General features: G+C 50.0%; 1 protein-coding gene across 5 annotated transcripts; it reads left to right on the top strand.

Moving 5' to 3' along the window:
• The first annotated feature begins 27,088 nt into the window (after positions 1 to 27,088).
• acox1 (acyl-CoA oxidase 1, palmitoyl) lies at positions 27,089 to 98,952 on the top strand. 5 transcript variants are annotated; one of them, XM_085963286.1, is made up of 14 exons: positions 27,089 to 27,252; positions 31,311 to 31,470; positions 50,998 to 51,158; positions 61,539 to 61,646; positions 66,726 to 66,845; positions 68,918 to 69,033; positions 71,074 to 71,243; positions 72,380 to 72,542; positions 79,907 to 80,097; positions 81,496 to 81,672; positions 86,772 to 86,877; positions 87,854 to 87,997; positions 91,283 to 91,489; positions 94,731 to 98,952. In XM_085963286.1, exons 1-14 carry the CDS (start codon positions 27,144 to 27,146, stop codon positions 94,779 to 94,781), a joined length of 1,983 nt encoding a protein of 660 aa, XP_085819412.1. In that variant the 5' UTR covers positions 27,089 to 27,143; the 3' UTR covers positions 94,782 to 98,952. The 5 variants fall into 5 exon arrangements, with proteins under 5 accessions (XP_085819412.1, XP_085819411.1, XP_085819413.1 ...); XM_085963285.1 differs by lacking the exon at positions 50,998 to 51,158 and adding an exon at positions 58,549 to 58,709; XM_085963287.1 differs by lacking the exon at positions 50,998 to 51,158 and adding an exon at positions 58,549 to 58,709 and having other exon boundaries at positions 71,074 to 71,150.
• The last annotated feature ends 10,539 nt before the right edge of the window (positions 98,953 to 109,491 follow it).

Here is a 109,491-nt window from a genome sequence, read left to right on the forward strand (position 1 = left end):
CGAGGCCGGATTCGAACCCGGGTCCCTGGTGCTGTGAGGCAACAGTGCTAACCACTATGCCACCGTGCTGCCCTAGAACCTTTATTTCCAGCCCATCCATGTCCTTTTCCATGACCACCTTAAATCTTACCATATTATGGTCACTGTCACCAAAGTGCTCACCTACTAGCACTTTTTCCACTTGGCCAGCCACATTCCCTAGAATTAGGTCCAGTACCGCCCCCTCTCTTGTAGGACTTTCTACATGCTGGCTCAAAAAGCTCTCCTGGATGCACTTTAAGAATTCTACACCCTCTGAGCCTTTCACACTCTGACTATCCCAGTTAATATTGGGGAAGTTGAAATCCCCCATTATTATTACCCTATTATTTGCACATTTCTCTGAGATTTGCCTACATATCTGTTCCTCTATCTCCCCCTGACTGTATGGAGGCCTATAGTACACTCCCAGCAAAGTGCTTGCCCCCTTTTTGTTTTTAAGCTCCACCCATATGGCCTCATTAGAGGAACCTGCTAATATATCATCCCTCCTTACTGTAGTAATTGACTCCTTAATTAATATTGCGACACCCCCTCCTCTTATACCTCCCCCTCTGTCTCGCCTGAAGATTCTGTACCCCGGAATATTGAGCTGCCAGTCTTGCCCCTCCCTCAACCATGTCTCCGTGATAGCAACAATATCATACTCCCATGTGTTTATCAACACCTTCAGTTCATCCACCTTATTTGCAAGACTCCTTGCATTAAAATAGATGCCATCCAGCCTTGCCCTTATATGTTTGCCCTGTCTACCAAGCTGACTTGTTTTTTTCTCTATAATTGGCAGCACATCACCCCCTATTTCAGCTCCCCTCTGTATCCCATCCCCCTGCCAAGTTAGTTTAAACCCCCCCCAACAGTGCTAGCAAACCTCCCCGCAAGGATATTTGTCCCGCTCTGGTTCAGGTGCAACCCGTCCGACTTGTACAAGTCCCACCTTTCCCAGAAGCAGGCCCAGTGATCCAGGAAAGTAAAACCCTCCCCCCTACACCAACTCCTTAGCCACGCATTCGTCTGCTCTATCCTCCCATTCCTATGCTCACTAGCACGTGGCACTGGGAGTAATCCAGAGATTACAACCTTTGAGGTCCTGCTCTTTAATCTGTTACCTAGCTCCCTAAATTCTTGATGCAGGACCTCATCTCCCTTCCTTCCTATGTCATTGGTCCCAATGTGGACCACGACCTCTGCCTGCTCACCCTCCCCCTTAAGAATGCCCTGCGTGTCTGTAGATTACTTTTTACTATTTCTTTTTTATATTACTTGATAATTTAATGTCGCAGTTCCTTTTCGCCCTCCAAATCGTTTTTTTACTTCTTTCCCAACCTCTTCGTATTCCCTTTTGTCATCCTCTCCTTTATTGTCACTGTACTCAGTGAGCGCCTTTTTCTTTAGTTTCAATTTTGCCCTTATCTCTTTATTCATCCCTGGTGTTTCATTATTGGCTAGTTTGATCTTGTTTATTTTAGTGGAATATATTTCTCCTGAACTGTATTGATCACCTTTTTTAAATATTTCCCACTGCTGTTCTATCTCTTTGACTGTCTCTTCTGTTCCAGTTTATCTTCACTAGCTCCATTTACATCACCTCAATCAGCTTTTTCCCAAATGATTATTTTTGTCTTTCTCAATCATAAACCTTATTGTGTTGTGATCGATATTGTCTAGATTTTCACCTAAGCTCACTTCTCTTATCTGCTCTGGTTCATTACCCATTATAGATCATCGGTGATTCCTCACTTGTTGGGCTTCTTACGTACTGGGTAAGAAAGGAATCCTGAACACACTGTAAATACTCCATTCCCTTTTCCCATTTCCCTACCTCTTCTTGCCAGATTATTTGGTGTTGTTGAAATCTCCCATGATTATTATATGTATTTTACTCATTTTATAGATTTGCCGAAATAGTTTCCCTCCAATTCCCTTCCACAGTTAGGTGGTCTGTAGAATAACCTGTTCAGTGTTATTTTAAGATAGCAAAATACTGCAGATGCTGTATCACCCCCAACAGCCCTTCCCCTTCGCCTGGCACCTTCCCGTGCAAGCGCAGGAGATGTAACACCTGCCCCTATACTTCCCCCCTTCCCACTGTCCAGGGCCCCAAACACCCCTTCCAGGTGAAACAGCGATTTACTTGTACTTCTTGCAATCTAGTGTACTGTATTCGCTGCTCACGATGCGGTCTCCTCTACATTGGGGAGACCAAACAGATTGGGTGACCGCTTTGCGGAACACCTCCGTTCAGTCCGTAAGGATGACCCCGAGCTTCCGGTCGCCTGTCACTTTAATTCACCGCTCCATTCCCACTCGGACCTCACCGTCCTTGGCCTCTTGTATTGTTCCACGGAAGCTCAACGTAAACTCGAGGAACAGCACCTCATCTTCCGATTAGGCACTTTGCAGCCTTCCGGACTCAATATCGAGTTCAACAATTTCAGATCATAACCTCGGCCCCTATTACATTTTTACTTATATTTTTTTCCACCCCTTTGTTTTGGGTCTTCCTTTCCCCCCCCTTTTTTTCTCTCTCTCCCACATGGCCTGCCAGCGCACTTCACACCTAATCTCAGCCGTCTTTTATCTCCACTTGTCCTATTACCATCTCGTCTGGTTTTGAATACCTCTTAATGTCTCTTTTACTTCTTTTGTTCTATCCCAGCCCTGCCTTCGATCTATTTCATTTCCTTTCCAGTTTTGAAAAAGGATTTTGACCCGAAACATCAACTCTAATTTCTCTCCACGGATGTTGCCTGGCCTGCTGAGTTTTTCCAGCATTTTCTGTTGTTATTTCAGTGTTATTTTAACTTGGCTGGGAACCCTGCTCCCTCGAGGCATCTGTGTCCTATATGGAAATATGCTCAGGGGCAGCACGGTGGCATAGTGGTTAGCACTGTTGCCTCACAGCGCCAGGGACCCGGGTTCAAATCCGGCCTCGGGTGACTGTCTGTGTGGAGTTTGCACATTCTCCCCGTGTTTGCGTGGGTTTCCTCCGGGTGCTCCGGTTTCCTCCCACAGTCCAAAGATGTGCGGGTTTAGGTTGATTGGCTATGATAAATTGACCCTTAGTGTTAGGGGGATTAAATACGTGGGGTTACGGAGATAGGGTGGGATATGTGTTGGTGTAGGGGTTACGGGGATCGGGTGGGATATGTGTCGGTGCAGGCTCGATGGGCTGAAATGGCCTCTATCTGCACTGTGGGGTTTCTGTGATTCTGTGATCAGCAGGAATTGCTTGACAATTATTCAAACATTTCAGATAAACTTACAAAATGACCTAACCGATTCAATTACAGAGACAGGCTGACAATAATATTGAAAAACAAGGCCCAGTAGATTTAGAGAGAGGAGCACATCGGAGGCAATGTGTACATATGCGGGCGGAGATGTCACTGGACGATGAAATGTAATAAAATGAATTCAGGGATGGGGATGAATGAGATGTGGCGGCAGAGGTGCAGCAGAAGTTAGAACCAAAAGCAAGCTTCCCTCTAGATTAACAGCGAAATCTTGCAGGACTCCAAGTCCTGGGTGGGGCCTGGCACATCCTGGACAGCACTTTTTAAATCTGGGGGTGCAGAGGCTGTGATCAGTCAATGCAATGTGTTCAGAGCACAGGCTGGGCTCAGTGTTAAAGTGGTTGTGTTCGGAGAGTGCTGTTACGTGAGGAATCTTGACTGAGAAGGTAGAAACTGACAGAGGGAGGGGGAAGGGGGGGCGCTGAGGGAGAGAGAGGGGAGGGAGAGAGATGGGGCAGGGGGAGAGAGAGGGGAATGGAGACAGACAGATGCAAAAAGAGGGACCAAGTGGAAGTGAAGAGAAAGGCTGAAAAAGTAAAAGACAGTGAGGCAGAGAGAAAGATGAGAGAGGTAGAGCAAGGGTGAATGAGAGAGAGAGAGAGAGAAAATGAGCTGGGGAGCGACAGAGCCAGAGAGAGAAAGAAACAGAGGCAGAGGCAGAACAAGGTTGAACGAGAGATGAGCGAAAGAATGAGGCATAATAAGAGAGAAAGAGGCAGAGAGAGACGGAAAGAGATTTTTTTTTTTACAATCGCTCCTTCTCTGTTTAGTTTAATATTTCTCAAAGTTTTTATTATTCTGTAATATGAGAGCACTGTCAGGTTATAATCACTAACTTTAAAGCAATGAGATTTTGTCCAGTCAGTACAGGTTTTGAGACAGGTACTGACTTCAGAGCAGGGTTATCCAGCAGAATTGAGCTTTACTGCTAGCTCCACATGGGTCTCTGGTCAAACTCCCTCTACACTGCCCCATCAAACACTCCCGGGGCAGGTACAGCACGGGTTAGATACAGAGTAAAGCTCCCTCTACACTGCCCCATCAAACACTCCTGGGGCAGGTACAGCACGGGTTAGATACAGAGTAAAGCTCCCTCTACACTGCCCCATCAAACACTCCTGGGGCAAGTACAGCACGGGTTAGATACAGAGTAAAGCTCCCTCTGCACTGTCCCCAACAAACACTCCTGGGGCAGGTACAGCACGGGTTAGATACAGAGTAAAGCTCCCTCTGCACTGTCCCCATCAAGCACTCCCAGGGCAGGTACAGCACGGGTTAGATACAGAGTAAAGCTCCCTCTACACTGTCCAATCAAACACTCCCAGGGCAGGTACAGCACGGGTTAGATACAGAGTAAAGCTCCCTCTACACTGTCCAATCAAACACTCCCAGGGCAGGTACAGCACGGGTTAGATACAGAGTAAAGCTCCCTCTGCACTGTCCCATCAAACACTCCCAGGGCAGGTACAGCATGGGTTAGATACAGAGTAAAGCTCCCTCTACACTGTCCCATCAAACACTCCCAGGGCAGGTACAGCACGGGTTAGATACAGAGTAAAGCTCCCTCTACACTGTCCAATCAAACACTCCCAGGGCAGGTACAGCACGGGTTAGATACAGAGTAAAGCTCCCTCTACACTGCCCCATCAAACACTCCCAAGGCAGGTACAGCACGGGTTAGACACAGAGTAAAGCTCCCTCTACACTGTCCCATCAAACACTCCCAGGGCAGGCACAGCACGGGTTAGATACAGAGTAAAGCTCCCTCTACACTGTCCCATCAAACACTCCCAGGGCAGGTACAGCACGGGTTAGATACAGAGTAAAGCTCCCTCTGCACTGTCCCATCAAACACTCCCAGCGCAGGTACAGCACGGGTTAGATACAGAGTAAAGCTCCCTCTGCACTGTCCCATCAAACACTCCCAGGGCAGGTACAGCATGGGTTAGATACAGAGTAAAGCTCCCTCTGCACTGTCCCATCAAACACTCCCAGGGCAGGTACAGCACGGGTTAGATACAGAGTAAAGCTCCCTCTACACTGTCCCATCAAACACTCCCAGGGCAGGTACAGCACGGGTTAGATACAGAGTAAAGCTCCCTCTGCACTGTCCCATCAAACACTCCCAGGGCAGGTACAGCATGGGTTAGATACAGAGTAAAGCTCCCTCTGCACTGACCCATCAAACACTCCCAGGGCAGGTACAGCACGGGTTAGATACAGAGTAAAGCTCCCTCTACACTGTCCCATCAAACACTCCCAGGGCAGGTACAGCACGGGTTTGTTACACATAGAAACATAGAAGATAGGAGCAGTAGGCCATTCGGCCCCTCGAGCCTGCTCCGCCATTCAATGAGATCATGGCTGATCATCCAAATTCAGTACCCTGTCCCTGCTTTCTCCCCATATCCCTTGATCCCCTTAGCCTTAAGAAATATATCTAACACCTTCTTGAATATATTTAATGAATTGGCCTCAACTGTCTTCTGTGGTAGAGAATTCCACAGATTCACCACTCTCTGGGTGAAGAAATTCCTCCTCATCTCAGTCCTAAATGGCTTACCCCTTATCCTTAGACTGTGACCCCTGGTTCTGGACTCCCCCGCCATCAGGAACAGCCTTCCTGCATCTAGTCTGTCTAGTCCTGTTAGAATTTTACAAGTTTCAATGATCCCCTCTCATTCTTCTAAACTCTAGCGAATATAAGCCTAATCGGCTTAATCTCTCTTCATACGTCATTCCTACCATCCCAGGTAACAGTCTGGTGAATCTTCGCTGCACTCCCTCCATGGCAAGAACATCCTTCCTCAGATAAGGTGACCAGAACTGCACACAATACTCAAGGTGTGGTCTCACCAAGGCCCTGTACAACTGCAGCAAGACATCCTTGCTACTGTACTCGAATCCTCTCGCTATGAAGGGCAACATACCATTTGTCTTCTTAACCGGCTGCTGCACCTGCATGCTTACTTTCAGCGACTGGTACACAAGGACACCCAGGCCTCGTTGCACTTCCCCTTTTCTCAATCTATTGCCGTTCAGATAATAATCTGCCTTTCTGTTTTTGCCACCAAAGTGGATAACCTCGCATTTATCCACATTATACTGCATCTGCCATGCATCTGGCCAATCACCCAACCTGTCCAAATCATACTGGAGTTTCTCTACATCCTCCACTCAGCACACACGCCCACCCAGCTTTGTGTCGTCTGCAAACTTGGAGATATTACATCTAGTCCCCTCGTCTAGATCATTAATATATATTGTGAATAACTGGAGTCCTAGCACCGATCCCTGTGGTACCCTACTTGTCACTGCCTGCCACTCCGAAAAAGACCCGTTTATTCCAACTCTTTGCTTCCTGTCTTCCAACCAGTTTTAAGAACATAAGAAGATAAGAAATAGGAGCAGGAGTAGGCCAATCGGCCCCTCGAGCCTGCTCCGCCATTCAATAAGATCATGGCTGATCTGATCCTAACTGCCAATCCACTATCACAGAACCATCTCCTGAATCTAACAGAATTAGACACACGAAATAGGAGCAGGATCAGGCTACACGGCCCCTGGGCCCACTCCGCTAACCACAGGGCCATGACCGATCCGAACCTAGACTCATGTCCAAATTCCTGCCCGCTCCCCGTAACCCTTAATTCCCTTTACTTCTAGGAAACTGTCTATTTCTGTTTTAAATTTATGTAATGATGTAGCTTCTACAGTTTTTTGGGGCAGCATATTCCATGGACCTACCACCCTCTGAGTGAAGTAGTTCCTCCTCATCTCAGTTTTGAAAGAGCAGCCCCTTATTCTAAGACTATGCCCCCTAGTTCTAGTTTCACCCATCATCGGGAACATCTTCCCTGCATCCACCCGATCCAACCCCTTCACAATCTTATATGTTTCAATAAGATCGCCTCTCATTCTTCTGAACTCCAATGAGTAGAGTCCCAATCTACTCAACCTCTCCTCATATGTCCATCCCCTTGATGCGCTATCAATTCTAATAAAAGGCTGAGCAGAGTTCAGAACGACAGGCTTTTATTAACTACTGAATTGCACTTCAGACAGATCAGGACTATGCCTCTAGTGGACGACCGAATGCCAGGAGCGGCCATGCGGCCGCTCTTATACTCGGTAGCCCAGGGGCGGAGTCAGCTGAGGCATAGTCAGGCACAACAGTGAAACAAGAGTGAACGACAACAACAACAACAACAGTGAACACAGTGAACTACAGTGGTTTACCACATTCACCCCTCGTTTAAAATTAAGTCCGGCGGGGTGAAGTGTATCAAAAGTTCAAGTAGGCGAGTCTGTCGGGCGGCCTCGTTTGCCGTCGAGATCTTCGTGGCGACGGTTGCGATGGTACAGCTTCCCACGACGCGTCTTGAGCGGGGTCCAGCACCGGCGTATCGTCCCCTTTGGTGTTGGGTGGGCGAGTGGGCTCCGGCTGGTCCTGGGGGCGCGGCATGCCGTCTACTGGGGTGGAATGGACAGGGGTGAGAATTGGGTCTACTGAATTTTGGGCCGTGTCGGAGGGGGTCGTGGTGGGGGGCAATGGTGGTGGGTCAGTGGACCCCGAGGGTGCCAGATCTCTAATGGAGACTGTATCCTCCCGCCCGTCCGGGTATGCCATGTAGGCGTACTGGGGGTTGGCATGGAGGAGGTGAACCTTCTCTACCAGGGGAGCCGTTTTGTGGGACCTTACATGCTTCCTCAGCAGGACGGGCCCTGGGGACGTCAGCCAGTGTGGTAGTGAGTTACCAGATGTGGACCTCCGGGGAAAAACAAACATTCGCTCATGGGGGGTTGCGTTGGTGGCTGTACACAGCAGTGACCGGATGGAGTGGAGCGCATCGGGTAGGACATCCTGCCAACGGGAGGTCGGAAGGCCCCTAGATTTTAAGGCTAGGAGGGCCGCCTTCCAGACCGTCGCGTTCTCACTTTCAACCTGTCCGTTCCCCCGGGGGTTGTAGCTGGTGGTCCGGCTTGAGGCAATACCTCTCATGAGCAGGTACTGACGGAGTTCGTCGCTCATGAAGGACGAGCCCCGGTCGCTATGAATATAGCTGGGAAAACCGAACAGAGCAAAGAGGTTGTGCAGGCATTTAATGACCGTAGCGGTGGTCATGTCCGGGCAGGGGATGGCAAAAGGGAAACGGGAGTACTCATCAACTATGTTGAGGAAGTACACATTGCGGTCAGAGGAGGGGAGGGGCCCTTTAAAGTCGATACTCAGGCGCTCAAAAGGGCGGGTGGCCTTGATCAGGTTTGCTCTGTCAGGCCTATAGAAGCGCGGCTTGCACTCTGCACAGACTGGGCAGCTCCTGGTCATGGTCCTGACCTCCTCGATGGAGTAAGGCAGGTTGCGGCCCTTAATGAAATGGAAGAACCTGGTGACCCCCGGGTGGCAGAGGTCGTTGTGGAGGCCCCGTAGTCTATCGATCTGCGCGGTGGCGCATGTGCCTCGCGATAGAGCGTCTGAGGGTTCGTTGAGTTTCCCTGGCCGGTACAAGATGTCATAATTGTAGGTGGAAAGTTCGATTCTCCACCTCAAAATCTTGTCATTTTTGATTTTACCCCTCTGCTTGTTGTTGAACATGAAAGCAACTGAACGCTGGTCAGTAAGCAGGGTAAATCGTTTTCCAGCCAGGTAGTGCCGCCAGTGGTGCACCGCCTCCACAATGGCCTGGGCCTCTTTTTCCACAGAGGAGTGTCTGAGTTCGGAGCCCTGGAGGGTTCGTGAAAAGAAGGCCACGGGTCTTCCCGCCTGGTTAAGGGTAGCGGCCAGGGCAAAGTCGGATGCATCGCTCTCCACCTGGAAGGGGATGGACTCGTCTACCGAGTGCATGGTGGCCTTGGCAATGTCATCTTTTATACGGTGAAAGGCTAAGCGGGCCTCCGCCGTCAGGGGGAAGGAAGTGGACTTGATAAGTGGACGGGCTTTGTCCGCATAATGAGGGACCCACTGGGCGTAATAGGAAAAGAAGCCCAGGCACCTTTTGAGGGCCTTGAGACAGTGGGGCAGGGGAAGTTCCATCAACGGGCGCATCCGGTCAGGGTCAGGACTGATGACTCCGTGTTTCACCACGCAACCAAGGATAGCGAGGCGGGCTGTGCGGAATATGCACTTTTCCTTGTTGTACGTGAGGTTTAGGAGTTGGGCCGTGCGGAGGAACTTATCAAGATTGGCGTCATGGTCCTGCAGGTCATGGCCGCAGATGGTCACGTTGTCCAGGTAGGGAAACGTGGCCTGTAACGCATTCTCGTCGACCATCCGGTCCATCTCCCTCTGGAAGACGGAGACACCGTTGGTGACGCCAAAAGGAACCCTGAGGAAGTGAAAAAGGCGGCCGTTTGCCTCGAAAGCTGTGTACTGGCGGTCCTCAGGGCGGATAGGGATTTGGTGGTATGCTGCCTTGAGGTCAATGGTCGAGAAAACGCGGTATTGCGCTATCTTATTAACCATGTCGGCTATGCGGGGGAGGGGGTATGCGTCCAACTGGGTGTACTTGTTGATAGTCTGGCTGTAGTCGATGACTAGGCGCTGCTTGTTGCCAGTCTTAACGACTACCACCTGGGCTCGCCAGGGGCTGGTACTATCCTCAATAATCCCCTCTTTCAGGAGCCGCGTCACCTCAGATCTTATGAAGGATCTGTCCCCGGTGCTGTATCGCCTGCTCTTTGTGGCGATAGGCTTGCAGTCGCGGGTGAGGTTGGCGAACAGGGGGGAGGGTGTGATTTTGAGGGTGGAGAGACTACAGGTGGGGCGCGGCGGGCAATTTAAAAACTGCTGGTTGCAGACAGTGAGTGGGGGAAGAGGTCCACCGTATGTCAAGGTGACACTCTTAAAGTGACAATGAAAGTCCAACCCCAGTAGAACGGCAGCGCAGAGATGTGGCAGGACGAATAGCTTTACATTTTTATATACGGAGCCCTTCACCGAGAGGGTCACTACGCAGTAGCCGCCGGCGTCTGCTGAGTGGGATTTCGAGGCCATGGCGATCCGATGGCGCGTTGGCCGGACCGAGAGGGAATAGCGCCGTACTGTATCAGGGTGTATGAAGCTCTCCGTGCTCCCGGAATCAAAAAGGCAAGTTGTGGCGCGGCCATTTACCTGGATGTCCATCGTGGACCTGGCTAGCTGATGGGGTCTGGATTGATCCAGCGTGATGGAGGCCGCTGTGGAGTCGGTAGCGTCGCTGTAGAACCCCGGTGAGGCGGCGGTGGGTGAGTCGGGGGCCCGTTGGCAGAATGGTGGACAAGATGGCGGCGTCGGAGAGGAAGGACAAAATGGCAGCGCCCATGACGATCCCGATCCCCACGAGGCTGGAGGGAGGCAAGATGGCCGCTCCCACGAATCGCACGCGGCGCTGCTGGAGGTAGGGGTCTTCTGACTTCTGCAGACGCCAGCGTAGTGTCCCTTCTGTGGAAGTACAGTTTCTCACGTAGACACAAAATGGCTTCCTAGGCATAGAATAAAAACTCAAATGGCCGACAGCATGATCCACTAAAGGCAAGGGGATGAGACATACATACTCCTTATCTGTGACAAGCTTAACAAGGAGCCTCAGTTACCAAACAAACAGCCAAGGACATGATAAGGTAAATATCGGCCCACGGGTCCAGTTGGTACAGTGAGAGAACAGAGGGAACAGAGAGATCCCATAATAAAGGATTAGTTAATCTTATCCCAAGGTATTTCCGTTCGTTATTCTAACGCAGCCCGGAATACGTTGTTTCAATAATTCGCAAGGTCTGTGCCTTTGTAATCAGTTATGATTCAATACTATGTCATGTGGCATAGAAAGCCTGTTTTGCTTTTTACTGTATAAATATGTTACAATTTCTGTATTACTTTGAAGAGGTCTGATGTAGCCCTTGTCTACACAACTCTTCCCTTGCAAGCAAATAAAGCCTGTCTTTAACGATACTTTGTGTTTAAGAGTCTTACTAGGGAGTCGAGACTTCGACAGTTACTTGGAGGTTCCACCGAGATCGCTTGCTGCCTTTCGGTAAGTCACGGACAAGGGCATCGTGAATCTCTAATGACAGATCCTGAATGGCCACAGTGATGCTTTATCACATAAAAGGATTTCTCATTAGATATTAAGTTGGTGTGGTCTGTTTCTTCCGACGGGAGTACTGCGATCTAGTTAAGACTCATGTTTTAGACTTGAGTTGAATCCTGTAACTTTTGCTTCTTTTATTGTTGACCACTGAAAGGAGAAGAATACTGACAACTCAAGTCTTTAAAGAAAAAAGTATCGGGCAAAGAAGGCAAGAGGAAAGTCGACAGGGCTGAGTCCCATAAGGTACCAAGTTAAAACTGCAGTATCAAGGGTGGGTCCCTTGATCAAGGGTGGGTCCCTTGAGCCGGGGCTGAGTCCCGCGGCAGAAAGTATCGTTTGAGAATTGTCACTGTAATTTTTTAAGATCTGTATTATCAGGTTCAGGATTTTTCTCCGTTGAGATACCTTCTACGAGGGTTCAAGCCCCTCGCATTAAAGCATAAGGATTCTATTGTTTTCCATTTTTTTTGTTGACTATTGACAGCATTAAGACAGAAAACTCTCACATAAAGTATAAGTTAAACGTTAAGGACTCAGTTTGTAGTGGCGTATAACGCAAACTGAGAATTGACTATTTGTTTAGTTTAAAGTATAAGATAAATGTCTGAATATTTGGTCTGTTTGCCTGTTTGGGCAGCTGCATTGCTTATCATTTCTTTGACTGTTGTTATTACTTGTTATTTTTCATCACTTGTGGTCCTTTGGACAGTCAGTAATAATCGTAAGGGGGTAAGGGGTGAAACTTGCGATCTAGAAGAAGAGAGCCTAGTTTTTAAAAAAAACAACACCAAACAGATTAAGATGGGAGCTGCACAGAGCAAGATCCCAGAAAAGGGAACTCCCGCTTCTTATGTCTTTACCTACTATGGTCAGATATCTACAAATGATTTACCTAAGTGGGCTAAATGGACAAAGAAAGACAGACACCCTTTCCCCTTGGATGGTACATTCAATCTAGATAGAATCACGTGTCTAGAAAACTGCCTAGCAGGCAGAGACCCACATAGAAGGGGTGCAAAATCAGTAAATTGGTCTGCCTTCTCAGACTGGAAAAGGGAAGCAGAAAAACGTAAGGAACGCAGCATATTAACTAGCAAAATTGAGAACAAAAATAAGAAAAAAAGATCTAATGAATAAATTGATTAAACAAGAAAAGGTTACGCTAATGCCTTTAAGCCAAAACCCGAAGCCTACCGCCCCTCCTTGTGAATATCCTCCCATTCCCACGACTCATTCCAGTAATGACGAGGATGAGGGATGGTTCAGAAGACCAGCCCCGCCTCCTGACTACGAAGCACAACAACCAGCCGCAGCAGCTGGTGAATCACCCGACCCCAGTGTTGTAAGTCAGGAGAATATAATCAACACTAGATAAGATAATTGAGACAATTCAGAAAAGGGATGAAGACGTTGAGGATTATATAGAAAGAATAGAAGCAGTTATGGGACAGCATTCGGGTATGACAAAATTATTAAAATTACCAAATCCCTTTAATTAACGCCCTTGTAAACAGCCTCAGAACAGAACTTAAGGAACCGTTGACTTTAGTTTGCCTTGACTGGAGACATAAAACCATTCCTGAATTGACACAAATCTTGAAAGGAATACAGGAAAGGAATAAAGATCAGAGTAAAATTTCTTTGTTAATGGAGCAGGCAGCTTCTCCAGCCCCGACCGCCCAGACTACTATTTACTACCAGGGTCAGAACAGGGGACGAGGTAGAGGATATAACAGAGGCGGATTTAGAGGAAATAGTAGAGGAAGGACTGGCAGAGGCCAGTGGAACGGAAGAGGCACAAACTCTCCGTGTTTTAACTGTGGTCAGATCGGACACTGGAAGTCCAATTGCCCGTTCCCCAAACAGCAAAATCAAGGCTGGGGAGGTGCCCCAGTAAATACAAATACCCAAGCCCAGGTTCACACTCGTCCACAAGCAGGCTTTACAACAGGGGATCCTTGGGGAGGTCAGATTACGGAAGGACAATCCGGAATGCCAGTGCAAAATTATTCAGCATGACGCAGAGACGCAGCCTCAGACGTTACCCACCTCCTGCAGTTACCCTTAGTATCACTAAATTCTAGAGATGAGCCGTATCTATCCATAAATATGCAAGGCAAGAAAGTCCCTTTTCTCGTCGACACAGGAGCCACAACCTCACTATTGACAAAACAATACGCTACAGGAATTCCATGCACTGACAAGGATGTTACCTGCATAGGACTTTCTGGTGTCTCACAGACTCTGACATGGTCACAACCGTTACAAATACGAGCAGATAATTTTTCTGGCCAACATGCTTTTTTGTTATCAGACGACGCCCCCATGAACCTTTTAGGGAGAGACTTGTTGTGCAAAATGCAGGCAACAATAATTTGTTCAGAAAAGGGACTGCAGATACACGTTCCGACCGATAGATGTACTATGTGCCTTTTACAAGAACAGCTGGCACATGAATCTGCATTGCACTGCTTTTTTATGAAGGCACGGGAAAAGACACGACTATAAAAGACAGTTACTCAATTGGATCCCGTTGCATGCGGCCTGCCTGGATGCCTGCCAATTCTAACTGCTGCCTATTACGCTGTATAACAGGCTCAAGGCATCACGCTTAATCACCGAACTGTTTTGTTTGTACCACATTCAGTGGAAGTTCTGTTATCAAAATACGCCACTCAGCATCTAACGTCAGCCCGTAGCAGTAAATATGAGGTTGAGTTATTATCCAACTCTAATCTCCTAATTCAAAGATGTTCGGCCTTGAATCCAGCCACGCTGCTACCCACAGAAGAAGACTGAACTCCACATTGCTGCGAAATGATCACCCAATTGGTGGCTAAGCCCCGAACAAATTTATCAGAAACTCCTATCTCCAATAGTGACTTAGCGTACTACGTAGACGGGTCAGCCCTTAGGGATGACAAGGGATCACCTAGGGCTAGATATGCCATATCAGATGATCACTCGATTGTGGAGGCACTCTCACTACCTCAATCCTTTTCAGCGCAACAAGCAGAACTCTTCGCTCTTACCAGAGCTTGTATATTGGCTACTGATCAAACTGTTAACATTTATACCGACTCCAGGTATACTTTTGGAGTTGCTCACGATTATGGACAGATCTGGAAATTAAGGGGGTTTCTAACTTCCTCAGGATCAACTATTGAGAATGCTGAGCAAATCAATAATCTTTTAAAGGCTCTAGTGTGTCCCACTAAGATTTCAGTTATTAAATGTCAGGCTCATATAGGTAGTCAGGATCAGATATCCTTGGGTAACGAGCGATCAGATAGAGCTGCTAAATCAGCCGCTCTGTCAGATACAGGGCCACTGGTCTCAGCCTTTGTTTTGCGTCAACAAAAATCAGATAATGACCCACCTTCTATTAATGATGTTTTAGCCTTTCAGTCACAGGCTAACCCGGACGAAGTGTTAGCTTGGGCAAGGGATTCTTGCTTTAAAACGCCTGAAGGGGTATGGGTTCACCATGACGGCCGCATGGTGGCGCCTAAATCTTTACTCCCATGGATTGCCCGATGCGTTCATGTGTTCACGCATGCGGGCAAAGGGGGGATGGCAGACTATATTAATCAAACATGGTATGCACCAGGTATTTTGGCAATTGCAAAACAAATTAGTGAAAGGTGCACCATTTGCCAGGAAATGAATCCAGGCAAGACAGAGAAAGTACAGGCTGCCTCCCACCCAAATCCATCAGGCCCTTTTGTACATTTACAAATGGATTTTATTGAATTACCTCCATGTTTAGGATTTAAGTATGTGTTAGTAATTATAGATATGTTTTCAAGATGGGTTGAAGCTTTCCCATGTAAAAAGAATGATGCTGTAACAGTAGCAAAGTGCTTGTTAAAAGAAATCATACCAAGGTTTGGAATACCTATGCAGCTTTCAAGCGACAGAGGATCGCATTTCACTGGAGCAATTATAAAAGAACTATGTAAAGCTTTGCAGATTAACCAGCATCTTCACTGCAGTTATCATCCACAATCCGCAGGACTGGTGGAAAGACATAATGGAGTGCTGAAGAATAAACTTTCTAAACTTTGCAATGAAACCGGACTTAAATGGGTCGAACTATTACCCTTAGCATTGATGATAATGCGAGCAGCAACTAACAGGACAAATGGACTGTCTCCACATGAGATTGTTATGGGACGACCCCTAAGACTGCCATTTTCGGCACCATTTACGGTGAAACAAATGGACATTCATAAAATGGAGGAGGCTATGCTAAACTATTGCATTGCATTAACTAAATGTATTTCCAGCTTTCACCAACAGGTAAAGGAAGCTCAAACGAGTCCAGCAGAGGGAAAGTGCCACGACTTGGAACCTGGAGACGACGTCTACGTGAAGGTTTTATAAAGAAAGAACGGTCTACAACCACGCTTCGAAGGACCATATCAAGTGCTCCTGACAACAAACACAGCTGTAAAAGTCAAGGAAAGATCTTCCTGGATTCACGCATCCCACTGCAACAAGGCACCGAATAGAGACAATTGAATTTTGAAAGACTCTAACAATGAAGACGTTACTTATATTTTGTATACTAATCGGACTACTGAGCCTAATATGCCAAGGAGATGGGGAAAGATCCCGAAAGAAACGAGAATTACACGTGAATACTTTTTTGTACATGTCTTATGAATATGCTAGACGCAGTAAGTCAGTATGAAAACCCAAAGAACCAAGGCTGGGCTGACTGGATATTGGGAGGATGGCTGGGATCAGTAGGACAAATATTATTGCATGGACTGGTAATAGTGATAGCCCTGATTGTATGCATTGCTCTGTTTGTCACAACGATTAAGTGTTGTTGCAATAGGTTGGGCAAGGCAGTCTTGCCTACGATGAATATGATGATACAGAGAGAAGTAAGGTCAGTAGAGGAAAAGAATGGTCCCCTGGATGAGGAACTGAAACGATTGAATAAAATACAATTATAGGGATTAGAAAACTTAGACAAATATATACATATATATATATATTCCACATGCTCTCCTCTTTCTGCAAAACACATTTTCCATTTCAAATGGGAACTGCAGGCTAGGAAAAAGAGAGAAGACTCCCTTCAACAACAAGCCAGTGTCGTCGACTTTGTATATCACTTGGTCCGCACTTTGGGGGCTTACATAGAAGCACTTGTGCTTAGGAGAACCCCACAGGTTAGTTATAAACTGTGTGGGCCATGAATTAGTCCTCCTCTATAAGCTGCTGTTCCCTGTCTTTTAGAAAGTGCATAGTGGCACTAGAACTGCAGGCTAATATAAGCTGCAGGGAAATTAGAACACTGCAGGCTAATATAAGCTGCAGAAATACAAAGACATAAACCTGAAATCAAATCAAACATAATTAAACCCCACAAAAACACACGCCCAAACACTAAGAATAGACAGAGAAGAAAGACGATCTTAAACAAGGTCAACCATCAATACAGGTAAATCCCGGGGATGGTTCCAAACGGAAAAGAAGTCGGTATCCTTGGCTAAAATCTAAATTTAGTACGAGGACCGATAAGAAGAGGTTAATTTCAGTTATGTTGTCCTAGTAAGGACAAAAGGGAAGAATGTGGAAGTACAGTTTCTCACGTAGACACAAAATGGCTTCCTAGGCATAGAATAAAAACTCAAATGGCCGACAGCATGATCCACTAAAGGCAAGGGGATGAGACATACATACTCCTTATCTGTGACAAGCTTAACAAGGAGCCTCAGTTACCAAACAAACAGCCAAGGACATGATAAGGTAAATATCGGCCCACGGGTCCAGTTGGTACAGTGAGAGAACAGAGGGAACAGAGAGATCCCATAATAAAGGATTAGTTAATCTTATCCCAAGGTATTTCCGTTCGTTATTCTAACGCAGCCCGGAATACGTTGTTTCAATAATTCGCAAGGTCTGTGCCTTTGTAATCAGTTATGATTCAATACTATGTCATGTGGCATAGAAAGCCTGTTTTGCTTTTTACTGTATAAATATGTTACAATTTCTGTATTACTTTGAAGAGGTCTGATGTAGCCCTTGTCTACACAACTCTTCCCTTGCAAGCAAATAAAGCCTGTCTTTAACGATACTTTGTGTTTAAGAGTCTTACTAGGGAGTCGAGACTTCGACACTTCTTACCGCAGGCAGAGCAGACCGCGTTTTTCGCAGGGCAGCGCGCCCTGGGGTGTTTGGTTTGGCCACAGAAATAACATTTCTGGCTCGGGCGGGACATCGCTGCAGCAGTTGAGGCCAGGGCCCGTGGCGGCGCCGTGTCCCAAGGTGGCGGCGGCTGCGGCATCCATGAGGCGGCCGTGCGGTCCGGGGAGTAGGCCTCCATGTTCCGGTGGGCTACGTCCAACGAGAGGGTGAGTGAAATCGCCTTCTTCAGGTCGAGCTCGCTACTTTCCAGCAGTCGCTGCCGTGTGTGAGTGGACCTGAGGTCCGCCACGAGGGCGTCCCGGATGAGCTCCTCCGTATGTTCCGTGGCTGTTACTTGCTTGCATTCGCAGGCTCGGCCGAGTTCCTTCAGCGCCCGTATGTATGCTTCTGTGGGTTCCCCAGGCTGTTGTTTGCGAGACCCCAGGAGATGTCTTGCGTAAACATAGTTGACCGGGCGTGCGTATTGCTCCTTCAAGATGTCGATAGCCCCCTGGTAGCTCGTAGCATCCCGGATAAGGGCAAAAGCTCGGTGGTTTACTTTAGAGTTCAGCACCCTGAGCTTGTCGGCATCGGCGGCGACGGTCTCGCCGGATGCAGTCAGAAAGGACTCAAAACAGTGCAGCCAATGCGAGAACTTAGCAGTCGAGTCCGGTTCTTGCGGGTCGAGTTCCAGGCACTTGATCTTAAGAATCTGCAGCATCGTTTTTTTTTTTTTTTCAGTAGTTAATAAAATTGATGCGCTATCAATTCTAATAAAAGGCTGAGCAGAGTTCAGAACGACAGGCTTTTATTAACTACTGAATTGCACTTCAGACAGATCAGGACTATGCCTCTAGTGGACGACCGAATGCCAGGAGCTGCCATGCGGCCGCTCTTATACTCGGTAGCCCAGGGGCGGAGTCAGCTGAGGCATAGTCAGGCACAACAGTGAAACAAGAGTGAACGACAACAACAACAACAGTGAACACAGTGAACTACAGTGGTTTACCACACCCCTCATCTCCGGGATTAACCGAGTGAACCTTCTTTGTACTGACTCGAGAGCAAGTATGTCCTTTCTTAAGTATGGACACCAAAACTGTACGCAGTATTCCAGGTGCGGTCTCACCAATACCTTGTACAACTGAAGCAATACCTCCCTATTTTTATATTCTATCCCCCTAGCAATGAAAGCCAACATTCCATTGGCCTTCTTAATCACTTGCTGCACCTGCATACTAACCTTTTGAGTTTCGTGCACCAGGACCCCCAGATCCCTTTGTACTTCAGTACTTTCCAGTTTCTTGCCATTAAGATAATAACTTGCTCTACGATTTTTCCTGCCAAAGTGCATAACCTCACACTTTCCAGTATTGTATTCCATCTGCCAAATCTCTGCCCACTTACTTAGCCTGTCTATGTCCCCTTGCAGGTTTTTTATGTCCTCCTCACTCACTACTTTCCCCCCCATCTTAGTATCATCTGCAAACTTTGATATGTTACACTCGGTCCCCTCCTCCAAATCGTTAATATAGATTGTAAAGAGTTGGGGACCCAGCACTGACCCCTGCGGAACACCACTAGTTACTGATTGCCAGTCTGAGAATGAACCATTTATCCCAACTCTCTGCCTTCTGTTAGATAGCCAATCCTCTATCCATGCCAGAATATTACCCCCAATCCCGTGATTTTTTATCTTAAGCAATAATCTTTTGTGTGGCACCTTGTCAAATGCCTTTTGGAAGTCTAAATACACTACGTCCACTGGTTCCCCTTTATCCACCCTATATGTTACTTCCTCAAAGAACTCCAGCAAATTTGTCAAACATGACTTCCCCTTCATAAAACCATGCTGACTTTGTCCTATTAAATTATGATTATCCAAATGTTCTGTTACTGTCTCCTTAATAATGGACTCCAAAATTTTACCTACCACAGATGTTAGGCTAGCCGGTCTATAATTTCCAGCCTTCTGTCTACTGCCCTTTTTAAATAAGAGTGTTACATTAGCAGTTTTCCAGTCTGCCGGGACCATTGCCGAGTCCAGGGAGTTTTGGAAAATTATTACCAATGCATCCACAATCCCTACCGCCACTTCCCTCAAGACCCTAGGATGTAAGCCATCAGGTCCAGGTGATTTATCCGCCTTGAGTCCCATTATTTTACCGAGTACCACTTCCTTAGTGATTTTGATCGTGTTTAGCTCCTCCCCCCCTTTAGCCCCCTGTTTGTCCAGTGTTGGGATATTCTTAGTGTCTTCTACTGTAAAGACTGATGTAAAATATTCATTCAGTGTTTTTGCCATCTCCATATTTCCCACCATTAATTTCCCGGTCTCATCCTCTAAGGGACCAACATTTACTTTAGCCACCCTTTTTCTTTTTATATAACTATAAAAACTCTTACTATCTGTTTTTATATTTTTTGCTAATTTACTTTCATAATCTATCTTCCCTTTCTTAATCAATCTTTTTGTTATTTTTTGCTGTCTTTTAAAGTTTTCCCAATCCTCTATCCTCCCACTAGATTTGGCTACCTTATATGCCCTTGTTTTTAGTCGAATACTATCCTTAATTTCTTTACTTAGCCACGGATGGCTGTCTCTTCTTTTACACCCTTTTCTTCTCAGTGGAATATATACTTTTTGGAAGTTGTAAAATAACTCCTTAAATGTACACCACTGATCATGTATCGTCTTACCCTTTAATCTATTTTCCCAGTCCACTCTACTCAATTCCGCTCTCATACCTTCATAGTCTCCTTTATTCAAGCTTAGCACGCTTGTTTGAGATCCAACCTTCTCACCCTCTAATTGAATATGGAATTCAACCATGTTATGGTCACTCATTCCAAGGGGATCCTTTACTAGGACATTTTTAATTAATCCTGTCTCGTTACACAGGACCAGATCTAAGGTTGCCTGCCCCTGGTCGGTTCAGTTACATACTGCTCAAGAAACCCATCCCTAATACACTCAATGAACTCATCCTCAAGGCAGCCCTGCCCAATTTGATTTGTCCAATTAATATGATAGTTAAAATCCCCCATAATTATAGATGTTCCCTTATTACAAGCCTCAACTATTTCCTGATTGATACTCCGTCCAACAGAGTTGCCACAGTTCGGAGGCCTATAGACTACGCACACTAGTGTTTTTTTCCCCTTATTATTCCTTACCTCCACCCAAACTGTTTCATTGTCCTGATCTTTTGACCCAATATCATTTCTCTGTATTACAGTGATTCCTTCCTTTATTAACATAGCCACCCCACCTCCCCTTCCTTCCTGCCTGTCGTTCCTGATCGTTAAATAACCTGGTATGTTTAATTCCCAGGCATTGTCACCCTACAGCCATGTTTCTGTAATGGCCACAAGATCATACCCATATGTAGTTATTTGTGCCATTAACTCATCTATTTTGTTACGAATGCTACGTGCATTCAGATAGAGAACTTTCAAAGATATTTTGTGACACTTAGTTCCTGCTTTTGCCCTTTTTATTACTTTACCTTTTACTCCATACCTTCTGCCGCTTCCTGACATGCTCTGGTTTTTAATTTCCCCACTGCTACCTAAGTCTATGACCTTCTCTGTTGTCATTTGTATTATTTGCTCTCTAGGAACCTCCCCCCCACTAGTTAGTTTAAAGCCCTCTCTACAGCCCTAGTTATATGATCCGCCAGGACTCTAGTCCCAGCACTGGCCAAGTGAAGCCCGTCCCAACGGAACAGCTCCCTCCTGCCCCAGTACTGGTGCCAGTGTCCCAGGAAGCAAAACCCATTTCTCCCACACCAGTCTTTGAGCCACGCATTTAAATCTCTAATTTTATTTGTCCAAGCCAAATTCGCTCGTGGCTCAGGATTATTACCCTTGTGGTTCTGCTTTTTAATTTGGCCCCTAGCTGCTCAAACTCCCTCAGCAGAACCTCCTTCCTTGTCCTATCTATGTCGTTGGTACCAACATGGACCACGACAACTGGATCCTCCCCCTCCCACTCCAAGTTTCTCTCCAGTCCAGAGGAGATGTCCTTAACCCTGGCACTGGGCAGGCAACACAGCCTTCGGGACTCTCGCTCTCGGCTGCAGAGAACTCTATCTATCCCCCTAACGATACTATCCCCTACCACTACAACATTTCTTTTAACTCCCCCCACTTGAATGGCCCCCCGCTCCACGGTGCTGTGGCCAGGTTGCTCATCCTCCCCGCAGTCCCTGTTCCCATCCTCACAGGGAGTAAGAGCCTCGAACCTGTTGGACAAGTGCAAGGGCTGCGGCTCCTCCAACACTACCTCCTGGATCCCCGTACCTGCCTCACTTCTAGTCACACCATCCTGACCCTGGCCACGGACTACATCTGAATTAATTAATCTAATTGGTGTGACTACCTCCTGATACACAGAGTCCAGGTAACTCTCCCCCTCCCTGATGTGTCTCAGTATTTGAAGCTCGGACTCCAGCTCTTCAACACGGAGCCGGAATTCCTCGAGCAGCCAACACTTACTGCAAATGTGATCACCGTGAGCATCAATGGTGTCCACCAGCTGCCACATATTGCAGCAGCAACACATCGCCTGATCTCCCATTCTATGTAATTAATTAAATTTATTAATATTATTCTTAAATACCCTCTGCCTCGATTCTAGATGGTGAATATCACACCTTAGAAACTATAAACCAAGGAGATTTAAGCTTAAAAAGGGAGAAATACTTACCAACCAATCACTTACCCGCTTTGTGGTGACGTCACACCTTGAATACTTTTGACCTCTCTCCTTCCCTGAGATTGGAGATTGGTACGCCTACCTGAGCCTCTGGGGCCTCTTGTAGTCGCTCTGCCGCTCAGCTCCGCCTCCACCCGCTGCCGATGCCGCACTGGGGCCTACCTGAGCCTCTGGGGCCTCTTGTAGTCGCTCTGCCGCTCAGCTCCGCCTCCACCCGCTGCCGATGCCGCACTGGGGCCTACCTGAGCCTCTGGGGCCTCTTGTAGTCGCTCTGCCGCTCAGCTCCGCCTCCACCCGCTGCCGATGCCGCACTGGGGCCTACCTGAGCCTCTGGGGCCTCTTGTAGTCGCTCTGCCGCTCAGCTCCGCCTCCACCCGCTGCCGATGCCGCACTGGGGCCTACCTGAGCCTCTGGGGCCGCTTGTAGTCGCTCTGCCGCTCAGCTCTGCCTCCACCCGCTGCCGATGCCGCACTCTATCCAAGTCAGTACCTTACCCCCAATCCCATGTGCTTTAACTTTGCATGCTAGTCTCTTATGCGGGACCTTATCGAAAGCCTTCTGAAAGTCCAAATACACCACATCCACTGGTTCTCCCTTATCTACTCTACCAGTTACATCCTCAAAAAATTCCAGTAGATTAGTCAAGCATGATTTACCTTTTGTAAATCCATGTTGACTTTGTCCAATCCTGTCACTGTTTTCCAAGTGCTCTGCTATTACATCTTTTATAATGGACTCTAGCATTTTCCCCACTACCGATGTCAGGCTTACCAGTCTATAATTCCCCGTTTTCTCTCTACCACCTTTTTAAAATAGTGGGGTAACATTAGCTACCCTTGAATGCATGGGAACTGTTCCAGAGTCTATAGAATTTTGGAAGATGACCAGCAATGCATCTACTATTTCTCGGGCCACTTCCTTAAGTACCCTAGGATGTAGATTATCAGGCCCTGGGGATTTATTGGCCTTCAATCCCATCAATTTCCCTAACACCATTTCCCTACAAATACTGATTTCATTCAGTTCCTCCCTCTCATTAGACCATATGTTCCCCGACATCTCTGGGAGGTTATTTGTGTCCTCCTTTGTGAAGACAGAACCAAAGTATGTATTTAATTGGTCTGCCATTTCTTTGTTCCCCATTATAAATTCCCCTGATTCTGACTGCAAGGGACCTACGCTTGACTTCACCAATCTTTTTCTCTTCACACATCTATAGAAGCTTTTACAGTCAGTTTTTATGTTCCCTGAAAGCTTACTCTCATACTCTATTTTCCCCCTCTTAATTAATCCCTTTGTCCTCCTTTGCTGAATCCTAAACTGCTCCCAATCCTCTGGTTTGCTGCTTTTTCTGGCCAATTTATATGTCCTCTCCTTGGATCTTATACTATCCCTAATTTCCCTTGTTAGCCACAGCTGAGTCACCTTTGTTGTTTTATTTTTATGACAAACAAGGATGAACAAATTCTGTAGTTCACCCATGCGATCTTTAAATGTTTGCCATTGCCTGTCCACTGTCAACCCTTTAAGTAACATTCCCCAATCCATCCTAGCCAACTCGCGCCTCATACCATCGTAGTTTCCTTTATTTAAATTCAGTACCCTAGTCTCTGAGCCAACTACTACTTCACTCTCCATCTTAATGAAGAATTCTATCATATTATGGTCACTCCTCCCCAAGGGGCCTCGCACAACAAGATTGCTAATTAATCCTTTCTCATTACATAGTACCCAGTCTAAGATGGCCTGATCTCTAGTTGGTTCTTCGGCATATTGGTCCAGGAAACCATCCCGTACACACTCTAGGAATTCCTCTTCCACAGTATTGTTACTAATTTGGTTAGCCCAATCTATATGTAGATTAAAGTCATCCATGATAATTGCTGTGCCCTTATTGCACGCATCTCTAATTTCCCGTTTAATGCATTCCCCAACCTCAGCATTACTGTTTGGGGGTCTGTATACAACTCCCACTAACGTTTTCAGCCCTTGGTATTTCTCAGCTCTACCCATACAGATTCCACATCATCAGAGCTAATATCTTTCCTTACTATTGTGTTAATGTCCTCTTTAACCAGCAATGCTACCCCACCTCCTTTTCCTTTTTGCCTGTCCTTCCTGAATATTGAATACCCCTGGATGTTGAATTCCCAGCCTTGGTCACACTGGAGCCATGTCACCGTAATCCCAATTGTATCATATCCGTTTATATCTATTTGCGCAGCTAATTCATCCACCTTATTATGAATGCTCCTCGCATTAAGACACAAAGCCTTCAGGCTTGTTTTTTTAACACTCTTACACCTTTTAGAATTATTGTTCACTGCGACCATGTTTGATTTATACCTTTGATTTCTCTGACTTCCACTTTTGCTTTTCTCCTTCCTGTCTTTTGCTTCTATCCTTGCTTCCCTTTCCTCTGTCTCCCTGCACAGGTTCCCAACCCCCTGCCATTTTAGTTTAAACCCTCCCCAACAGCACTAGCAAACACTTCCCCTGGGACATTGGTCCCGGTCCTGCCCAGGTGCAAACCGTCCAGTTTGTACTGGTTTCACCTCCCCTAGAACCGGTTCCAATGTCCCAGGAATTTGAATCCCTCCCTCTCGCACCATTCTTCTAGCCACATATTCATCTGAAATATCCTTCTATTTCTACTCTGACTAGCACGTGGCACTGGTAGCAATCCTGAGATTACTACCTTTGAGGTCCTATTTTTAAATTTACCTCCTAACACCCTATATTCAGCTTTTAGGACCTCATCCTGTTTTTTACCTATATCGTTGGTACCTATATGCACCATGACAACTGGCTGTTCACCCTCTCCCTCCAGAATGCCCTGCAGTGTCACTGAGACATCCTTGACCCTTGCACCAGGGAGGCAACATTCCATCCTGGAGTCTCGTTTGCGGCTGCAGAAACGCCTATCTATTCCCCTTACAATAGAATCCCCTATCACTACAGCTCTCCTGCTCTTTTTCCTCCCGTCCTGTGTAGCAGAACCCCCTTGGTGTCAGGAAGATGGTTGCTGCTGCCTTCCCCCGATAAGCCATCCTCCTCAACAATATCCAAAGCGGTATATCTGTTTGAGAGGGGGATGGCCACAGGGGACCCCTGCACTACCTGCCTGTGCCTACTACTCTGCCTGGCGGTCACCCATTCCCTTCCTGCCTGTGCAGCCTTTACCTGCGGTGTGACCAACTGATTAAACGTGATATCCACGACATCCTCAGCATCGCGAATGCTCCAGTATGTATCCATTCGTAGCTCCAGCACCACAATGCGGTCTGCCAGCAGCTGCAGCTGGATACACTTCCCGCACACATGGTCGTCAGGGACACAGGAAGTGGCCCTGATTTCCCACATAGTGCAGGAGGAGCATGCCACGGGGCCGAGCTGTGCTAGAAACATAGAAGATAGGAGCAGGAGTAGGCCATTCGGCCCCTCGAGCCTACTCCGCCATTCAATGAGATCATGGCTGATCATCCAAATTCAGTACCCTGTCCCTGCCTTCTCCCCATATCCCTTGATCCCTTTAGCCTTAAGTCCCTAAGCTGTCATGACTTACCCTTTAATTAATTCAAATTAAATTAAATCAAATCAATACCACCAATTGCACTACAATTAAATGATATACTCCACGGCCCTTGTTTACTAGCACTCCCCGCTACACAACAGAGACCTCAGAAACCATAACCACAAAATTAAGACCTTCTAAACTTTATAAACTATTAACCTTAACTGTCAAACTATAGAGTTGTATAAATACTCACCTGGCCGTATTCACCCAGTCAGCTGCTTCCTCTTGCCCGCGTCACTTTTTGGATCGTGATGTGGCTCTGGAACGCTGCCGCTGGTCTGCGAGATTGGTAAGCCTCTGCAAAAAAGCCCGCGAAAGTGAGTTTAAGTACTCACTGAACCGCCACGCTCACCGCTCCCGACACAGTAAAGTTCCCTGTACACTGTCCGATCAAACACTCCCAGGGCAGGTACAGCACGGGTGAGGTACAGCGTAAAGCTCCCTCTACACTGTCCCATCAAACACTCTCAGGGCGGGTACAACACGGGTTAGATACAGAGTAAAGCTCCCTCCACACTGTCCCATCAAACACTCCCAGGGCAGGTACAGCACGGGTTAGATACAGAGTAAAGCTCCCTCTACACTGTCCCATCAAACACTCCCAGGGCAGGTACAGCACGGGTTAGATACAGAGTAAAGCTCCCTCTACACTGCCCCATCAAACACTCCCAGGGCAGGTACAGCAAGGGTTCGAGTACAGGAACAAGGATGTCTTGCTGCAGTTGTACAGTGCCTTGGTGAGACCACACTTTAAGTATTGTAGCCATCCCCACCCTCTCCGGGGCGGACATTGCCACTTTAAGTGGTGCGGTGGACCCCACCCTCTCCGGGGCAGACGTTGCCACTTTAAGTGGTGCGGTGGACCCCACCCTCTCTGGGGCGGACGTTGCTGCTTTAAGTGGTGCAGTGGTCCCCACCCTCTCCGGGGCGGATGTTGCCACTTTAAGTGGTGCGGTGGGCCCCACCCTCTCCAGGGCAGACATTGCCACTTTAAGTGGTGCAGTGGGTCCCACGCTCTCTGGGGTGGACATTGCCACTTTAAGTGGTGCAGTGGGCCCCACTCTCTCCAGGGCAGATATTGCCACTTTAAGTGGTGCGGTGGGCCCCACCCTCTCCGTTGCGGACATTGCCACTTTAAGTGGTGCAGTGGGCCCCACCCTCTCCAGGGCGGACATTGCCATTTTAAGTGGTGCAGTGGGCCCCACCCTCTCCAGGGTGGACATTGCCACTTTAAGTGGTGCGGTGGGCCCCACTCTCGGTCGCGGTGTCTGCCGGGTGCCGCTAGCCTCAGTGCCGCAGCCATGAACCCGGATCTGTGCCGAGAGCGCGAGTCGGCCACTTTCCACACCGAGGCCCTCACTTACATCCTGGATGGAGGCGCCGAGAAAACCCGGCGGCGCAGGGAGATCGGTGAGAGCACGGGCTGAGAATCAGAGCCCGTGAGGCGGCGCCCGACCGACTGTCAGAACCGCCGACCCGGGCAGCCTAGGAACGGCAGGAGGGGTGAGGGGCAGAGGGTGAGAGGCAGAGGGTGAGGGGGTGAAAGGCAGAGGGCGAGGGGGTGAAGGGCAGCGGGTGAGGGGGTGAAAGGCAGAGGGCGAGGGGGTGAAGGGCAGCGGGTGAGGGGGTGAAGGGCAGCGGGTGAAGGGCAGAGGGTGAGGGGTGAAGGGGCGAGGTTGAGGGGCAAAGGGTGAAAGGCGGAGGTTGTGGGGGGGGGGGGTTATGGGAAGCTGTGCGGCAGGGTACAGGTACAGGATCCTCTTAGAGAGCCAGTTGGAGGACGGTAAAGGAACAAAGTTGTGAAGATAGCCATGGTATGAGGCTTGGGAGAGGTTTAACCCTCTCCACAACCCCCCCCCCCCCCTGCAGAGAGGGTCAATGGTGAAACATAGTGGGTCCCTCTCTACTCAGTAAAAAAATATTAGGGCACAGATTTTCCACAACACCCCCGCCCCCCGGATGCCAACAGGGCCCACCTCCAGTTCCTCGTACCCACCGTTTAGGAAGACAAACTGCAGGGATGGCTAAGAAACATAGAAGATAGGAGCAAGAGTAGGCCATTCGGCCCTTTGAGCCTGCTCCGCCATTCAATGAGATCATGGTTGATCATCCAAATTTAGTACCCTGTCCCTGCCTTCTCCCCAAATCCCTTGATCCCTTTAGCTTTAAGAAATATATCCAACTCTTTCTTGAATATATTTAATGAACTGGCCTCCACCGCCCTCTGTGGCAGAGAATTCCACAGGTTCACCACTCTCTGGGTGAAGAAATTCCTCCTCATTTCAGTCCTAAATGGCTTACCCCTTATCCTTAGACTATGACCCCTGGTTCTGGACTCCACGGCCATCAGAAACATCCTTCCTGCATCTAGTCTGTCCAGGCCTGACAGAATTTTATAGGTTCCGATGAGATCCCCTCTCAATCTTCTAAACTCCAGCGAGTATAAGCCCAATCGATACAATCTCTCCTCATACGTCATTCCTGCCATCCCAGGTATCAGCCTGGTGAATCTTCGCTGCACTCCTTCCATGGCAAGAACGTCCTTCCTCAGGTAAGGTGACCAAGACTGCACACAATACTCAAGGTGCGGTCTCACCAAGGCCCTGTACAACTGTAGCAAGACATCCTTGTTCCTGTACTCGAACCCTCTTGCTACGAAGATCAACATACCATTTGCCTTCTTAACCGCCTGCTGCACCTGCATGCTTACCTTCAGCGACTGGTGCACAAGAACACCCAGATCTCTTTGCACTTCCCCTTCTCCCAATCTATTGCCATTCAAATAATAATCTGCCTTCCTGTTTTTGCCACCAAAGTGGATAACCTCACATTTATCCACATTATAGTGCATTTGCCATGTTTCTGCCCAATCACCCAACCTGTCCAAATCGTACTGGAGTTTCACGACATCCTCCTCACAGCATACCCTCCCACCCAGCTTTGTGTCATCTGCAAATTTGGAGATATTACATCCAATTCCCTCGTCCAGATCATTAATATATATTGTGAACAGCTGGGGTCCTAGGACCAATCCTTGCGGTACCCCACTAGTACCTGCCATTCGGAAAACGACCCGTTTATTCCAACTCTTTGCTTTCTGTCCGCCAACCAGTTCTCTATCCAAGTCAATACCTTGCCTCCAATCCCATGTGCATTAATTTTGCACGCTAATCTCTTATGTGGGACCTTATCGAAAGCCTTCTGAAAGTCCAAATACACCACATCCACTGGTTCTCCCTTATCTATTTTACCAGTTACATCCTCAAAAAATTCCAGTAGATTAGTCAAGCATGATTTACCTTTTGTAAATCCATGTTGACTTTGTCCGATCCTGTCACTGCTTTCCAAGTGCTCTGCTATTACATCTTTTATAATGGACTCTAGCACTTTCCCCACTACCAATGTCAGGCTTACCAGTCTATAATTCCCTGCTTTTTCTCTACCACCTTTTTTGAATAGTGGGGTAACATTAGCTACCCTCCAATCCATGGGTACTGTTCCAGAGTCTATCGAGTTCTGGAAGATGACCAGCAATGCATCTACTATTTCTAGGGCCACTTCCTTAAGTACCCTGGGACGTAGATTATCAGGCCCTGGGGATTTATCGGCCTTCAGTCCCATCAATTTTCCTAACACCATTTCCCTACAAATACTGATTTCTTTCAGTTCCACCCTTTCATCAGACCCTATGTTCCCCGACATCTCTGGGAGGTTATTTGTGTCCTCCTTTGTGAAGACAGAACCAAAGTATGTATTTAGTTGGTCTGCCATTTCTTTGTTCCCCATTATAAATTCCCTGATTCTGACTGCAAGGGACCTACGCTTGACTTCACCAATCTTTTTCTCTTCACATATCTATAGAAGATTTTACAGTCAGTTTTTATGTTCCTTGCAAGCTTACTCTCATATTCTATTTTCCCTTTCTTAATTAATCCCTTTGTCCTCCTTTGTTGAATCCTAAATTGCTCCCAATCCTCGGGATTATTGCTTTTTCTGGCCAATTTATATGTCCTCTCCTTGGATCTTATGCTATCCCTAATTTCCCTTGTTAGCCACGGTTGAGTCACCTTTTTTGTTTTATTTTTATGCCAAACTGGGATGAACAAATTCTGTAGCTCAGCCTGAAGTCGCTAAATTAACTGCTTGGGCCGGAGAGCTGTGGCGTGCCCTGGTGAGAGAGATGAGCTGGTGTTCCTGGAGCTTGTGGTGCAATGGCGTCGGAGGCCAAAGGCGGAGAGGTTAGGGTGGGGATGGAAGGCGGAGTTGAAACAGCGCTCCATGGGGCGTTCAGCATGACATTTGTGGACACTTCACCAGCGAGTCTTCTGGATTTTCCCCTCTCTTTCTCCCCTACACCTTTGATTTTAGAAATCCCTATCTCCTCCGTGTTCAGCGATGCAGCGTCAAAAACTAGTGCTTGTCACATGCTCCACTCTAGAGGGAGGAGTAAAATTGCATAGAATTTTACAGCACAAACAGGCCATTCACCCTACGTCAGTGTTTATGCTCCACATCAGCCTCCTCCCACCCTACTTCATCTCACCCTATCAACATATCCTTCTATTCCTTTCTCCCTCATGTGTTTATCTAGTTTCCCCTTAAATCCACCTATGATATTCGCCTCTTCCCTCCATGTGGTAGCGCATTCCACATTCTCACCACTCTGTAAGGAAGTTTCTCCTGAATTCATTATTGGATTTATTTATGGCCCCTAGTTTTGGACTGCCCACAAGTGGAAACATCTTCTCTTCTCTACGTCTGCCCTCTCGAACCCTTGCATCATTTTAAAGACCTCCATCAGGTCACACCTCAGCTTTCTCTTTTCTAAAGTAAAGAGCCCCAGCCTGTTCAGTATTTTCTGATAGTTATAACATCTCAGTTCTGGCATCATTCTGGTAAATCTCTTTTGCACCTTCTCCAGTGCCGCCATATCCTTTTCATAATATGAAGACCAGAACTCTGCACAGTACTCTGTGTGGTTAGATGTTCTAGATAAGTTTAACATAATTTCTCTACTTTTGAATTCTATTCCACTAGAAATGAACGCCAGTGCTTGGTTTGCTCTTTTATGACCTTGTTAACCTGCGTTGCTACTTTTGAATGATTTGTGTATCTGTACCTCTAGATCCCTTTGCACCTCTACCCCATTTAGACTCTTATTTGCAAGGAGTAGGTGGGGACGCTATGCTTATTGGGGTTGGGTTATAAGCGTGCAGTCGGAGTATAGAAATAATTGTAGCATGGGAGCAGCTTCGGGATTGGTCAAGAATGTGGAGTGGGGATGAAGGATCTGCCTGACTCGAGGAACGTTGGCTGAATCCCGCTTTATATAACTCGACCCAGTGATCAGAACTCTAAGACTGAGCCGTCGCCACCTGTGCTTGGCGAAGGGTATGTTTGGGGCGGGGGCCTGATTGGACGATCTCTCATGTGCCGGTCTCACTGTGCTCTTTTTCGTGATATTTTAGAAGCCCTCGCGCTCAATGATCCCGAGCTCCAGCACGAAGACCTGAACTTCCTGTCCCGTAGCGAGCGCTATGACGTGGCGGTGAAGAAGAGTTCGCTAATGGTGAGGAAGATCCGGGAGCATGCCATCTCCAACCCAGAGGAAATCATGTGGTTTAAGAGGTGTGTGCCGCGGAAAGCGTGTTGGTTCGTTTTGTAAGCGTACCCCCCCCTCTTTCCCCACCCCCCCCCCCCCCACACCCCGCCCCAACGTGTAGGGTACAATGGAAAGGGCCTGCCCTTGAGAATACTTGGCATTCCCTTGAGTATAAGCGATCGAGGGATGATCTGATCAAAGTGTTTAAAATGTTAAAAGGATTCAATAGGGTAGATACAGAGACTCCAGAACAAGGGGACATAATCTTAGAATTAGAACTAGGCCGTTCAAGAGCGAAATCAGGAAGCACCTTTTCCACACGCAGGGTAGTAGAAATCTGTAACTTCCCCTCACACCCACCAAAAAGGCTGTCGATGCTGGGGGACAATTGGAGCTTTCAAGACTGAGATCAGTAGATTATTGTTGGGTATCAAGGGATATGGAGCTAAGGCAGGTAAATGGTGGTAAGGTATGATCAGCCATTAGATCATAAGGAATAGGAGCAAGAGTTAAGCCATGCGGCCCCTCGAGCCTGCTCCGCCATTCAACAAGGCCATGGCTGATCTTCTACCTCAACTCCACTTGCCAGCACTATCCTCAAATCCCTTGATTTCCCCTAGTGTCCAAAAATCTATCGCCCTCCATCTTGATTGTACTCGACGACTGAGCCTCCACAGCCCTCTGGGGTCGAGAATTCTGAAGACTCACAACCCTCGTGAGTGAAGAAGTTTCTCCTCCTCTCAGTCCTAAATGGCCGGCCCCTTATCTAATGATCCAGCTGAATGGCTTGGAGGGGCTGAATGGCCTGCACCTGTTCCTATGCTCGCCAAGGTCTGCCATTGTGTTATGCAGAGCGATCCTTCGCCACTTGGAATCCTGTGCAGCCTTCCACTTTATCAAGGGATTGGGACGGCCACCTTGAGTGCACAGCCATTTGTTGCTGTACCTGGGAGGTAGTGACGAACAAGTGGCCTTTAAAGGCATGTTTGGCACACGAATGTATCTGTAAGGTTGAAATGGGAGATTGCTCCCCTGTAGCAATGCCTCTGAACCCCCTCCTGCTCAGCCGGTTTTCCAAGCTTCCCATCAGTGCTGCAGAGAATTCATTTCAGTTGATGGAAAATAGTTGAAATGCGTCCCTGCAATCAATCCATCCGCCTGCTACAACTGCCCTGAGTTGTTGGGAAAGGCTGCTGAGAAAGGATCAGCTGCTGGCGTCTGCCTGTGTGCTTTCGAGCAGGATATCGATTGCTGCCTGTTGTTTTTTTAATTACTCAAGGGCCCCCATGCCAATTGTAAGGCCCCTTTCTGCCAACCTGACTGAGGTAAGCCGGCATTGACCAGGACTTGAACCCGGGACCTTTCGCGGGCTGCATGGACCAGCAGCACAAAATGGGCTGCGTTTACCTGCTGAGCCACTTGGGGAGGCGGTGAAATAGCTGCCATTAAAAACAAACCTGGCACAACATTAATTGCTAAAACAAGTCACTGACCTTGTGTGACAGTAAACATACAAGATCTGGGCAAGCAATTTAAAAATACACACTACTGCTCATTCAGAGCTCTTTGATGCGCTGATAAATTTGAATTACCTGATGACTTTACATTAAGCAACTTGAATTAATAGTAGATTGTATTAACATCTAAAAATTTCTTTTAATAAAATTTATATTGCTACCGAGGTCTCTAAGAGTGGAATTGAATGTGGCTGTATAATTGTAGATTCAGTGTTGAGTGCTGTGGGTCACTGTGGGAACAGGATTTAAAGTATACGTTAGCAGAGGGGCCAAGTTACTGTAACCTGGGAACAGAGCACCTACAGTTTGTGCTTTGTTAGAGTTTTTATTGACATCGCTCCTTGGGATGTTTTGCTATGTTAAATGCGCTATATAAATGTAAGTTATTGTTGAAATCCAAAGGGCTAACTACTGTTCTAGCAGTTCCAAGGCACGGTTAATTATTGATTAGATTAATTATTGATTAAATTCGAAGTAGCCCTGTGTTCTGTAACATGTCAATGTTTTCTGTTCTATACTGAGTCATGGAGGCTGGCTGCAGTCCAAGGGTATCTTCGAAAACTCTCCTCTCAGTGCGAGGGATGGAGGTGCCTGAGGTTCATAAGGAGGCTCCTGCGTGGGGCGAATGATTGAAGTTCAGCTACCTTTAATAAGACTTAACTGTGGCTCAGTGGGTAGCACACTCGCCTCTGAGTCAGGAGGTTGTGGATTCAAAGTCCCACTCCGTGGACTTGAGCACACAGTGCAGGCCGACACTCCCAGTGCAGTACTGAGGGAGTGCTGCACCGTCGGAGGTGCTGTCTTTTGGATGAGATGTTAAACCGAGGCCCCGTCCGCTCTCTCGGGTGGACATAAAAGATCCCATGGCACTATTTCGGAGAAGAGCAGGGGCGTTATCCCCAGTTTCCTGGCCAATATTTATCCCTCAACCAACATAACAAAAACAGATGATCACATTGCTGTTTGTGGGATCTTGCTGTGCGCATATTTGGCTGCTGCGTTTTACAACAGTGACTGCACTCCAAAAGTACTTCATTGGCTGTAAAGCGCTTTGAGACGTCCGGTGTTCGTGAAAGGCGCTATATAAATGCAAGCCTTTCTTTAAACGTGGTAGGCGTTTCAATGCTGTCCATTGTGTGAGCAGTCCGTGGCCCGTGTGGAAAAGTTGTAGGAAAGATTGAATTGAAAATTCAGTCGGGCGAATTGGGTGGTGGTTTCTGTGGCGCTGTTTGGCTTGTGAGTTCTCCTACATAAGCTAACTCGATTAGAGAAACCATCACAGGCAGGGGTTAAAGTGAGCGTCGTGCATAAGAATGTAAAATCCAGAGCTGAAAAGGGCCAGTTGGTCGATCAAGCTCCCTTCCCACTAGGATCCCATGTATGATTGTTCTAACATGCACACTCCTACATCACCTGTTGATCCCTTACTTTCGGGAACACTTGCTTCCTTCCCTGACCTTCCCTTGAATTAAAAAAAAATCAAGCAGTGTTGTTAAGTATCTCTACGACTTTTAATCACACTTCTAGCACTGCAAATGTTACCTCTGACCGCACTTGAAAAAGTTTGATTGAAAACAAACCTGAACATTTGAGCTGCTAAAAACAGTTATTGACCTCGCCCCTACTTCTCTCTCTAATCTCCTCCAGCCCTATAATCCTCCTAGACCTTTGCGCTCCACCTATTCTGGACTTTTGAACATCCCTGATTTTAAATGCTCCACCATTGGCGGCCGTGCCTTCAGCTGCCTAGACTCTAAGCTCTGGAATTCCCTCCCTAAACCCCTCCCCTCCCCTTCTCCACTTCTTTCCTCCTTTTAAGATGCTCCTTAAAACCTACCTTTTTGACCAAGCATTTGCTCATCTGTCCTAGCATTTCCTTATGGCTCGGTGTCAAATTTTTTGTTTGATAACACTCCTGTGAAGCGCCTTGGGATCTTTTATTACGTTAATGGTGCTATAGAAACAAAAGCTGTTGTTGACAGTAAACATATAAGATCTTGGCAAGTCATTTACTGTCTACTGATAATTCAAAGTTCTTTTCCGCACTCATTTTTGGAAGTGATTGGTCTTCACCCATCACCCCTGTGCTCGCTAACCTGCATTACCAACACCTCAAATTTAAAAGTCTCATCCTCATGTCCAAATCCCTCCATGGCCTCGCCCTTCCCCTTCTCTGCAACCTCCTCCAGTCCTACAATCCTCCGAGAACTCTGCGGTCCTTCAATTCTGGCCTCTCGTGCATACCCGACTCCCTTCGCCCCACCCTTGGCGGCCGTGTCTTCCGCTCCCTGGACCCTAAGCTCTGGAATTCCCTCACTAAACCTCTCTGCCTCTCCTCCTTTTAAGGCGCTCCTTAAAACCTACCTCTTTGACCAAGCTTTTGGCCACCTGCCCTAATGTCGCCGCCTTTGTCTCGGTCTCAGATTACACTCCTGTGACGCACCATTGGGACGTTTTATTATGTTAGTGCTCTAGAAATGCAAGCTGTTAACTGCAGTTTTTTAAAATATCTAGTTATCACCAGAGTAACATTCAGTTTAAATGATCACAGTAAAAGTAACTGATAAATTTGAAGCAGACAATTTCACAGCCTACATGAAACTTTTTTTTATCCGGCACGGACGGGACCGACGTGGTACCGGTTTATCAAAAATTCCGGATAACCGAAAGCTATAGTAAAAGATATGGAGCTGAGAGCTCCGTATAAAGCAACAAACCCTGTTGCTTAACAACAAGTTCAGAACAATGGCCACAAGTTCCAAGCGTCTCTGTAGCTTAGCAACAGCTGCAGCCACACCCTTGCACAGCAACAGATGGAGGAAGGCAAATAATAAAAGTTACCTGAACCTACTCCTGAATTTTGCCGGTTAACCGAGATTTCCGGTTATTTAGGTGCCGGTAAATCGAAAGTTTCCTGTATATGCACTTGGCAGAGTTTGAAGTGCAAAGTATCATGAAGACACATTTGGGTCCAGGCTCTGACTTTGACTTTTGATTACAGATGATACGACTGCTTTCATGCAATAGGCGTGTTGAACAGTTTAGTTAGTTTTGCACTGATTAGGGTTCCATGTCACACAACCTTCCCCCCCCCGTTGTTTTTGCTGCCTTTGTTTTGGCTTGGCCTTCTTGCAATCTTCACTGCCGTTTTCAGCTCCCAACATCTAAAGACCTTCCAAAGCCCTCTAACGTAGGTGTTTGATGGGAATGCCTGAAACTATTACAACTGAAAAGCACTGCAGGCAATTGGCCCCATCATAGTGAGTACATCTACTGCATCATTTCAAAAAACGACATTCGACTAAATAAAACCCATGCTAAAAAAATAACAACCTGTATCTACTGAACCGCTTTTGTTACAGGGATTTTATTGTACCGTTACTGGTCCCAAGGCCGGCGAGGATAAAGCCCCTTGAGCTAAACAAACACCCCAAGAATTCTTTCCCCCCAAATTAACTTCATCCATGTATAAACTTTCTTGATTTTACTGGCCACGAGATCAAAGAGAATAAATCCTTTTGCTTTTTATTGAGCTAGACGGACACATCCTGGGAAACATAATTCACTTTACACAGTCACCCGTACAACTTTTAAGTTCTCAAACAAAAAGATTCAGCTTTGTGATTCTGTTCTTTTTTTGATGGTACAGTTTCAGTATTGCCTGCACTGTGGTACCAATATTAGTTGAACAGAGTTCAAAGAATTGTTCCTTATATTCAACCTATAATTTGAGGTTCTCCTACGAAGTGATGGAACCTCCATCTTGGAAATCCATTGAAGGATTAGTTATTCAGTTCAGGAAACTACCTGCCTAAATACCAATACCACTTCAGCACAAACTCCTGAAGCTGTTGTGTGTAGCTTAGTGACTCATTGCAGACACAATTAAACTACAAGTTTAAGTTGGAAAAAAAGACTTGCATTTATATAGCGCCTTTCACGACCACCGCTTTACAAAGCGCTTTACAGCCAATAAAGTACATTAGAAATGTAGTCGCTGTTGTAATGTAGGAAATGCAGCAGCCAATCTGTACGCGGCAAGCTCCCACAAACAGCAATGTGACAATGACCAGATAATCTGTTTATTTTGTTATGTTGATTGAGGGATAAATATTGGCCAGGACACCGGGGCAAACTCCCCTGCTGTACTTCGAAATAGTGCCATGGGATCTTTTATGTCCATCTAAGAGAGCGGACGGGGTCTCGGTTTAACGTCTCATCCGAAAGACAACACCTCCGATAGTGCTGCGCTCCCTCAGCACTGCACTGGAGTGACAGCCTAGATTTTTTTTTTATGCTCAAGTCTCTGGAGTGGGACTTGAACCCACAACCTTCTGACTCAGAGGCTTGGACACCCCCGTTCTGTATAGTTCTCTCTCAAGTGTGGTCTTAGTGCCTTTAAGCACCTTCACTGCCATTGTATTCAATCCCAATGGGCTGGACCTCTTCCCCTTCCCTCCCATTGTATTCTATCCCAATGGGCCAGACTGCTTCCTATTCATTTCTATTGGATAGAATCCCACTGTGCCAAATCCTTTCCCAAAGCTGCCCGTGTCCTAACTCATCAAGTCCCATTCGCCCATCACCCCTCTGCTCGCTGACCTACATTGGCTCCTGGTTAAACAATGCCTCGATGTTAAAATTTTCATCCTTGTGTTCAAATCCCTCTATGGCCTCGCCTCTCCCTGACTCTAATCTCCTCCAGCCCTACAACCCTCAGATATCTGCGCGCCTCCAATTCTGGCCTCTTGAGCACCCTGATTTTAATTGCTCCACCATTGGCGGCCGTGCCTTCAACTGCCGAGGCCCTTTCAGTAGGTTGTTCCACTAGGACAAAAGTTAAAATTATCCCCTAGTAAATGTTGCAATGAAGGAAAACATAGCAGCCAGTTTGCACACAGCAAGATTCCACAAAGAGCAGAGAGAAAAATGACCAGATATTTTAGTGATTTTGGTTGAGGGGTTGGCCATTATTCGAATCTTAATTGAGTTTTATAGCAAGAGGCACAGAATATAAAAGTGGAGATGTAATGGTGAATCTATACAAAACCTTACTAAGACCACAGTTGGAGTTCCACATGTACTATTCGAATAGTGCCTTGGGATCTTTTACATCCACACGAGAGGGCAGACGGGGCCTTGATTTAACGTCTCATCTGAAAGATGGTAATGCATTCCACAGTCCCTCGACCCTTTGTGTATTTAAAAAATGTTTCTCCTCTCTGTCTTAAATCCCTTGCATTTCATCTTCTATCTATGTCTCCTCATTCTAGACCCCTCAGTCACTGGACTGTCTGTTTCTGTCTACACTGTCCCATCTCTTCATAATGTTAAACACTTCTGTTAAATCACCCCTTAATTTCCTATGATTCAGTAAAAACAGCCCCAAATGTTCAAGTCTTTGTATTTGCATTTTTTCATACCAGGCAGCATCCCAGTGACTCTGTGTTGTACCCTCTCCACTCCCACAACACTTTCCTAAAGTGTGGAGCCCAATAGTACATGTGGAACTCCAACTGTGGTCTTAGTAAGGTTTTGTATAGATTCACCATTATATCTCCACTTTTATATTCTATGCCTCTTGCTATAAAACCCAGTAAGATTCCATCAGCTTTTCTTTAATGGCCTTATCCACTTGAGGTGCTGCTTTTAATGTCTTGTGAACGTGAACCCCCCCACATCCCTCTGATCTTCCATGTCACACAGCCTTCCCCCAGTAAAAATCTTTTTTTTTTTTTTTAAAGTGAAATGTACAACCTCACATTTACTGACATTGAATTGTATCTGCCACTTTATTTTCCCATTCCACCATCTTATCTCCTTACTATTTCCTTTTGGTCTTCAGAATTATTAGCTATGCCTCCTATTTTTGATATCCTCTGCAACCCCTCTAGCCCTGTATCTAAATCATTGATGTGCATAGTAAAAAGAAGTCATCACAGAACAGAACTCTATGGGACACCTCTACCCACTTCCAACCACTCAGACACTGCCCTCAACTCCTACTCTCTGTTTCCTCCCTTCTAAATAATTTTAATCTAATTTTCCATTATTCCACACCCCTTGACCTTCTCCAATAGTCTTCTGTGTGGTACCTTGTCAAAGGCTTTCTGAAAGTCCGGGTACACCACATCCGCTGCATTTCCCCATCCACCACATCTGTCACCTCATAGAACGGAATCAGGTTTGTCGAGCGCAAATTTCCTTTCTGCAATCAGTGTTGGCTGCTTCTAATTATTTTCCCTTCATCTAGATATTTAGTAATTTCATCTTTAATTAAAGATTTGCCTACCACAGATGCTAAACTACCTGACCTGTGATTACCCGGTTTAGCTCTGTCTCACCTTTTGGAAGATGGATATTGCATTAGTCACTTTCAAGTCCTCCAGCACGTTTACACTCGCAGCAGAATCCCGAAATATAATTTCTACGGCCTCCACTGTTTCTTTCCCACCCCCATTTCGCTCGGGATCCTTGGATGTATCCCATTGGATCCCTACACTTTGTCCTTCTTTTGCTTAACTATTATTTATTATAATAACTCTTATCTGGCTTTTAACCAATTCGGGATTTCCCTCCTCCCGAATATCCTTCTCTTTGTAAATGCTGAAGCAAAGTACAGGAAACTCTTTTTTTTATCCAGCACCGACGGGACCGGCGTGGTGCCGGTTTATCAAAAAGTCCGGATTACCGAGAGCTATAGTTTTTTTTAAAAGGTACGAGAGCTGAGAGCTCCATATACAGCAACAAACCCAGGCTTCCCTGTTGCTTAGCAACAGGTGCAGGAACAATGGCCACAAGATCCAAGCGTCTCTAGCTTAGCAACAGCTGCAGCCACACCCGATTGCACAGCCACAGATCGAGGAACGGCCAGTAATATGAAGTAAAACTTACCTGAACCTACTACTGAATTTTGCCGGTTAACCGAGATTTCCGGTTATTTAGGTGCCGGTAAATCGAGAGTTTCCTGTACTTAAATATCTCAGGTCACTGCTTCTCCACTGAAAGGAGTGTTTATTTAACAGTGAATATCTGGGAATGAGGACAAACATAGTTTCTCACGAGAGAGTTTGGACAATCTCTGACATCAAGCGCAAAGTTCAAGCTTTTCATAACCGCTGTCCAAATCCAATAAGCCAACCTTGTTATGGCTCCACAGAATTCTTTATTACATAAGGCTAAGAGTTTGGCAAGTAATTGTTATTCCAAATCGCCCATTTTTTGCCCTACATTAGCTGACATGAGAAAGTGCACTGCATTCTGTGACATTATTGCACGAGAACAGCTTGACTAGAGTAATCAGTACAAATTTAGACCACTAAAACACGACAGTGAATGCAGCAATACTGGAAACAGGCAGTACACACTAACACACATCAGCATTGTGTACAAAACATGGTAACAGAAAAGTGTGCAATTTTCTAATTTCTCATCGGTCTGCCCCATGCCACGCATTGGCCCAGAAATTCGGGTCGGGGGCTTCCCGCGGGTGCAAGCCCCCGACCTGCACTTACCTAGCGCGCCGGCCGTTGAGCTGTGGGCCCGTGTGGGATTCCGACCCTGGGCCTCCTCCAACTGCCGGCGAGCAGTGCTTGCGTATCCCAGGGGCGCAGTTAGTTCGATGCATCCCCTGGGATCACGTGGGCCATGGAGAGCCAATGGTAGCAGGGAATGCTTCATTCATAAGTTTGACAGGAAGAGCTGTCAAACCTATAAATACTATAAGCCCCAAAACATCACTAAAACTTCAAATACATTTTTTTTTTAAATCACATTTTTAAAATAACTATAAATTACATGAAATAACTTTTAAACAATAATTTAAATTTTTGAAAAAATGAATTACATTTTCTAATGGGGCTAAAAATAAACTTACCTTTCTTTAAAGTATTTAAAAATAATAAACCTGTGGAAAAAAGTTTTAATTTTAATTCATTCGCCACTTACCTTGTTAAAAGCAGGCCTTGCGACTGCTTTTTAAAAGTGTAACTGCTGGAGACTTGCCCTCCCGGAGAACCCTGGAAAAAAAACGTAAGTTCGATGCGCACGCGCTGCCTCTCCGGCGCACGCGTTCGACTTCTGAACCCCTTCTTTCAGGGGAATGGAAGTGCCGGTTTCCCGCGCATGCGCAGTGCATGCAGGAAACTGGCACTTTCGTTGGGCCCACGTGTGAGTACCCCATGCGTACTCACGCGTTGGGACCCGAATTTCTGAGCCATTGAGTACATCGTTACATACTGCATAGGTATTGTAAGAATGGTCAGTGTCGGGTACATGTGGAAATCAGCCAGGACACCGAAACGCACGTCTGCACTCGTCCCAGGCACAGGGATCGCATCTTCCTTCCCTCCGCTCCTGCAGCACACCTGACCCTGACCCTGCCCGATCCCAGTAATCATGGACAGTACTTCCCATGACCCCAGGAGCCTAGCTCCCCCTCCCGCCGCCCCCCCCCCCCCCCTCGCCCGCAGGAGACTCCGAGCCCACCTTACCATCACCCAGGGCACTTGAAGCTCGAATCACCCTGAACCCAGCTCTCCCCAGAGTACCAGCAGCCTGCCTCCCCAGGCTGTCTGGAAAGCACCTCCCTGCAAAGTATAGAAACCCATTTCGATGACCTACACCCCCACCCCGAGTTATATAGAGCCACGTCTCGCATCACCCAAGTACTTAAGTATCCTACATCACCGCATCGCCTCCACCAGAGTCCACCTAACTATCCCTCCCGGGGCAACCTCCCCGGATCACCCAGAGCCCAACTCCTCAAACCCCACCCCCCAGTCAAAATCTACCGCCTGCCCTCTCCCGACCTCGTCTCCCTCCTGCCCTCTCCCGACCTCGTCTCCCTCCTGCCCTCTCCCGACCTCGTCTCCCTCCTGCCCTCTCCCGACCTCGTCTCCCTCCCGACCTCGTCTCCCTCCTGCCCTCTCCCGACCTCGTCTCCCTCCTGCCCTCTCCCGACCTCGTCTCCCTCCTGCCCTCTCCCGACCTCGTCTCCCTCCTGCCCTCTCCCGACCTCGTCTCCCTCCTGCTCTCCCAGTTATATCCCCTTCCCCCACCTCCACTCTCCAGTCCTGGTTTTCCCACCCCCTAGTCCTGTGTCACTCTCTTTCCCCCCCCCAATTCTGTTCCCCTGATGCCATGTCCCCGGCCTGGGCACTTTGAAAACAAAGAGCAGCGCCAACAACCGCTGTGGCCTTGTTCCTCTCGTAACCTCTTTCCATTCTCTTATTTCTATCACACCTGTAGACCCCGTAAGCCCTCTTCAAGTTTAGTTTGTTTCTAACCACTTTATTTATCCATGGCTTTTTGAAACTTGAAGTAATCTCCTTGGTCTGGTTCTGGTGCTGGGATACAGTCTGTCTTGTTTAAGTAGACTGGAAAAGAGAAGACTAAGAGGAGACCTGATAGAATGTCTTCAAAGTTATGAAGGGTTTGGTAGGGTGAATGTGGAGAAACTTTTTCCGCTTGTGGGTGAGTCCAGGACAAGGGGATATAAATATAAGATAGTCACTAACAGATCAAATACAGAATTTAGGAGCAATTTCTTTACACAGTGTGGTGAGAATGTGGAACTCACTGCAAAATGGAGTGGCTGAAGCAGAGAGCATTGATACATAAAAAGGGAGGCTTGATGCCTACATGAGAGAGAAGGGGATAGAGGAATACAGAGTCAGGGTGGGAAGAGGTAATGAGGGTGGGAGGAGGCTCGTGCCGAGTATGAACACTGGCATAGACCATTTGGGCCGAATGGCCTGTTTCGGTGCTGTAGATTCTGTGTAATTTCATGTAAGTGTGTAGAGAGAAGTTATGAGGATGGGGGAGGGAGACTGAGAACAGCAGGGGGGAGGGATGGGAGGAAGGAGGGGGACAGGGTTGGAGGGGAGAGAAGAGGCACAGGGCAGAGGGGAGCGACGGGAGGAGAGGGGGAAAGTGCTGGAGGGGGGAAGGGAAGAGGAAAGCGGAATTGGACAACAGGACAACAAAAGGGTTGGCTGAGAGATGAGCGGAGAAGGGAAAAGGTTGGTGGGGGGGAAGGGGCGAGAAGAGTGATGGGAGAACGGGAGTAGTGCATGAAGAGGGGCGGAGGGAAGGATTGGGAGGGTGAGAGGAGGAGGGAATGTGGCGGGGGGAATGCCAGGTTCTGACTTAAGCTTCAGATGGGAGGGAGAAATGCCAAGGGAGAGCTTTCCCCCGCGCGGGTTGGGGTTGTCGATCATTTGGGGACTGATTTGTGCTTCGTGGGGGAGGGGGATTGTGCCCCAGTGGTGGGGGGAGGGGGTGAATGGTCATTTGTGTCTCTGGGGATCGAGGGGCAGGTGCTGAGTTTTAGCTCAGCGGATGGTCATTTGTGTCTTGGTCGGGGGCGGGTTTGAGTCAGATTCCGGTCAGGGTAGGTGTTGGGGTTCAACACTTGTTTGCATGGGACCGTTCTTGTTCCCTGCAAGGTTCAAGCCTTTGGGCCAGTCCCTCAGTTTCAGCATTGGCTATTGGAGCATTAATTGCACTTCACTTTGTCTCACTTGTGCTCTTTCCTGTCCGGTGCTGCTGAATTGCCAGTTGCTTTAACAGTGTTTAGCGGCCAAACTTTATAAAGTTTGGTGTTTTACTTTCCCATTTACTTGCAGAGCTCGCGTCTTGTCATTGCTGATGCCACAGCCGGCCAAGGGAAGCTTTCTGCTCGTTGCTAATACTAACCTTTTGATTCCTTTTTAATGTTTACATGTCATGCTTATAATTTTAATATGTTCTTTTATTTTTTACTTACATTTTTTACGTCCTGTTTTATTGCAAAGGTGTGTTTCTTATTTTCCCTGCAGGTGGTCGGGTCACGCAATATTCTGTTCAGAGCACCACCATAACGTGCAATCCATTTGAAATGTTTAGTTTTTAATACGATGGTCACAGTAAATCTCAAAGTACTTCGTGTATAGTGGCCTGTAAGCAATAGATCCTTCATCTCCAGATCCACCCTTTCTGTTGGATGTAAGCCCTTATCACTGGGGAAGCAGAGCCAAATGTAATGAGTGCAATTACACTCGTGAGTGAGTCCAAAACTAGGTCATGAATATTAGATTGTGACTAATAAATCCAGTAAGGAATTCAGGAGAATGTTCTTTTACCCAGAGAGTGGGGAGAATGTGGAGTAGTTGAGGCAAATACAGGAAACTTTCGATTTACCGGCACCTAAATAACCGGAAATCTCGGTTAACCGGCAAAATTCAGGAGTAGGTTCAGGTAAGTTTTACTTCATATTGTACTTGCCTTCCTCGATCTGTTGCTGTGCAAGGGTGTGGCTGCAGCTGTTGCTAAGCTACAGAGACGCTTGGAACTTGTGGCCATTGTTCTGAACCTGTTGTTAAGCAACAGGGTTTGTTGCTTTATACGGAGCTCTCGGCTCTCCGTATCTTTTACTATAGCTTTCGGTTATCCGGAATTTTTGATGAACCGGCACCACGTCGGTCCCGTCGGTGCCGGATAAAAAAAAGTTTCCTGTAGCACAGAAGCATTTAAGGGGAATTTAGATAAAGATATGAAGGCGAAAGGAATATGCTGGTAGGGTGGGAGGAGGCTCGTGTGGAGCATAAACACCGGCCTAAACCAGCTGGGCCGAATGGCCTGTTTCTGTGCTGTAAATAATGGGGAGAGTAGGGAAGAGGAAAGGGGTTGGAGAGGAGGGGGAAGGAGAGACAGGGGAGTAATGCAGTTCCATGTAAAATGCTGTTGGGTGCAAAAAGAAAAGACTTGCATTTCTACAGCGTCTCTCATGCCCTCAGGATGTCCCACAGCGCTTTACAACCAATGAAGTACTTATTGAAGTGTCGTAATGTAGGAAGGCTGGGAGAGAGAGTTACAGTACTAGCAAGATGACATTGGATGGTCCACATGGCCTCTTCTAGCCCTTGAGTGTTGTCTTATTGCATTACTGTGCCCCTTTAATGTCGGCTGGGATGTGGAGTGGGGGGCGGGGCTTGTTTCAGTGGAGTGTTACTTTTCCCTGAGCACTGTTTGATGAAAAGTGAAGCCCTGCAGTGGCACAGGCCCCCAAATAACTGAACAGTAACAGTGGAGATGGTTTCGCTGTCTCGCTTGGCATGAGTGGAAATAGAAGGAAAAGCCTTTCCCTGAATCTGACCCTCTAGCTTTGAGGTTGGTGTTATTGTGACACAGGTTGCCTGGCTTGTTGATGCTAGCCTTGATCAAAGAGCAGTGCACTGGCTGGGTGACGTGCTTCATCTACAGCCCTGTGATGAAAGACGTGACTCTTCACGCACTCACTGATCGAGGATTCGGGTCCCAGGATTTCTGATCCATCGTTTATTGACCTGCAGGCTCAGTGAGTAGATTTGGGCAACTAACTGGCACAAAGAGTGTCGGAGCCTTTATAAGATCGAGTTTTTGAGTGTCAGCTGTGTCTCAGTGGGCAGCACTCTCGCCTCTGTCAGAAGGTTGTGGGTTCAAATCCCACTCCAGGAACTTGAGCACATAAATCTAGGCTGACACTCAGTGCCGTGCTGAGGGAGTGCTGCACTGTCGGAGGTGCCGTCTTTCAGATGAGATGTTAAACTGAGGTCCCATCTACTCTCTCAGGTGGACGTGAAAGATCCCAGGGCCACTATTTGAAGAAGAGCAGGGGAGTTATCCCCGGTGTCCTGGCCAATATTTATCCCTCAATCAGCATCGCTAAAAACAGATTATCTGGTCATTATCACATTGCTGTTTGTGGGAGCTTGCTGTGCACAATTTGACTGCTGCGTTTCCTACATTACAACAGTGACTACACTTCAAAAAGTACTTAATTGGCTGTAAAGTGCTTTGAGACGTCTGGTGGTAGTGAAAGGCACTATATAATTGCAAGTCTTTTTTTTCTTTACGCCTCACCACCGCCCCTTCGCATGTCCTGTATAAAATATTCTGATGCAAAAGGTGTATGCTGATAGTCCAAGGATGTGGACATGTTAGACTAAGACCAGCTCGGAAGGGATGCTTTAGATTGGAGTCTATTTATCCCCTTCAGGCTCCACTGTGGTTTTTCTGGGGGAAGGGTTGGGCTTTCAGTTTTACATTGGAGAGAGTGTTTCAACATCTCGTGGCACTTTTTGCTAAAGTTGATGCAAAGAAGTAAAATTTACTTTTTAATTGTTTGTATTTCTGTCGCTCACTTTAAACGCTACATATTTCTCACATGGTAGGGGAAACTGACGAGAGGAGCTTCTGGTCCTCAATGTGTGAGGGAGCTGAAACAGTCCTCAAGAGTTTAACACTGTTCGGTGTCTCTGCTCAGCTTAATCTACGTATCTTATGTTGCTGCAGTCAGTAACTTCATTCAACCAGCTGTCATTGACTATATTTCTACTGATAATCCAGCTCCCTCACACTGTCACTCAGTAACCCCTCCCCCCAGCACCCTGTGTCACTGACTGTATCTCTTCTGATGTTAATCCAGCTCCCTCACACTGTCACTCAGTAACCCCTCCCCCAGCGCCTTGTGTTACTGACTGTATCTCTACTGATGTTAATCCAGCTCCCTCACACTGTCACTCAGTAACCCCTCTCCCCCAGCGCCTTGTGTTACTGACTGTATCTCTACTGATGTTAATCCAGCTCCCTCACACTGTCACTCAGTAACCCCTCTCCACCAGCGCCCTGTGTTACTGACTGTATCTCTTCTGATGTTAATCCAGCTCCATCACACTGTCACTCAGTAACCCCTCTCCCCCAGCGCCTTGTGTTACTGACTGTATCTCTACTGATGTTAATCCAGCTCCCTCACATTGTCACTCAGTAACCCCTCTCCCCCAGCGCCTTGTGTTACTGACTGTATCTCTACTGATGTTAATCCAGCTCCCTCACACTCACTCAGTAACCCCTCTCCCCCAGCACCCTGTGTTACTGACTGTATCTCTACTGATGTTAATCCAGCTCCCTCACACTGTCACTCAGTAACCCCTCTCCCCCAGCGCCTTGTGTTACTGACTGTATCTCTACTGATGTTAATCCAGCTCCCTCACACTGTCACTCAGTAACCCCTCTCCACCAGCGCCCTGTGTTACTGACTGTATCTCTTCTGATGTTAATCCAGCTCCATCACACTGTCGCTCAGTAACCCCTCTCCCCCAGCGCCTTGTGTTACTGACTGTATCTCTACTGATGTTAATCCAGCTCCCTCACATTGTCACTCAGTAACCCCTCTCCCCCAGCGCCTTGTGTTACTGACTGTATCTCTACTGATGTTAATCCAGCTCCCTCACACTCACTCAGTAACCCCTCTCCCCCAGCACCCTGTGTTACTGACTGTACCTCTACTGATGTTAATCCAGCTCCCTCACACTGTCACTCAGTAACCCCTCTCCCCCAGCGCCTTGTGTTACTGACTGTATCTCTACTGATGTTAATCCAGCTCCCTCACACTGTCACTCAGTAACCCCTCTCCCCCAGCGCCCTATGTTACTGACTGTTCCTCTACTGATAATCCAGCTCTCTTGCATTGTTGTCCTCTAACTCCTACCATCAGTGCTCTGTTTTTTTGACTGTATCAGCACTGAGGTTAACCTTGTCCTTTCACTGATTAATATCTGCCAACCTATTCCCTGATCTCTGAGGTGAGTCCCATTTTATCTTCCACCCTGTTGCCTCTGAACGAGTTGAACTGTGCAATGTGTTCACCTCCGTTCTAATCTCTATAGCCTGCTTTAAGTGCTACAGGACAGATGTGTCTAGACGACAGCCATGGGCTCTTTCTGGTCCTCGAGCCCCGGCAGTCCAGTCCACAAAGCTCAGTCGACCGGGTGTCTCTTTGCGCTTGTGTTTCTCACTTGCTGGATGGTCCAGTTTTGAATTTTGTGAGCCTTGGGAATTTGGAAAGAGCTGCCCTTAGCCCTGTTGCTCATCAGTGAATAAGTCTTGAATCTGAGCAGCCAGCTCTGTTTGGTTTCAGTAACCGCAGATATGTGCATTAGAGGGGGCATTGACTTAAACTTTTATAATGTGGCTCTTTAAGCTCATGGGCCATCAGACAAAAAAAACTTTGCGGGTAAATCTTAGGAGGATGGGGAATGCATTGGGGTAACTGTGATGGTGGATCAACTCTCTGGAGATGGCCGCATAGACTAACGTTCCAAGGAGCCTTGGGTCTTTGGTCCGTTCCATTACCCTTTGATTATTAGTGAGATCATAGAAACATAGAAGATAGGAGCAGGAGTAGGCCATTCGGCCCCTCGAGCCTGCTCTGCCATTCAATGCGATCATGGCTGATCATCCAAATTCAGTACCCTGTCCCTGCCTTCTCTCCATATCCCTTGATCCCTTTAGCCTTAAGAAATATATCCAACTCCTTCTTGAATATATTTAATGAATTGGCCTCTACTGCCTTCTGTGGTAGAGAATTCCACAGGTTCACCACTCTCTGGGTGAAGAAATTCCTCCTCATCTCTGTCCTAAATGGCTTACCCCTTATCCTTAGACTATGCCCCCTGGTCCTGGACTCCCCGACCATCGGGAACATCCTTCCTGCATCTAGTCTGTCTAGTCCTGTTAGAATTTTATAAGTTTCAATGAGATCCCCTCTCATTCTTCTAAACTCCAGCGAGTACAAGCCCAGTCGACCCAATCTCTCCTCATACGTCATTCCTGCCATCCCAGGTATCAGCCTGGTGAATCACTGAGGCGTGTGGCATTATATAATGTAGCAAATCAGTTCTTGTTGGCACCGATTTGTCAGTCCTGCTCTGGGGCAATTTTGAAGCCTGAGGTTCATAGAGGAATGTGGTTCCGGTGTGGAAGGGTAACTCCTCAGGCATGTTTACTCACTAATATTGAGCCTCTGACTTGTTTTGAAGGAAGACCCAGTGAATCGTGTAGTTCAGTGAAGATATCAATAGAATATCTGTGACTAAATGCACTGCCCAGTGTAGTCGAGAGCCACGCAGACTAGGAAACTCTCATCCCTGGCCTTTGCTGATTTAGCTGGCCCCTGCTGAGCGAGGAGTAGGGTTGTTGCAGTTGGCTCGGTGCCCGTGGATTAGGGAGGGAAAACTGGGCGTGGGTTCCTGCTGGTGTTCGCCATCCGGTGACTCCTGCTGGCAGTGTGTGTGTGGACGTTGGATGTGGACGGTGTTTGGCTCATCGTGTAAGTTCACGTGTGCAAAGTGGCCAGTTGGGTGCAGCACTGAAGAGCCACTGCCTCCAGTGGCAGCGTACCCCAGCACGGACCTCACCGTCCTCGGCCTCTTGCATTGTTCCACGGAAGTGCACCGTAAACTCGAGGAACAGCACCTCATCTTCCGATTAGGCACTTTACAGCCTTCCGGACTCAATATCGAGTTCAACAATTTCAGATCATAACCTCGGCCCCTATTACATTTTTACTTATATTTTTTATCCACACCTTTGTTTTGGTTTTTCTCTTCCCCCCCCCCACTTTTTTTTTTCCTCTCTCCCACATGGCCGCTGTCTCCCATTCTGCCAGCGCATTTCACACCTAATCTTGAGCCGTCTTTTGTCTCCACTAGTCCTATCACCATCTCGTCTCGTTTTGAATACCTCTTAATGTCTCTTCTCTTTTGTTCTCTCCCAGCCCGGCCTCTTAATCTATTTCATTCCCTGTGCCTCTTTAGTCTTGACAAAGGGTTTTGACCCGAAAAGCTGACTCTAATTTCTCTCCACGGATGTTGCCTGGCCTGCTGAGTTTTTCCAGCATTTTCTGTTGTTATTTCGGATTTCCAGCATCTGCAGTATTTTGCTATCGTATGAGCCACCCGCTTCTGGACAAGGAGGCTAAAGGGTGCAAATTGGAGAAGGAAAGGAAAGGGCTCTGGTCTTGACGTGACCCATGAGACGCAGGTAGTTGGGGAGGGTGGTTAAGGAGGTAGACCCCAGATATGTTCATTGAGCCCTGAGTTGCCAAGTGTAGTGGGCATCGATTGATGTACCCACGAAGGGTAACCGCTCTCTCTATTTCTGAAGCTGTGAGAGAGATTTATTTTCCCAACTGACATCTTGCCATTGTTGCAGCTAGTGAGCAGGTTATAGGGAATAGTGTCAGCTTGACTCGGTTTACAAAACTCTTTCCTCTGGGGTCATGCCATAACGTAAACTGACAGCTCAGTGCAGTACTGAGGGAGTGCTGCATTGTCAGAGGTGCTCCCCTTTGAGTGAGACAGCAAGGTCCCATCTGCCTGATCCCACAGCACCGCTCGAAGAACAGGGATTTCTCCTGCTATCCAGGCCAACGATCTTTCCCTCAACCAAAACCCCTGAAAAGTAATTGCAGGAAACTCTCGTTTAAACGGCACCTAAATATCCGGAATTCTCTATTAACCGGCAAAATTCTCACTCCGAAAACAACATCTCAATAACCGGCAATGTTGCCGAGTCCAAGTCCAAGTCTCCCACGGTGGCCGAGTTAGTCAGTGGGGGTAGTTCTCCAAACTGCCACTACTCAGCTTTTTGGCGCTGTCGGAAGTCGGAACACCTCAATCCCCCTGTAACAGGAGTCTGACTCTCCCGCGCTGCCGGTAGTCTCTTCTGATCCGCCATTTTACGGGGGTACTGTGTGTCTCCCACGCTGCTGGTTGTCATTGCATTGCATTACCCTCAACTGGCAGTACTGTACTTAATCAAGCATCTTCCACCATCCATTTAACACCACATTCTGTAGGTGAGCACCCAATTACTGTATACTGCACATTTCGTGATTTTTAAAATTTTTCTTTGTTAAAAATAGCCTCGGTAGATAACCCTCTCCGTCATCGGAATTTTTGATCAACCAGCAACACGCAGGTCCCGTCAGTGCTGGATACCGAAGAGTTTCCTGTAACTGGACATTCAGCGCCCAGTGTGGATCATTGCTCGCTTGGGTTTCGTTGCTGGATTTGCATGAAGACTCTGAAACATTTGGGTAGTAAAGTGTTTTATACAATGCCAGTATTAATCAGAATAGAGCTTGCTGGGAGTGGCATGGGTGCTTTTGCGCAGTAAGTATTGCATGACTTTGTGAGTCACCATCCCATGTCAATTATTGATTGTACCCTGCAGAGCTTGTCTGGGCACCAAGGTAGATCCCCTGAGCCTCCACTTTGCCATGTTCATACCCACCCTGGAGAATCAGTGCACTTCAGAGCAGAGCGAGAAATGGCTGCACCTGTCTTACACCCAGCAGATCATCGGCACCTACGCCCAGACTGAGCTGGGCCACGGTTAGTGTTCCACAAGATATGGTCTCCAATTGTGGCGCTGAAAAATGGTGAACGTGACCCGGCCGGAGAACTGCCCCTGTGAGGCGACAAGGTGCCCAAGAGTCGCTGTCTGTTTCGACTGAATGCCAACTCAAGGGTGAGGGGGAACGCAGTACTTGCTCGGTGCGCAGCGAGTTCCTCATCTCGGCATTGCTGTCGAGGCAGAGACCACGCAGCGGGAAGGTGGTGGAGAAAACTGGTGGGCCACCCTCGCACACCTCCCGGGTGCATCGCGCTGGCCCACCTTCTCGCACCTCCTTGGCTGGCATTGCTGGAGGGTTGAGCGAGCCAGTCGCCTACCCAAGGTCAGCTGAGGACCAGCATGTGGCCCAGGGAGACTGATGGAGACGTAGCTTTGCTTTTAAAGAAACTTGTGCAAAATGTGGGACGGAAAACTCATCTGGCTCAGCTGAGGGAAGGACGAGAGTGGGCCACAGAGGACTGGAGGTGTTCTTAACTCAAAAACTCGACAAAAACTGCAAAGTAATAATTCTTACCCTGGTTTGTTCATGAATGAGACTGTACCATTCTGCCAAGGCCAGATTGAAACCAAAACAAATCTGTTTGCGAGGATTTCTGTTATGACGCAGGCCCTTATTTCTGTCCTATTAAAATGTTTTGGGAGTGACTGCCTCGCTACATACGGCACTGGTTGGTACTCTAACGTATTGTGGCATCCAAAGTACTATTTAACTTCTTTACCCAGCCTAGCCTCCCATATTCACCCTGGCACAAGGAGAGCCGCTCTTGTGGTGTTCAGCCTGGTAAACCTGATATTCCATGACGATTGCCCCAAACTGTCTTATCCTTCCTTCCCTCCCACCCCCCCCCCACCCCCCGGCCCTTTCCTAGATCTTCCCGTGGGTGGGTTTGACCCACCTCTGTCTACGAGCGAATGTTGACTAATTCTCTAATTCACTAAATGCTCGATGGTGCCTGTCCACTGGCGTTGGCTGCTGGTCAGCGAATGATTTTGATGCTTTGCTTTGCTTGGAACTCATGCTGCGGATAGCTTTGCAGAGACCACGCTGCTGGTTTGCGGTCATTGTGGTAACGAATGGTAAGCGGTGCCTTGGAGCAATGACGGGATGGTCTAAGTGATGCACTATCAATTGCTACAAAAGACTGGAGATTGAGTAAGTAATAAACAGGCTTTTATTACCAAAGAACAGAGCATGCCTCTTGGGGTTGCCTGGTATCCAAAAGGGCCGGAGGCTTCTGAGCAGCGACCTTTATACCCAGCCATGAGGGTGGAGCCAGGGGCGGAGTCAGCTGAGGCATGCACAGACAAGTACAACAATACTAACAACAGTGGTTTACCACATTCACCCCTTGTTTAGAATTGAGTCCGGCGGGGTGAAGTGCACTAAAAATTCGTGTACTGAAGTCTATCAGGAGGCCTTGTAAGCCGTCCTGAGCGTCGCAGCAGCGGCGGTGATGGTGCAGCATCCAACGGTGAACCCGGTGTCTCGTTCAGAGGAGGTGTAGCAGGTGGCGGACCCTGGGGCTGCTGCATGCCGTCTACAGGGGTCAGAGCATGGGTAATATGGGTAATGGGAGGTAGCGATGGTGGTCTCTCAGAGGCACCCGAAGGTGCGAGGTCTCGTGCGGGGACTGTGTCCTGGGGGTAGGCAGGAGTAGCGGTGGGTGGCGAAGAGGGTGTTTCAGGAGCACCTGCAGGTGCGAGGTCTCGAATGGAGACTGTGTCCTCCCGCCCGTCCGGGTACACCACGTAAGCATACTGCGGGTTGGCGTGGAGGAGGCTCACCCTCTCGACCAGGGGGTCCGCCTTATGGGTCCTCACGTGCTTCCGCAGTAGGACGGGACCTGGAGAAGTCAGCCATGTTGGTAGCGAAATCCCCGACGTGGACTTCCTGGGGAAGGAGAACATTCTCTCGTGAGGAGTGGCATTGGTGGGTGTACAGAGCAGCGACCGAATGGAATGGAGCGCCGCAGGGAGGACCTCCTGCCAGCGGGAGGTCGGAAGGCCCTTAGATTTTAAGTTTAAAAGGACTGCCTTCCAGACTGTCGCATTCTCCCTTTCCACCTGGCCGTTACCCCGGGGGTTGTAGCTGGTGGTCCTGCTTGTAGCAATGCCTCTCGCGAGCAGGTACTGCCGAAGTTCGTCGCTCATAAAAGATGAGCCCCTGTCGCTATGGATATAGCTAGGGAAACCGAACAAGGCGAAGAGGTCATTCAGACATTTAATGACCGTGGTACTGGTCATGTCCGAGCAAGGGATGGCAAACGGGAAACGGGAGTACTCATCAATTATATTGAGGAAGTACACATTGCGGTCAGAGGAGGGGAGGGGCCCTTTAAAATCGATGCTCAGCCGCTCGAAGGGGCGCGTGGCTTTGATCAGGCTCGCTCTGTCTGGCCTATAAAAATGCGGCTTGCACTCGGCACAGATCTGGCAGTTCCTGGTCATGGTCCTGACCTCCTCGATGGAGTAGGGCAGGTTACGGGATTTGATAAAATGGAAGAACCTGGTGACCCCCGGGTGGCAGAGGTCATTGTGGAGGGTCTGTAGCCTATCAACCTGCGCGTTGGCGCACGTACCACGTGATAGGGCATCTGGGGGCTCATTGAGTTTCCCGGGCCGGTACAAGATATCGTAATTGTAGGTGGAGAGTTCGATTCTCCACCTTAAGATCTTGTCATTCTTGATTTTGCCCCGCTGCTTATTATGAAACATAAAAGCCACTGAACGCTGGTCAGTGAGCAGGGTAAATCGTTTTCCGGCCAGGTAATGCCGCCAATGTCGCACGGCTTCCACAATGGCCTGGGCCTCCTTTTCGACAGAGGAGTGTCGAATCTCGGGGCCCTGGAGGGTCCTTGAGAAAAAGGCCACGGGTCTCCCCGCCTGGTTAAGGGTTGCAGCTAGGGCAAAGTCGGATGCGTCGCTCTCCACTTGAAAAGGAAGGGACTCATCCACAGCGTGCATTGTGGCCTTCGCAATGTCTCCTTTTATGAGAGTGAAGGCTGCACAGGCCTCTGCTGTCAGGGGGAAGGAGGCGGACTTGATGAGGGGTCGGGCTTTATCCGCATAGTTGGGCACCCACTGCGCATAGTAAGAGAAAAACCCCAGGCATCTCTTCAGTGCTTTCTGGCAGTGGGGGAGGGGGAGCTCCATAAGGGGGCGCATTCTATCGGGGTCTGGGCCGATGACTCCGTTCTCCACTACGCAGCCAAGAATAGCAAGGCGCGTAGTACGAAACATACATTTGTCTTTGTTGTATGTGAGATTCAGCCGCTGGGCCGTCCGGAGGAATTTCTCTAGATTAACGTCGTGGTCCTGCTGGTCGTGGCCGCAGATGGTGACGTTGTCTAGATATGGGAAAGTGGCCTGGAGCGCGTTCTGGTCAACCATCCGGTCCATCTCCCGTTGGAAGACAGAAACTCCGTTGGTGACGCCGAAGGGAACTCTGAGAAAGTGATAGAGCCGACCGTCAGCTTCAAAAGCTGTGTACTGGCGGTCCTCAGCCCTGATGGGGAGCTGGTGGTATGCCGACTTCAGATCAATCGTCGAGAACACCCGGTATTGTGCTATCTGATTGACCATGTCAGATATGCGGGGGAGTGGATATGCATCCAGCTGGGTGTAGCGGTTGATCGTCTGGCTGTAGTCAATAACTAGGCGCTGTTTGCCGCCAGCCTTCACCACCACCACTTGTGCTCGCCATGGGCTATTGCTGCTCTCGATAATCCCTTCCTTCAGGAGTCTCGCTACCTCGGATTTAATGAAACCCCTATCCCCGGCACTGTAACGCCTACTTTTGGTAGCGATGGGCTTACAGTCGCGGGTGAGGTTAGCGAACAAGGAGGGGGGGGAGACTTTAAGGGTGGAGAGGCTGCAAATGGCGCGCGGCGGGCGATTTAAAAACTGCTGGCTGCAGACTGTGAGAGGGGGGAGGGGTCCACCATACGCTAAAGTGACACTCTTAAGGTGGCACTGAAAATCCAACCCCAGTAGGACGGCAGCGCAGAGATGGGGCAGGACCAGAAGTTTAAAATTTTTGTATTCAGTACCCCGCACTGAAAGAGTCACCATACAGTAGCCACCGACGTCCGCTGACTGGGCTTTGGAAGCCATAGAGATGCGATGACGCGTCGGCAGGACCGGGAGAGAGTAACTGCGCACCGTGTCGGGGTGTATAAAACTCTCCGTGCTCCCGCTGTCAAAAAGGCAGGTAGTGGCGCGGCCGTTTACCGTAATGTCCATCATGGACCTGGACAGTTGATGCGGGAGAGATTGATCCAGCGTCACGGAAGCCAGCGTATGTTCAAGCGTGTCGATGCGGTCGTCCGATGAGGCGGTGGTGGAGTCCGGGTCCCCCGTAACCAAAGTCGGAGGCGTCCAAGATGGCGGACAAAATGGCGGCGCCCACGGTCCCCACGCGGCTGGGGGAGCCCAAGATGGCGGACAAGATGGCTGCGCCCACGGTTCGCACGCAGCGCTGCTGGCGTTAGCGGTCTTCCCTTTGCAGGCGCTAACGTAGTGACCTTTCTTCCCGCAGCCGGAGCAGGTAGCATTCTTCGCGGGGCAGCGTGCTCTAGGGTGTTTAGCTTGGCCACAAAAATAGCATTTTTGTGCCTTGGACATCGCTGCAGCAGTTGGAGGTGGCGGTCCCATGGCCCAAGATTGCGGCGTCCACGGCGCGGGGCGATGAGGGGAGAAAGCGTCCATATTTCTGTGGGCCGCGTCGAGCGAGAGCGCGAGGGACACTGCCTTTGTCAGGTCTATTTCACCCTTCTCCAGCAGCCTCTGCCGGGAGTAGTCGGACCTTAGACCCGCAACGAAAGCGTCTCGTATCAGTCCCTCCGCATGTGCCGCGGCCGATACTTCCTTGCAGTCGCAGCCGCGTCCGAGTACCCGCAGTGCCCGTAGGAAGGCTTCCACCGATTCCCCGGGCTGCTGTCTGCGAGATCTTAAAAGGTGCCTGGCATAGACCGTGTTAACCGGGCGTGCATACTGCCCTTTCAGTAGGTCGATAGCCGCCGCGTAGGTCGTCGCATCTTGGATTAAAGTATAGACTTGGTGGCTCACCTTCGAGGCCAGGATTTTCAGTTTATTTTCATCAAGAGTCACGGTCGAGGCTTCCAGATACGCCTCAAAGCAACGCAGCCATTGTGCGAATTTAGTCGACGAACCCGCTTCTTGGGGGTCTAGGTCCAGGCATGTTGGTCTGAGGGCTCGCAGCAGCGCCTGCTGCTCAGCGTTTTGCGCCATCGATTGATCAGCATCCGCAGCCAACATTTAACTTTGGTAATAAAATTGATGCACTATCAATTGCTACAAAAGACTGGAGATTGAGAAAGTAATAAACAGGCTTTTATTACCAAAGAACAGAGCATGCCTCTTGGGGTTGCCTGGTATCCAAAAGGGCCGGAGGCTTCTGAGCAGCGACCTTTATACCCAGCCATGAGGGTGGAGCCAGGGGCGGAGTCAGCTGAGGCATGCACAGACAAGTACAACAATACTAACAACAGTGGTTTACCACACTAAGTCACCGGCCTCTGCAGTGTGAAATAAGGTGCAAAACTCCCAGCTTGGGCTCCTGAGGCAGTCAGTTCTGATAATTGACTGAACAGTGTGGTTTTATTTCTCTCTTTTTCCCCCCCGCCAGCCTTAGTACTTGACCCAGCCAGTGTGTGAATCGGGACATTGAGAGGCGGCGGTCTGTTTAATCCCGGAGAGTGTCACATCCGAGTCTGCTCGTGTGTGGTGCGAGTGCGCAGCCCGTGCATTGCAGAGTTGGGCTGTTGGTGCCTCTCGGATACGATGGCTCGAAATTCTAGAAGTAAAATGCCCAATACAATGCATATCGCCCTGCCTCAATTTTTATTTCTATTTATAATCTGGCAATCAAAGGTCTCAAAGGAGAAGGTAAGTATTGGGGCGGGGGGTGGGGGGGGAAATGAGTGACATGAATCAGTCATTCATGAAAGAAAGACTTAAGAAATAATACTGAGCGGCCTGCAGGTGGCGCTGTCCAGGGAGAGTATAAATACTCTGGCACGGGCCCAGCTTGCGCAGGACATTCTTAACAGGAACTAGTGAAGGACACAGCTAGACCTCCATGTTGTAAAACAGTTGATTAAAGCTTTGTTTAACGCTTAGACCAAGTGCCTAGTAGTTTTCTTACGTCAATGAGCATTTTGGAAGTACTCTCTTTTCGCCCCTCATCCTCGCATTTAAGTGAGCAGGGCCTCAGTTACCTGGGATTGGAACAGGCTTGCTAACTCGGGAGTGATGAAAAACCATTTAGTTGTGAAGCACGTGCTTTGAGATAAAGTAACTTTCTGAACTTATCAAACAAAGCACAAACATTGAAACTGCAGCAACAGAAGATGCAAAATACTGACAGTCCATCGGCACCCGAAAAGAAAAAAGACAGATGAATGCTCTGTCGAAGGGCCTCGATGGGAACTGTTGCCCATGTCTTTTCTCTTACGGTTGCTGATTTACTTGTTCGTGTCGCTCCCACATTTTTATTTTTTCCTGTTAAAGTCCAGTCCTGTACGATCCTGTAAAGGTTTGAGGCATTCAAAAAACGTAGTCTGTGTGACACAAATTGGTGCTTGTTTCATTTTGAAGTGTTCATCACGGAGTTATTCTTTAAGAACTTTGTACAGTCGACAGGTTCAGTGGTAGTTTCCCTGTGGCTTGCGGTCAGCAGAGAGCTGGACAGCTCCCTCCCAGCAGTCGGCAACTGGCACACGAGCCGTCAAGGGTGCCGGTCAGGAAATGTCGCAGCCAAGATATGTCACTAGCATCCGGGTTTCCCGGTGAATGCTAGGACTGAGATAGATAGATTTTTGGACTCTAGGGGAATCAAGGGATATGGAGATCGGGCGGGAAAGCGGAGTTGAGGTCGCAGATCAGCCATGATCTTATTGAATGGCGGAGCAGGCTCAAGGGGCCGTATGGCCTACTCCTCCTAATTCTTATGTTCATACGACTCCACCTGGAAGAGTCGACCCAGCGATGAGGTGGTCGCAGGTCTCGACTACACTGATCAGGGCACAACACCCCAATGTGTGTTTTAGGAGAGAGTGCAAGGCAGCAGGCACACAAATAGCTTCTTGATGGTCTCAATGCCATTAATTACCGTGGTTAATTATTGATTGATCCAGATTCAACACTTTTGCACTAACTGGTAAAAATCCCACTGTGATTGACAGTAATTGCTGCAGCATGCAAGAGTTAATCCAATCGCTAATGAAACCTGTGTGTGTGTGTTTGTGTGTGTGTGTTTGTGTGTGTGTGTGTGTGTCTCCCTCTCTCTCTCGCTGTCTGACCCTTCCTGTTCCTATCCCTGCAATCCTTCCGCCTGTGTCTCCGCAGCTATGTGCACCGTGGACGGCCAGAGCCCCTGGATCTCCACCTGGGCATGTTCCTGCCCACTATCCTCAACCAGGCTACTCCCGAACAGCAAGATCGCTTCTTCATGCCAGCTTGGAACCTGCAGATCATTGGCACCTATGCCCAGACTGAGATGGGCCATGGTACAGTACAAGAGCAGCCTTCCGTACAGTAGTCTAGAGTTAGAATTTAATTAGAATCTGACCTCAGTCCTATCAAATCTCTAAAACTTCACTGGGCTCATGACACCATGCCCACTTGGTGGAGGGTTGATGGTTTAGCCTGCACTTCACATGCTCCTTCTGTTGGTCCTGTGGATAGCTAGCCAGTAGAGATGTGGCTCGGGTGGTGGAGTGATTTCTGTGCTTCTGCACAGTCCTTTCTCTCTCAGTTTGCCTACTCTGCATGTAGGTGATTGACACGCCAATTCATGCCCACCTGGTTTAGCGTCGAGTGCTCTACCTTGCAATCTCGGTAGCCTTTCCCTCAACCCAGTCTTTGCTTTAATCAAAAGGGCTGGAAATCGAGTTCCCATGGGTTTCTTAAAGAGCCTGCGTGCAAACTTCCTGCATGTAAGTCTTTTATACAATTGGCAATCATTGTTGCATGACTCCATTGGGCCATCATTGGATTTGCCAGATTTAAAGAAGCAATTGTGCTCTGAATGACCCTCTTTTTTTTCCCCCACCTCCATCTTCAATAAGTACAGGACAGCAGGGTATCTCTCTGAGTCGTGCCTTTGCATCACTGTGTTACCAGTGACGCACACAAATCTGCAAACTTTACGACATTTTAAGGGGGGAAATTTATAATTTTTGCACTAATTACTGAGGAATGTCTGGTAGAGAATGGGACATTTTTCAACTTTTTGGCACTTACCGTCTCCCCAAGCACTCCCAGAGTAGTGTATGGCCTGATCAAAGCGCCTTTCTACTGTCCCAGCAATGTGCTTTAACCCATCCCTTACCCTTTCCCGCATGGGACATTCCCCTGCAGTTACTGACACTCACTCGGGAAACTCCCTCCAAATACTGACACGCTCCCAGGGACCTTCTGACTCCCACGTTCTAACTTCTAAAAGAAAACAATGCTCTCATTCCTTAGTTTACAGAAACCCTGTGCTATCAATAAATACAGAATATGCACCAAAATCTAATATGGATAGACGGAGACCTCTTTCCCACCCGCCCCCCGCCTCTGCAGATCCTGTCCTGCCCTATTTTTTGACATGTCTGTTCCCCACACCAGCCACCTAGACAGTTCTGTGCTGTGGACTGGCAACAAGAAGGACCTCTGTCCCAACTCATTGACATTGGAGCCACACAAGTGCCAGAGAGAGGAGACCTTCATCCCCTTAGCCTGGGCTGGTTTCAAACCCAGTTATCAGACATGCAAAGAAAACTCTTAAGGTACAGTTATGTCTTATGGAAGAGGTACTGTTGCCCGCCGCACAGTTTATCTATTTTCTGAAGCAATAGTTTGCTGCTCAACCTCAGTGTAAGCTGTACTGGGGGGGTCTCTATCACTGCACTCTTTTACAGGGCAATTGGTTTTACCACACTGTGCAAATATAGAGTGTGCAAATATAGAGTCTTGACTTGCAATTGCCCATTGTGGTCTGCGTCCTGAAGTGGAACGAATGCAACCCCAATAGCAAGAGAGGTAAAGGCCATCGGGCACATCACTAGCGTATGGGACTTTCGTGGCCAGGAGGCTTCACAGATAGGAAAGACGTTACTGTGGGGGAGGGAGGAGACATTGATATTTATTTTAATGGCTTACACTAATGTTTCCAACACCCACCTCCCCCCCCCCCCCCCGGCCAATCCCCCAGTGGACTCTTCCTTGGGCACTCATTTCCATGAATAATTTCTCTCCCTCTCTCTCTGAGTGGATTGAACTCCCAGGAGATCCAATCCAGGGAATCTCCCAAACAAACAGGGTGACTGACTGGCTGACTGACTTGGTGCCACATGCTGTTTGTAGAGATATATTGGTGACTAAACCCGTTGTTGTCTTTGTGTTGTTCAGTAACGTGAAACGCTCAGTGAGTAATGTATGTGTGCTTTCTCCCCCTTTAACATGGCCAAAGGTGTTTAAACAGACTGCAGCCTTTTCCAAGACTCGGATGCTATGTGCCGTTCCGTGCAAAAATCTGTAAGCTTTAAATCGTCCCCCTTATTCAGTCTGCAAAGCAGCACAAGTACACTTGATGTGAACTCTAAAAGGCATACAAACAAAGCTGGGTTAACAAGACCTCTGCCTCTAGCTGCATTACCAGTACCAGCTTGGGTACACGACCCCTGCACTTGTGCTCTCCCCGAGCCGGTGAGCTGGTCTCAGAGCTGACTTTGCAGCCTACAAGGTTGCTTGCTGATTTGGACCTGGAGATAGTGCTGGAGCTGACTGCAGGCTGGTGAAGTGAGCAGCGTCCCTGAAACAGACCACCTGAGGTACGTTGAATCACCTCACTAACAGCCCAGACCTGAGTCGGTACAGTAGTGCAGTGACCAGCAAACCCCTTGCATTCAAATCCCATCATGGCAAGTCGTGAAACTCAATTTATTAAATCTGGTAATCCCATGAGCTGGCACCAGAACCAAATGAGCACGAAAGCTGCCAGATTGTCATTAAAAACCCAACCGGTTCACCAGTGTCCTGCCACCCCATTGCAGTCTGGCCTACATGTGACTCGACTCCCACTTTACGTGGTTAACTCTTGCTAGGCCGCTTCACAGGGCATTATGTCACTCAATACAAACGTCACTACTCAATGAGAAGGTCCACCATCACCTATGGACAACTGGGGATTGGCAACAGGTGTGGCCTTTCCAGTGTCGCCCACATCCCGAGAACAATTCTTTTCTTTTATCAAAGCGTCTCGAAGGGAAGAAAGTGTTTTGCTGTACTGCGCGCACCGTGTCTTGAGCGAGGAGGCTGGCTGCCATTTTTAGTTCTCTTGTCGCTTTCAGGCTCGTTCATCCGTGGCTTGGAGACAACAGCAACCTACGACCCATCAACTCAGGAGTTTGTGCTGAACAGCCCGACCGTGACCTCAATCAAATGGTGGCCCGGAGGATGTAAGTGAACCTGGTGCTGTTAATGACTGGGTGGAAGTGGACCCTCGAGTTATCGCATGGGAAGCAAGGAGGGGAAGTACAAATATCTAAGAGGCTGCGGCATCATGTACACCTCCTAGTAAGTCGCTGCTTACAGGGGTTTCGTAGACTGAGATTCAAACTCCAGATGGAAGAAGCAGGCTTGGAACCGGTCTGTTTTTGAATGGAGTGTCTGGGAGTTTTGAAACCGTGAAGCAGACACCAACAAGTCTGGTTATTCACAGCCATTTTTCTTTTACTTAATTTATCTAGATTATAAAGTTAATTCTTGATGGGCCTTCAATAACCACAAAACTAGAAGTTATAGATTTAAACAAGTTGGCTTTTAATCACTAAGATCAGAGCTAACATCTCAACATGCTGACTGCTTCACAGGAATGAGTCATACAGATCCTGGGATCTTTATGTAAGAGAAGTCAGGGGCGGAGCCAAGAGCCAAGACCTGGAACCTCCCAGGTTAGTCGGGAAAGAGGAAGTGAAACTATACACAGTGGGGGAGGGTAATATACATGAGTGCAAAACGAATACAGGATCAAGACAAACCGATTTCATTACATTCACCCCTTCTATAGATTTAGTCCATCGGGGTGATGTTTCTTAAAAGTTGGTATAAGTGAGTCTGTCAGGAGGTTTTGCAGTTCTCAGTGATCGGCGCAAAGCCGGTTGGGGTGCCTCTAGGGGAGTGGATTCTGGTTCCTCCGCTGTCCGGGCCTCCGCAGTGTCTTCCAGGTTATCTGCAGTGTCCTCCAGGTTAAAGTTGGGTATTGATACCTCTGGGCGTCCTGTCTCTTTGTAGTGTAGGTCTTCATCGGGTAGTCTCCCATCGTTCTCTCCGCTCCCCGAGGGAGCGAGGTCTTTTATGGAAACAGTGTCCTCTCGCCCGTCAGAGTATTCGATATAGGCGTACTGGGGGTTTGCATGGAGGAGCTGTACCTTTTCCACAAGGGGGTCCGTTTTATGGCCTCTCACGTGCTTCCGCAATAGTACTGTCCCCGGAGACGTCAGCCACGCAGGTAGAGATATGCCCGAGGTGGATTTCCGGGGGAAAACGAACATCTTTTCGTGAGGGGTAGCGTTAGTGGCAGTACATAACAGAGACCTTATGGAGTGGAGCACGTCTGGGAGGACTTCCCGCCAGCAGGAGGTTGGAAGGCCTTTTGACTTTAAGGCTAACATGACAGCCTTCCAAACAGTAGCATTCTCCCTTTCCACTTGCCCATTACCCCGGGGGTTGTAGCTAGTGGTTCTGCTAGTGGCTATCCCCTTCGAGAGCAAGAACTGGCGCAGCTCGTCACTCATGAATGACGTCCCCCTATCGCTGTGTATGTAGTTCGGCATGCCAAACATGCAGAATAGATTACAGAGACACTTGATGACCGTGGCACTGGCCATGTCTGGGCAGGGAATGGCGAAGGGGAAGCGGGAATATTCATCGATGATATTGAGGAAGTATACGTTACGGACGGCAGAGGGAAGGGGTCCCTTGAAGTCCAAACTTAGGCGCTCGAATGGCCGTGTGGCTTTGATAAGGTGTGCACGGTCAGGCCTGTAGAAACGAGGCTTGCATTCTGCACAGATGCGGCAGGCTCTGGTCATTGCCCTGACCTCCTCGATGGAGTGGGGCAGATTGCGGGACTTTATAAAATGGTATAGTCGGGTGACCCCTGGGTGACAGAGGTCGTTGTGGAGACCCTGTAATTTGTCCGTATGAATGCTGGCACACATTCCCCGCGATAGGGCGTCTGGGGGTTCATTAAGGGCTCCCGGCCTGTACATAATATCATAGTCGAACGTGGATAGTTCGATCCACCACCTGAGTATTTTGTCATTCTTGATTTTCCCCCTTTGTTATTAAACATGAAAGCCACCGACCGCTGGTCGGTGAGCAGGGTGAAACGTTTGCCGGCTAGGTAGTGTCTCCAGTGCCGCACTGCCTCCACTATAGCCTGTGCCTCCTTCTCGACAGAAGAGTGCCTGATTTCAGGTCCCTGAAGGGTTCGGGAGAAGAAGGCCACAGGTCTCCCAGCCTGATTGAGGGTCGCAGCTAAGGCAAAGTCTGACGCATCGCTTTCGACTTGAAAGGGAATGCATTCGTCCACTGCACACACTGCAGCCCTTTCAATGTCCTGTTTAATACTGGTGAAAGCCTCCCGAGCTTCAGCTGATAGTGGGAAGGACGTCGATTTAATGAGGGGTCGGGCCTTATCAGAGTAATTGGGCACCCATTGGGCATAATACGAAAAAAATCCCAGGCACCTTTTTAAGGCTTTGGGATTGTGTGGCAGGGGCAGTTCCTTTAGGGGGCGTAATCGGTCAGGGTCCGGTCCAATTACCCCATCTTCCACCACACAGCCGAGGATACAGAGACGGGTTGTGTTGAAGACACATTTGTCTTCGTTGTAGGTTAGATTCAGCTTTAGGGCAGTTTTTAAAAATCTCGCAAGATTTAGATCGTGGTCTTGCTGGTTGTGCCCGCAGATAGTGACATTGTCCAGATAGGGGTAGGTAGCTTGTAGTTTATTCTCGTCAACCATGCGGTCCATCTCACGTTGGAAGACCGAGACCCCATTTGTTACCCCGAAGGGCACTCTGAGAAAATGGTAGAGGCGTCCGTTCGCCTCGAAGGCGGTGTATGGGCGGTCCTCCGTTCTAATGGGGAGCTGGTGATACGCGGATTTGAGGTCGATAGTCGAGAAGACTCGGTATTGCGCAATCTGGTTGACCATTTCTGATATGCGGGGTAAAGGGTAGGCGTCCAGCTGGGTATGAATATTAACAGTCTGGCTGTTGTCAATTACCATCCGTTTCTTTTCGCTATTTTTAACTATGACTACTTGGGCACGCCACGGGCTGGTACTGCATTCAATAATGCCTTCCCGCAGGAGTCTGTCCACTTCCGCCTTGATAAAGTGTCTGTCTTCCAGACTGTACCGTCTACTTTTGGTCGCTATGGGCCTACAGTTCGGAGCGAGATTAGCGAATAAAGAGGGCGGGCTGATTTTTAAGGTTGATAGGCCACAGACTGTGAGTGGCGGCTGGGACCCGCCATATGCTAGTGTGACACTTTCATGGTGGCACTGGAAGTCCAGGCCCAAGATTACATTAACACAGAGTTCTGGCATCACGAGGAGTTTAAAATCCTTGTAGTCCGTGCCTTTTACAGTCAGTGTTACCACACAGTAGCCCAAAATGTCCGAAGTGTGGGGCTTAGCAGCCATAGCAATTCTGCTCCGTGTAGGGGTTACCGTTAATGAGTGCCGCTGTACCAGGCTAGGGTGGATAAAACTCTCGGTACTCCCACAGTCAATTAAACATTTCGTTAAATTCCCGTTTACCTGTATGTCCATCATGGATTTTGTCAACGGGTGTGGCCTGGATTGATCCACCGTGATCGAAGCCACTGTTGGGCCCTGGGCGGCCGTTGAGTCGGGAAAAGATGGCGGATCCCAAGATGGTGGCACGCACGAGGCGGTGACGGAGTTGGAAATCGGATTCCCCCTGCAGACTTTGCTAAAATGCCCCTTTTTCTTGCATTTGAAGCATGTAGCGTCCTTCGCTGGGCATCGTTGTCTGGGGTGCTTGGCCTGGCCGCAGAAGTAGCATTTCGGGCCTCGAGACATTGCCGCTGTAGTAGGACTCCTGGGTGAACTTCTGTGTGGGGACTCCGGCGGCGTAGAGCTGGTCTGAGACCTGGATGGGGAAGATGGCTGATTCCAAGATGGCGGCCCCCTCGGCGCGCACGAGGCGGTGAGGGCCGCATGGCCGGAAGAATAAGAGTCAAGAGTTTTTCTGGGCCACGTCCAGCGATCGCGCAGTGACCACTGCCTTTTTTAAGTCCAGGACCTCCTTCTCCAGCAGTCTCTGCCGGATATAATTCAATTTGAGGCCTGTGATAAAGGAATCGCGGACCAATTCGTCAGAGTACGCGTTGGCCGTCACGGCCTTGCAGTTACAGTCCCGGACCAGGTCCTTTAGGCCCTGTAAGAAATCGTCCATTGATTCCTCTGGTCGCTGCCTGCGTGTAGCCAGCAGATGTCTGGCGTACACTTCGTTTACTTGCCTCTGGTATTGGGCCTTCAGGATAGTGATGGCCTCCGTGTAAGAGGTGGCGTCCCGGATGAACGAATAAATCCGATGACTTACGCAAGTAGTCAGTAGACTCAGTTTATCTACCTCGCTAGCGGATGAGGCCCCCGCGAAGAGTTCGAAGCATTTGAGCCAGTGTCCAAATTGATTTGATGCTTCAGCAGAATGTGGATCCAAGTCCAGATGCTCTGGTTTTAGGAGTCGATCCATCCTAGTATTCTTTAGTGATTAAAATTGATGGGCCTTCAATAACCACAAAACTAGAAGTTATAGACTTAAACAAGTTGGCTTTTAATCACTAAGATCAGAGCTAACATCTCAACACGCCGACTGGTTCACAGGAATGAGTCATACAGATCCTGGGATCTTTATGTAAGAGAAGTCAGGGGCGGAGCCAAGAGCCAAGACCTGGAACCTCCCAGGTTAGTCGGGAAAGAGGAAGTGAAACTATACACAGTGGGGGAGGGTAATATACATGAGTGCAAAACGAATACAGGATCAAGACAAACAGATTTCATTACATTTCTTAAGGTTACTAAGTTCTTCAATTAATCTTTGTGAGCAGCAAAGCAAGTATTAGAACTTAAGGTTGAAAGGGCGGTGGAAGCAGACTCGATAGTAACTGTCCAATGAGAATTGGATATTTACATGTAAAGGAGAAATTTGCAGGGCTGTGGGGAAAAAGCAGGGGGAGTGGGACTACTTGGATCGCTCTTTCAAAGAGCCGGCACAGGCACGATGGGCTGAATGGCTGCCTCCTGTGCTGTAAGATTCTTTGATTATGCAATTAGTTTACTGCCTGGTCCCATCCTCTTCTGACCCCTCTCCCTGGTCCTCTAGGAGGAAGGGAGAATGAGAGACAGGGAGTGTGTTTGAGAGATTTTGCCTCACTTTCCCAACTTGAGTGTGTGTAACTATTTTGCGCCTTTGACTCTTGTCTTTGTTCTCTTGTAGTGGGGAAGACCTCAAACCACGCTATCGTCCTCGCTCAGCTCTACACCCAGGGTCAGTGCAGGGGGCTGCACGCTTTCATTGTGCCAATCCGCAAGATGGGGACCCATGAGCCTCTGCCTGGTAAGGAGCCTGACCTACTGTGCTGCCATTCGTGATTCAGAACTCTTTCCTCTCCCCCCAACCCCAATTTTTTTTTTCTAAAGCCACAGATTCTTGCTGGAGCCCAGCTGCCCTCTGGCACCTCCCCTGTGTGCCCACGGAGCCTCGATAGTGACCGTCAAGGGATATAGATTAAAGGCTGGAGGTTACATAAGAACATAAGAAGTAGGAGCAGGAATGGGCCACTTGGCCCCTCGAGCCTGCTCCGCCATTCAATAAGATCATGGCTGATCTTGGGCTCAAAGCCACTTCCCAGCCCGCTCCCCATAACCCTTCACTCCCTTATCTTGCAAAAATCTGCCTATCTCCACCTTAAATGTTTAATGACCCAGCCTCCACAGCTCTCTGGGGCAGAGAATTCCACAGATTTACGACCCTCTGAGAGAAGAAATTCCTCCTCATCTCAGTTCTAAAAGGGCGACCCTTTATTCTGAAACTGTGCCCCCGAGTTCTAGATTTCCCCACGAGGGGAAACATCCTCTCTGCATCTACCCTGTCGAGCCCCCTCAGTATCTTATGTTTCAATAAGATCACCTCTCATTCTTCTAAATTCCAACACCTCAACCTTTCTTCATAAGACAACCCCTTCATCTCCGGAATCAACCTCGTGAACCTTCTCTGAACTGGTTGAGGAGTTGAGGTGCAGATCAACCATAATCTAATTGAACGGCAGCACAAGCTCGAGGGGCTGAATGGCCCCCCTCCTGTTCCTATGATTCAACCATGAAGTTTCTCGCCGCTGAACCTAATCCTGATGTCCAAGCGCGTGGCATTTCTAGCAGGGATTCAGTGGATGTTTATCAGGAGCAGGAACCCTGGCTATTTTTTTTATTTGGCGCTCCTTTTCTTTGTCCTCCTTCTCTTGACCAACAAAGCTGAGGGATGCTGAAGTGAATTGCAGTGCCCCAGTTCAGCGCACCACTCGTCAGACCTTCCTGCTCTGTGTGGCTCAGTATTGCATGAGGTGGTGCATGCTTGGGAGGAGCAGGTGACTTTGGACCTATGGTTCCCCGAGCTCTCCACCACTGGGGGTTTACTCGCCTCCTGTCTGGGTCTGTTGTAGACTCATTGATGGAGATTGATTGCTATGATTAGTCAACAACTCCATTTTCCGCTGTATCTTGCGATTACCAGGATAGTAGGAGGTGAACTAGATGGACCTTTTTTCGTCCAGCAATTGCTGTGATCTTATGTACCCACTGAGCCAGCCATGGGACACACATACGGCTGTTTGTAGTTTTGGGTAGCCCTTGAGGAAGTTATGATGAGCCTTTTATAAAACACTGGTTCGGCCTCAACTGAAGTATTGTGTCCAATTCTGGGCACCGCACTTTAGGAAGGATGTGAAGGCCTTAGAGAGGGTGGAGAAAAGATTTACGAGAATGATTCCAGGAATGAGGGACTCCAGTTACGTTGATAGACTGGAGAATCTGGGGTTGTTCTCCTTAGAGTAGAGAATTGAGAGGAGATTTGATAGGTGTTCAAAACCATGAGGGGTCTAGACAGAGGAGATAGCGAGAAACTGTTCCCATTGGCAGAAGAGTCGAGAACCAGAGGACACAGATTTAAGGTGATTGGCAAAAGAACCAAAGGCGACATAAGAAAAAACTTTTTTACACAGCGAGTGGTTAGGATCTGGAATGCACTACCTGAGAGGGTGGTGGAGGCAGACTTTCAAAAGGGAGTTGGATAAGTACCTGAAGGAAAAAAAAATGCAGGGCTACAGGGGAATGGTGGGACTACCTGAAGTGCTCTTGCAGAGAGCCGGCATGAGCCGAATGGCCTCCTTCTGTGCTGTGACCATTTTATGATTCTATGATGAGGTGATGCCCACTAAGGACCTGCGTGCTCATCAGTTAACGGCTCAGCAGAAGTTACTGGTACTCTTTCCTGTTGGGTTGTTTTGCCTACTAGTCATGCATGGTCTAGAGTGCTGAGTCAGGCCCAGCCTGGGTTGCCAGGCCAGGCACAGTCTGCCTGGGTTGTTGGCAGTGTTGTTTTCACTGACCTCCCTCTTCCTCTCCGCTCCCCAGGTGTGGTGGTGGGTGATATTGGACCGAAGTTCGGATATGATGAAGTGGACAACGGCTACCTGAAGCTGGAGAATGTCCGTGTTCCACGTGAAAACATGCTGATGAGATACGCAAAGGTAATGTGCAGGACTGGTGTGTGAAACCTTATACTGACGACACAGTTAAGATTGACCTAACTCGCATTCTCTTTTCACAATATTTTCTCTGTTGGACCTTCTAACCGTACTCCTCTCCACCGTACTGATGAGAGGCAGAACTTGATGCAGTGAGGGAGCTGAATTAATGGTTAAAATTGGGGAATTCCCCCAGTGCCCTGTGTTACTGACTATCTCTACTGATGTTAATCCAGCTCCCTCACACTGTCACTTAGTAACCCCCCTCCCCCAGCTCCCTGTGTTACTGATTGTATCTCTACTGATGTTAATCCAGCTCCCTCACACTGTCACTCAGTAAACCCGCTAACGCCCCGATCGCGATATTTAGATGCGCCCCCTGCTTTAACGCCGGACGCTATGTGCGACCGGTTCAGGGGGGCCTACCTGCGGTGGTAGAGGCGCTAATTAAAGGAGAGGTGCGGGGTGGCCATTTTTGTTGCTGGCCGCCTGCCAGCACACCTCTGCGCTGCCGTCCCCGGCCTCCTGAGCCCCCCCCCCCCCACCACCAGCCCACGGAGTGCCGACTGCATTCCAAGAGCCCGGCACTTCTCGGTGCCGGGCTCTTTTGCCGGCACTCGCGATCCTCGATCGCGCTGCACAAGGCCCCTCCCCTTTAAGAAGGGGAGGAAGGCCTGCAGTACCGCAGCGCGCCGTGCCGCAGCATGTGGCGCTGCAGCACGTTGCGCAGCGATATTCAGTTGCAGCGCCCCAAGAGGGATGCGGGGCGCCTCCAGTAGCGCCACGCTTCCCTCTGGGGCGCGCCAACTGAATTTCCAGCGGGCGGTCGCGACTGCTTCCGGGGTGCTACTTTTAGCGCCCTGGCGAGGCTGGCGCCCCAAACGGGGCTATAGTGAATTTCTAGGCCTGTATCTCGACTGATGTTAATCCAGCTCCCTCACACTGTCGCTCAATAACCCCTCTCCCAGCGCCCTGTGTTACTGATTGTATCTCTACTGATGTTAATCCAGCTCCCTCACACTGTCACTCAATAACCCCTCTCCCAGCGCCCTGTGTCACTGACTGTATCTCTACTGATGTTAATCCAGCTCCCTCACACTGTCACTCAATAACCCCTCCCCCAGCGCCCTGTGTCACTGACTATCTCTACTGATGTTAATCCAGTTCCCTCACACTGTCACTCAGTAAACGCTCCCCAGCGGCCTGTGTTACTGACTGTATCTCTACTGATGTTAATCCAGCTCCCTCACACTGTCACTCAGTAAACCCTCCCCAGCGCCCTGTGTTACTGACTGTATCTCTACTGATGTTAATCCAGCTCCTTCACACTGTCTCTCAGTAACCCCTCTCCCCCAGCACCCTGTGTTACTGACTGTATCTCTACTGATGTTAATCCAGCTCCCTCACACTGTTACTCAGTAACTCCTCCCAGTCCCGCCCTGTGTTACTGACTGTATTTCTAGTTAATCTGTCTCCCTCAACTAAGAACTTCATGTTTGTATGTAGCGCCTTTTTGACATGACAGAACATTCCAAAACACTTGCATTTGTAGATGAGGAATATGAGGGACACTGGAGGTGAAAGGGTGCAAGAGGAGATGCCATTGCAGGATATCTGCTGGCTGCTTTGGTGCAGGTAGGAATGGAATGCTGAGTGGGAGCTGCAACAGAGCTTGAACCACAGATGGTGCCATGGGCCCGCAGCACAGAGCTGCTACTAATTTGGCAATGTCACTCAGAGTCTGGCAGGATGGCTAGTGAAATGGGTAATGCCACACTGCTGCAGTAGGAGGGCACTCTTGTAAGGTAGGGCAGAATGGAGTGAGGTTTACCCTGCCTAAAATTGTATTCTAACTGATCTGGGAGTGCTTGTTGCAGACAGTAGGTGTTTAATATGAGAAGGTGCTCCATTTCCCAGCGCTAACATTCCTTGCACTGATCACAAAAGAAACCACAGATTCTCACTGAGTCACATGTTGAGTTACTGAAGATTTCTCCCAAGGGTGCATTGATTGGATTGTTTTTGTTGTTTTTTTTTAAAAAGGTGATGCCAGATGGGACGTACATGAAGCCTCCAAGTGACAAGCTGACCTACGGCACGATGGTCTTCATACGCTCAATGTTAGTGGGAGACTCGGCGCGTGCATTGTCTCAAGCGTGTACCATCGCTATCCGCTACAGTGCAGTCAGACACCAGTCGGAGCTGAAACCTGGGTGAGCCCTGCACTTTGTATTTGCCAGGGAGTGCCAGGGAGGAGCAGGCCCCGGGACGTCGGTACCACGGCGGCTGAAGATTGTCGGGCAGGAGTGCGGGAAAGGCGGAGTGAGGCGAGAGCGGACCCTATTGTGATGACACTGATGAAGATGGCTGCTGTCCTTGCGGGCTCCGTACGTACCAGGCAGCTAAGTGTCCTTTGCTGCTTGGTGTGCTCGGCTCGTTAAGAAAAAAGCATTTCACTGACTGGATTTCAATTGTTGTATTTGGTTATGTGACAAATAAAAATAAAAAATAAATTGAAATTGAGTGTGCGAGACCAGCAGTTATGGGTCTGTTACACTTGAAGGTTGCCATCCACCCACTCCACTAATGTGGCGTGTCAAGCTTCATTGCCCCGGTCTCGGCTAGGGCAGATACACGACTAGGGCAGATACACAGCTGGTCAGGCAGCATCTGTGGAGAGAGAAACAGCGCTAATGTTTCAGGTTGATGGCGGTTCCTGATCCCGATTGCTGATTGGAGGCTGATTTATCAAGGTTTAGCTGTCCTTCAGTAATCCTTAATATCATGAAATTGTTGATGTTGAGGTTGCATAGATCTTTCTTGAGTCCGATAGATGTGAGCCCACACCCAGCAGTAACACTGAGAGCACCAGTTGGGAGCGAGTCCATTGCAGTTTGGTGGTGATATATTGGCATGAGTGAGCCCACCCTTGCAGCACCTTCACCCGAGAATATTGTGGGAGTCAAGGCCCCTAATGCTAGTCAGATTTATATGTCCCGCACTCCAAGGAAAATAACTTAATGAAGGGCTATTGTTGCCTTTGCTGAATAAATGAGTGGAGTAAATTTCGAGGCTTTCAATTTAAACTGTGCCTTACCCAGCAATGAATCTAGGAACAGGAAGAGGCCATTCAGCCCCTCGAGCCTTTTCTGCCATTCAGTTAGATCATGGCTGATCTGTACCTCAACTCCATTTGCCCGCCTTACCCTGAATCTATCGATCTCCGTCTTGAAAGCTCCATATTGGCCAAAAATGCATAGAATGTTCATGGCTTCTTGTGCCTGCCGCAATGCAGTTGGATCTTTTTGTTTTGGGTTTAAGTAATGTTGGCTGTGATTGGTCTCTCTAGTGCTCCCGAGCCCCAGATACTGGATTATCAGACTCAACAGTACAAGCTCTTGCCCCTGCTGGCGACGGCCTATGCCTTCCGCTTCGTAGGAAACTTCATGAGGGACACGTACCATCGCATCACTGGGGACATGAACGACGGAGACTACAGCCAGTTACCTGAGGTATGGGGGTAGGGGCCTGGTGTGTGAGGCTACGCTGCATTATTCGAATTGCTGCGGGTGGCATCATTTTTTTGTATCGATGGTTCTGCGCACAGTCTACAGTAGCTGAGCAGCTGGTGCCCTTCATTCCAGAGCGTTCAACGTTGTACCGTGATCCATCTTACCTCAAGCTGTCTCCAGTTGGAGGCTCCTTCCAGACAGAATTGGAGGACGCACAATGACAGCTCACTATTGATGTTGCGATGAGATTTGCCCCATTCCCCTTCCACCCTCATTGTCTCCCCTCTCCTGAAGGTGCTGGTTATTAGGGTGTGGCTCCATGGGGTGCCCGCTGTCCTTTACTATATCGCCCCATTCTGAATGCTGCTTGTGTGAGTCTAGACGGTGAGGCTATTCAAGACTGGGTACGTCGCAGCCCATCTTCTCCTCACCTGACGTGGCTTCTTTATTTGATCCCTCCCTCTCCCCAACAAATGTTGAGCTTGGCCCCATGTCTCGGTGCACGTTCACTAAGTAGTCTGTTTGATCGGCAACAACAACTTGTATTTATATAGCGCCTTTAACGTAGTAAAACATCCCAAGCTGCTTCACAGGAGCGTTAAAAGACAAAAAATTTGACACCGAGCCACATAAGGAGAAATTAGGGCAGGTGACCAAAAGCTTGGTCAAAGAGGAAGGTTTTAAGGAGCGTCTTAAAAGATGAAAGAGAGGTGGAGAGGTTTAGGGAGGGAATTCCAGAGCTTAGGGCCTCGGCAACAGAAGGCACGGCCATCAATGGTTGAGCGATTATAATCGGGTGCTCAATAGGGCAGAATTAGAGGAGCGCAGATATCGCGGGTTGTGGGGCTGAAGGAGATTACAGAGATAGGAAGGGGCGAGGCCATGGAGAGATTTGAAAACAAGGATGAGAATTTTGAATTTGAGGTGTTGCCGGACCGGGAGCCAATGTAGGTCAGGGAGCACAGGGGTGATGGGTGAACGGGACTTGGTGCGAGTTAGGACACGGGCAGCCGAGTTTTGGATGACCTCAAGTTTATGTAGGGTAGAACGTGGGAGGCCGGCCAGGAGTGCGTTGGAATAGTCAAGCCTAGAGGTAACAAAGGCATGGATGAGGGCTTCAACAGTGGATAAGCTGAGGCAAGGGCGGAGACGGGCGATGTTACAGAGGTGGAAATAGGCGGTCTTAGTTATGCTGCGGATATGTGGTGGGAAGTTCATTTCAGGGTCAAATATGACACCAAGGTTGCGAATAATGTGGTTCAGCCTCAGACAGATGTTAGGGAGAGGGATGGAGTCAATGGCTAGGGAACGGAGTTTGTGGTAGGGACTGAAAACAATGGCTTCGGTCTTCCCAATATTTAATTGGAGAAAATTTCTGCTCATCAGAACTGGATGTCGGACAAGCAGTCTGACAATTTAGAGACTAGAGGGGTCGAGAGAAGTGGTGGTGAGGTAGGTGTCGTCCGCGTACATGTGGGAGCTGACGCTGTGTTTTCAGATGATGTCACCTAGGGGCAACATGTAGATGAGAAATAGGAGGGGGCCAAGGATAGATCCTTGGGAACACCAGAGGTAACGATGCGGGAGCAGGAAGAGAAACCGTTGCAGGTGATTCTCTGGCTACGATTAGATAGATAAGAATGGAACCAGGCGAGTGCAGTCCCACCCTGCTGGACGACGGTGGAGAGGCGTTGGAGAAGGATGGAGTGGTCAACAGTGTCAAAGGCTGCAGACAAGTCAAGAAGGAGATAGGGTGGGATATGTGTTGGTGTAGGGGTTACGGGGATCGGGTGGGATATGTGTCGGTGCAGGCTCGATGGGCCGAAATGGCCTCTATCTGCACTGTGGGGTTTCTATGATTTCTATGATTTCTATGAAGGACAAGGAGGGATAGTTTACCTTTGTCACAGTCACAAAGGATGTCATTTGTGACTTTGATGAGAGCCGTTTCGGTACTGTGACAAGGGCGGAAACCTGATTGGAGGGATTCAAACATGGAATTGCGGGAAAGATGGGCACGGATTTGGGAGGCGACAATGTGGTCAAGGACTTTGGAGAGGAAAGGGAGGCTGGAGATGGGGCGGTAGTTTGCAAGGACGGAGGGGTTAAGGGTTGTTTTTTGAGGAGAGGGGTGATGACGGCAGATTTGAGGGTGAGGGGGACAGCCTATCCACCACCTTAAACATCCGCTGCCTCCACTACCGGCGCACTGTGGATGCACCGCAGCAACTCACTAAGGCTTCTTCGACCGCACCTCCCAAACCCGTGACCTCCACTATCTCAAAGGACAAGGGCAGCAGGTGCATGGGAACACCATCGCCTCCAGATTCCCCTCCAAGTTACACACCCGCCAGACTTAGAAATATATTGTCGTTTCTTCACCGTCACTGGGTCAAAATCCTGAAACTCCCAACCTAACAGCACTGTGGGAGTACCTTCACCACACAGACTGCAGCGGTTCAAGAAGGCGGCTCACCACCACCTTCTCAAATGCAACTAGGGATGGGCAATAAATGCTGGCCTAGCCAGCGATGCCCACATCCCAAGAATTCATTTTTAAAAGCCATTCCGGGATCCCCTACCATCCCTGTGTAATCGTTTCAATTCAGATTTCTGGTGCATGTGTTTTTTTATTTTCCTCCTCTTCCCTCTATTCACCCAAAGCCTACACAAAGCACGCGGTGTGCCTTCCCTGACGTGACTAGGGGAGGAAGATTGATGGCCCGGGATGAAGGGGCTGAATTGCTTCCTCTCTGTCAGCTACAGGGTCCTACAAGTAATGAATTTGGGCACACCGCCTCAGACCACAGTGCCAGCCCCTGCATACAGTGGCTCAGTGTAGCAGACAGGGCTGGGAAGCTCCGAGGACAGGGTTCCGTCTGGAGCAGATGAACTTCAGTACTGACCTGAGCTTCCTGCAAAATCATCTATTCCAATCATTGTCTGGGAGAGCATATAAAATCTTCCTACTGTAGCAGCCAGTACAAGGGATATGTATGGTCTGTATTCTGCCGCTGTTCAGTGATTTCTAGGAACATAGGAACAGGAGGAGGCCATTCAGCCCCTCAAGCCTGTTCCGCCATTCAATTAGATCATGGCTGATCTGCTCCTCAACTCCATCTACCCGCCTTGGTTCCGAAACCCTTAATACCCTTGCCTAACAAAAATCTATCAATCTCAGTTTTGAAATTTTCAATTGACCCCCCCCAACCACCCCCCCAGCCTCAACAGCTTTTCAGGGAAGAGAGTTCCCGATTTCCACTCTCCTTTGTGTGAAGAAGTGCTTCCTGACATCACAATTGAACGGCCTGGCTCTAATTTTAAGGTTATGCCCCCTTGTTTTGGACTCTCCCACCATCTTAAACACCACGGGGTAGAGTTTGTGCTCATATTATTAGCGCAAAATAGGTGAAATTGGCAAAAACTGGCGCAAAAGAGGGGGAATTTTAACCGTAAGTTACGTCCTACATAAGTCGGGCTACTCACAGGTGGAGGACTGAACACTTACTAAAAATGCTAATTTTTTGGGATGAACATATTTTCTGCTGTATTAATCAAACTGCACCAGGTTACTGCTCTTAAATATATATTTTTTATTTGTTTATGGGATGTGGGCGTCGCAGGCAAGGCCAGCATTTATTGCCCATCCCTAATTGCCCTTGAGAAGGTGGTGGTGAGTCGCCGCATTGAACCGCTGCAGTCCGTGTGGTGAAGGTACCCCCACAGTGCTGTTAGGGAGGGAATTCTAGGATTTTGACCCAGCGACGATGAAGGATCGGCGATATGTTTCTAAGTCAGGATGGTGTGTGTGACTTGGAGGGGAACTTGGAGGTGGTGGTGTTCCCATGCGCCTGCTGCCCTTGTCCTTCTAGGTGGAAGAGGTCATGGGTTTGGGAGGTGCTGCCGAAGGAGCCTTGGCGAGTTGCTACAGTGCATCTTGTAGATGGTACACACTGCAGCCACGGTGCGCCGATGGTGGAGGGAGTGAATGTTTAAGGTGGTGGATGGGGTGCCTATCAAGTGGGCTGCTTTGTCCAGGATGGTGTCGAGCTTCGTGAGTGTTGTTGGAGCTGCACTCATCCAGGCAAGTGGAGAGTATTCCATCACACTCCTGACTTGTGCCTTGTAGACGGTAGAAAGGCTTTGGGGAGTCAGGAGGTGAGACATTCATCGCAGAATACCTAGCCTCTGACCTGCTCTTGTTGCCACAGTATTTATGTGGCTGGTCCAGTAAAGTTTCTGGTCAATGGTGACCCCCAGGATGTTGATGGTGGGGGATTCGGCGATGGTAATGCCGTTGAATGTCAAGGGGCGATGGTTAGACTCTCGCTTGTTGGCGATTGTCATTGCCTGGCACTTCTGTGGTGCGAATGTTACCTGCCACTTATTGGCCCATGCCTGAACGTCATCCAGGCCTTGTTGCATGCGGGCATGGACTGCTTCATTATCTGAGGAGTTGTGAATGGCACTGAACACTGTGCAGTCATCAGTGAACATCCCCATTTCTGACCTTATGTTGGAGGGAAGGTCATTGATGAAGCAGCTGAAGATGGTTGGGCCTAGGACACTGCCCTGAGGAACTCCTGCAGCAATGTCCTGGGGCTGTGATGATTGACCTTCAACCACCACAACCATCTTCCTTTGTGCTAGGTGTGACTCCAGCCAATGGAGAGTTTGCCCCCCCGATTTCCATTGACTTTCATTTTACTAGGGCTCCTTCATGCCACACTCGGTCAAATGCTGCCTTGATGTCAAGGGCAGTCATTCTCACCTCCCCTCTGGAATTTAGCTCCTTTGTCCATGTTTGGACCAAGGCTGTAATGAGGTCGGGAGCCAAGTGGTCCTGGCGGAACCCAAACTGGGCATCAGTGAGCAGGTTATTGGTAAGTGCTGCTTGATAGCACTGTCGATGACACCTTCCATCACTTTGCTGATGATTGAGAGTAGACTGATGGGGTGGTAATTGGCTGGGTTGGATTTGTCCTGCTTTTTGTGGACAGGACATACCTGGGCAGTTTTCCACATTGTCAGATAGATGCCAGTGTTGTAGCTGTACTGGAACAGCTTGGCTTGAGGCGCGGCTAGTTCTGGAGCACACGTCTTCAGCACAATAGCCGAGATGTTGTCAGGGCCCATAGCCTTTGCTGTACCCAGTGTGCTCAGCCGTTTCTTGATATCACGTGGAGTGAATCGAATTGGCTGAAGACTGGCTTCTCTGATGGTGGGAACCTCAGGAGGAGGCCGATATGGATCATCCACTCGGCACTTCTGGCTGAAGATGGTTGCAAATGCTTCAGCCTTGTCTTTTGCACTCACGTGCTGGGCTCCATCATCATTGAGGATGGGGATATTCATGGAGCCTCTTCCCTTTAGTTGTTTAATGGTCCACCACCATTCACAATTGGATGTGGCAGGACTACAGAGCTTTGATCTGATCCGTTGATTGTGGGATCGCTTAGCCCTGCCTATAGCATGCTGCTTCCACTTTTTAGCATGCATGTAGTCCTGTGTTGCAGCTTCCCCAGGTTGGCACCTCATTTTTAGGTACGCCTGGTGCTGCTCCTGGCATGCTCTTCTACACTCCTTATTGAACCAGGGTTGGTCCCCTGGCTTGATAGTAATGGTATAATGAGGGATATGCCAGGCCATGAGGTTACAGATTGTGGTGGAATACAATTCTGCTGCTGCTGATGGCCTACAGCGCCTCATGGATGTCCAGTTTTGAGCTGCTAGATCTGTTCTGAATCTATCCCATTTAGCACGGTGGTAGTGCCACACAACACGATGGGGGGTGTCCTCAGTGTGAAGATGAGACTTCGTCTCCACAATAACTGTGCGGTGGTCACTGCTACCAATGCTGTCATGGACAGATGCATCTGCAACAGGTAGATTGGTGAGGGCGAGGTCAAGTAGGTTTTTCCCTCATGTTGGTTCTCTCACCACCTGTCGCAGGCCCAGACTGGAAGTTATGTCCTTCAGGACTCTGCCAGCTCGGTCAGTAGTGGTGCTACCGAGCCACTCTTGGTGATGGACATTGAAGTCCCCACCCAGAGTACATTCTGTGCCCTTGCTACTCTCAGTGCTTCTTCCAAGTGGTGTTCAACATGGAGGAGTACTGATTCATCAGCTGAGGGAGGGTGATAGGTGGTAATCAGCAAGAGGTTTCCTTGCCCATACTTGACCTGAAGCCATGAGACTTCATGGGGTCCAGAGTCAATGTTGAGGACTTCCAGGGCCACTCCTTCCTGACTGTATACCACTGTGCCGCCACCCCTGGTGGGTCTGTCCTGCTGGTGGGACAGGACATACCCAGGGAAGGTGATGGAGTAGTTTGGAACATTGGTTGAAAGGTATGATTCTGTGAGTATGACTATGTCAGGCTGTTGCTTGACTAGTCTGTGGGACAGCTCTCCCAATTTTGGCACAAGTCCCCAGATGTTGGTGAGGAGGACTTTGCAGGGTTGACTGGGCTGGGTGTGCCGTTGCCTTAGCCGGTGCCGAGGTCGATGCCGGGTGGCCCGTCCGGTTTCATTCTTATTATTATGTTTCGTAGCGGTTAGTTACAACTGAGTGACTTGCTAGGCCATTTCAGAGGGCAGTTAAGAGTCAACCACATTACTGTGGGTCTGGAGTCACATATAGGCCAGACCGGGTAAGGACGGCAGATTTCCTTCCCTAAAGGACATTAGTGAAGCAGATGGGTTTTTACGACAATCCGATAGTTTTATGGTCACCATTACTAATACTAGCTTTTTAATTCCAGATTTATTTAATGAACTGAGTTTAAATTCCCCAGCTGTCATGGTGGGATTTGAACTGGTGTCTCTGGATCATTAGTCCAGGCCTCTGGATTACTAGCCCATACATCAAGGAATATATTTTAATGCAAAGGAAAAAAAACAATTGCATTCTGTTATGGTGACCAATCGCCCTGGTTTGTGGAAGATTTTACGTTTGCAATTATACGAGTGAGTTTGGGCAGCAACTTAAACCAAAAGCTTCACTTTGGAAAACCAGCCCAGTTTGCGTTCAGTTCCCCGATTGTGCCCAAAGCAGAAACTCTACCCCTACAATTTGATCACACCTTAATCTTCTATACACAAAGGTATACAAGCCTGGTCTGTGCAACCTGTCCTCACCATTTAACCCTTTTAGCCCTGGTATCATTCTGGTGAATCCAAGGCCAATCTATCCTTCCTGAGGTGCGGGGCCCAGAATTGAACGCAGTGTCCAGTTGGGGTCTGACCAGAGCTTTATACAACTGTGATTTCCGTGGCTCCCAGATATGTATTTGCTTGCCCCTGCTCGACCCCACCCTGGCTAATTCTTTGACTGCTGTGCTCACGGCTGCGGTTTGATTCCAGCTCCACGCCCTGTCTGCCGGGCTGAAGGCCTTCACCAGCTGGGTGGCCAGCGCCGGAATCGAGGAATGTCGAATGGCGTGCGGTGGTCACGGGTACTCGCAGTCCAGCGGTCTCCCAGATATCTACGTCACGTTCTCGCCCACCTGCACGTATGAAGGAGAGAACACAGTGATGATGCTGCAGACGGCCAGGTAAGGGGTCAGCACCGGCTGGAGTACAATGGATGCTGAGCTGCATTCTTTGGTGCGTGACCTTCGGGGTCAATCAACCTCCTGCCACGTTCCCTTCAGTGACTACACTTCAGAAGTGCTTCATTGGCTGTAAAGCCCCTTGGGACGTCCTGAGGCCGTGACTGGCGCTATATAAATGCAAATCTTTTTTTTATCCTGAGGATTTAAGAATTGTGCAAACATAACCATTGGTGCTCCCTCTTAACCCATTACACTCATCCTATCTCCAGGCCTGAGAGTTGCTGGGAGCGGTGAGACTGTATTATCTGTCCCTGGACCCCAAGCACAGTCTAGGCCTGGGGAGTCTGACCTGTGGATTTAGGATTACGTGTGGCCTTGGAACCCTGGCAATCGAACCCACAAAGCCAACGTAACTCGGTCCTACTTCCGCTTGTCTTTCTTATTCGCTGTTTGCCCTGTTTGAATATTGTGGACCTGGAGGTTTGGAACGGGATGTTTTCAGCGCGGGTGCCTCATTTTTTAGCTAAACCCTGAGTCAAAGCGAGATCTGTTGGTATCAGAAACCTGAGATGCCGGCAGATTACTGGGGACCCAGTACAGACCCATGTGGTTCGGAGGCAGGCGGTTATTATGTATTACCCCTCTGAGTCTTGAGATCATCCAGGAGAAGCCACAGACAGCATGTCCCAAGCAAGGAAGCTTTGTTTGCATCCTCACTGCTCGCAGGTCTCTGAGCTATGACCTTCTTCTGGTGCTTGTCGTAACGTAATTCTTGCAGAACTGATCACGGGAGTTTTCGCTCTGCTGCTCTACTAGCCTCCTAGATAATCTCAGCATGCCAGTCTGCAGGCTTGGGAGAGCGAACCATGCCGGACTTCGCTGTGGTTCTAGTTCCCTGCTGCTCTGCACATTTGCGGCCATGTTGCTAAATCGAGTCTGTTTCACTCTCTGCTTCAGTTACGAGTCTCTAATCTTCTGATCCAAGATTCATGCAGTTCCCTGAAACCTCGGCTGGTTGCCAAAATGATCTGGTTTGTGACATGCCAGCCCTCGGCTGTCTAGTTTTTCTAATGGTTACAGCGCTCGCATTGCCTCGGCAAAGGAACATTCTTCCTGCAGATTACAGTGCTGAGTGAGCTCATGCTTGGCTCCCAGATGATATGGTGCAGGAAATTTGTGGGGCTATGGGAAAAGAGCAGGGGATTGGGACCAATTGGATAACTTTATCAAAGAGACGGCACGGGCAGGATGGGCCGAATGGCCTCCTTCTGTGCTGTACGATTCTATGATGCAGCCCTCTTAGGTTTTTTTTCCCTTCTTTGCGCTATTTGGAGACTTTTGTTGCATTGCTCGTGTAAACTGCTGGTGATGGACTATCTGCCTTCTGCCGTGTTGCAGGTACCTGTTCAAGAGTTATACTCAGGCCAAGTCTGGTCAGAAGCTATCGGGCACAGTCTCGTACCTGAACGACCTGTGCAGCCACATCCAGCCCCATCAGGTGGCCAGTCGACCAATAGTGATGAACATCAACGATGTCAGCAGGCTTGTGGAAGCGTACAAACTGCGAGCAGCCAAGTGAGTGCCAGGAGGTGACCAGTGTTTACTGTGCCTCGTAGGTGGTCGACTTCCTTTGATCATCTGGGATAGGACCACCATCCCCTCAGAGTCCCTCAGGATGTTCCAGTGTCCTGGGGTAGGACCAGCACCTCTCCTAGACAGTGGGGCTCAGGAGGTGTTCAGTGTCCTGGGAGTGAGACCCCTGACGTGTCTGTGCTGTGTTTTCTAACTGTGTAAATGATTTAGACAGAGGCGCTAGAGGAATGGTATTGAAGTTTGCTGATGCTAAATTTGGGGGGGGCGTGGAAAACAGTGATGAAGGAGATTGCAGGAGGAGGCAAATAGGTGTTAGATGTAATTCAGTATATATTTTGGGAAAAAGAATAAGGTGTATCCTGAATGGTGAAATTCTTCACACTGTGCGGGGATAGAGAAGAGCATTAGCTGCATAGGAACCGGAGGCCATTCAGCCCCTCGAGCCTATTCTGTCATTCAATTAGATCGTGGCTGATCTCTATCTTAACTCCATTTACCTGCCTTTGCTCCATATTCCTTGATACCTTTACCTAACAAAATTCGATCAATCTCAGTTTTGAAATATTCAGTTGACCCCCAGCAAGCACAGTATTTTGGGGGAGAGAGTTCCAGATTTCCACCACCCTTTGTGTGAAGAAGTGATTCCTCACATCACCCCTGAACGGCCTGGCTCTAATTTTAAGATTATGCCCCCGTGTTCTGGACTCTCCCACCAGAGAAAATAGTTTCTCTCTCTCGACCCTATCAAATCCTTTAATCGTCTTCAACACCTCAGTTAGATCACCCCTTAATCTTCTATACTCAAGGGAATACAAGCCTAGTCTATGCAACCTGTCCTCGTAATTTAACCCTTTTATCCCCGGTATCATTCTGGTGAATCTGCGCTGCTCCCCCTCCAAGGCCAATCTATCCTTCCTGAGGTGCGGGGCCCGGAACCGAACGCGGTGTCCAGATGGGGTCTGACAGAGCTCTGTACATCCGCAACATAACTTCCACATCCTTTGTATTCCAGCCCTCTTGACATAAAGGCTAACATGGCATTAACATTTTAAATTATTTTTTGTGCCTGTCTGCTAGTTTTTAGTGATTTCTGTACTTTGACCCTAAATCTCTCTGCTCCTCCACAGTTCCCAGCTTCTTGCCATTTGGAAAATATTCTGATCTATCCTTCTTAGGTCCAAAGTGCATGACCTCACATTTCCCTGACATTGAACTCCATCTGCCACAGTTTTGCCCACTCAGTTAATCTATCAAAGCCCCTTTGCAACTTTCTGCTCCCCTCTGCACTATTTACTGTGCCACCGAACTTAGTGTCGTTAACAAACTTGGATATATGGCTCTCTATTCCTTCATCTATGTCATTGATAAATATAGTGAAAAGCTGAGTCCCCAGTACAGATCCCTGGGAACACCACTAGTCACATCTGTCTCCCTACTCTGTCTCCTACCTTCTAACCAATTCCCTTCCCATATCAAAAGGTTGCTTTCAATTCCATATGCTTTCATTTTTGCCAAGTCTCTCATGTGGAACCTTATCGAATGCCTTCTGGAAGCCTATGTAAATAACATCCATAGATACTCCCTTATCCACCATGTTAGTTACCTCTTCAAGATATTCAACTAGATTTGTTAGACTTGACTTGCCCTTTACAAGTCCATGCTGACTCTCTCTGATCAGCTCATACTTGTCCAAAATGCTCAGTCACTCTGCCCCTAATGTCAGATTCTAGTAACTTCCCCACAACATATGTTGGACGAATAGGTCTATAATGTCATGGTTCATCTCCCACCCTTCTTAAATGATGGAGTGACATTGCAATTTTCCAATCCAAGGGGACAGTTCTTGAATCATTAAAAGGTAAATGGGATTCTGTATATTTTAACATAGAGGCATTGAATCTAAAAGCAAGGAAATGTTGTTGAATTTGTAGAAGACTTTGATTAGGCTACAGTGCTCTGTGCAGTTCCGGGGGAAGCTCATTTATAGGCAGGATATTCAAGCCGGAAAGGGTACAGTGAAGATTCGCACACTGATACCTGGAATAATAGGTTGTAGTGTGAAGAAAGGCTTCAAAAATTGGTGACATTTTTCCACTGGAAGGTGGGCCGAATAGAGGTTGACAAAATTCTGAGAGGTTTTGAGAGGGTAAATACCAAGGCCTAGAAATTGGGTTGGGGCGCCAAAGTGGCGCAAAAGTCGCCTGAGCGCAGGATTTAGCGCAGCGATCGGAGTGATACCGATCGCCAGATATTCAGTTTCAGTGCCCCTCGAGGGAGACGGGGCGAGGCTCGAGGCGCTCCGCGTCCCTCTTAGGGCGCTGAAACTGATTATCGCAGCGCAACGTGCCGCAGCGCCACACGCTGCGGCACGGCACGCTGCGGTACTGCAGGCCTTCCTCCCACTGTTAAGGGGGAGGTGCCTGCAACAGCGCGATCCCCAATCGCGAGTGCCGGCAAATGAGCCCGGCACCAAGGAGAAGTGCCGGGCTCTTGGGAAACAGCTGGCAATGCCGCCGGGGGGGGGTTAGGAGGCCAGGGACGGAGGTGCTGGCAGGCGGCCGCCGAAAAAGCAGCCGCCCCGCACCTCCACCTTAACTTGCGCCGCTGCCGGCACAGTAAGGCCCCGTGAACCAGGCGCGGGTAGCGAGCGGCGTAACTGCGGCGTTCGCTACCAAATATCGCGAACGGGGCACGAATGGGGCGCTGCGCACACCGATGACGTCATCGGTGGCGGCGCAGCGCAAATGCCTAACGCCACCTTTAGCACCCCTACTGAATATCGCCGGAGACGCAGCCAGTGGCGCTACAGCCACTGACTGCCTCTTTAGGCGCTAACAGGTGGCGCTACTCACCCAATTTCTCCCCCCAAGAGATTCAGTAAGAAGGAGACAAAAATTGAAGATTCCTCAACAGAAAAATAAAGGTACTGAGACAGAGAGCCAATGGTGGGCATGGAGTGGGGGATATACAGCAGGAATGGATGTCGGGCTGGAGGAAGTTACAGCAATAGGCAGGGGCGAGTGCGACGATGAAGGGATTTAAACACAGGGATGAGAATTTTAAATTGGAGGCTTCGGGGGACCGGGAGCGATGTAGGTTAGCGAGGACGATTGTGGGGGAGCGGGGGCGTGGTTGAGGGACTTGATGCAGGATACGATACAGACAGCAATGTTTTGGATTAACTTAATTTATGGTGGGGGGGGGGGGGGGGGGGGAGTGGAAGGTCGGCCAGGAGAACTTTGGAATAGTCGAGTCTGGGGGTGGCAAACGCAATGATGAGGGTTTCAGCAGCAATGTTACAAAGGTGGAAATAGGCGGTCTTTGTGATGGGACATATGGGCTCAGAAGCTCAGTTCGGGGGTTAAATAGGACGCCGAGGTTGCGAGCGGTCTGGTTCAACCTGAGACTGTGGCCAGGGAGGGGGTTGGAGTCATTGGCAGGGGCTGAAGATCACTTCTTCAATCTTTCCAATGTTTAACTGGAGGCAATTGCGGCTCATGCAGGACTGCACGTCAGTCAAGCAGTTGGACAACCCCCACTGCAGTGGAAGGGTCAAGAGAGGTAGAGCTGGGTGTCAACGTACATGTGGAAGCTGAACCATGTCCGCAGATGACATTGCCAAGGGGCAGTATGTGGATGAGGAAGTGGAGGACTCTAAGGCTAGATGCTTGGGGGATTCTGGAGTTAACGGTGTGGGGATAGGAAGGCAAGCCATTGCTGGAGATGCTCTGGCTATGATCGGATACCCAGGTGAGGACAGTCCCACAAGCTGAACAAGTTGGCGGAGGATGGTGTGGTCAACCGTGTCCAAGCCTGCAGCGAGGTTTAGGACAGGTAATGCATCACAGTCATAGTCCCAGAGGATGTCATTTGTGACTTTGCTTAAACAGGTGCAGTAAGCTGAATGAGCTCCTTTGGTGCTGTCATTTCTGAGGTTCTTAGCTGCTAAGTTTGATGGGAATAATCCAATGTCTTGGGGTGCTGCTAGACCCTTTTGTTTTTATGATTTCTCCCTTTTCCCCTCTGACTCGCTCTTACATTCACTCTCTTGCCTCAATCAGTACTTGCTGATCTACCTCATTTGTTCCTTTCGCCCTTGGTGCCCTCCACTAAGGGCCCTGGCCCTTCACTTAAAACACACACGACCCGACCAATTCTGAAAGGCAGGTTTATCCTGTAAGGGATATTTAATGTGAGGCCTTTTGCAAAATCCACTTTCTGTTTCTGTTTCAGCTCAGTCCAATCAGGTGGAGGGAGATGTGTGTGAATATAGAGACCGACACACCTCACTAACCTCCAGCATGTACAGGACAGGTCTCAGACTGTAGATTTGATCAGGATCTTTTTTTTTATTCGTTTACGGGATGTGGGCATCGCTGGCAAGGCCAGCATTTATTGCCCATCCCTAATTGCCCTTGAGAGGGTGGTGGTGAGCCGCCTTCTTGAACCGCTGCAGTCCGTGTGGTGAAGGTACTCCCACAGTGCCGTTAGGAAGGGAGTTCCAAGATTTTGACCCAGCAACGATGAAGGATTGGCGATGTACTTCTAAGTCAAGATGGTGTGTGACTTGGAGGGGAACTTGGAGGTGGTGGTGTTCCCATGCACCTGCTGCCCTTGTCCTTCTAGGTGGTAGAGGTTGCGGGTTTGGGAGGTGCTGCTGAAGAAGCCTTGGCGAGTTGCTGCAGTGCATCTTGTAGATGGTACAGACTGCAGCCACGGTACGCTGGTGGTGGAGGGAATGAATGTTTAAGGTGGTGGATGGGGTGCCAATCAAGCAGGCTGCTTTGTCCTGGATGGTGTTGAGCCTCTTGTATTGTTTGAGCTGCACTCATCCAGGCAAGTGGAGAGTATTCCATCACACTCCTGACTTGTGCCTTGTAGATGGTGGAAAGGCTTTGGGGAGTCAGGAGGTGAGACACTCGCCACAGAATACCCAGCCTCTGACCCACTCTTGTAGCCACAATATTTATGTGGCTGGTCCAGTTAAGGTTCTGGTCAATGTTGTTGCTGACTCTCCTTGTAGATGCTTTGTGTGATCTTTTTCTCGCCTCACTCAACCACTCCCTCTACTTCCACCCCAGCCTGGTTGAAGCAGCTGCACAGAACTATCAGGTGGAGCTGGAACGCAGGAAGAACAAGGAGGAGGCCTGGAACGGCACCTCTATCGACCTGGTCAGAGCGTCGGGGGTGAGTCGCCCTTGTTTTAGGAGGTTGCCTCTTCTGTTACGGGAGGTAGATTTGTCCTTCCTTTCCCTCTCCTTCCTTTTCCTTCCTTCCCCTCCATTACAGGAGGTACATTTACCCTCTCCTTCCCATTCCTTCCTTCCCCTCCATTACAGGAGGTACATTTACCCTTTCCTTCCTTCCCCTCCATTACAGGAGGTACATTTACCCTCTCCTTCCCTGTCCTTCCTTCCCCTCCATTACAGGAGGTACATTTACCCTCTCCTTCCCTTTCCTTCCTTCCCCTCCATTACAGGAGGTACATTTACCCTCTCCTTCCCTGTCCTTCCTTCCCCTCCATTACAGGAGGTACATTTACCCTCTCCTTCCCATTCCTTCCTTCCCCTCCATTACAGGAGGTACATTTACCCTCTCCTTCCCTGACCTCCGCTTCTCTCTTATGGGAGATAAATTTCCCCTTCCCCCTCCCCCTCCCTTGTGGCTGGGTTTTGAGTCGGGTTGCCTGCGCCCGGCACATTGTGGCACTTGTTTGGTGTAGGATGCCAGTGGCGGGCGGCACTGACCAATTACAGTAAGAGCAGTGCAATCACTCCCTGAAGCCGTAGGGCTCGGCATTGCTGAATGGCAATGTTGGCCTTGGCTGGACATTGTAAGGGGTATAATTAGATGTAACATTAAGCTGATGGTGTGCCGTATTCATTGGAAGCTTCGCACTCGCTTTCACTGGCATCATGTGAGTGAGCGTGAGGGGAGGGATTGAGGCATATATTTAATTGCTTGGTGCTGCTCAGGGTGGTATTGCTATCTGGGTACTTTCCTAAACACTGTGCAAGGGGAAGGTTGTGCTGCTGTTGCAGTAAGAAGCCCCTCCCTTTGTTCCTCTCTAATCTTGTTATGCACCTTGTTTCTTTCTGTGGGAGGGTGTTCACACGTGCGTGTTTTTAATTGAGGTTCTTGTTCCCGCTCTCCCTTCCCTTAGGCTCATTGCCACTACGTGGTAGTGAAGCTGTTTGCGGCCAAGCTGCCTGAGATCACAGACACCGCGATCCACGATGTCCTCCGCACCCTGTGCCTGCTGTATTCGCTGTACGGAATCAGCAAGAACTCCGGAGACTTCCTGCAGGTGAGTGGAAGTTAAACCACAGCCAGGGTTGTGCAGATCTGGAGTCCCGAGACATGGCGGACACGGCTGGAAACTTCCCTCTCGTCATTATACACTTGCAGTGTGTCGGTCTCTGTGGGATCTACCAGCGGCTGGTAACGTGTCCAGTTTGTAATGTATGTTCAACAATTGCTGCCTTTTGTAAAGTCCAAAACCAGACAGAGGGTAAGATATGGGTGGAGTAATGGATTGAGTTCCAATGTTTTGGTGTTCAAAACAGAAAATGCTGGAAATACTCAGCAGGTCAGGCAGCATCTGTGAAGAGAGAAACAGAGTTAACGTTTTGGGTCAAGGTCATGATCTGAAACATTAACTCTGTTTCTCTCTCCACAGATGCTGCCTGACCTGCTGAGTATTTCCAGGATTTCCAACATCCGCAGCATTTTGCACTTGTGTTTTGATGATCAAAGTTCATTTGAAAACCTTAGTAACTGCTCTAATTACCATAACTCTCTTAATATGTACAATCAATAATGTATTAAAAATCTGCTTGCACTTCCAGTGTTAACATTTCTATTCTAGATTCCTCTGCCCATATTTATAATGGAGATGGCCCGTGTGATCTTGTCACACTGTAATTACACCCTCCCTCCAGTGGTGGCACAGTATTGCCTCTCCCAGCTCCTCTGCCTGGACTGCAGAGAAACTCCTGTGCACCAAACTCAACTTCTGAGCTCCCCCAGCGCTGTACATTTTGCTATTTAACTTTAAAATAGAACCAAAGCATCTATATCTTCTCTATCTATATATATAAATCGGTCGATCTGTCTGTCCTTCTGTCTGTCTGTCTGCACGTGTGCGTCTGGGCGGCTATGCGCTCGAAAGTTATAGAGCGTACCTACGCGTGCGTTACCTCAAAAGAAAGCTTACCTTTCCCAAACGGTCATAAGCGTATTTACGTTTCGGCCGGACAAAAATTGCGCCCGCGGTATCCGAAAAACCTTCAACATTCCGCTCATTAGCATCTCATTATCCGCTCATTAGCGACAGAGTGACCTCGAGGTCGACCAATCGTACGCCGGCTTGCTGCCGCGTGCGGCCGGGCCCTCCTACGGTCGAATGACGGGACGATTGACCAATCCGACGCTTTGGTGACCTGACGGTCGACCAATCGGTGCATGTGTGGGCGGGCCTTATTGTTCTGAACCGAGGTGAGTAGCCGCCATCTTGCTTCCATTCTTTTTCCTGCTTTCTGCGTCTTTCTTTTCAAATATACATTTCCAGCAAAATAAAATTGAATTTATTAAATTGTTTTAAAAAAAAATCACTCATTTGTAAATATTTTCTCTAACCTGAAGATTCTTTTTCCTACCTTTCCCCGTTTTTTTCTTACGCCTGAAAGCCTGGGCCTTTCTTGCCCAGCCAGGCCCGAGCTAGGTAATTGGGCTTCTGCTAAGCTCCTCACTCCACCCCACCCCCCCCCCCCCGTGTCACGTTACCCGGGGCAACGGCGTCAGCCACGAGGGTCAGGGTGCGCGCGCAGCAGGAGCAGGTGAGACGCGGCGTCTCTCTCTATTCCGCGCTCGGCTCGGGCGGGGCTCTCCAGAGTGCGGATCTCGGCCTTGGTGAGCGGGGCTCTCGGGAGTGCGGGGCGGGGCGGCTGGGGCTTGGAGAGCGGGCCTCTCGGCCGGGGGGGGGCGGGGCTCGGAGAGCGGGGCTCTCGGGAGTGTGGGGCGGGGCGGCAGGGTTACCCCGGCAACCGGCCGTGGCCGTCTCTCAGCCTCAAGCCCTCCCTTCCTCCCTCCCCCCCCGCCCTCCCCCTCCCCCCTTCCCCCCCTCCCTTCCCCCCCTTCCCCTTTCCCCCCGCCCTCCCCCCCCGCCCTCCCTTCTCCCCCCGCCCTCCCTTCCCCCGCCCTCCCTTCCCCCCCGCCCTCCCTTCCCCCCCCGCCCTCTCTTTCCCCCCAGTCTCTCTCTCTCTTCCCCCCGTCGCGCTCTCTCTCTCTCTCTCTCTCTCTCTCTCTCTTCCAACAACAACATGCCCTCGAAAAAGCCTCAGCACCGCCGGGCACTTCAGCTAGTTATATATAAAATAAGGGAAGAATACATGACTTTAAAATGGGTACTGAACGACACCTGTGTGCCAAGGTCTAATTATCCCTGTCCTCTAACCCCACACTTTTGGACTTGCACATAGCAAGCACTTCCTGATTGTCTCGCTTAGTTTTTGTATCACGTTCATGTCACTCCTGGTTATAACGCCTGCGTATTAGTTTTAACTTGCCTTTCAGTCTTCCCAACACTAGGTGACGCTGCTCTTCCACTGCTCCGTATCGTTGGGTCAGTTTGTCTCCGTGGCACTTCAGTACATTTGAGTCCAATTAAATTTGTTATCTTAATTTTAAGTTCCTTTTAAATTTAACGTTCAGGATCTGTTACCGACTCTTGCACAGAGTTGAGGGAGAGGTCAGAGGACTGCCTCTCACTCAGTCTCTCAACACAGACTTCAGGCTGGGACATAAATGCATACAGCCTGTAGCAGAGGAAGACCTGGCCAGTTAGTTTAGGAACAGCTAGCTCAAAAGCTGGACCATAGGCAGAGGTGGTCTGTAATGCGTGTCCTGTGCAGTCCTGGGGTACGGTTGGATTGTAATGTGTGTCCTGTGCAGTCCTGGGGTACGGTTGGATTTTAATGTATGTCCTGCGCAGTCCTGGGGTACAGTTGGATTGTAATGCGTGTCCTGTGCAGTCCTGGGGTACGGTTGGATTGTAATGCGTGTCCTGTGCAGTCCTGGGGTACGGTTGGATTGTAATGTGTGTCCTGTGCAGTCCTGGGGTACAGTTGGATTGTAATGCGTGTCCTGTGCAGTCCTGGGGTACGATTGGATTGTAATGTGTGTCCTGTGCAGTCCTGGGGTACGGTTGGATTTTAATGTATGTCCTGCGCAGTCCTGGGGTACAGTTGGATTGTAATGCGTGTCCTGTGCAGTCCTGGGGTACGATTGGATTGTAATGTGTGCCCTGTGCAGTCCTGGGGTACGATTGGATTGTAATGTGTGTCCTGTGCAGTCCTGGGGTACGGTTGGATTTTAATGTGTGCCTTGTACAGTCCTGGGGTACGGTTGGATCGTAATGTGTGCCCTGTGCAGTCCTGGGGTACGATTGGATTGTAATGTGTGTCCTGTGCAGTCCTGGGGTACGGTTGGATTTTAATGTGTGCCTTGTGCAGTCCTGGGGTACGGTTGGATCGTAATGTGTGTCCTGCGCAGCCCTGGGGTACGGTTTATAATGTTCTGTTGTTCTCTGCAGGCCGGGATCCTGAATGACTCGCAGATTTCCCAGGTGCAGCAGCGTGTGAAGGAGCTGCTCGCTGTGATCCGACTCAATGCTGTGGCTCTGGTGGACGCCTTTGATTACCCCGATGCTGTCCTGGCATCTGTGCTTGGGCGCTACGATGGCAACGTTTATGAACACATGTTCGAATGGGCGAAGAGATCGCCTCTAAATAAAACCGAGGTAAGAGTGACCCATGACCAATCATTGGTCAGGGGCATATTAACTCGACATGATTAGAAACTCACTGGTGTGTGGGGAGAGTTGTTGGAGCAGTGATCCTTCATCTTTGGGACTTGGTCTGAATCTAGCTCAGACTGACGGAGCGAAGCTCACCGCTGGCTTTGATGGTCCTGTGTGAAATGAGTTTGCGCAGTCTCAGACCACTTCTAGTGTGTACGAACCCACAGCAAAGGAAACGTGCAGTGAGAAATTGGCTTTCTCACTCAGACAGATTGCAGCACAGCTGATGTGGGAGGTGGGAAATTGCCACTGTCGCTGGAGAATTCTCTGAGCTGGGGACTGAGTAAAACCATATTGTGTTCCAGCAGAAACAGGCCATTCAACCTATCCAGTCTGCATCAGTGTTTTTCTCCATGAGCCGTTTAGACTAATCCCATTCTTTCCCTTTTAATATTTCTTTTTTTTTAATGGACTTTGCAGCAACAGTAGTTTATGCCAGAGAATTCCTCGTTCTGATTACCCTCTGTGTAAAGACATTTGTTCAAGCCTCCCCTTTAATTCTTTCTGTGAGTATCTCAAATGTGTGTCCTCTCATTGCCTTCTGTGGCCAGTGGAAACAATCTCTCACTAACCCTTCATAAAGGGAGCTTTACTTGGCATCCGATCATCCTGTACCTGACTTGAATACAGACGCCATCCATCCCCGGCACTAATGACCAGAATGAAGAGCAGATTCAGTGGAGTCCAACAATTCTGCCTCTTTCCGGCTGTATTGTAGAAATCTCGACGTCTCTGAGGCTCTGTACAGGGGTGATTATCAGCTGTTATTTGACAGTATTGATCACTGCTGGCAGTTTGTATTGGCCGTTTGTTATTTATGACTAAAGAGAGTGTTGATCATTTAGTGAGAATTGACCAATGATTATTTGTGAGCATCGACTGTTGATTGTGAGTTAGAAACATAGAAAAATAGGAGGAGTAGGCCATTTGGCCCTTCAAGCCTGCTCCGCCATTCAATATGATCATGGCTGATCCTCTATCTCAGTACCATATTCCCGCTCTCTCCCCATACCCTTTGATGCCTTTTGTGTCTGGAAATCTATCTATCTCCTTCTTAAATATATTCAGTGACTTGGCCTCCTTCTGTGGTAGAGAATTCCACAGGTTCACCACCCTCTGAGTGAAGAAATTTCTCCTCATCTCAGTCCTAAATGTCCTTAGGCAGTGACCCCTGAGACTGTGACCCCTCGTTCCAGACCCCCCAGCCAGGGGAAACATCCTCCCTGCATCCAGTCTATCTAGCCCTGTCAGAATTTTATACGTTTCATCGAGATCCCCTCTCATTCTTCTAAACTCTAGTGAAAGCAGGCCTAGTCGACCCAATCTCTCTTCATACGACAGTCCTGCCATCCCAGGAATCAGTCTGGTGAACCTTCGCTGCACTCCCTCTATGGCAAGTATATCCTTTCTTAGGTAAGGAGACCAAAACTGCACACAGTACTCCAGGTGTGGTCTCACCAAGGCCCTGTATAACTGTAGTAAGACATCCTTGCTCCTATACTCAAATCCTCTTGCAATGAAGGCCAACATACCATTTGCCTTCCTAACTGCTTGCTGCACCTGCATGCTTGCTTTCAGCAACTGGTGTACAAGGACACCCAGGTCCCTTTGTACATCAACATTTCCCAATCTATCACCATTTAAATAATACTCTGCGTTTCTGTTTTTCCTACCGAAGTGGATAACTTCACATTTATCCATGTTATACTGCATCTGCCATGTATTTGCCCACTCACTCAACTTGTCTAAATCGCCTTGAAGCCTCTTTGCAACTCACAATCCCACCTAGTTTTGTGTTGTCAGCAAACTTGGAAATATTACATTTGGTTCCCTCATCCAAATCATTGATATATATTGTGAATAGCTGGGGCCCAAGCACTGATCCCTGCGGTACCCCACTAGTCACCGCCAGCCACCCCGAAAAAGACCCATTTATTCCTACTCTCTGTTTCCTGTCTGTTAACCAATTTTCAATCCATGCCAGTATATTACCCCCAACCCCATGTGCTTTAATTTTGCACGCTAACCTCTTATGTGGGACTTTATCAAAGGCCTTCTGAAAATCCAAATACACCACATACACTGGTTCTCCCTTATCTATTTTACCAGTTACATCCTCAAAAAAACTCCAGTAGGTTTGTCAAACACGATTTCCCTTTCATAAATCCATGTTGACTTTGTCTAATCCCGTTGATATTTTCTAGGTGTCCTGTTATCTTCTCCCTTCTTAGGCAGTCCCTCGGAACCGAGGATGACTTGCTTCCACATTAAAAATGAGTTCTCAGGTGACTGATGAGTCCAATGTGGGACCTACAGTCTCTGTCACAGGTGGGGCAGACGGTGGTTGAAGGGGCGGGTGGGTGGGGTGCTTGGGTTGACATGTGCTGCTTGCGCTTGGCTTCCGCTTGCTCCCGATGAAGAGACTCAAGGCGTTCAGCGCCTTCCCGGATGCTTCTCCTCCGCTTTGTGCGGTCTTGGGCCAAGGATTCCCAGTTGTCAGTGGGGATGTTGCACTTTTTCAAGAAGGCTTTGAGGGTGTCCTTGAAGCATTTCCTCTGCCCACCTGGGACTCTCTTGCCGTGCCAGAGCTCTGAGTAGAGCGTTTGGTTTGGGAGTCCCGTATCGGGCATGCGGACGATGTGACCCGTCCATCTGAGTTGATCGAGCGTGGTCAAAGCTTCGACGCTGTGCATGTTGGCCTGAGTGAGAACACTGACATTGGTGCGCCTATCCTGCCAATGGATTTGCAGGATCTTGCGGAGGCAGCGTTGGTGGTACCTCTCCAGTGCTTTGAGGCACATCCTTTATCACATCCTTTATAATAGACTCTAGCATGTTCCCTACTACTGATGTTAGGCTAACCAGTCTATAGTTCCCTGTTTTCTCTCTCCCTCCTTTTTTAAATAGTGGGGTTATATTTGCCACCCTTCAATCTGCAGGAACTGTTCCATAATCTATAGAATTTTGGAAGATGACAACCAATGCATCCACTATTTCCATGGCTACCTCTTTTAGTACTCTGGGATGCAGATTATCAGGCCCTGGGGATTTATCGCCTTTCAGTCCCATTAATTTTTCCAGCACATTTTTTCACTAATACTAGTTGTTTGTGAGGGTTGATCAGAGTTTTGGGGGTTGTTTGGTTACTGAGGACTGATCATCGTTTGTTTCTTGTTCCCAGGTTCACGAATCATTCTACAAGCACCTGAAGCCGCTGCAGTCCAAACTGTGAGGCTGCGCTGATTGTTGGCTGTCTGGGAAATTGAACCCAGCTGTAGATCAAACTCTCAACCTTTCATTTCATTTCATTTCGCAGCACCTTTGACCCCTGGAAATCTCCGGTCCTCAAATTGCGGTCCCTCTGGAATTGCGGTCCTTTCCGGCCACAGTCTCCGGGGTCGGGTACTTGCCTGCCATTGTTGTAATTCTTCCGTCACCCTCCCTCCTACGGTGCTCTGGTACAGTTGTGTAATCGGACTCCCCTCTGCCATCCTTTTTTGAATTGGTATCGCAAACACAGAAATTGCGCGCTTCACATCCACCACCTCCCACTGAGCATAGCAGCATACATAGGGGCCTACAGAGCAACCTTCCCCCTAATTTTATTTTGGGTGCGTGCAGGTCCCAGGCTGTGCAGGACCGCGCGGCTGACAGGGAGCGGTTAGAGTACGCCAGCTGTGACACAGCAGAGCATGACCGGAACCGCCTTCAGTTCCACTTCCGGACAAGCTCCCAGGCCAGTGTGCCACCTCCCATTTAGCCCAGCAGGGCTCCCCCTTTCCACAAAGCTTTACACCAACATCAGACGGTGGCGGGAAGCACAAAGCATTACAGACCAAATGAAGCCAAACTCTTTCCTCTGTGGGACAGATTTGCGCCACTTTTACACTTTTAATATTTGCACTTTGTTTTGCACGCTGGTCACGGCTGCTGCAAGCGGTTGTGCTCCAGCCCCCTCTGTATGCTTGATCCACGTTGGCGAGTCAGAGAGACAAAGGTCAGCGCCAATTTGGAAGCAGAAATGTTTAAGGCGAAAGGTCTCTGAGGGAGGAGGAGATCGGCAGCTGACCTTTAGAAGGGCAGGGGCCCATTAAGCTTCCTTTAAGTCGTGGGGGACAATCGTGGATTCCACTCTGGAGTTTGTGTCGTGCGGTATTGCCTTCTGGTAGCCAGAGGGTATGACTATTCCACCCCTCCCTACACACAAGTGAAGGATTTTAGGCACATTGTCTGTGTGAGCCTGTACCCGATAGGTACCCCTTACGTTGTCGTTAGCAGCTATTCGAGTCTCCTGGAGCTAAGGGTTCACCATGTTCTGCAGACTTGGGATTTATTCAGCTTTTTCAGCGCACTGCTGCCCTCTTTCAGCGGGGAGGTGGTACGACAGCAAACATTTCTTCTGCCGCCATTACAAGGCAACTGAAGTTCAAAGAGCTGCATTTTAAACATGGTGTCAAACCGGTATAAACAGACACTTATCGACAGTCCCAAATAACTTGCACTGTTAATGATACAACAGTCACTCTGAAACCACGGACACGCGCAAATTATAATCTACTGACCGCCTTCAATGTACCGAGCCCTTTTGACCCTTAAAACACGGGACACCGCCGGCAGATGTGCACACCCGACCTCGCGTGGTACAGTTGTCCGCCTTTTGAGAGTGTCATTAGAACCAGGTTCCACTGTACATGGCATCAGTTTAGTTATATCTGCTTCTAAACACAAGTTCTTAACATTGTTGTAGCTGATTAGGTGCTGATCGTAATCTCAGCTGGTTCTTCAAGAATGTTGGGATAATTTTTACACTACATACAATTACCATTTTGAAAATAAGGATACCTGCAAAAAAGGGACATCTGATGCCATACCTTAGGTGTCTGTAATGTACAGGTTGCACTGTGTCTATCAATACAGGTGTATCAGTTGCTAAAGCACTGATTTGACTGTCCCATTAACGAGCAGGATTACCCTTGAATAAGTTAGTTCCCAGAATATTCGCACATACACATGTATTATTGGCAACTCAGAAATGGGTACTCCGTCCCCCTCTCCCAATTTATGTTGTGCCTGTCGCTCATTCCTATCCCTACACACGTCACCGTGCAGTAGGTGTAACTGAGTGACTTTGTGGAGCAGTTCCTGATCCTTGTGCTGAATTCCCCCATACTCTGCGGATCGCGCTCTCATTGGGTAATCCACACTGCTCTCCCATTCTGTGTTTCCCGCAATGCCGGGCTCTCTCAATGTCTGGTTTGCTCTGTATCCCACTCTATAGTCCTGTTGACTGTGGCTTGGGAGACTAACTGGTTTGAAATGGAATTTTTTAGCAGCGGGTAGGCCAGAGTAAGGCGAAGGGGAGCATTTTAAAAATAAATGCAATATACAGGTTTTAAATATGCATCAAACTATATTAAGGTTAAACCCATCGATCGAGTGTATGTTACAGGATGAAGAAGTAATCGAGGCCTTGTTTGGCCTGGGCCTGTGTCCTAAGGTTCTGTCCAGTGGAGGGAGTAGATCACGGAATGTATAATCCTATCCACAGACCCCGCCCCCAACCGTACCAGAATTATTTTGGGTATTAATTTTCTTTTCAGACTGATGAGTTTGTTTTTTCTCTCTCGCTTTTTTCCCACTCCCTCTCTCTTTCCCTCCCTTTCTCGCTTTCTGTTTCTCTCCCTCCACCCCCTCGTTTTTTCTCCCTCCCTGCTTTCTTTCTTTCTCTCCCTCCCTGCTTGCTTTCTTTCTCTCCCTCTCTGCATTCTTTCTTTCTCTCCCTCCCTGCTTGCTTTCTTTCTCTCTGTCCCTGCTTTCTTTCTTTCTCTCCTTCCCTGCTTTCTTTCTTTCTCTCCCTCCCTGCTTGCTTTCTTTCTCTCCCTCTGCATTCTTTCTTTCTCTCCCTCCCTGCTTGCTTTCTTTCTCTCCCTCTCTGCATTCTTTCTTTCTCTCCCTGCTTTCTTTCTCGCCCTCCTTTCTTTCTTTCTCGCCCTCCCTGCTTTCTTTCTCTCTCTCCCTCTGTCACTCACAGACCCACCTTCTCTCACCTTTTAGACTCGATCCAAACTGCCTGCTTCATAATTTGGGATGAAAGCTGGTCCGCTAGTTGCCATCTGACGGACTCTCATTCCGATCCAATTCCTTTTCCGTCCACATCAGGAGTCTCTAAGTGTCGACCCTGTGAGGGAATGATTTGGTGGGAGGAGGTAAATATTCTTGTGGAATGAATTGCAACAAAAAGCTTGTATTTATCCGATCCTTGGGGCTGTGGGCAGAGGTCAAATTGAACAATCGTAAATGTCTGTTTGCTGTGGGAGATTTTACTGTAATTTTCTGCCCGAAAATCTTGTGCAACAAATAAGCTGCAGGTGCTTGGCTTAAAGCGCTCTCCCTACGATGGAGCAATGATTCCATCTCATTTTAGTGCATTGACTTTTAACTCCTTTTTAAAAAGGAAAATGATATCCAACGACTCAAATGATGGTTCGGGGTCTCTGCAGTCGGGGGTCAGGCTGTGGGGCCTAGCACTGCCTGCTGGTCAGGGCCCCACTTGTGCTGCCTTTAGTGCATTTGGAGCAGCAACATATCTGCGTTCTGATTTTTTCACCAGTAATTGCTGTGTCCTGAAACCTCTGCGACACTCTGAGTTAATGATCCCAAGATTCTTTTTAAGTAAGACTGTTTTAAAATGGTTCACTTTTCAGGCTAAATTACCTGTAGCAAATGGGACAATTCGGTTGAATGAATAGCCCCAGTCCTTGTGTGTGTGTGTGTGTGTGTGTCTGTCTGCCTGTCTCTCTCTCTCTCTCTCTTTCTCCGCCCCAGTTTCCAAGACTGTGCTGAAATGCGAACATTCAGCACAAATTGTCAGCATCGCAGGAGAGAAACCTAAACATTTTAACAATAGGAATTACTTTTTAGTCTCTTCGGGCGAGAGGTGGGCTTGCGTATTCAGCTTACAGATATTGGGTGTGTGGGCGGGAAGAGGGGGGCAAGCAAACTCAGACGCGCTGGTAGCCTGATTAAGTACGAACTGAAAGGAAATTTTGTATCCCTGATTGTAAGGGGTCGTGCCTGCAAGCTGATCTGCAGTGACTTGCCCTTCAGGCAACCCAAGTCTGAATGCTGCTCAGCCAGTGAGTCGAACCATCGTCGCAAGTCCGCCTGTGCAGGCGCCAGTATTCTGAATAATTCTCTTATTTGAGTTTTTAAAATATGATATGATCCTAAGGATTAAACGGTTCCAACTAGGAATTTCCTTTGATCTCTGGAGAGGAAATGATGTCGCTTGTTGATGCCGTACTGAGTTTCTCAATGTAATCCGTGCCGCACTTTTAAGTGCCACTAGATCTTGTGAAAGATTAAAATATGTATGATTAATAAAATAGCAATACAATGAGCAATTAGCGTCTGTGTGGGTAATTACCTGAGAGTTGCTGAATCCAAGGCACAAACAAGCCAAACAGCAATGTGGGAGCACTTTCACGACACACACTGCAGTGGTTCAGAACGAAGACTCACTATCTTCTCGAGGGCAACTACGGATGGGCAATAAATGCCAATGGTGCCCACATCCCAAGAATGAACAAATAAAATGGGTTCCATTATAAGTGACTAGCTGGAGTGCCTGGCGGTGCCGAGGGTTTTTTGAGGGCATGTTGTTATGAAAAAAGTACAAATAATTTTTATCTATCTATATATATAAACGGATGCTTCTTTCTGTCTGTCTGTCCTTCTGTCTGTCTGTCCTTCTGTCTGTCCGCACGTGTGCGTCTGTATGGTATGCGCTCGAAAGTTATAGAGCGTACCTACGCGTGCGTTACGTCGAAAGAAAGCTTACCTTTCCAAAACGGTCTTAAGCGTATTTACGTTTCGGCCGGGCAAAAATCGCGCCCGCGGTATCCGAAAAACCTTCAACATTCCGCTCATTAGCATCTCATTATCCGCTCATTAGCGACAGAGTGACCTCGAGGTCGACCAATCATACGCCGGGTTGCTGGCGCGTGCGGCCGGGCCCTCCTACGGTCGAGTGACGGGATGATTGACCAATCCTACGTTTTGGTGACCTGACGGTCGACCAATCGGTGCATGTGTGGGCGGGCCTTATCGTTCTGAACCGAGGTGAGTCGCCGCCATCTTGCTTCCATTCTTTTTCCTGCTTTCTGTGTCTTTCTTTTCAAATATACATTTCCAGCAAAATAAAATTGCTTTCGTTACATTGTTTTAAAAAAAACTTCATTCATTTGTAAACATTTTCTCTAACCTGAAGATTCTTTTTCCTACCTTTCCCCGTTTTTGTTAGGCCTGAAAGCCTGGGGCTTTCTTGCCCAGCCAGGCCCGAGCTACGTAATTGTCCCACGGCTTGTGCAAAGCTCCACCCCCCCCCCCCCACCCAGTGTCACGTTACCCGGGGCAACGGCGTCAGCCACGAGGGTCAGGGTGCGCGCGCAGGAGCAGCTGAGATGCGGCGTCTCTCTGTTCCCGGCTCGGGCGGGGGGGGCGGGGCTCTCGGGAGTGCGGATCTTGGCCGGGGCTTGGTGAGCGGGAAGGGTTACCCCGGCAACCGGGCCCGCCGGCCGTCTCACAGCCGCAATCGGTGGTCTTGAAGCCAGCTCGGGAGGGCGGGGCTCCGGAGGGCAGGGGGCCGTGCTCGGAAGATCGGGCCTCTGGAGTTCGGTGCTTGGTTGGGGTGGGGTGGGTTGGGGTGTTCGGGTGGGGGGGGGCAACCTCGGGAGTTCGGGGGGGGGTGAGCCTCGGGGGGGGGGCGGGGATCAGGGGGCTTGGGAGTTCGGGGGGGGGCGAGCCTCGGGGATCAGGGGGCTCGGGGACTCTCCCCCTTCCTCTCCTCCCCCCCCCTCCCTCCCCCACTTCCCTCTCTCCCTCCCCCCTCCCTCTCCCTCTCCCCCCCTTCCCCCCAGTCGCTCTCTCTCTTCCCCCCAGTCGCTCTCTCTCTTCCCCCCAGTCGCTCTCTCTCTTCCCCCCCAGTCGCTCTCTCTCTTCCAACAACAACATTCCCTCGAAAAAGCCTCGGCACCGCCGGGCACTCCAGCTAGTCATATATATAAACGGATACATCTGTCTGTCTGTCTATCTGTCTGTCCTTCAGTGTGCGTCTGTCCGGCTATGCACTCGAAAGTTATAGAGTGTACCTACACGTGCGTTACATCAAAAGAAAGCTTACCATTCCAAAACGGTCATAAGCGTATTTACGTTTCGGCCGGACAAAAATTGCGCCCGCGGTATCCAAAAAACGTTCAAAATTCCGCTCAGTAGCATCTCATTATCCGCTCATTAGCAATAGAGTGACGTCGAGGTCGACCAATCGTACGCCGGGTTCCTGGCGCGTGCGGGCGGGCCCTCCTACAGTCGAGTGACGGGATGATTGACCAGTCCTACGCTTTGGTGACCTGACGGTCGACCAATCGGTGCGCGTGTGGGCGGGCCTTATCGTTCTGAACCGAGGTGAGTAGCCGTCATCTTGCTTCCATTCTTTTTCCCGTTTTCTGCGTCTTTCTTTTCAAATATACATTTACAGCAAAAAAAAAAAGTTGCTTTTGAAACACAAAAGGCCTAGAAATTCAGTTGGTTGCGCCAGCCGGTAGCACCTTAGGAGGAGTAGATGTCGGGCGCTAGGCGGCTAGCGGCCGGGCGCAGCGCGATCTGCGCCTCTCCCCAACTTCACTCATGATTTAGCGGCAGCGCAAAGTCTTTGCGCGCGCTCAGCTGCGTGCGCAGATCCTGACGTCATTTCCTCGTGCAACGCCCTTTATGCGCCCCCAAACCAGAAATTCAGTCGCGACGCCCTATTGTGCGCCTGGCACCCCTAGCGACTGGTAGAGTGGAACGGTGCTCAGTCGATGCGGAGCGCGGGGGGCGCAAATTAAAGGGCACTCCTGCACTAGAAAAGGCTGCCATTTCGGAGCACTCCTTCTTGAGAGACGGATCTTTGCAGAGAGACCAAGGTAGAGAGCTTTCTGCTTTGGCTCAACACTCGGACAGGTACTTGTGGCTTCAGGCCACAGCTTTCCACTTGTCTTTGCCTTCATTGACATATCATTGTTTGCTAACATATAATGGGGGCTGCAATGGGTGCAAACGCTGGCCTTCTCCATTGCATCCAAAGGGCTCACAGACGCCGTGAGAGAGTGGCAGTCCTGGCTAGACGGAGAGGGGGCAACAGGTGTCGGGAACGGAGGCCTTACCCACCCAGGGTATACCGCCAGCAGTTCTCCTATCTCAACATGTCTGACGAGCAGTGTGTTCGGAGGCTGCGATTCCGAAGGGAGGTGGTCACAGAGATCTGCCACCTGCTTGGCGGTGATCTGCAGCCACATCTGAGGAGCAGGACGTCTCTGTCGGTGGCAGTGAAGGTGACGGTGGCTCTCAACTTCTATGCCACCGGCTCCTTCCAATCCGCTACTGGGGACATTTCCAACATCTCCCAGTTCACCATGCATTGCTGCATCTGCCAGGTGACCAATGCCCTTTTCAAAAGGAGACGTCAGTTCATCTCCTTCTCCATGGCCCTTGCCAAGCAGCAACAGCGTGCAATGGGCTTTGCAGCATTCGCGGGCTTCCCCATGGTGCAGGGCGCCATTGACTGCACGCATGTGGCTTTGCGGGCACCTCTGGAGAATTCCGACGATTACCGCAACCGGAAGGGCTACCATTCACTCAACGTTCAGCTGGTGTGTGACCACAGGCAGCTCATCCTAGCTGTCAATGCCCGCTTTCCAGGCAGCAGCCACGATGCCTTCATCCTGCGACAGACTTCTGTGGCAGACATGTTCCAGGCCCAGCCTCACCCATGAGGATGGCTTATCGGGGACAAAGGCTATCCTTTGTGTACCTGGCTGATGACCCCGCTCCGTGCGCCCAGCACCCCTGCTGAAGAGGGATACAACGACAGCCATCAAGCGACCAGGAACATCATTGAGCAAACAATCGGCGTCCTGAAGCAATGGTTCCGCTGTCTGGATCGTTCCGGTGGAGCCCGACAATATTCGCCGGAGCGAGTCTCCCATTTCGTGGTCGTGTGCTGCATGCTGCACAACCTGGCTATCCGCAGGACTCAGCCACTGCCACCAGAGATTGGAGGACCACCTGAGGAGGAGGAGGAGGAGGAGGACCAGCACAGGAGGGAGGCAGAAAGTGCAAGGGCCGCCCGTCGCCGGCTTATTGAACGTCGGTTCTAGGCCCCCTCACAGAGAATGGCTTGTGCCAATGTCAGCAGATGAATGTAGCCGCTCCACAAGCCCTCAGCCGAGCAGGGCAACCAGGACTTGCCAAAAAAAACATGCACAGTGCGATTTAAGAACATTCATTTATTGCAAACCTCTGCCCTTCCCACATTACGGTGGCATAGTGGTTAGCACTGTTGCCTCACAGCGCCAGGGACCCGGGTTCGAATCCGGCCTCGGGCGACTGTCTGTGTGGAGTTTGCACATTCTCCCCGTGGGTGCTCCGGTTTCCTCCCACAGTCCAAAGATGTGCAGGTTAGGTTGATTGGCTATGATAAATTGACCCTTAGTGTTAGGGGGATTAAATACGTGGGGTTATAGGGATAGGGTGGGATATGTGTCGGTGCAGGCTCGATGGGCCGAAATGGCCTCTATCTGCACTGTGGGGTTTCTGTGATTCTGTGATTACAACCTTATGTGGAGAAGCCCCCTCCAAAAACACAAAACTAACAGTCTCGGCCTTACAAAAACAAAAAAAGACACCAGTCTCGGCCTTACAAAAACACAACTACACCAGTCTCGGCCTTTCAACAACCACAAAGCATTTGTGCAGACCTTCTACTTTTTGCCCTGCGAGGGCGATGCCTTTCGCATCCTTGCCTGGCCCCTGCCCGCCCTGCAGCAGCTCCTCAATGGGAGCCCAGTGGCTGCAGCAAGGCTGGGGGAAGGCTGCTGAGGGTCAGATGGCGAGACGGCAGATGCCCTTGGGGGTCGGCCTGCACCAGCTCTGGCCCTGGAGGGGCCGGCTGCTGACTGCTCCAACTCTGCTTGGGCGGCAGCAGTCTGTCCAGTGGCTCGTGGCAGCTGCAATGGCGGAGTGGCAGTGCCGGCTGCAGGAATGGTGCCAACCTGACAGATCGCAGGTGCTCCCTGGTCGCCTGATACATTGGCACTCGCACGGGCCAGCACTGCAGCATGCGCAGCAAACAGCTGCAGAACAGACTGCTGGGCTGCTGCTGCGTGGCGATTGCCCTGGCGATGCCTGGCTGATCCAGCGAGGGTGGCAGCAGTTAGTGCCCGTGTGGCCCTGGTCTGTGTCCGCATGACAACAGCCAGTGAATGGACGGCACGACTGAGCACTTGGCTCGAAGCCGCCTGTGCTGCCGCGAAGTCCTGTAGACTCCTGGCCTGTGCTGCTCCAAATTGCTGCACACTCCTTGACAAATACTCAATGGAGTCAGGCATCCTTGCCACTGCAGCCATGAGCTCATTGTGCCTGCGCTCAGCCTGGACGGCCATTTCCTCCAGGAGCCGCACCTCCTCTGCGCTCACCGTTGCAGGACTGGAGGCCGCACTCACCCTCTGGGGAGAAGTCCGCCGAGCTTCCCCACCCCACCTGCGTTGCTGCAGCCCGCTGGGCCCCGGAGCTTCACTCTCCTCCGACCCTTCCCCCCGGCTCCCCTCCAGGGAAGACGTGTCCCCTTCATCGCCATGGGCTGGCGCAGCTGAGGGTGGCACTGATGGGCCGGCTTCCTCTTCCTCCTCCTCGAATTCAGAATCGCTGACAGTGGCAGCTTGAGGGCCCGCCTCCTCACCTGGCGATTCACCATCTGAAAGCAGGAAGGCACAAGAGTAGCTTTAGAGTGAGGACAGGGCGGCAGCGAGGGAGGCATGAGTGCTGCCATTCACTGCATTGGTCGGGCAGTGGCAAAGGATGCTGATCTGAGGCGCAAGTGGAAAGAGAGAGGTCAAAAAGGTGATGCCCTTACCATTGGTGCCCAGAACAGGGTCGGCATCTCCACTGGCGACGGGGCCAATCAGCCGGCCTGCCATAATGCGCTCCACACGCTGGTCGAGGTCGGAGAGCTCTTTGACGTCAGGACGGCCTCCCCCGGTCTCACTTAGTTTCCGCCGGTTGTGTGCCACCTTGGCCTGCAAGAGAAAGGACGGCCTCTAAGTACAGTGTGAAGCCCTGATCTTGTCTGCAATGCCTCCCATGGTCGAATAGCTTGTACAGTGTGAAGCCCTGATCTTGTCTGCAATGCCTCCCATGATCGAATAGCTTGTACAGTGTGTAAAGTGCTGAATGTGCAAGTGATTTTCATGACAGTCCCATAGCTGCTGGATGAGGGCTGGCCATTAGGGCTTTCAGGTCCCTTTACCCATAAAGTGAAGTGCACATGCAGGGATGAGGACACTGGAAAGGGTACTCACCCTGACAACCCGAGTGAGGTCATTGAACTTTTTCCGGCATTGCACAGGAGTCCTGCCAACCACGCTGTTGGAAGACACCCTGTTGGAGACCTCCCTCCAGGGTTTCCGGTAGGCGCTGGGCAGTGGCCTCCTGCCACCTTCTGGGAACAGAACATGGCGCCTGCGCTCCACTCCGCCAACCAGCACCCTCAGGTCACCGTCGCTGAAGCGCTGCGCTCTCTCCCTGGCCTTCTCCATAGCCCTGGGCGTTGTGCAGATGAAGCTGAAGTGGTCAGGCCTAGGTTGAGGGCTGCAGTGTGCAGGGCGTGGCAGGCAAACAAATCCACCCTCCCCCTTTAAGAGCTGACCGGCGCCAGAGTGTCTGCCGTCAATCAACAACTCGCCGCACCTGCGCTGCGCCCGGCCTCGGGGGTATCGCTCAGCACCGCCGCCTTAGCGCCTAAAGATAGTCGTGCATCGCCTGTTTTAGCGCAGCAGCAACCTCTTGGGGCGATGCGACTGAATATCGGCGAAGGTGGCGCGACTTTGCGCCGGGCGCAAACTTTAGCGGCTGCCCGACTTCAGCGCCCCAAACGTGGCTATACTGAATTTCTAGGCCAAATTGTTTTAAAAAAAAGTTAATTAATTTGTACATCTTTTCTCTAACCTCTATAATTTTCCGACCTTTCACCATTTTTGTAGGCCTCGAAGCCTCGGCCTCTCCTCCGCACCCACGCCCGAGCTAGGCACCTCCCGGCCCCAGTCAACAAGCGGCCCCCGATCGCCGCCATCTTTGTGAAGGCTGGAGGGGCGGGCCACAGCAGAGCGTCGCTACCGCCGCCATCTTAGTAAAGGCAGGTGGGGCAGGAGTCAGCGCGCGCGACTTGAGTCCGGCCCGGCCTCACGCGGTAGGTTGTGCGGCGGCGTCTCTCTCTCTCCTCTTGAAGCCGGCGGGGCTCGGGAGATCGGGGGAGGGGCTCAGGAGGGCGGGGGGCGGGGCTCGGGGGCGGGGCACGGGCTGAAGAGACGCTCCCCTCCCCCTTCTTCCCTCTCCTTCCTCCTCCCCCCTCCCCTTCCCCTCCCCCTTCCTCCCCCCTCCCCGCCTCCTCCTTCCCCCCAGTCGCTCTCTCTCTTCCCCCCAGTCGCTCTCTCTCTTCCCCCCAGTCGCTCTCTCTCTTCCCCCCAGTCGCTCTCTCTCTTCCCCCCAGTCGCTCTCTCTCTTCCCCCCGTCGCTCTCTCTCTTCCCCCCAGTCGCTCTCTCTCTTCCCCCCAGTCGCTCTCTCTCTTCCCCCCAGTCGCTCTCTCTCTTCCCCCCAGTCGCTCTCTCTCTTCCCCCCAGTCGCTCTCTCTCTTCCCCCCAGTCGCTCTCTCTCTTCCCCCCAGTCGCTCTCTCTCTTCCCCCCAGTCGCTCTCTCTCTTCCCCCCAGTCGCTCTCTCTTCCCCCCAGTCGCTCTCTCTCTTCCCCCCAGTCGCTCTCTCTCTTCCCCCCAGTCGCTCTCTCTCTTCCCCCCAGTCGCTCTCTCTCTTCCCCCCAGTCGCTCTCTCTCTTCCCCCAGTCGCTCTCTCTCTTCCCCCCAGTCGCTCTCTCTCTTCCCCCCAGTCGCTCTCTCTCTTCCCCCCAGTCGCTCTCTCTCTTCCCCCCAGTCGCTCTCTCTCTTCCCCCAGTCGCTCTCTCTCTTCCCCCCAGTCGCTCTCTCTCTTCCCCAGCGCTCTCTCTCTCCCCAGTCGCTCTCTCTCTTCCCCCCAGTCGCTCTCTCTCTTCCCCCCAGTCGCTCTCTCTCTTCCCCCCAGTCGCTCTCTCTCTTCCCCCCAGTCGCTCTCTCTTCCCCCCCAGTCGCTCTCTCTCTTCCCCCCAGTCGCTCTCTCTCTTCCCCCCAGTCGCTCTCTCTCTTCCCCCCAGTCGCTCTCTCTCTTCCCCCCAGTCGCTCTCTCTCTTCCCCCCAGTCGCTCTCTCTCTTCCCCCCCAGTCGCTCTCTCTCTTCCCCCCCAGTCGCTCTCTCTCTTCCCCCCCAGTCGCTCTCTCTCTTCCCCCCAGTCGCTCTCTCTCTTCCCCCCAGTCGCTCTCTCTCTTCCCCCCAGTCGCTCTCTCTCTTCCCCCCAGTCGCTCTCTCTCTTCCCCCCAGTCGCTCTCTCTCTTCCCCCCAGTCGCTCTCTCTCTTCCCCCCAGTCGCTCTCTCTCTTCCCCCAGTCGCTCTCTCTCTTCCCCCCAGTCGCTCTCTCTTCCCCCCCAGTCGCTCTCTCTCTTCCCCCCAGTCGCTCTCTCTCTTCCCCCCAGTCGCTCTCTCTCTTCCCCCCAGTCGCTCTCTCTCTTCCCCCCCAGTCGCTCTCTCTCTTCCCCCCCAGTCGCTCTCTCTCTTCCCCCCCAGTCGCTCTCTCTCTTCCCCCCAGTCGCGCTCTCTCTTCCCCCCAGTCGCGCTCTCTCTTCCCCCCAGTCGCTCTCTCTCTTCCCCCCAGTCGCTCTCTCTCTTCCCCCCAGTCGCTCTCTCGTCGCGCGCGCTCTTCCCCCCAGTCGCGCGCGCTCTTCCCCCCCAGTCGCGCGCGCTCTTCCCCCCCAGTCGCGCCGCAGCTCTTCCCCCCCAGTCGCGCGCGCTCTTCCCCCCCAGTCGCGCGCGCTCTTCCCCCCCAGTCGCGCGCGCTCTTCCCCCCCAGTCGCGCGCGCTCTTCCCCCCCAGTCGCGCGCGCTCTTCCCCCCCCAGTCGCGCGCGCTCTTCCCCCCCAGTCGCGCGCGCTCTTCCCCCCCAGTCGCGCGCGCTCTTCCCCCCCAGTCGCGCGCGCTCTTCCCCCCCAGTCGCGCGCGCTCTTCCCCCCGTCGCGCGCGCTCTTCCCCCCCAGTCGCGCGCGCTCTCCCCCCCCAGTCGCGCGCGCTCTTCCCCCCCAGTCGCGCGCCGCTCTTCCCCCCCCAGTCGCGCGCGCTCTTCCCCCCCAGTCGCGCGCGCTCTTCCCCCCCAGTCGCGCGCGCTCTTCTTCCCCCCCAGTCGCGCGCGCTCTTCCCCCCCCAGTCGCGCGCGCTCTTCCCCCCCAGTCGCGCGCGGCTCTTCCCCCCCCAGTCGCGCGCGCTCTTCCCCCCCCCAGTCGCGCGCGGCTCTTCCCCCCCCAGTCGCGCGCGCTCTTCCCCCCCAGTCGCGCGCGCTCTTCCCCCCCCAGTCGCGCGCGCTCTTCCCCCCCAGTCGCGCGCGCTCTTCCCCCCCAGTCGCGCGCGCTCTTCCCCCCCCAGTCGCGCGCGCTCTTCCCCCCCCAGTCGCGCGCGCTCTTCCCCCCAGTCGCGCGCGCTCTTCCCCCCCAGTCGCGCGCGCTCTTCCCCCCCAGTCGCGCGCGCTCTTCCCCCCCAGTCGCGCGCGCTCTTCCCCCCCAGTCGCGCGCAGCTCTTCCCCCCCCAGTCGCGCGCGCTCTTACCCCCCAGTCGCGCGCGCTCTTACCCCCAGTCGCGCGCGCTCTTACCCCCCAGTCGCGCGCGCTCTTACCCCCCCAGTCGCGCGCGCTCTTACCCCCCAGTCGCGCGCGCTCTTACCCCCCAGTCGCGCGCGCTCTTACCCCCCAGTCGCGCGCGCGCTCTTCCCCCCCAGTCGCGCGCGCGCTCTTACCCCCCAGTCGCGCGCGCGCTCTTACCCCCCAGTCGCGCGCGCGCTCTTACCCCCCCAGTCGCGCGCGCGCTCTTACCCCCCAGTCGCGCGCGCGCTCTTACCCCCCAGTCGCGCGCGCGCTCTTACCCCCCAGTCGCGCGCGCGCTCTTACCCCCCAGTCGCGCGCGCGCTCTTACCCCCCAGTCGCGCGCGGCTCTTACCCCCCAGTCGCGCGCGCGCTCTTACCCCCCAGTCGCGCGCGCGCTCTTACCCCCCAGTCGCGCGCGCGCTCTTACCCCCCAGTCGCGCGCGCGCTCTTACCCCCCAGTCGCGCGCGCGCTCTTACCCCCCAGTCGCGCGCGCGCTCTTACCCCCCAGTCGCGCGCGCGCTCTTACCCCCCAGTCGCGCGCGCTTCTTACCCCCCAGTCGCGCGCGCTCTTACCCCCCAGTCGCGCGCGCTCTTACCCCCCAGTCGCGCGCGCTCTTACCCCCCAGTCGCGCGCGCTCTTACCCCCCCAGTCGCGCGCGCTCTTACCCCCAGTCGCGCGCGCTCTTACCCCCCAGTCGCGCGCGCTCTTACCCCCCAGTCGCGCGCGCTCTTACCCCCCAGTCGCGCGCGCCTCTTCCCCCCAGTCGCGCGCGCTCTTACCCCCCAGGTCGCGCGCGCTCTTCCCCCCAGTCGCGCGCGCTCTTCCCCCCCAGTCGCGCGCGCTCTTCCCCCCAGTCGCGCGCGCTCTTCCCCCCCAGTCGCGCGCGCTCTTCCCCCCCAGTCGCGCGCGCTCTTCCCCCCAGTCGCGCGCAGCTCTTCCCCCCCAGTCGCGCGCGCTCTTCCCCCCCAGTCGCGCGCAGCTCTTCCCCCCCCAGTCGCAGCGCGCTCTTACCCCCCAGTCGCGCGCGCTCTTCCCCCCCAGTCGCGCGCGCTCTTCCCCCCAGTCGCGCGCGCTCTTCCCCCCCAGTCGCGCGCGCTCTTCCCCCCCAGTCGCGCGCGCTCTTCCCCCCCAGTCGCGC

Source organism: Somniosus microcephalus, chromosome 21, assembly GCF_052327205.1.
Source record: "Somniosus microcephalus isolate GS21.2 chromosome 21, FLI_Smic_1.0, whole genome shotgun sequence".
Taxonomy (NCBI): domain Eukaryota; kingdom Metazoa; phylum Chordata; class Chondrichthyes; order Squaliformes; family Somniosidae; genus Somniosus; species Somniosus microcephalus.

What these genes read in the sequence shown, in the direction of transcription:
- acox1 (XM_085963286.1), top strand. Translation starts at nt 27,144, where the DNA reads ATGAACCCGGATCTGTGCCGAGAGCGCGAGTCGGCCACTTTCCACACC. An exon ending in GAAATCATGTGGTTTAAGAG is followed by an intron (nt 31,471 to 50,997) that starts GTGTGTGCCGCG and finishes TGTACCCTGCAG; the next exon opens with AGCTTGTCTGGGCACCAAGG. An exon ending in CAAATGGTGGCCCGGAGGAT is followed by an intron (nt 61,647 to 66,725) that starts GTAAGTGAACCT and finishes GTTCTCTTGTAG; the next exon opens with TGGGGAAGACCTCAAACCAC.